The following is a 144,179-nucleotide window of genomic DNA, read 5'->3' as shown; positions in this document are numbered from 1 at the left end:
AATAACGTGGATAGAGTATTAGGCAAAGCAAAATAAGTCAGTCAGAGAAAGACAAATACTGTATCATTTCACTCATATGTGAAATTTAAGAAACAAAACAAATAACATAGGGAAAAGAGAGGCAAACCAAAAAACAAACTCAACAATAGAGACCAAACTGAGGGTTCCTTGAGAAGAGGTGTGCTGGAGGATGGGTTAAATGGGTGATGCGTTAAGGAGGGCAGTAGTATCTGTGAGCACAGGGTGTTGTATGTAAGTTACCAATCACTAAATTCTACACCTGAAATTAATATTACACTATATATCAATCAATAGGAATTTAAATAAAAACCTCAAGAAGAAAGATCTCCTTTATACCTTATAAAATTGATATTGAAGACTATGGCCTCCATGAGAGGTAAAGTATGGTTCTTAGCACTGAACCCCTAATTAGGTAGACTCATGTACTTAGGTAACAAGTAGCCATGGAACTTCTAGGCCTTGTACATAGGGGCTTGGCCTTACTGCAAAGCATATGCAGACAGAACCGAAACAGGATAGGTGAAGTAATCACTGAGCTACACACACACTCAGTTCCTTCTCCTAAACTCATTATTCAGAAAAGTGACTAATGGTGTTCCCTCCACATGGAAGAAAACAAAAGAGGTAGAGAATAAATGTTCCCCCCAACAGTAAGATTCTACCCCTTTCTGCTACCAATTAGTCAGTCATTTATTACAAACAATCAAGAGAGATAACTGATCCTGAGTAAGGTACAAAATGCTAACAAGAAAATAAACCTATCTAATCTTACACACAATTAAATGATCTGCTTAGTTTTAAAATTCAGAAAGGATGATCTATTAGCAAAATCTTTTGCACTTTGGGACTATTAAAAGTGTCATTTGACATCATTAATTAACATTCCTACAATGTGTTTCTAAGCTTTTATAACTACTCTAAATTTGAGGGGAAATTTTCTATTAAGAGAACTCATATATATATTTTTTCCAATTAGAAAATAGTAAAAACAAATGAATTGGTAAATAAAGTCTCAGAACAATATGAAGACACTGAGAATATGTAAGCTAACAAGTTTATTTACCTATTGGTTGTCATACAATGGACCTTATCATTGTTCAGGGCTGCTTCACTGAACACTAACCTGTCAACATTGCTTTGGGTGTTTTTATTTCCTTATTCCTACTATATTTATTCTTTGAGCTTATCTAGTTCTCTGGTCCCTTCATCTTTTCCTTTTTCCTCAAATCATCAGCCCCTTTCTAATATCACTTTCCTCCCTATTCAACTCTAACCCTAGGATCCATCTTCAACTACTCTCATGTTAGCATCCTCTGCTACCTTGTTTCTACATATTTGCACTGATATTGACCTTCAAATTCCAAAACCTGGATAAATTCGACATATTAACTCACTGAATCCTACGTTAGGTCACTGAGATTGGCCATCTTCCCATAAATATGATTATTTGTACAATTACAAATACATAGATTCCAACCACAGCTGAGCTCTCAGCAAAGCAGGTTAATTTGTTCAAGTGTCCCTGGGAAGATCCTTCTTCGATTTCCCACATAATCTATTCTTCACAATTTTCTACTCATCTCAGAGAAGAATGGAAATCATCACAATTCTCTATTCATCTCAGAAAATAGATGTCTTCAGGAAAAACTACTGCAATTTCGTGTTTCCAACCTGCAAACTTATCTGTACCTATGTATATAACCTTATTTCTATTGGTTCAGTCTTTTTCTTTCTAAGATGAATGTTTCTGCCAATGCTCTGAGATATATTCTTTCTTGTCTCCTCTGAAATATTGCTTTAACTACTTTTCTCCTTTACTGTATCTTCAACCTATCCTCTATTTTCTGTCTGGTTTACTTTGGCCTACAAATATTTTAAAGTCTCTGTACACCAAAAATATTAAGTCCTTGACCCTTCTGTGCCCTCTTCTAGTTACTAGTCCCTCTCCATTTTCCTTAACTATTAACCTTAAAAGGGTTTTCTATACTCACTCTTAATACTCCCCTCACCTTTCATTTGGTCTACATTTCCATATATTCTAGCTTTTCTCCCACTACTACATCAAACCTGTACCATTCATCTTCAATATATCAGTCAGGAACCCAGCAGAAAATAGATGGCATCCTAAAATTTGATAATTTAATGATAACTCAGTAAAGGGATTATTTATAAAGATATGGGCTTAGGTGTAGGGAAACAACTGTAGAATCTTAGGGTTAGTAATAGTGTGGTCACTTTACCACCCTTCTACTTGAAGAGGCAAGAGAAGGAAGCAGTTCCTAAAATCCTGGAAGTGGAGAAACTGTTTGCAGATAGACACTGGGCAGAGGCAGTGACTTTCCATCATTTTTCTGTCATGAAAATATCTCGTATATGCTGACACATGGAGGGAGGTAGTAAGATGAATAAATATCCAAATCTAATTTTTCTCTTTCCCTGAGATCTCCTTCAAGGGCTCCCCAGCATTTGAACCTAAATCAAAGTCCACTGATGAGGTTTATACACATCAGACACCCAGGCACAGATCAGAGTGCAATGGAGAAAGGTAAATGATGGATCTGGAGAGGCCTACAAAGGATAATTAGCACATCCATGTTCCCAGATCCAATGACCACCTTGTAATTCTTAACTTTTTAAATATCTGCAACATTTGACCCTGTGGTTTTATCTGATCATTTAAAAACTCTCCCCTCCAATGATTTACGAATTTTTGCCCTTTAATATATATCTGACCTCCCTGATGGCTCTTTGAATTTTTGTCACCTTTTCTTTCTTTCCCTTCTTACCTCCTACCTATGGTATATCCCAGGATTTTGCCCTCAGCCTACTTGTCTCAAAATGTGGTCCTTAGTTTGATCCCAGTCACATATAATATTTCAACCTGTGTGCTGAAAAATCCCAAATCCATTTCTCTTGGACATAATTTTTCCTGGAGCAACAACCTGTTTTTAATTCTTAATAGTCTAATTTCAACTTTTCCATTTTCAACAATTTTCAGTTCTTTATTGGACATTGTTTTCCAGATGTCCCACAAATAACTCCATTTCAACAGGTCCAAAATATAACCTTTATTTTTACTAAAGTAAAGCTATTCCTTTACAAACAAGCTCTTCTTCCTGTGTTCCCTATTTCAGTCAATGGAAACAATTATTCCACTATCTGTCAAAGCCAGAAACTGGGTGATACTTTTGTCAGTTCCATCTCCTTTACCCCACATGCCTGAGCAATTCCTAGGTCATTTTGACACTACCAATATAAAATTTCATATCTATTTCTCTTCTCTATCATACTGCTACTCTCTTACATTAAGTCCTTATTTCTCCCCTGGACTATTGTTGTAGTCTTCTGATTTTCTTGACTTCAAATGTCAGTCTCTATTTTCTGTGCTGCAGAATTATCCCTTAAAAAGGCAAATATATTCATGAAATTGTCCTTTGGGAGCAAAATGGACAAGGTCTTTTCTGATTTGGCCATTGCCTATCAATATAACCTAATCACCATTCTCTATGCAGATGTTCAATGAATATTTGTGTAATAAATATATAATTAATGACATTCAGCTGCTTATAATAATTGCTACCATATGTAGAGGAATTACTAAGTGTTAGGCACTGTGAAAAATGCTAGATGTGAGGCTTATTTCACTTAAACCTTATGACAATTCTGTGATACACATATAGTTTTCCCTGTTTTACAAATGAGGAAATGCAGCTCAATAAAGTTATATACCTAAAGTAATAAAGCTGGGAATTGACAAAGGCTGCAGTGTAATCCAAGCTGTCTGAGCCCAAAGCTTATGTATCTGGCAGTATACACATGGCTTTATAGATCCAGAGCTTTGGAGTCAGATTGCCTAAATTTTGTTCTGTGTTTGGAAACTTTCTAATAGTTATGATGATTAAAAGAAACTATGTTGAACCCTTATAAAAGTGCCTGTCACTTGGTAAGTATGCCACAAATGTTAGCTACTGTTATTAGACTGTAGGCTTTAAGGATTTCTGGGACCTGAAAGAGTTAATTGATTTCTAAAGCATCTACATTGATTGGTTTTCTCCCCTTATTTTTCCATTGTTTTTCTGTAGGAAACTCGATCAAGAATGGTGCTGATCCTTATTCTGCATACAAGGCAGGTTTTGCCTGAAAAGGGACTGCATGTAGTCTCGTTAGGAATTCAAGACCACATTCACCTGCAGCCTCACAGTGAGAACTTATCTTTTTGAGCAATCAATTTGAAGACAACTCGAAAGCCTCAAGTCCAGGTGTAGTTACTAATTTTGTAGGTATGGGGAGGGGGGATTGCAGTTTTTGTTAGTCTATTTGTTTGTCTTTGAAGGAAAGGTAAAGGAAGTGCCAAACTGTCTTTATGAATATTTGCAGAAAAGTGTAATATATCAATATTAAATCAATTTGTGGAGAGTATTGGACACACACACACACACACTCACACACACACACACACACACACACACACACACACACCTCCTTTCTTTTTCCTAGCCCACTCTCTGTCTTTATAGCATGAATTAATCATCTACCATCATGACTACCTACACAATAAAGAAACAGCAGTAGCCTGTGTCCTTCTGTCACTGCCAAGAGCTCTGGATCTCCTGCTGCCTAATGAGAGGGCAGCACAGTTGAATAACCATAACATTTGCTTTTTACCAAGTGCATATTTGTTTTCAATGCCTTGTCCCAGAGTCTCCTGAAAAACGGTGCGCTTCAGTTTTTACTAATGAAATAAATTAACCATGCATACTCCTCTTTGTTTTTCTTCTTTTTTCTTTTTTCTTTTTGTTTGTTTGTTTTGGCTTAAGAATTAAACCAAACAGTTTCCTAACAGGTTTTCACTAAAATCCACTTCTGGCCAAAACTCATTTTTTAGATATCATTATTCCCTTTTATCCCTCTCTCCTGTAAGCTCAAATAAAACAGTTAATTAAAAAAAAAAACATTTCTTGCTCCCTTCCACTATGCCAGACACTGCACTTGTCACTGAGTATTCAGGGGATTGGATCTACTTCCTGCCATGAAGGAGCTTACACTTTAGAAAAAACAGTTGCTGTCTCTTAGGTAGCTTAATACCCAAGGGATCAGTGAAATCAGTCATCTTGAAGTCACTTAGAGATAGGTGCACCCAGAAGAGTACATTATCATATTGCTTTATTTTTAATTGCTTAGGAGATTATCACCAACCCAATGCATTAACAACATAAAGTTTTTATAAGTTGAATCAGTATCATTATAATAAGATAAGTCATAAATAGTCAAAGTTTTTGTATGACTAGAATTTTAAACAATTCTTATTCCATATCAGTGTAATGGTTACTTTCACTTATTTCAAAGAATAGACTGAAATACAATGATGTGCTAATACATACTGTGGTGTTCACCAGAAAGTTTTGACCCAATTCAGTGTTTCATCATTAAAAAGTCCATCATTCTCCTATGATGAGAATGTGTTCCTTTTCATATATATTTGTATGTTGGTTCAGAGTGATTCTCAGGTGGATGAATGAGATGGAGGTTGGATAGAGTTGCATGGGTACTCTCCTCTTGTCCAATTCCCCATGTTATCCAAGCAGGTGTTTTTGTTTAAAGATAGCTAGTTGGTATCTTTACCATGATACCATCTTTGGTCCATCTTTGGACCATGAACCAAAGCAAAAGTCACTAGGTTAACAGGAAAATAAATTGAACAGCTTCTACAACTGGATCAGAATAAAAATATAAATTATGTCACAGTGACCTTTGACACAGCTTATCTTATCTTTTTATTTTTTTGAAAGAATGATTGGAAAACTTTATTTTATACATCTGATTAGCCATACTGCCTAATTTTCAATAGACTATTATACCTTATATTTTAAAGTTTTTTTTTAAACAGCTTGCACACCAGATTCTATTTAATGTTTATTTTTGAGAGAGAGAGAGACAGAGACAGAGACAGAGAGACAGAGCATGAGTTGGGTAGGGTCAGAGAGAGGGAGACACAGAATCCAAAGCAGGCTCCAGACTCTGAGCTGTCAGCACAGAGCCTGATGTGGGGCTCTAACCAATGCACAGTGACATCATGACCTGAGCTGAAGTCAGATGCTTAAGCGACTGAGCCACCCAGACATCCAAGTTTTAAAGTTTTTATTTAAATTCCATTTAGTTAACATACAGTATAATATTAGTTTCAGGTGTACAATATAGGGATTCAGCATTTCCGTACATCACCTGGTGTTCATCACAAGTGCACTCTTTAATCTCTATCACCTATTTCACCCACCTCCCACCTGTCGTAGACTCAAAGTCTAAAGTTCTCTTTTGACCAGCAAAAGTGCGGATACAGGATTAAAGCGAGAGATGGCTAATGTCTGCGGAAAGACAAGAGCCCCAAATAAGGGTCTTTGCCCCGTATTTATTCATATCAGAAGGCTTACAAACGTGATGGGCATGTACAAAGAGACAAAGAAACTGGGAACATTAACTTGGGGGCATGAGGGAAGTGGGGGGTTTTGAAGATATACAGTGTTTGGGGTTTCGGTCAAGATAAAACAAATTCCAGGCACCAGGCAGTCAGGAGGAAGGTTTCCAGGAGACAGAAGGCAGCACCTCTGTTTATCTTAGCCTAGGGGATGAGACAGATAGGGGAAATAACCTCAGGGTTAATAAGGCAACTTTTCTTTTGTTAACTGTCTCTGCTCTGGGCTGCTTTGCCTGCTGCAGCACAGCAGTCCATAGTCCAATTCACCAATTTACCTAACCTGGCCCTATTCTCCTCTGAAAGCAGCTTTTCTGCTATAGTACTAAATTGGGGGTGCTTCCACCCTGAATATCTAATCTTGTTTATTTCATATACCTATGTATTGGGCACCTTTGAGCCATTCCTATTTTAGGACTTTGCCTCTCCCTCTCTATTCTGGGGGCTCTGTACCCCCTCTCTATTTTGGGGTGCATTTGTACCTCCCTATTCTGGCACCTTTGAGCATCCCTATTCTCAGGGTGCCTTTGCACCCCCTATTCTTGGGGTGTCAATCTGATTTATCCAAACTCGGGTGTGAGCATTTTATGACTTTGTATTTCTTTATGCCTTGTTAACCCATTGGTGTAAACCCAGGGGATTCCTAAGCTTATCCCCCACACTCACACACCTCTTATCTTTTAAAATATTTGTCAGATTTTTTATTTCTTTTATATCTTAGATATCAAGTGCCTTCCTGCTACACTTATTGCTCTTCTATTCCAGAAAAAGGAAGCATTGTATATACTAATGAATATCAATAAAGAAGTTTTATATATAAATAGATTTCAAAAGAAGAATTTTCAGAAGATACAATATTTAACCAGGTGTTTCTCATACCACATCATGCAGCTGGCCATTTTTCATTAGGTTAGTCCTTATAACATATTAGATCTGGGTTCTGACCAACAGTTGTTCAGGAAGAAAGTCTCTGGGCTGCTGGACTACAAAGCACTTATTGGTCCCTAGTGAGTCAGGCCCAACTAGGATACAAATGAGTTGGTGGATATAAGTCTCCATTCCTCATAGAAGCACACCATATATCTGATGGTCATGCAGAATGAGGATCTGACCACATCAGATGCACACCAAAACACAGACTCTGCCTTCTATCCCATTATATTTGGGAAAAACCATATCGAAACTTTAAGCTGTATTGCCAAATAAGTCCCTGGCATTCAAACTTTCAAGTTTTTTATTGAAATCTATAGTAAGAAATATATTTTATATCTTGAATCTTTAAATACACACATACTCACACAAAAACTTAAAGTTCCACAAAGGAATACTTATCATTATTGCTTAAGATATACTCATATCTCATTTTTAATTTTTATTTAAAAATAAAAAAGAATTGTCATGACCTACTAAATTGATTTACAATCTACTAATACCCCCAACCCACATTATTAAGAAACACTGATATTACTAATATAAGGTAATTCCATTCCACACAAGACCTACAAGTTTCCTTGTTCTCTTTCTTAGTGAGTCATGAACCACACAGTGGCCCTGCTCATTGATTACTAAATGTCATGACTAAAAACTAGACGTACCTCATTGACTACCTGACTTATTACTAGGGAATTGGAAGAACAAAAGTCTCTTAATTACAAGGCTAATTATCACAGACTTATTCCACCCTATGTTCTATAACATTATTAAGGACTATGATTCTTTTTTTTTTTTTTGGTAAATCATCTTAGATAGTAAGAAAATACACGCTGAAAAGCTGGGTTTTTTTAAGTTTTTGAGGTAAAAATTTTTGTAAAATAAAATTTTCCCTTTTAAGCATACATTTCAATGAGTTTTGATAAAAGTATACAGTCAACAATGTAATTAGCATCATACACAATATATAGACTATTTTCATCATCCCAGAAAGTTTCCTTGTGCTCCATTCTAATAAATTCACTCTATGAACACCCAGGCTCTGGAAACTGCTGCTCTGATTTTTGTCCCTACAGTTTTGCCTTTTCTAGAATCACATATAAATGGAATCATACAGTATTCAGTCTTTTGTGTCTGGCTTTTATCACTTAGCATAATACTTTTAAGATTCATTTATGTTATCACTTAGCATAATACTTTTAAGATCCATTTATGTTAAAACTACAATGAGATACCATCTTACACCTGTCAGAATGGCTAAAATTGATGACTCAGAAAGTAACAGATGTTGGTGAGGATGCAGAGAAAGGGGAGCCCTTTTGCACTGTTGGTGGGAATGCAAACCGGTGTAGCTACTCTGAAGAACAGTGTGGAGGTTCCTCAAAAAATTAAAAATAGAACTACCCTATGACTCAGCAATTGCACTACTAGGTATTTATCCAACGGATATAAAAATGATGATTCAAAGGGGCACATGCCCCCCAGTGTTTATAGCAGCACTAGCAACAATAACCAAATTATAGAAAGAGCCCAAATGTCCATTGACTGATGAATGAATAAAGAAGGTGGTGTGTGTGTGTGTGTGTGTGTGTGTGTGCGCACGCGAAATAAGTCAGTCAGAAAGATATCATAGGATTTTACTCATACGTGGAATTTGAGAATCTCAACAGATGAACTTAGGGGAAGGGAAGGAAAATAAGATAAAACAGAGAGGGAGGCAAACCAAGGAAAATAAGATAAAACAGAGAGGGAGGCAAACCATAAGAGACTTTTAAATACAGAGAACAAACTGAGAGCTGCTGGAGGGGTCGTGGTGGGGAGGGGGGTTAAACGTGTATGGGCATTAAGGAGGGCACTTCTTGGGATGAGCACTGGGTGTCATATGCAACAGATGAATCACTGGATTCTACTCCTGAAGCCAAGACTACAATGTATGTTAACAAACTTGAATTTAAATTTAAAAAAAGAGAGATCCATTTATGTTATTGCATGTCACTGCTGACATTGTATGAACATAACTCAGTTTTTTATCCATTATCCATTTACTATTGATAGACAGTTGGGCTATGTGACAGTTCCACTATGTGACTATTATGAATAATGATGTTATGGACATTCACATAAGGTCTCAGTATGGATATGTGTTTCATTTTCTTTTCTGTAATTACCTACGAGTACAATGGCTGGATCATACGATAAGTATATTTTTAACAATTTAAGAAGCTGCCAAAGTGTTTATCACAGTGAATATGCAATCTTTAATTCCCACTAGCAATGAATTACTAATTACTCCACATCCTTGCCAAAACTTGGCGTTTTCTGTCTTTTTAATTTTAACCATTCTAGTTGTGCATAGTGATGTTTCATTGGAAGTTTTGACTAGTTTTTTATAATAGTATTTGAGAAAGAAAACTTAATTAACATATACACTACAATTGTCGTATTTAAATAATTGAAGGCAGGGTGCCTGGGTGACTCAGTCAGTTCAGTGTCCAACTTTGGCTCAGGTCATGATCTCGTGGTTTGTGAGTTGAAGCCCAGCATAGGGCTCTGTGCTGACAGCTCAGAGCCTGAAGCCTGCTTCAAACTCTGTCTCCCTCTCTTTCTGCCCCTCCCCCACTGGCACTCTGTCTCTCTCTGTCTTTCAAAAACGAATAAACATTTTAAAAAAATGTAAATAATTGAAGGCACTCATTCCAGTACAAAAGCTAGCCAGATGACAGAGCTTATTGCTAAAACATCATTCCAAATCTCTCTCTTCTTATGATGCAATGGCTTTGAAGCCCAAAAAAATACATTGATTTTCAGTACATCTCCTTTTTTGAACACTGCATTGTTAAATCTTAAATATTTTGCAGGTGTACAATTAAAGCCTGTGATCTGCCTTTTCAGAATGTGAGGTTTGTTGTTGTTTTTAATATTTGATAGGTTTAAGCATGTAATAGGGAATAGGTCACAAATCTTAGTCCCAATTAAAACAAAACCACACCAAAAAGAGCAAAATTAGAACCTAATAATTGTTTTGTGATGAAAATGCTATCTAAATTGAGAAGTTTTAGAATTGAAGTGGATTATAGAAAATGAGATTTGAATGGTATTTTATCTTAAATGCTATGACAAGGAACCAAATATTGAATGACTTTTAAAGCAGACTCCAGACTCTGAGCTATCAGCACAGAGTCTGATGTGGCGCTCGAACTCATGAACCATGAGATCATGACCGGAGCCAAAGTCTGACCCTCAACTGACTGAGCCATCCAGGCATCCCTTACTTGTTGATATTTGTGTATGCATACAACTTCATGTATTGCTGTCCATATTTTGTCTGTTACTGGCACATAATAAATATTTCTTTAGCAAAATCTTCTACTGAAAATTCCCCCCTGTCTGTAATTTCTTGATGTAGCTACCCCCTGATCACTATTTTAAACTTATCTATGTTATTTGTCTCAGCACAGACATTACTTGACCCAGCTCCCATTTTGAGTTAGGTGGCCCTCCTCTGTGATCCTATAGCTATCTGTGCTTAGCTCATCACACCTACCAATACTGTTTACCTTACACTTTAATGGCATATCTACTTGTCCATTTCCCCTACCAAACTAGAAATTCTTTGAAGACAGAGACCCAGTTATTTTTTTTCACCATTGCACCAACTAAACCAGGTACAGTACTGAGTGCATAGTGGATACTGAATAAATATTTGCTTGGTGAATCAATAATTTCTACTCATTTATGGCTGGTGCATTTAACAGGAGTCTTCAATGTCTTGCAAAGATGTGTTGAATACTGAAATTTTAATCAGGCCATGTATTGAAATAGTCCTTGGATAAGGTATCAGTTACTTTCTTATCCAAGAGTAGTCCTGCCTTCACACCCTACCCCACTCCCTCTTATGTCTGCCTTAATGTTTTAAGTGTCCATGGAGAGTTTTAATAATGCACTTAACTCAATCTCAGAAAGAGAGGAACTTGATCCAAGGTTTCTGTAAATTTGGTATCAGTCACCCTTAAATATTTCAGATATACCTTCTTTGACTAAGGTCTTTCTTTCCTCTATATTTATTTGTTCCCCAAGTCCTATTTTAAGATGCATTTGCCATCCATTTTTTGTCTCTAAGTCAGCTTTGTGTCTGTGTATAATGTCTCTGTGTATAACTTAGAGTTTGCAGTTTGACATGGAAGAATGCAAAGAAAGCATGAACGTGAAATTTTTAGACTCCTTCTATATCCCCTTAGGTCTGTATATTTGGCACACAACAGAAGTCATTGTCTGATTATGTGAATTCTCCTTAAGAACTGCTTCTCTCATTTCGGCAAAATCTTCTTTCCTGCACGGTGTTCTCCTTGCCAAATAATTGTCAAACTGAATAGATTCTTAGAACTGAGACCATTTAGAACTGACACCTCCCAAACCCTGAAATTCAGAGAGCTAAAAAGAAAATTTAGATCATTTTTACTTTAAAATCTGATAAACAATGTTACTTCCATTCATTTAAGAAGCTGATGTAATAAATGGCCAGAAAAAAATTATGATTCTAAGTCTCAGTCAATAGCAGCTAGCAAATGGTTCTAACAAGTACCCTTCAAAACTTGTTGCATTTAAAACAAACTTTTCTTTATGTTAATATAGCTATATAAGAAGAACTGATTTTTTCTTTCAAATGATTACATTTTGAAGCAATATTTGCTGTTGATATGAACATAGTTAAGAAACTGCTTGTTATGTGTGTCAACACTCCAAGTGGTTGTGTCCTAGTGTATCAATCAGAAGAGTAAGGAAATAGTGGGTAAGAAACCAGAAGACTTACGAATTAACTAATAGGATATTTTATATTACTATGGCATAATTAGCAAAAGAATAAATATCTCAGCAACTGAGTGTTAGAAGGTAGAGGAGGGTTAGTAATGAATACACCAGACTGAGAAGGTGCTTTGAGACGAAAAAATAAAGCAAGCCACCGCATATCATTTACACTGTATTTATTTATTTATTTATTTATTTATTTATTTATTTATTTATTATTTTGTTATGTATTAATTATTTTTTCTCAAGTTAGCTAACATACAGTGTAGTCTTAGCTTCAGGACTAGATTCCAGTGATTCATCACTTACATACAACACCCAGTGCTCATCCCAACCAGTGTCCTCCTCAATGCCCATCACCCATTTTCCCCACGCCTCCAAACCCCATTCCCATCAACCCTCAGTTTCTTCTCTGTATTTAAAAGTCTTTTATGATTTGTCTCCCTTTCTGTTTTTATCTTATTTTTCTTTCCCTTTCCCTATGTTCATCTGTTAATTTTCTTAATTTCCACACATATGATATCTGTCTTTCTCTGACTGGCTTATTTCATTTAGCATAATACCCTCCAGTTCCATCCACATTGTTGCAAATGGCAAGATTTCATTCTTTTTCATCGCCGAGTAGTATTCCATTGTGTGTGTGTGTGTGTGTGTGTGTGTGTGTGTATGTGTGTGTGTGTGTGTGTGTGTGTGTGTGTGTATCACATCTTTTTTTATCCACTCATCAGTCAATGGACATTTGGGCTCTTTCCATAATTTGGCTATTGTTGATAGTGCTGCTATAAACATTGGGGAGGATGTGCCCCCTCGAATCATCATGTTTGTATCCTTTGGATAAATTTCTAGTAATGCAATTGCTGGGTGGTAGGATAGTTCTATTTTTAATTTTTTGAGGAACCTCCATACTATTCTCCAGAGTGGCTGCACTAGTTTGCATTCCAACCAATAGTGCAAGAGGGTTCCCCTGTCTCCACATCCTAACCAACATCTGTTGTTTCCTGAGCTGTCATTTTAGCCACTCTGACCACTATGAGGTGGTATCTCAGTGTGGTTTTGATTTGTATTTACCTGATGATGAATGATGTTGAGCATCTTTTCATGTGTCTGTTTGCCATCTGGATGTCTTCTTTGGATAAGTGTCTATTCGTGTCTTCTGCCCATTTCTTCCTTGGATTATTTGTTTTTTGGGGTATTGAGTTTGGTAAGGTTTTTTTTAATAGATTTTTTATACTAACCCTTTATCTTATATGTCATTGCAAATATCTTCTCCCATTCTGTCGGTTGCATTTTAGTTTTGTTGGGATTGTTTACTTTGTTGTACAGAAGCTTTTTATCTTCATGAGGTCCCAATAGTTCATTTTTGCTTTTATTTCCCTTGCTTCTAGAGATATGTCAAGTAAGAATTTGCTTCTGCCAAGGTCGAAGAGGTTGCTGCTTTGTTTATCCTGTTCGATTTTGATGGTTTCCTGTTTCAAATTGAGGTTTTTCATCTATTTCGAATTTATTTTTTGTATGGTGTAAGAATGTGGCCCAGCTTCATTCTTCTGCGTATTGCTCTCCAGTTTTCCCAGCACCATTTGCTAAAGAGACTGCTTTTTCCCCCACTTTGGGTACTCTTTCCTACTTTGTCAAAGATTAATTGGCCATATACTTGTGGGTCCATTTTTGGGTTTTCTATTCTATTCCATTAGTCTATGGGTCTGTTTCTGTGTCAATACCATACTGTCTTGATGATTATAGCTTTGTAATAAAGGCTAAATTTTGGGATTGTGATGCCTCCAGCTTTGGCTTTCTTTTTCAACATTACCCTGGATATTAAGGGTCTCTTGTGTTTCCATACAAATTTTATGATTGTTCTAGCTCTGTGAAGAATGCTGTTGCTATTTTGATTGGGATTGCATTGAATGTATAGATTGCTTTGGGTAGTATAGACATTTTAACACTATTTGTATTTCCAACCCATGAGCACAAAATGTTTTTCCATTTCTTTGCGTCTTCTTCAATTGCCTTCATAAGTTTTCAGTGTACAGATCTTTTACCTCTTTGGTTAGGTTTATTCTTAGATATTTTATGGTTTTTGACACAACTGTAAATGGGATTGATTCCCTAATATCTCTTTGAGTTGCTTCATTATTCGCATATAGAAATGCAACTGATTTCTGTGCATTGATTTTACATCCTGCAACTTTGCTGAATTCATGTATCCGTTCCAGCAGTTTTTTGTTTTTTTTTAATGGAATCTTTCAGATTTTCCATGTAGAGTATCATGCCATCTGTAAAGAGTGAAGGTTTGACTTCTTCTTCACCAGTTTGGGTCCCTTTTATTTTGTTTTGTTGTCTGATTGCTGACAGTAGGAGTTCCAACACTACCATAAACAACAGTAGTGAGAGTGGACATCCCTGTCATGTTCCTGATCTCAGGGGCAAAGCTGTCAGTTTCTTTCCCATTGAGGATTATATTAGCTGTGGGAATTTCATATAGCTTTTATGATGTTATGGTATCTTTCAATACTGACTTTCTTTAGGGTTTTTATTAAGAAAGAATGCTGTATTTTGTCAAATGCTTTTTCTGCATCTATTGACAGGATCATATGGTTCTTACCCTTTCTTCTATTAATGTGATGTATGTATCATGTAGATTGATTTGTGAATATTGGACCATCCCTGCAGCTCAGGAATGAATTTCATTTGATCATGTTGAATAATTCTTTTAATATACTGTTGTATTTGATTTGCTAGTATCTTGCTGAGGAGTTTTCCATCCATGTTCATCAGGGATATTGGTCTGTAATTCTCCATTTTAGTGGGGTCTTTGGTTTGGGAATCAAGGGAATGCTGGCTTCATAGAAAGAATCTGGAAGTTTTCCTTCCATTTCTATTTTTTTTTGGAAGATTTTGAGAAGAATAGGTATGAACTCTTCTTTAAATGTCTGATAGAATTCCCCTTAAAGACATATGGCCCAGGACTCTTATTTGTTGGGAGATTTTTCGATAACCAATTCTGTTTCTTCGCTGGTTATGGTCTGGTCAAATTTTCTAATTCTTCCTGTTTCAGTTTTGATAGTGTGTGAGTGTCTAGCAATTTGTACATTTCTTCCAGATTAGCCAGTTTTTTGGCATATAATTTTAATAATATTCTTTAATAATTATTTGTATTTCTGTGGTATTGGTTGTGATTTATGCACTTTCATTTGTGATTTTATCTACTTGGGTCCTCTCTCTTCTTTTTGAGGAGTGTGGCTATGGATTTATCAATATTTCCTTTATTCTTTCAAAAAATCAGCTCTTAGTTTCATTGATCTGCTCTACTGTATTTTTAGATTGTATATTGTTTATTTCTGGTCTAATGTTTATTATTTCTCTTCTTCTGCTGGCTTTGGGCTTTCTTTGCTGTTGTCTTTCAACTTTGTTGTAAGTTTTGTCATGAATGGATTTTGCACTTTGTTAAAAGCTTTTTATGCATCTATTGAAATGGTCATTTTTTTTATACTTTCTCTTGTTAATGAGATGTATCACTTTGATTGATTTGCTAATATTGAACCACTTTTTCATCCCTGGAATATATCCCACTTGATTGGAGTACATATAGCAGTCTATATTAGATTGAGAGTCACTTAAGTTTGAACCCATTCTAAAAGCAATACATTTTTACTCCTCCTCCCATGTTTTATGTATATGATGTCAAACTACATATCTTTTTATTTTGTGAATCCCTTGACTGATCTTTCTAGATATAATTGATTTTACTGCTTTTGTGTTTTTATTTCTTTCTGGTTTTATGTGATTAATCTACAAGTTTTATTATATTGGTTGTACCTGTGAACTTTCTCTTTCCCTAATTGTTTTTACTCTTGATTATGGCCTTTTCTCTCCACTCAAGGAATTCCCTGTAACATTTCTTGTAAGGCTGATAATTGGTGATTAATCCTTAAACTTTTATTGGTCTGGGAAACTATCTCTCCTAGTCTGACTGATAGCCTTGTTTGATAGAGGATTCTTGGCTGCAGGTTTTTTTGCTTTAAACACTTTGAATATATCACACCACCCACTTTGTCCTGCAGTTTCTGATGAAAAATCAGCTGATAACTATGGGGTTTCCTTCGTGTAACATTTTATTTTGCCTTCTTGCTTTAAAATTTTTCTCTTTATCACTACTTTCTGCAATTCATTATGTGTTTTCCTGTGGACCTCCTTAGTTTGATTTTGTTGGGGGCTTTCTGTGCCTCCTGGATCTGGATGTCTGTTTCCTGCTCCAGACTAAGGAAGTTTTTAGCTATTCTTTCTTTCTTTCTTTCTTTCTTTTTTTAAAAGTTTACTTATTTTAAGTTTTAATGTTTATTTATTAGAGAGAGAGAAAGAGAGAATGAATGGGGGAGGAGCAGAGAGATAGGGAGACACAGAATCTAAAGCAGACTCCAGGTTCTCAGCTGTCAGCACAGAGCCTGATGCTGGGCTCGAACTCACAAACTGTGAGATCATTAAGTGAGCTGAAGTGGGATGCTCAACCAATTGGGCCACCCAGGGGCCCCAGCTATTATTTCTTCAAATAAATTTTCTGTTCACTTTTATCTCTCTTCTTCTGGGACCCCAAAATATGAATGTTATTATGCTTAAAGATGTCATTGAGTTCTCTTAACCTATTGCCAATTTTTACTATTTTTTTTTTGTTTTCTTTTCACTGTTCTGCTTGGTTGCTTTTCATTACCCTGTCTTCTAGCTTGCTGATCCATTCTTCTGTTTCCTCTAGTCTACTATTTGTTCCCTCTGGTGTATTTTTAATTTCAATTATTTAGTTCTCATCTTTGATGGTTTCTTTTTAATGTTTTCTATAGCTTTTTTGAATGTCTGAGGTCCTCCACTCTTTTCTCAAGTACAGAAAGTATCTTTATGATCATTATTTAGAATTCTCTATCAGGAATATTGCTTATATCCATTTCATTTAGCTCTTTTGCTATGATTTTGTCCTATTATTTTATTTGAGGCATATTGCTCTGTCTCCTCAGTTTGTTTAAATCTCTGTGTTTGTTTCTATATATTCAGAAAGCCAGCTATGTCTTTTGATCTTAAAGTAGTGGCCTTATGAAAAAGAGTTCCTATAGTGTCTTGTAGTAAAGTATCTCCTCTTCACCACAACCTGGCACTTCAGGACTATCTCCTATGTGTGTTGTGTGCACTTGATCGTTTTCACAGAGTCATCTTTGCCTTCAGTCCTGTTTACTAAAATGGTCCTCTTCGACTTTAATGGGTAGTATTTGGCCCCTGTGCTGTTAAGGGGCATGTCTGGGGCCTCCTTGTTCTTACAGTTGGGTCAGACCAGATACCTGTCCTCCGTCCATTTGCTGGAACTGCATTTGCACCAAACTGTAGGGCTTTCTCCCAATGTTGTTCCCTGAGGGGCTTTCTTTGGTGGTCAGGGCCTTAAGCCAAAGTAGATATCTGCCCCTAGTCTGTCTGCTGTATTCGTAGTGACCCAAAACTACAAGGATTTCTCCTTGTAATATCCCCTATCAGGTTTTTGTTGGTGGGCAAGACTGGCAGTCAGAGTAGATGTTTATCCCTGGCCCACTGCTTGGCTGTAGTGGAACTGTTATTTGTGATTATTTTCCCCTTTCCACAGGGCAGGAATCCCTTTGGAGTGGTATTTGTCACTTGTTGGAGCTGCTTGCAGAATAAAATGTGTCAAGCACCACTTTTGTGGGACTCCTGCCAAGTGGGGCAAGTTGGATGGGGCAGTACACAGGAGAAAACAGGGTTGTGGTGTGTAGTGTTAGCAATGTATGTGCCAGTCCCTACTGTGGCTGCTTGCAAGATAAGGCCTGGCTGGAGCTGCTCTGGAGAGAGTCCCAGGGAATGGGGCAGGTTAGATGGGGAAGTCCACAGGAGAACATGGGTATGGGGCACACAGTGTTAGCAAGCTATGTTGAGAGTGTTCCTGGTGGTTCCCACAGGTGTCAGGCTATCTAGTCTGAAGGGGGAATGGAATGGCACCAACCAGCTTTTTTTGTTTTTGGAGAAGCCTCCTAAAGATTCCTGTCCCTCTCATGAATTTTCTCAGAGTAGTACATAAATCTTATTCCATATACCCCAGGAGCTTTTCAAATTGCTGCTTCTATGCTGTATCTTGGCAGGGTTGTTATTCATGCTGTATTTTTAATGGCAGGGACTAAGTTTCTAGTCAACATCCACCTCCTCCAGAGTCAAGCCCACTGACTTTTAAAGTTCCCAGCATTAAGCCCCACTTATTATAAGGTAAGGCCCTCTGGTTTTCAAAGTCAAATTTCATGAGAACTCATCTTACTAGTGCAGGTCCCCTATATCTCGGGTGCATGGTGTGGAGTATGTTCCTTTCCCTTCTTTGTATTTGTAGTGTCCCTCCCATTTGTGATTATCCTCACTGGTAGTTTGGTTCTAGACTGGGACTCTGCCCTTCCTCCCATTTTCAATGTGTCTTCTTTTCTACAAATAACTGTGGACGGTCTGTTCTGCCAGTGTTCAGTTCATTTTCTGGGTTAGTGACACTGATGTGGCTCTTTTCTAGGTGTATCTGTGGGATGACGATCTTATGATCCTCCTACTTGGCTGTCTTCCAGGGTCCATTAATATCTTTATAATTGTAGCCTGATTGGCTTTTCTACAGGCAAAGGCTTATACAAGTCTGTGGAAGTATCCACACAGGTCAGCACATATTTGCTCCCTTTAGATACTGGCAATGGGCCTGTGTAATCTTTTAGCCAGCAAGAAACAGGCTATGTAGTCTGCCCAGTGTGTCCTGGAGTGTGGTACAGCGACCATCGCCTGAGGCAGCACTGTGGTCAGTTTTTGTCAGTGCTTGTAGATTGGAATATTTTAAAAGCCGATGTTGTCTTTTTACTATTTCCCGAGTCATTTTGGGACAGTGGTGTCTTGATTTACAGTGGATCAATTCTGCTGCATCAGTCAGGCTCAGCATTTCCTCCAGCAGAAGGGCTCATGCCTGGACTAGAACTTCTGCCTAATGATTGCCTGGTATTGTGGATGTGGAGTTGAGCAGACACATGCCAGAATTAGATGCCTGAATTGGGTTTAGGTCATACTTCCCAATTCCCAATTATCTTCACATAGTTCCACTCTCCACAGGGGTCTATTTAACATAGACCAGGCTTCATTGCACCACTGGAGCATGCATGTTGCTAACCCTTTCCACACTCCCCAGCTGTCAGTAGCCAAATTAATGGGCATGGGTTCGTTCATCAACAAAATCCATACTGCTCTCAATTTTGCCTACTCAAACCAAAGTGCATAAGAATCCAGTTGTATAGGATAGGAATGCCAAATAGGTGGGTTTTCCTGGCAACTGCTGTCAGTGTACCATGTGCCTGCTAGAGGTAAGACTACCCCTTTCTTTGCTTGGGTGAGGGGAGGCATAATGCCGGCAACTTCTGGAAGTTGGGCTTTGTCAACATAGGTAACTTGCCCTAGTAATGAGTGTAGTTCATGAGATAGTAGGCTGATGTTGTAATTTCTCTTCTGCTGTGTAAGCATGCCATTTCTTTCTTTCTTTCTTTCTTTTTTTTTTTTTTTTGGCATGCCATTTCTTTAAGGTGATTACCTGGGTACACTCTTAGGCTTGCTGAATATGTCCTTAATATATCCTCCTACCAGCAAAATGATTCATATCATCATGGGCATGTTGGCAGTCAGTCCTTCCATCTGTTGCAGTGCAAGATTATGCAGCTAATAGTTGTTTCCTGATTGGACTATACCTGGCTTCTGTTCTCTTCCATAATTGAGACCAGAATCATAATGGGAATTGTTTCCTATTTTGTGATTGCCACAAGCCCCAGTCAAACCCTTGTGGATATGAGCTTATATCTAATTAACAAACTACATCTAGCATTAATATCCCCAGGGCCTGTACTTGTTTCACTACCATTTTTTACCTTTAAGAAAGTCTCATGTTGGTTAGAACCCAAATCCCATCGGTTTCCCTTTTGTAACCAAGGCATATAAGAGTCCTAATGTCTGTGCTAGAAGGGAAATAAAAGGTCTCCCATAACCTAATAAACCAACAAAACCTGTAATTCCTTTACCATTTCAGGGATTATGGAATGCTTCTTTGTATTGGTAACTGCCTCCAGCATCACTTTTGTTTTACCTGACCAGATCATGCCCTGGAACTTTACTGATTGACTCAACACTTGGATCTTGTTGGTGTTTACCTCTCATCCTCCTGTCTTTAAGTAGGCCTGTAAAGACATGACTGTTTGAGACAGGAAAGATAAGTTATCATAAGTTAAAAGCACCATTTCCTCTGGCAGTACCATTTTCTCAAATCTCTGGCTACCATCCTGTGACAAATTCGGAGATTATGAAGATACCCTTAGGGCAATGCCTGTAAGGTCGATTTTTTCCTCTTCCATGGGAAGGCAAGTTGGTTTTGGGATTCAAGTCTTAATAGAATACTGAAAAAGGTGTTAGAAAACTGTAGTACATAATGATATGTCTTAGTGGATGTCCTGTTTTTTTTTCTAACCAAAAGGCTATATTAGGTACTCCACAGGGCTGACTGCAAGATATTGTCTTTCATACCAGAGGAAAATAATTCTTTCTCTGTTCACATATAATTTCTTGTAGTTCTTCCACTGAGATCCAGCATAATGGAAGGGAGGGAACAGCCCCTTTGTTAGGCCGGATTATCTTTTTTTAACTTTTTAATTTTTATTTTTTTAATATAATTTATTTACAAATTGGTTTCCATACAACACCCAGTGCTCATCCCAACAAGTGCCCTCCTCAATGCCCATCACACACTTTCCCCTCTCCCCACCCCCTATCAACCCTCAGTTTGTTCTCAGTATCCAAGAGTCTCTTAAAATAGCCAAATGATGGAAAGAGCCTAAATGTCCATCGACTGATGAATGGATAAAGAAGATGTGGTTGATATATACAAGGGAATACTGCATAGCAATGAGAAAGAATGAAATCTGGCCATTTGCAGCAATGTGAATGGAACTGGAGGGTATTATGATAAGTGAAATAAGTCAGAGAAAGACAGATACCATATGTTTTCACTCATAGGTGGATCTTGAGAAACTTAACAGAAAACCATGGGGGAATGTAAGGGGAAAAAAAGTTACAGAAAGACCAGGTTATCTTAATGCTATCTTAATGCTCCAGTCAGTCAAATTAGCTGAACACTTGAAATTCTTGGCTAGGTCCAGTTATCTCAAGGCTAGCATTTATCCAGACAATCAAATTAGCTGAGGACCTGCATTTCTTGCTCATGCCTGTGGCACATAATATCAGCTGCAGGGTAGACTGAGTAGTGACTGAGGCCATTTCTAACATCTCAAACCCATTTAACATAATACCATCTCTCCCAGAATACCATAGTTGCAACATCCAATCTGCCACCACCTCTCAGCCTCCCTTCTCAAAGTAGCTGGCTAGCTACACCAATTCAGTGGCAGAATATTCCCTCATAGTCATCTTCTAAATGGTGGGAACTTCCTCTCGGCCATCTCTTGACTCCAAGATGAACTTGGTCTTTGTTTGACTCAAAGGATATGCCTGAAAATCATTTTCTTCCTATATTATAATGTCTTCCTCATCAGAGGAGTCATCATTCTAGGGATCTTATGCCTCAGGGACACAACTCTCCTGAGGTACAATAGTTTTCACTTCGATGTGAGTCAGTTCATACCCATACATCCCTGCTTTGCCACATACCACAATCTCTAAGTATTCCTCCCTGTTCTGTTCCAATTTTCTCTTTACTCATAATTCTCTTTCCATGGCATCTCAAAATGTTTAGATCAATGGCCAAGCTATTGCCACAATAGCTTGGTCACTTTCCCTTCTCCATTTCTCCCCACCTTTTTGGATAAGATATCCAACAACCCCTTGGGCATTTCTAGGGTATCCCCCTATTCATGCACTGCTCCAAAATGCTCAAAAGACATGGCCAAATTTCCCCACACAGTGTGGCTAGCCAGTTTGGGATTTCCCCGATGGACAATGGGCTTTCCTTCAGCATATCCCCTTTACCTTTGCTTGTTTCATTGTTGGTCTTCTGGCTGGTTCACCAATTATTAGAAGGCAGAGGAGAGTCAGTAATGTACCCTCCAGGGGCACCTGGGTGGCTCAGTCAGTTGAGCTTCAAACTTTGGCTCGGGTCATGATCTTGCAGTTCGTGGGTTTGAGCCCCATGTCAGGTTCTGTGCTGACGGCTCAGAGCCTGGAGTCTGCTCCAATGGGTTCGAGCCTCATGTCAGGCTCTATGCTGACAATTTGGAGCCTGGTGTCTGCTTCAGATTACATGTCTCCCTCTCTCTCTGCACATCCCCTGCTCATGCTCTGTCTGTCTCTCTCTCTCTTTCTCTCAAAAATAAATAAATTTTAAAATATATATATATATATATATATATATATATATATATAATGTACACCCCCCCCAACAGAGAAGATACTTTAAGACTGAAAAATGAAGCAAGCTATTCAATATACAACTTTATTCAGGATAACTTGCTGACAGGATGGATCTGGAAGCAAGATATATGATTCAGGAGGTACAGAACCATTCTCTGACCCATTTTACATTGAGTCTGGGCCTTAACCTCAGCTTTTATGGAGTGAGAGACATGGTGGTGTGGTCACAGGGCAAATATCTAAAGCAGTGCAATCTGTGCACCAGGGAATGTCTAGTAGTTATATAAAGTGGGGCTTTCTATGTGCCAGTCATCTCTCCTAGTTATCTTAAGTTGGGTCTTCTGTGTGCCAGTCAACTCTACTAGTTATCTGAAATGGAGCTTTTTAGGGATTAGAACAAGACTTAGTGCATTCCACTCAAGGCATATATTAACCTCCATGAGGCCTGGGAAAATAGCCCTAAGTGAAGTCATTGCACAGGCATGAACAAGATGGAGGGCCAAAGATGGAGTCAGTGTTGTCAGCACTTGTGCAATGAGTATGGAAAACAAACCTAGAAAACAGTGGAGTCCAACAGAGTAAATAAATTGTGGTGTGTGTGTGTGTGAGTGTGTGTGTGTGTGTGTGTAGATTGTCAAGGACAAGAAAAGAAGAAAAGTTAAAGAAAAGCCCACAGGTTTATGCTAAGAAGAAATGGTCTAAAGAGCAGCACATCATGAGGGGAGATTTAAGGAACAGAGCTTGAGAGATCTTGGAAGATGGCAGTGTTGGAGGATGCTGGACTCACCTCGTCCTGCTGATCACTTAGATTCCACCCACATCTGCCTAAATAACCCATAAAACTGCCAGAAGACTAGCAGAGTGGACTCTCTGGATCCAGGAATAGACAAGAGCCAACAGAAGAGGCCAAAATTCCAAAGGGAACCAGTTCCCCTCAACGAACTTGCTTGCACCACACAAATGCCCAACACTGTGCTTCTATGGATCCATCCCTCCAATAGGCCTGCCTCCCTCTGGTGCTGCAGGGTCCCTCCCTCAGGGGACCACCTATGACAAAGCAAGCTAAGCCTGCCCTCCCACCCCTGTGCACCTTTGGGATCCACTCCAGCTAATACGGCCTTGGCCAGATCCCATCGAAGCAGCACCACAAGCCTGGCAGTGTGCAAGTAGCCCAGATAGGGAACACACCACTCCACAGTAAGTCCTGCTCCTGGGAGAGGGGAAGATAAGGTACAAAGCAGACTGACTGTGGCCCCAGCTGTGAGCTGGGGGCAGACATCTGGTCTGACTGCTGCCCCTCCCACCAACAAAAGTTACTCTGGACAGCACAGGGGAATTCCCTGCAGTTTGGAGCTACTGCAGTGACTACCCAAAATGACAAAATGGGGGAATTCTCCTCAAAAGAAACTCCAGGAAGTAGAGACAGCTAACAAATTCATCAAAACTGATTTAAGCAATATAATGGAACAAGAATTTAGAATAATAGTCATAAAATTAATGCTGGGCTTGAAAAAAAGCATAGAGGACAGCAAAGAATCTATTGCTACAGAGATCAAGGGACTAAGAAATAGTCATGAGGAACTAAAAAAAATGCTGTAAATGAGGTGCAAAATAAAATGGAGGTGGCCATAGCATGGATTGAAGAGGCAGAGGAGAGAATAAGTGAATTAGAAGATAAAATTATGGAAAAAGAGGAAGCTGAGGAAAAGAGAGCTAAAAAAAATACAGGAGTATGAGGGGAGAATTAGAGAACTAAGTGAGCAATCAAATGGAACAATATCCATATCATAGGAATTCCAGAAGAAGAGAGAGAGAAAGGGGCTGAAGGTGTACTTGAACAAATCATAGCTGAGAACTTCCGTGATCTGGGGAAGGAAAAAGGTATTGAAATCCAAGAGGCACAGAGGATTCCCTTTAGACATAACTTGAATCAATCTGTTGCACAACATATAGTGAAACTGGCAAAATACAAGGAAAAAGAGAAAATTCTGAAAGTAGCTAGGGATAAACAGGCTCAAAGGTAGACACATAAGAATAGTAGCAGACCTATCTACTGAAACTTGGCAGGCCAGAAAGGAATGGCAGGAAATCTTCAATGTGTTGAACAGAAAAAATATGCAGCCGAGAATCCTTTATCCAACAAGTCTCTCATTCAGAATTGAAGGAGAGATAAAGGTCTTCCCAAACAAACAAAAACTGAAGGAATTCATCACCACTAAACCAGCCCTACAAGAGATCCTAAGGGGAACTCTGTGAGTGAAATGTTGCAAGGACCACAATGTACCAGAGACATCATTACAAGCATGAAACCTACAGACATCACAATGACTCTAAATCCATATCTTTCAATAATAACACTGTAAATGCACTAAATACTCCAGCTAAAAGACATAGGGTATCAGAATGGATAAAAAAAACAAGACCCATCTATTTGCTGTCTACAAGAGACTCATTTTAGACCTGAGGACACTTTCAGATTGAAAGCGAGGGGATGGAGAACTATCTATCATGCTACTGGAACTCAAAAGAAAGCTGGAGTAGCCATACTTATATCATACAAACTAGACTTTAAAGTAAAGGCTGTAACAAGAGATGAAGAAGGGCATTATATAATAATTGCAGGGTCTGTCCATCAGGAAGAGCTAACAATTATAAATATCTCTGTGCTAAATACAGGAACCCCCAAATTTATAAAACAATTAATCACAAACATAAGCAACCTTATTGATAAGAATGTGGTCATTGCAGGGACTTTAATACTCCACTTATAACAATGGATAGATCATGTAGACACAGGCCCTGTGTCTGTGTCAAAGAAACAATGGCCCTGAATGATACATTGGATCAGATGGACTGGACAGATATATTTAGAACTCTGAATCCCAACGCAACAGAATATACTTTCTTCTGGAATGCACATGGAACATTCTCCAATATAGATCACATACTGGGTCACAAAACAGCCTTTCATAAGTATACAAGAATTGAGATCATACCATGCACATTTGCAGACCACAATGCTATGAAACTTGAAATCAACCATAGGAAAAAGTCTGGAAAACCTCCAAAAGCATGGAGGTTAAAGAACACCCTACTAAAAAAGGAATGGGTCAACCAGGAAATTATAGAAGAAATTTAAAAATACATGGAAACAAATGAAAATGAAAATATAACAATCCAAATGCTTTGGGATGCAGCAAAGGCAATCCTGAGAGGAAATTACATTGCAATCCAGGCCTATCTCAAGAAACAAGAAAAATCCCAAATACAAAATCTAACAGCACACCTAAAGGAAAGAGAAGCATAAGAGCAAAGACACTCCAAACCCAGAAGCAGAAGAGAAGTAATAAAGATCAGAGCAGAAATAAACAATATAGAATCTTAAAAAAAAAAAAAAAAACTGTAGAGAAGATCAATGAAACCAAGAATTGGGTTTTTGAAAAAAATAAACAAAATTGATAAACCTCTAGCCAGGCTTCTCAAAAAGAAAAGGGAGATGACCCAAATAGATGAAATCATGAATGAAAATGTAATTATTATAACCAATCCCTCAGAAATACAAGCAATAATCAGGGAATGCTATGAAAAATTATATGCCAACAAACTGGACAACCTGGAAGAAATGGACAAATTCCTAAACACCCAAACACTCCCAAAACTCAAACAGGAAGAAATAGAAAGCTTGAACAGACCCACAACCAGCAAAGAAATTGAATCAGTTATCAAACATCTCCCAGCAAATAAGAGTCCAGGGCCAGATGGCTTCCCAGGGGACTTCTACCAGACATTTAAAACAGAGATAATACGTATCCTTCTCAAGCTGTTCTAAATACATTTGAGAACAGAGCCAAATTAATTGCAATGTTGGTATACAACTGTTATTCATTCCACACTTTAATAAAACAGAATATTAAAATATGGAAACAAATTGAGTTTCTAATGAATGATTAGGCCATCCACGGAAAAAAAAAAGCTCTTTGAAGCAATTACATGGGAGTCAAACTATCAGGTGATAGTCTGAATGATGGGAACTCTAACCTCATAGTCTGTGTGACTATAACTCAGTAGGATGCAGAAACCAAATGCAGAGACTCCAACTATCCAGGTTTTTCTCCTTGTGTGGAGAAAACCTGGCTTTTACAAGGTCATATTTTGATTAGCTATTCTTAGATAGTATTACTAAAAATATCTGGTGAAGATTTATTGAAAAATGAAGTCCATTTAAATATTTGATGACTTCCTATAACCATTTCAAGTGATACAAGTAGCTATTTTAAAGGTTGATAAGTTGGTTTCTATTTATATTTTTGTAAATTTCCATAGAGCTATAGCATTCTGATTTCTCAGTAAGACAGAATGAGTGACCATTTTGTAGTATATAAAGTAATTTTATAAACCACATTTAAGCTCAAATTCAAGAGAAAAATAAGAGATTTACTTCCCCCAGATGGGCAACAAGGTGCAAAAATAACCAGCAATTAGATAATTTACAATGGCAACATTACTAATAATGATAACCATTTAATTTTAGTAAACATCTTCTGGGAAAAGTTCTGAAAATACCATATAGTGTTCTTGATTATACCATTTAGAAAAGTAGCTTATTGGAGGAAATATTACCATAGAAAAGTAGCTTATTGGAGGGACTATTACCAATCCAGACTCTCCTCAAAACACTTCTATTCTTGCCAAGTTTCTGAGCACAAAAACATACTAATATTGTGTCATTGTTATCAGCTTCCATTGCAAAAATTAATCCAATTTCCTCTTACGAATCCTTTGAACATTTTTACATCCAGGAAATATAATCCTTCAAATAATCTGCCACATCATCAGGATTTTTAAAGTAGTGCAAGGCATATTAATGGTGCCAAAAATATCTATGAAAGGTGGTGTTTCTCCTGGTTCTAGCCGAAACTTGGCAGGATGTACTAGATTTTCTTTTATCTTATCTTGGCATAAAAATTCTTTATACATGCTACAAAATGAATGTACCTTGAAAATACTATGTTCCAATAAAGAAACTAGCCACAAAAGACCATATATTGTATAGTACCATTTATATGAAAATTTCAGAACAGGGTGATCTATAGAGACAGAAATTATGTCAGTAGTTGCTTCTTTTGGTGGGGTAAGTTAGAGAGGCTGGGGGTAGTAGGGAGGACAGGATACGGAGTTTCTTTTTGAGGTGATTAAAATGTCCTAACATTTATTGTAGTTGTGATTGCATATATCAGTGTGTATACTAAAATCATTGAATTGTATATTTTACAAAGGTGAAGTATATCTCAATAAAGTCTTCTAAAAAGTGAGACAGTTGACCCTTGAACAGCATGGGTTTGAACTGAACAGGTATGCTTACACACAGATTTTCCTTGTTAAATACAGTACAGGGCTGGGTAAATGTATTTTCCTTATGATTTTCTTACTAACATCTTTTACTTTATTGTAAGAATACATATAATATATGTTTTTTTTTAATTAATGTTTATTTGTGGGAGAGAGAGAGACAGAGTATAAGCGGGAGAGGGGCAGAAAGAGAGGGGTACACGGAATCTGAAGCAGGCTCCAGTCTCTGAGCTATCAGCACAGAGCCTGATGTGAGGCTCAAACTCACAAACTGTGAGATCATGACTTGAGCCGAAGTCAGTTGCTCAACTGATTGAGCCACCCAGGTGCCCCAACATAAAAATATATGTTAATTGACTATGTTATCAGTAAGGCTTCTGGTCAACAGTAGGCTATTAGTAGTTAAGTTTTGGGGGAGTCAAAAGTTGTACACAAATTTTTCACTGCACAGTGGTTGGCGCCACTAAACCCCCAAGTGGTTCAAGGGTCAACTGTACATAGTGTTGCATTGCATTCACACATATTCTCCTATCTCCCAGGACCTAACCAGCTAACTCAAGTAAAATAATGAGGAATCTGTGATATGCAATATACTGTGTACCATGATTGCAAAAGATAAAAGATGAAACAGCCTCTAACTTTAAGGAGAAGGGGGGTGATATATTAAAAATAACTATACTAATGATGATGGTGGTGGTGGTGGTGATGATGATGATGATAACGATGATAGGAGGAAAAAGGAGAAATAACATTTACTGAGAATTTACTATATGCCAGAAATTGTGTTAAATGCTTTAAATATTATTATGTCTTATTCTCATAACAATCCTAGAGATATACACTATTAATTTTGAGTTTGTACCTAAGGAAATTGAGACACAAAGAAATGAACTAAGGCTCACATATCAAGAAATGGAAGAGTGAGAATTTCAACCTAGTGCTTAGCCAAAGGCCCGTGTTTTTAACAACCAGAGTCTATAAGTATATAGATTATATACTTATATAATACAAGGTAGATTAAGGTAAGTGTTATGAAAGAAACAAGTAAAAGTGATTGAGCCATTTGAAGAAAGAACATATCCTGTTTGCAGCTCAGGAAAGATTAGGAAATTCAGTTCAGTTGAAAAGTACATAGGTATTTTTGAATGATAATTTTTCTGAGTCATAAAGTAGCTACAAATCTACATCACAAATATTTTTTTGTAAAATAAATATGATCAAACAGAAAATGACTACAGAATTACAATTTGCAACTTTCAAAGGTGCAACTTTCTCCTCAGATAAAGTTATAATAAAGAAAAGAACTATTATTCCAAGATGCAAAACCAGAAACCCAAATTTTATTCACTCATCTTAAGTCCAAGCTAATGTCATCTTCAGCCTGAGATCTTTCAAATTCTTCTTTTTGTGCTTACAATTACATTCTTAATCTAGATTGTATTGATTTTTCTCCTCTCTCATCTACTTTCTTATTGATTTTCTAATTGTTTCTCTTCCCATAGTCAAAGTTAGCTGAATGTTATCTCTAAAGCTCTTTTTTTAAGTTTTTATTTTAAATCCAGTTAGTTAACATACAGTGTTATATCAGTTTCAGGTGTACAATATAGTGATTTAACACTTCCATACACCATCCTGTGCTTATTGCAACAGGCGTACTCCTTAATTCCCATCACCTATTTAACCCTTCCCCCTCCCCCATCCCTCTCCCTTGTGGTAACCAACAGTTCGTCCTCTATAGTGAAGAGACTGTATTGGTTTGCCTCCTTCCCTTTTCCCTTTGCTCATTTGTTTTGTTTCTTAAATTCCACATATAAATGAAACCATATGGTATTCGTCTTTCTCTGACTTATTTCACTTAGAATAATACTCTCTAGCTCCATCCATGTTGTTGCAAATAACAAGATTTCATTCTTTTTTAGAAGTTTATTTATTTTGAGAGGGGGAGGAACAGACAGACAGAGGGAGAAGGAGAATTCCAAGCAGGATCCCCCCTGTCAGCACAGAGCCTGAAGCAGGGCTTGATCTCAGGATCAGGGCTTGATCTCAGGAACTGTGAGATAATGACCTGAGCCAAAATCAAGAGTCAGATGCTTAACTGACTGAGCCACCCAGGTGCCCCAAGATTCCATTATTTTTTATGGTGCAGTAGTATTCCATTGTACATATATACCACATCTTTTTTATCCATCCATCAGTTGATGGATATTTGGGCTCTTTCCACAATTTGGCTATTGGTTATAATGCTGCTATAAACATCAGGGTGCATGTACCCCTTTGAATTAGTATTTTTGTATTCTTTGGGTAAATACCTAGTAGTGCAATTGCTGAATCATAGGGTGGTTCTACTTTTAACTTTGTTATGAGTCATATAAAGCGAGTCACTAATAATAACTTTAGTGCTTTTCACATAAGGGTAAATTATTTTGTTTTCAATCTGGAGGCTACCTATTGAATGTTCACCTAAATCTATTTAATCTATTGTCCTGTACATAGTTTCGTATCATTTTACCATATCATCTATACTTACATCTAAAAAATAGCATTCTTCTTCCTTATCAAGTCCTCATGAGTGCTTTTAAATTTTTCTTCTAAATGCTTTATTGGAAGATTATTTTGGCTATATTCAGAGGAATAATGAAATAGTTTTGCTTTTTAGACAGCATTGTTGATAACCATAAAATGTTATGCTAGACCATGCTCTTCCTCAGTCATTAAACACCAATGCAAATAAAATAACATTTCCTTCTATTATGACATAAATGATCACCTCTGAAACAAGTTGAAAAAAGATGTGATAGACGTAAGTTATTTATGTAAATAACAAAATAGACATTCTAGAATGCTACAATATTAGATTAGGTTAGGTGAAGCTGTGGTAATAAAAAAGACCCAAAATCTCAGTGGCTTAACACATAACAGTTTATTTCTTACTCTCAAAAGTTTCACTGCAAGTCCATCAGCTCTCCAAGGCAGGTCCCTTGTAAACAGTAACTTAGAGATACAGGTTGCATCCATCTTATAGATACACCATTTGGAGTACATTGCTTTCAGGTCACCATGGCAGGTAAAGAGAGGGCTGGAAGGTCACGCAGGACTTTTTACTGCTCCAGTATTGAAATGACACCTCATTTCTGTTTACAATCTCTGTAATCCTTCTGCTAGAAGTAGTCAAATGGCATTACCTAAGTACAAGGGGCTGGGAAGTAAATGAGAGCACACAGATATTTGGTAAGCTGTTAATGTCTTTACCATATTCTACAAATAATATAAGCTTCTTTCATATGTTAATGAAAAACAAATTTGAAAAATTCTATATGGATATAAGATATCCCTTAAATATAATATTTTTATCAGCATATGTAGTGTTTTTTTTTTTTAGAAAACAACTAAAGTTATGAAGCTTTAAGGTGATCTATCATGATATTAAATATATAATGTTCCAAGAAACTTACTGAGAGAACTGCAAAAATTTGGGGAGCCAATATTTATTTACTTGATATTTTCTATCTTTATAATAACTTTACCTGTGATTCAAGGAGGTTGATATGAAATCAGCTATTAAAAAGTAGCTATTGATTCCCTCATCATGCCAAAAGATTTTGTAAATATGATGTTACAATTAGCACATCCTCTGTAACAGGTGGGTTTTTTTGAGACATCAATTCATATTACTCTGATATATCAATATGTAAAATAAAAATAATTCTCAACTCATTTCAGCATTAGTGGTAAACATTAATCAGCAACAAACAGGCACCATTTAATAAAATATAACACAGGAAGATCAATGATGTCATTATCTTCTAAATTTAACTCCTATTTTAAATCAATACTAATGCTTACGATACTGAACTTCTAAACAGAATACTTACTAAGATTTTGGAAATAGTTTCATGTAACAAGACACATAGCGTACTAGAGATCTGGCACTTAACTTGCTTGCAGTAAACAAGCTTCAATATGAAGGCATTAAATATTTCTTAAAGACCTTCTTTTTACATGCTAAATATTTTGGCAAGTGTACAATTAAACATAGTAATGAAATATAGTAAGATTAAGAAATTACAAAATTGTATCCTAAGCATAAATCATATAAAAAGGATTAATGGTTGTATAGAATATCCCTGGATAATCAAAAATTAATAGGATAAAACATGCAAAATATTTCACATCTTTATTAATAAAAAAAAATAACAGGGTTTATATAAAATGATTCCCCTCCAAATGGCATCAAAGTTAATTCAAACAATGTAACGCTCTAATGCTAAACAGTATTCAGTACTATTGAAGTGGAGGTAAATTTCATAGAACTGGGGGTTTACTTATCCTTTCTTCTTGTTCACATGAAGGGGCACACAACATCCCAGAATTTCACCAAATAAGAATAGAATGGTTGTTGCACTGGCAAAGATAGGATGTGTAAAGATCAAAGGCACACACTATTCAGCTAGCTAAAGTTATAGCAAACTCTTTTTCCCCCACAAGCCCTTTCCTCATGTAAACTAAAGTTTATTAAGAAGTAAAATAAACGAATTTTCAAAAGTAAGGATTTAGAGACATCATTAAGTCCATGCTTCAAAAATGTCAACTATAGTCATCTAGATATTTCTGATTACATTTTATATGTGTATCCAAATTACAGACTTTTAAATAAGATACATTCCGGGGAGTCAAATTATTATCTAAAACATTTAAATTCAATTCCAAACGTCTTAACTACTAGTATGAACAACAGGGTTTTAGCTCCCAGAAGAATTAACCAATGGAAGGAAAAACACACAAACTAACAAAATTATATATTTATGCTGCAGGCAATGATTATGGCCCTTTCTGGCACAGTGGCATATGACTGACACTCAGTCCAGGAATAATTCTATTAGCACAGGGAAATTCATGCATTTTTGTAAATATGCCCTAACATTCACAGTTGAAGTTTCCTTAAGTGCTTGCTTTTTTAAATAGGAAAACCTTAATTTTTTATGTTATCCTGACTTGTGACTTGAACCTGACTTCTTTTTCTTCTTCTTACTATGTTTCATGTGATGTTTCTTCTTCTTTGCTTTTTCTGTTGCTTTTTCTCACTCTTCATGTCTCCTCTTTTTTGCTTGCACTTCCACTTCATAATCTGATTCTGATGAGGATTCTAATGAGAAAGGTTTATCTTCAGGATAAGTCTTCTTTTTTTCTGAGTCTTATATACTTTTCTTTCTCTGTTACATCCTTTGACTTTTCTTTTTTACAGATTCCTTGCTTTCTGATTCAGATTCATATGTAGAGCTTTCTGATTATCTGTATGAACAGTTCTTTTCCTTTTTTCATTGTTTCTGTTCCTCATTCTCAGAATCTGAACTGCTTGAAGAATCAGAGCTTGATGAAGAAGATGAATACTGATAAGATTTCTTCTTGTTCTTTTTCTTTCTCTTTTTTGGATGAACTTTCAGTTTCACTTATTAATTTCTCTCTGCTTTTTTCTAATTCTTTTTTCCAATTCTCATTCATTTTTTCTTCAAATTAAGCTAATGCCTTGGAGCCTTTCTTTTTATTTTCTAATTGTTTCTTCACTTCTTCCCAGGTGGGCCTTGGTCGATTCAGATAATCTTGTATTGTTGGGCCTACAGATTGAATTGGGCCCCTCCATCTGGCCATTGATATAGGATTCATAAAGTCCACTCAATTATCCCACTTCCCCATGGAGTCTGAAGGCTCCAAGAGCAGACCCTCAATTCTAAGGAGAATAAAAATAAACCCTCCTTCAGTTCTTCATTTGCTGGTATATCAAGCAGGCTCTATTCTGTTAGAGAAACAGATGGAATGGTTACAAAACACCTTTAATGTAAGAAAAAAATAAACAATAATCTTAATTGTTCACTATCGTTCACATAGTACAATAGACATTTTCAAAATCTTAGACCTTGAGAACAAAGAATATACACATTTAAGACTTTTGCATGCTTTTGATATTGTGGTATGAATATAACATTTTACATACCTCATAAGGTTCTCACTTATCTAAAAGTTTTACTAAATATTTCTTTTTATATTGTATACTTACCTTTTTTTTTCTTTTTTATTCAGCCTTATATAGTATAAAAAGAGAGAGAGAGAAAAATTTCTATAGCTGAAATCTGTACCAGGCAGATCTCCCCAGCTTAGAAAAGTGCAGCAGAATCCACTCCACTCTGACAGAAACCTAGGAGTTATATCTGAAAAACTCTCTTCTAAAACTCTCACATATAATTCATCACTACATCCTGCTGTTTTAAACCTTGACAATAGGTCTCATATCCATTCTCTTATTTCCAAATATATGGTCATCAATTTAGTCCAAGCACTATCACTTGGACTATTAACCTCTAGTATCAATTAAGTGTTACTTGCTAGGGACTGCTTAGTGTTTTGCAATGGATTATCTCATTCAATCTCTAGACTAATGCTAAGAGGTTGATTCTATTATTATCCCTATTTCACAGATGAAGAAACTGAGGCTTAGAGAATTTGAGTAACTTGCATAAAGTAACAGCTAATAATTGTCAGAACTAGGATTTAAACCAAGGGAGCATGACTTCAAACGCTGAACATCTAACATAACACTATATTGCCTCTTTACGTCAGCCTCTCAATTGATACCCTTATTTCTACCCTTGCTCTCTTCCATTACAGCCCAACACTGCAATCAGAAGGCCTTACATTACTCCAATGGCTTTATATTTTACTGAGAATAAAATTCAGACTCCTATCAAGGTCCTACATGACCTGTCTTGCTTCTCTCTCTTACTTTCATCATCCATTTTCTCAATTATATCTTCTATCATCTTTTCTTGGTTTCTAGAACATGCTAAGCTCCAACTTAGCCATCATGGCCAGTGATATCCCATCCTTTATGTATCAGTTTAAATGTCAATTATTCTAGGGGCGCCTGGGTGGCTCAGTCGGTTAAGTGGCTGACTTCGGCTCAGGTCATGATCTCGCACTCCGTGAGTTCGAGCCCCGCGTCAGGCTCTGTGCTGACAGCTCGGAGCCTGGAGCCTGTTTCAGATTCTGTGTCTCCCTCTCTCTGACCCTCCCCCATTCATGCTCTGTCTCTCTGTCTCAAAAATAAAAAAACGTTTAAAAAAATTAAAAAAAAACATTAAAAAATGTCAATTATTCTAAAAGAAACTGTTGGATTGAACTATATAAAATTGCCAAATATATAGGACAGAAACAGTCAAATACCAGCAACTTCATATGTATCAACCTTATAGTAAAGTATGTTGCCTCTGTAGCTACCCCTCATACACATTATACTGTATCACAGAACCTTGTGTCTTTTGTTCACAGCATTTAGTAAACTGGTGATTACTTTATTTGTCTGATTATTTGGATGTGTGTGTGTGTGTCCACCACTAAATATAAGGCCAGAAAGAATAAATGCCACATTTAATCCATCTTAATCACCATGGTGTTTCTAGTACCTAACATGACATGTTGCCCACATTAAATAGTCAATAAAAATTAATTCAGTAATAAAGAAACAAATGAATGAATACATGGGTGTACAGCTCTGGGAGAGAGGGGCATTCAGAGAAGCCTCCTGGAGTTTGTGATGTCTGTACAGGATTTTAAAGAATAAAAATTCACCCTGGAAATGAGGACATGAAGAACATTCCAGGCAGAGAAAACAAAATGTGAAAAAACGCAAGGATATGAAAGAGTACCATGTGTTTAGTACTGATGGAGCCTAAATTTCAAGAAACCAGTGGCTGGAAGTAAGGCTGCATAGACAGGAAATAGCCTGATCACAGAACCCCTGTAAAATCTATAGTTGTTAGGAAGCCAATAAAGTCCTTTAAAGAGAAAAAAAAATTATCAGGTATATTATAGATTTTCCTGTCAGTCTCCATCTTGACCGTGACCCTTTAAATCAACCTAACATACTTACTCATCATAAGCTCAATGTCACAGATGTTACAACGACTCTTGGTGATAGTTTTCTGCATTTGAATTGTTGTGTTCTTGATACTATTCTCCTTACCTTTCAATTCTAACTCTTGTTAGGTCTTCTGTCATTTTCGTTCTTACTGACACTCTAAATATCTATCAGATATTATTGTTTCCCTGACTTTATAATCAAAATCCCTTTGGTTCATATTCAACTTGCTGGTTCTCTCTGCTACTGAACACTTAGAATAGCATAACCCATTCTAACTTTAGTTCCTTGAGACCTAGTCCTGACATCACCTAGAAAGAAAGGCAAAGACCAGTTCATAAAAGCTTTGGATGTGATGCTATGGGTGTTGGAATTTATTCTATGAGATGTAAAGTGAAGTTAATGGGGAGGTAATGACTATTTTAAACATGAGAGTGATATGGCTATGTTTGAGTGTTTAAGAAACATTTTTTTACAGCATGGAAGTTGGATTGGATGCAAATAAGAATGAAGGCAATGAGATCACTTAAATATTAATGTAGACAAGTATTGAAAGAATCTAAAATCAGCAGCATTTTAAATGAAAAGAGGGGTAGATAAATGAGAAATGTTGAGGTCATTACACTGAAATTAATGACTAACTGCATAAAAAGGTGAGGGTGAGAAAGGACAAGGCTCTGGCTTGTGAGACTAGAGAAAAGGCAATGCCAATGACTGGATAATAATGGAAATGGCACAGACTATAAGGAAAGGTCTCCATTCAGTATTGGATTCAAACAGTTTGAGGTGCCTATGAGAGACCTGAATGAATCTGCATGTAGGAAACTAGATGTATGGGTGTTGGTGCTCTGGAATGTGACCTGAGTTAGAGATATAGTATTGGCAGTCAGTCACTGAGTGAAGGCTAAAGTCATGAGAGAAAATTAAATTACCTTGGGGAGGATTTCAAATGAAAAAACAGGCTTGAGTACTGGATCTAATTTAATAACAAGATGCAAGGGGTTGGCAGACAGAGTGAAGCCTATGAAGAACATTTCAGAAAATTAGCTAGAGTAGTAAGAGCTAGATTGGTATCAGAAAAAAACAAAACAGGGGCGCCTGGGTGGCTCAGTCGGTTAAGCGTCCGACTTCAGCTCAGGTCACGATCTCGCGGTCCGTGAGTTCGAGCCCCGCGTCGGGCTCTGGGCTGATGGCTCGGAGCCTGGAGCCTGCTTCCGATTCTGTGTCTCCCTCTCTCTCTGCCCCTCCCCCGTTCATGCTGTGTCTCTCTCTGTCTCAAAAATAAATAAATGTTAAAAAAAAAAAAGAAAAAAAAAAGAAAAAAACAAAACAAAACAAACAAACAAACAAAAAGTAAGAGTCACAGAAACACTGGGAAGGAGAATAAAGTTTCAAGGTGAAAACAATAATCCTCAAAGGTTCATGTTCATGAATTTAATCTGAATGATTTTTAAATACTAAAAATGTGGGGGGAAAACTAAATGTCCATTAATAACAACCAGGTTATATGAATTATAGTATACATATCCAGTGGAATACTATAGCCACAACGTATTGTTTAGTGAATAGTTTACCAAATGTAAACATTGGTTATCTCTGCATATTGGGGAGGCATTACTTCCTTTTGTCAGTTTTTTCTATGTTTACATTTTCTACAATGAGCAGGTGTTATCCTTACCTCTAAAAAATTCAGAAGAAAAAGATACGGACAATAATATTACATGCAGCAGATAAGTCAAGTAAGATAAAATCTGAAAATATCCAATAATTTGATTGTGAAGAAATAATTAGGAAACTTTGATAATGCAATTTCAATTAAATAGGGCACAAGCCTGAAGACCACAGGTTAAAGACTAAATGGGAGGTGAGAAGGAGGGTACCCAGATTCATTTGAGAAGGAAAGTAAAAAGAAGGCAACTATCATGAGGGATGCAGAAATAAAGAAAATGAGTTTGTTTTTGTTACTTTTTGTCACTGAAGAAACTTGAACATATTCACAGGGTGACAAGAAAAAATGGAGCATAATGAGAGAGTTTTAAGAAGATAGAAAAGAGAGAGAATAACTAATATGGCAAAACCACAGAGAAGCCAAGGAGGAATCAAAGTCACATGCTACTTCTTGCAAGAGAGGCAAAGAATAAAGAAATGGTATAGGTGCACATTTTTTTTTTTGCAGGATGTTTTTTGGTGGGGGGAAAAATGAAAGGGAGAAAGTTGAAGTATTTCTCACATAATGATCTTCATTTTCACTCAGTGGTAGATGCCAAGGTCATCTGCTAAAATTAAGGCATGCTGAAGTAAATTTTGAGACCAATATCTAAAATTTGAAAAAGCTGCAGAGGTGAATGGGAGAGGGTGCTGACCCCAGACAAGTATGGGAGGTCTTCAGAACTGCAGAATCTGTGTGCTCTTTTCTCAGAAGATTAAGTACACAGAAGAAACACCAACCAAGTCTCTAGCTCAAATACTCTTTGTTTTCAAATTGTGGCTTACTTTCTCTTTCTATTATAGAAATTTGATTCTCTGTATCTCTATTTATTTGTAGGAAGTATGCTAATTTTATATAGAGATTAGATACAAATTGTGACAGCCCTGCTGGTAATCTAAGTGTTATAAAAATTAAATGTTCATTCATTCTCATAACAATTCCCTTCAGATCTTCTATTATGTACCAGACACTATGTTCTATGCCATGGAGATACCATGTCTAGTAAAGGTAATAGTTATTACACAAATATCAAACAAATGAGTATATAATTATAATCGTGATTAGAATGATGAAGGAAAAGTACAGGATGCTAGTAAAAGGTATAATGAGGGACCTAATTCAGAATGGAAAGTCAAATCTGAAATACTGACATATAATCTGAGACCTGATGGATAAAACAGCTAGCCAGATGAAAGGGTTAAAATAGGATGCAAGTAATAAAAGAGCCAAAGTTGACCGAATGATCCAAGCAGAAGGAATATCAGATGCTAAGGCCCTGAGGTGAAAAGAAAAAGCCAAATATGATGCAAAATATTCACATTATGACACTCATGTAAACCAGTCATCATATCATTTTCTCCTTGAAAGTGATTGTATCTGTACTATTTTTCACTGAACATGTTCAGGTAAAAGTGAGTATGAATTTTAGCTAATTAAAGGTATGTTTTAATGTTTCACAATGACATCTCCAATGTAAATATCACCATAGCTAGTTATTTTAGAGACCTACTCTATTTTACAAATAATTTCATTGAATTTTCAGTGATATGTCTAACTGCGGACGAATTCTACAGACACATTTGCTTCACTTGAAAATCCTTTTTAAATCAGTCGGCACTCTGAGACTTAATCTGAAGTACTCAACTCTTCTGGAAAGGTCTGGACATTTGGATGAAGTTCCTATAAAAATAAACTTAATGTTCTTTGTTCACATTAGATAAACTAAGTTCAAATAACATGCTACTGAAATAAATGCCTTTTATAAATCTAATTAAAGAATTTAAGATGGTAATGAGTGTACTAAACTATAAAAATAATAAGAGTCTGCACAAATATATTAATAATACCTTAAACTATCACAGTATGTTTTGCCATGTCACACTGACTGATATAGAGAACAGCCACATGACAATCTAATTCACAGGCCATATAAAAGATAGAGGTTTTAGGGAGAAATTTAATAATGTTTCACAAGTTCTTGAAAATATCTAACCCTAGAAAGTATATGTCATATGATATCCTTTCTTCTCAATAAAACTCGAGCATACATTCTATTTTGATTGTTAACATGACTATTTTGAGAGAGGAATCATTGCCCTTATCTTAACTGCCATCAACCTGACAGAAAACTGTGCTGTGTTGAAACCATTCCCCTTTTGTGAATTCCCTGTATCATAGTTGTGTCATGGAACATTTGTTATTCTAGAGAAAAGGTGTAGAATTTGAAATACTGCCTCCTCTTTCTTCCCTCTATATAATTGCCAAATGATAAAAGATCAGTCTCTACTGTGTTAATGATGATACCAAAAAACTTAAGCAGCAACAAAATATTGCATATGTAAGAGATAAGATAGAAGAGAATGGTTATGAGAGGGTAGAAATTCTAAGCACAAATTTAGTTGTTTATTTTAAAGACACAAGTATTTCACTCTTATTAATCTTAATATAGTAATAATGTGTATTTTATATTCAGAAAAACAAATCATTGGTATTTTTAGTTTTTATGCCAATGAAGTAAAATGCTTTTTAATATTTTTATTAAAAAATTTCAATGTAATATAACATACTATAATGTGGTTATATATGAATTCTGGGTAGGAAAGGACTTTTTTATTGAAGTACAATTGAAATACAATGTTATATTAGTTTTGGGTGCATAACATAGTGATTCAACAATTCTATACATTATGTAATGCTCACCACAATAAGTGTAGATACCATTTGTCATTATACAAAGTTATTACAACATTATTGACTATTTCCCTATGCTGTACTTTTCATCCCCATTACTTATGTATTTTGTAACTAGAAGTCTATACCTCTTACTCCATTTTTTGCCCATCCCCCTGCCCCTCTGGCAACCATAAGTTTGTTTTCTGTATTTATGAAATTGTTTGTTCATTTGTTTTGTTTTTTAGGTTCCACATGTAAGTGAAATTATATGGTATTTGTGTCTGACTTATTTCACTTAGCATAACACCCTCCAAGTCCATCTATTTGTCAAGGATAGCAAGATTTCTTTTTTTATGACTGAGCAATATTCCATTTTACACACACACCTTTTTTATACATTAATCTATCAATGGACACACATTGCTTCCATATGTTGGCTTTTGTAAATCATGGTACCATAAGCAGGGATATATATATATATATATATATATATATATATATATATATATATTCAAAATTAATATTTTCATTTTCTTCTCTGGGTGAAATAACCAGCAGTGGAATATTGGGTTGTATGTATTTATATTTTTAATTTTTAGTGGAACCTCCATACTGTTTTCCATAATGGTTGCAATAATTTACGTTTTTCACCAACAGTGCACAAGGGTTCCTGTTTCTCCACATCCTTGACAACACTTGTTGTTTCTTTTTTTTTTTTTTTTCAATAGTAACCTTTCTGACTGTTATGAGGTGATATCTTATTGTGGCTTTGATTTGAATTTTTTTTTATTATTATTAGTGATGCTGCACATTTTTTCATTTGGTCATCTGTATGTCTTCTTTAGAAAAATGTCCATTCAGGTACTCTGCTCATTTTTAAATAAGATTACTTGTAAGTGTGTGTATGTGTGCGTTGAGTTGTATGAATTCTTTATATATTTTCAGAATAACCCTCTATTGGATAAATCATTTACAAATATCTTCTCCCATTCAGCAGGTTGCCTTTTCATTTCATTGATGGTTTTCTTCACTGTGCAAAATCCTTTTTATTTTGATATAGTCCCAATAGTTTTTTTTTTTTTGTTTTTGTTTTTGTTTTTGTTTCCCTTGCCTGAGTAGACATATTAAAAAAAAAATGTTGCTAAGGCCAATGTCCAAGAGATTATTGGCTATGTTCTCCTTTAGGAGTTTTATGTTTTCAGGTCTTATATTTAGGTCGTTAATCCATTTTGAGTGAAATTCTTCTTAAAATGATTTTTTTTATATTTGAGAATATTTTTAGCTTTACATAAAAGTTACAATTCCTGTATCTGCTGTACCCAGTTTCCCTTTTTTCTTTCTCTTATTTCCCTTATATCCTATATTAATATGGAACACTTGCAACAACTGATGAGACAATGCTGACGTATATTAACTAATGTCCATTGAGTATTCAAATTTCCTTAGCTTTTAGCTGATTTTTTTGTTGTTGTCGTTGTTTGTTTGTTTGTTTGTTTGTTTTTGTGTGTGTGTGTGTGTGTTTTTCTATCACATGAATCAACCCAGAATACGGTGGTACATTTAGTCATCATGTCTCCCAGTCTCCTTGTGATTATAGAAGTTTCTCAGAATTTCCTTGGTTTTGATGACCTTGACTGTTTTGAGGAGTACTGATCAGATATTTATTAGAATCCTCTTCAATTTGGGTGTCCCTGATGTTTTTCTCATGGTTGGAATTAGGTTTAGGTTCTTGGAAGAAAGAACACAGGTAAAGTACCATTTTCATTACATCATATCAAGGGTACATATGCTGATCACCTGAGGTAGTGTTTGTCAGATTTCTCCACTGTAAGATTATACTCCTTTTCCATACTATACTCTTTGAAAGGAAGTCAATTTTTGCAGCCCACACTTAAGGAATGGAGATTTACCCTCCACCTCCTTGGAGGAGTATCTATATTAATTACTTGAAATTTGTGTGTATGGGAGATTTGTCCATTCATAATCACTGATTCGGTTTTTCAATCATTTTTATCTGTATGGGTCAAGAGTACTGATTTTTATAATTTGGTGAATATTTCAGTGCTACTTTATTTTGCTGCCAAAATAGTTCTAGTTTTGGCCTTTGGGACCTCTTTTAGTTGGCTCCTGTGCCCTTTTGACATGGCCTCATCATTTTTTTTCTTAAGCACTCCCTACTTTCTGGCTAAGATGCTCCAGGATATTTTGTATACCACCCACATTAGCCCTAGAATCCTATCAGGGTATCATTGCACTAGGTCTTCTAGTGCCCTGCACTAGACAGGGCCAGGAAGTATATGAAGTGGTTTTAATTCATTCAATCACATATGAAGTTTGAAATAAATACATGACATTTGAATATAAATTATTTATAGATGGTATGCAGAACACTATGTTGACTATAATATGACATCTAGGTCATATGACTGAGTCATCATCAACAGAGTCTATGTTATGATTATTTCCTGATTAATAGGAAAGGAGCTGTACTACATATTTCTGAAATTTCTTGAAAAGCCTAATAGTCTAAAAAAAAAAAAGAGCAAAGGTCCTCAGAAGAACTAGCTCTGCCCCTTTAGCATTTGCCCTAGTCAACAAGCCATGAACAAAATAACAGTACCGTTTATAGTGTCAATGTCAATGTTTTAAGAAACCCTATGTATAAAACCATTATATACAATGTTTTAAGAACCCCTATTAAGAAACCATTATATACATAAGTATAAAATTCAACTAAGCATTTTCCAAGAAAATGCATTTGGCAACTTTTGGATACTCACTGGCAACTTTCTTGAGTCTTCCTTAACAACAAATTTTGCCCTACAATGTGTGTTTAGATGTGATATGACTATATGTGATGTAACTAACATACCTTTGGAGCACTGAAAATTCTAGTTCTTCTATTCAAGGAGTCCTCTTACATAAACCAAAGCTATTTGGATACTAGTTTCTTTCCATCTGTATGATGAGTCCTATGAAAATACACCTCAAAAATAAGGTTTGCTACATATCTTCTCCATACTGACCCGGTTTCTATTTAACAAATGTCTCATTGTATGAATTTTGTAGAAACCCTTGACAAGATCCCTCAAGTCCTAAAGTTTATTGAGTTTTTTTTTTCTGTTTGTTTGTTTTTTTGTTTTTTGTTTTTTGGTTTTTTTTTAGCCCTGAACATCTAAAATCAGTTTGCTTACATTTGGCCAGAGCGTAAATGGAATATCATTAATATATGAGACTTTCAAAGTGAGATAGAACTGCATCTATCACATATTCCTTACAATTTCATCTACATGTTTGTGTTAAAAAGTGATATATTCTTTATTAGAGAATTTTGATATGTTTCTTGAGTAAATACACTGTGTACCCAAAGTCATTTGTAATCTAAAATCTGCCAAATATTCCCTAGGATCTAGTTGTGCCAGGATACATTTGTCCCTAAGCATAGAAAGCAAAATACCAGGGGAACTCTTTGTTATTCTGCCAGAGAACACAGTTCAAAACTACATCTATTTATGCATGGCTTTAAATAGCCTTACTTGGTTTTATATGAATCAATGTTTCAGTCACTACCTTCTGTACCCTGCCACCCTAACACAATATTTAAATGTATTTCTGGGGGCGCCTGCGTGGCTTAGTCGGTAAAGCGGCTGACTTCAGCTCAGGTCATGATCTCATGGTCTGTGAGTTCGAGCCCCGCGTCAGGCTCTGTGCTGACAGCTCAGAGCCTGGAGCCTGTTTCAGATTCTGTGTCTCCCTCTCTCTCTGCCCCTCCCCTGTTCACACTCTGTCTCTCTCTGTCTCAAAAATAAATAAACGTTAAAAAAAATTTTTAAAATAAATAAATAAATAAATAAATGTATTTCTGAAAACAGAACAGATAATTTGATGTAATGTATACAGATGAATATACTGGCTATGAAATAGCTAAAAGCATCAAAGTTAGTTACTGAAGCTGGGTACCTTTACGTGAATCACATTTCTTCTCATATTTGAAATTACTACATGTGCAAATTTCCTAATAATTCAAATGCCAGAGCATATAGACTTATTTGTTACAATAGCTAAATTATGATGCTTATCAGAAATGATAGTAAGTTGTGCTCAGAAGCATCACAAACTAAAAATTTGTATTAGCATTACTTTATTATATTAGAATCAAAGGGGACTACATTTCCATGACTGGCCTGATTTGAAAACATATGTGGGAAAATAACACCGTATGGAAAGGAAAAAACAAAACAAAACAGATTTCAATTCAGGAATAACACTGAAGAAGAGTTGGCTTGATGAAGGCAGATAAAATGTAGGGAAAATTCACTAGGCAAGCTATATTAACTTCATACATGCAGCAAATCATCATTAGAATTCATTATCATTAGAGTTGAAAGCCTAGCTTCCCCATTTACTTGCTGAAGCTGTCAGACAAATCATATAACCTCTCTGTGTCTCAGTTCTCATTTCTGAAAATTAACATATGATCATTCTTTTTTATAATCTCATTCCCTGCCAGGTTCAAATGGAATACTGTTTGGCTCTCATTCACTGTTCATGGTGAATACTGAATAGTGAATTCACCATGAACAGATACTGTTCTAAGTAGTTTACATGGTTGATCATTTAATTCTCATGAAGTAGATGCCATTATTTTCCCCATTTGACAGATGAAGAAACTCAGTATCCAGAAGGTTAAGTAATATGCCCAAGGTTTCATAACTAGTAAGTACTAGAACCAAGATTAGACACCTAGCAGCCTGATTTAAAATCTGCATTATTAAAGAATGTTATAGCATGAAAAGTGGCCGTAAATTCTAGTTGAGAACTCTAATGAAAATATGATGGTTATTTGTAGTTGTACCTCTATCCCTCAAGTTCAGAAGGTCACAGGACAAGTACTTACTTGAAAGGGCAGAAAAGAGTCTAATGTTAATAAAATTTAAATTGGTTGATAGTATCAGTTTCTATAAATTGGGACAACTTGAATCAGGAGTTCTACTAATTTGTTAAATCAATCTAAAATTTTCAGATACATGAAGCATACATCTCTCTTTGGGTGTGAATGGGGATGGAAGTTTAGCCTAAACTAGTCAATGTTTCTTTTTGTATTACCAATACCACTAAATTTTATGATAATGAGGATAACTTGAGAAAATGGAAATATATAGAAAACTTTAAAACACCATTATTTTCAACTTCTTTCCTTGCCCAACCTGATGATTACCAGAATTGTTAAAATGGACTGATTCAAGTTTTCCTTCTCTTTTCAAACTTGCAAGTGTGGCAATGCATAAGGAACAGTGTTAACTATAAGCAGCAAAAAATAAAATGGAAACTATCCCAGTCAGCCTGGATTATCTACAAACTCTACTAAGAGTTTCTTCCTTTTAGATTACAGGTTACTTACTACCTAGCTCTGTTCCTTTGTATGACTGCATATGTTTCTGTATTTGTAGATTGTCATTTCTTTTTTTCTTAATGTTTACTTATTTATTTTGAGAGAGAGGGAGAGGGAGAGAATGAGCAGAGAGGGCCAGAGAGAGAGGGAGAGAGAGAATCCCAAGAAGGCTCTGCACTGTCAGCACAGAGTTGAACATGGGGCTTGATCTCACAAACCATGAGATCATGACCTCAGCCGAAATGAAGAGTCAGACACCTAACTGAATGAACCACTCAGGTGCCCTGACTGTTCTTTCTAATTTCCTTTTCCCTCACTGAACTGCAGATCCCTAAAAGATAAAAGAATAGCACGTGCCCAAACTACTATGCTCTATCTACTGTGTTGGCAGATATTCCGAGTGACAGAATTTGCTAACTTGACACTTAAAAACATATCATATCACTTATTTTCACCTATTTGTTATATAATTGCCAGTTTTTATGCAGTATTCAGAAATATAGGAAAGTTACACACTGGGAACTCAGCTGTTTTTACTTAGACTCTTCTGAATCTTTTTTACCGTCTTACTGACACTGAAATAATCTGCCTATATAACTGCCTAAATCTGAAGATTCAGAAATCTGAAGGTTCAAGTACGTTTGTTTGATTCACTCCAAACTCAGTAATTCTAGATAACTTTCTCTTTATACAAGAAGTCAATTCTAACCTGAAATTATTCAACCACCTTAAATAGAAGCATATAGATTACTTAATGCAATCCCTTAAATCTTTTGATAGGCAGTCCTTCCAAAACCTTGTAATCTTTTTGGATTAATCTATTCTAAAATGTTTGAGCATGAAATTCCTCATCATGGAAATAAAGTTTATATACTAAAAATTAATGAAACATCTAAAATGTTTATCCATGCTAAAATGGAAGAAAACTTACTTTTCATCAGTACAAATTACTGGCCTAGAAAATAAATCATGGTTCTAGAACTTTATTCTGACTATACTAAAATTTAAAATAACTTAAACTAAGGTTGAACCTATATGGCAGAAATACATAATCTGAATGAAGGCGATTCACTTATTCACATAACAAATACATACTGAGATTCTACTATGAGATAGGCACTACTGTTAAACAAGACAGATCAAGTCCATGACTTCATGAGGTGTACATTTTAGAAGAGGAAGATAATTACAAATTTGGGCTTTGTTCCAAGTATGTCATAATACATGTAATCAAGACTCTAATAGAAAATACTAGGTGGGGGATATTGAAGAACAAGTTAAATGACATAATGAAGAAACACATAGATAAATCCAAAATATGGGACGTTCTATAAAACAAACAGCTTGTCTTTTATAACAATTACATGGAGGAAAATGAAGATGATTCTAGAAAAAAAAAGTTTTAAGGAGACATAATTAAATGCATGAGCTTTGATTTTATCCTGGTTCAATAAAAAACAGGTATATGAGGTTTCTTTTTAGGAGTGATGAAAATGTTCTAAAATTAGATTGTGGTAACAACTGTACAACTTCTGTAAATTTACAGTAAATCACTGACTCTTACATTTAAAAATTTATCCCACAAAGCTGTTAAAAAAGATTTTGAGGGGACACTGAAGATACCTAATATTGATGGGTATTAAATGATATCAGGAAATTATTTTTAATTATCTCAAATATTATAATATTGATAGTACAGAAGAAGACATCCTTATTTTTAAGTGATGCATGCTGAAAAACTTGCATCTGAAGTATCATGATGTCTATAACTTACTTTTGAATTGTGCAGCAAAACAGAGAAAGCAAATACAGCAAAATGATGTTAGTTCTTGATTCTAGGTTGTGAGTGTATAGGTATTCCTTGCAAAAGTCTTTCAAATTTTCTACATTCTTGAAAATTTCATAATAAAAAATTGTATGTTAATTTTCAAGAGGGAAAAAAAGATGGGTGCCTGGGTGGCTCAGTCAGTTAAGCGTCCAAGTTCAGTTTAGGTCATGATCTTTATGTTCGTAAGTTTTGAACCCCAGTCCTGCTCTGTGCTGAGAGCTCTGAGCCTGAAGCCTGCTTTGGATTCTGTGTCTCCCTCTTTCTCTGATGCTCTCCCACTCATGCTCTGTGTCTCTCTGTCTCAAAAATAAATAAACATTTTTTTAAAAAAGAGGAAAAAAAAGCGAGACATTGGAAGACATTAAGTAAGGAGTGATATCTGTTGTTTTGGGGCATCTTAAATTGGATTTGTCTACTGTATGATTTGATAAGTTATACAAAAATCCCTCAGTTGCTGAAAACTGAATAAATTGAATATATTGGGAAATAACTGATTATGAAGCTACAAAATAGACTTGGCCTAATGTTCTGTCTCCAGCAGGATAAATAGTGAACAAGCAATTCACCTTTCTATTTTGCTTCCTGTCTCTTTCACCTTTAACTTTTCAATTCTGGCTGGTTCACTTTTTTCAAAATCAAGGATCCCTAATGCTTTTGGCATTAAAAAAAGACAAAGTGAATCTACAGGCTCCAGTCTAAATAATCTCATCAGTCTAAATAATCTTATCATGCTTATCTTTTCCTCCTTACCTTCTGCCTCACTTATCTTCCTTCCTCTCTCACCTCAAAATCAATGGCTTTCTTTTCATATCTCAGATATGACACATTCTCCCCTAACCAGGGTCTTTGCCTGTACTATTTCCCCTCCTAAGTGCAACTTAAATATCATTCATTTAGAGAAACTTGTCTTGATGATCTTGAAAAAGCTAGGTCTGACAATTATACTCTCTGATGGAACTTTGTACTGTTACTTTTAATATTCATTGCAATGATAATTATCTAATTATTTGTGTAATCATTTAATATAATTTCCTCCCACTAGATTATGAGTTTTATAAGGAAAGGATTCTGTGTGTATTGTGCTCACTAGTGAAGATTTCAGGAAAACATTAGCATATAAATATGTTATTGTTTCACTTACAAAACAACAGAAAACCACCTTTCAACCCCATTTCTCCTATTATCTAACACTCCATTTCCCTGTCACCCTTCTTTAGCAAAACCTGTGGAAAGGGCTGTTCATACATTGTTTTCAAGTCTTCTTATTCTCTCTTGAACACATACCAATTTGGGGTTTTGATCTCAACCACTTCATGAGGACTTTTGTTGTCCAGGTCACTAATGACCTCTATGTCACTAAATTTAATGATCAACTTTCATTCTTTATGTTAATCTCACCAATTGACATCAATTGACAGAGTGAATGACTCCCTTTTCCTTGAAACATTTACCTCAGTTGGCTTCCAGGATTAAACACACTCTTGGTTTTCCTCTCACCTTCCCATTTGTTCCTTCCAGTTTCCTTTTCAGGTTCTTTCACATTGACCAAAAAAATAAGCAAGAAATAAGATAATATTTGTTAAAGTTCTTGCACTAAACTGGTGGTAAGTTTTAGGTTATAGAACTAAAACTTAACGTAACAGAAAATGTAATAACCGAATTTGAAAAAGTATGCTAACCAAAACAAGACTCTTTTACTCAAAGCAATAATCTACCTTAAAGTGTTATGATTAGCACTTTAACCATTATTATTACTTAATCAATTGTAAATAACTACTATAAGTAACTATAGGTTGCTCCCTGTTAATCACACTTTCCTACCTATAATTGGTCACCTAATACATTCTTCCTCATTGTTGAAATTCCTCTACTCTCAAGGGAATCATTGCTCTGAAACCCAATTTCTTTAAACAAAATTCTGCTCCAACATCTGGACCCCTAATTTTATATTTCTATAGTGCTTTCAAATTTACAGAGTAAATTATTGATAAAAGCAATATTGGAGTAAATTTTATGAAATAATTTGACAATCCATCACAATCTATGGAACAAATTAACTTTCTATCTTCTTTGATGTCTCTAAACTTCTTTGACCAAAATGGACTGACCCACAAAAACTTTTCTGATAGCAAACAGATATTACTATAAGACTATAACTCAAAATGGGGCCCCAGGACCCATGGGGTTCTCCAAGATCCTCTCAGGGGTCTGCCAGGTTTTCATTTTTCCAATTATGTTATTTGTATGAGGCCTTATTTTACTCATATACTTCAACCAAAATATCATATCACAACAGATTAAATGCAGAAACATATATGAGAATTATTGTCAGTATTAAAGAAGTTTAAAAATGTGAAATGATACATACTGTTCACTAAATATTTTTAATTTGGAAGATATAATTACTTTTAATAAAATTTTATCCAGTTAAAATACAATTGTCTTATTACTGGTATTTTTAAATGAGTTAATAAGCATTTTAAACATTTCTTAGTTCTCATCTTTAATATCATAAATATTAATAGCTATTTTTATTATCAGATATTATTTACCACATAAACAAATGTACTTTGGGGTTCTCAGTAATTTGTCATGAAGTAAAGGAATCCTGAAACCAAAAACATTGAGAACCATTTTCACTGAGAAAATGTTTCTGAGTATGTGCACTGACCATGTGCATCACAGCCATCTGGGATACTTGTTAAAAATATAGATATCTGGACTTCAGAGACCCAGGGGTCATGAACTTACATTTTTAAAGCAGCCCTCATGTGACTCTTATGCATACTAATACTAGAAAATTCTAATAAAGAGGTATATTGACTTCGGAGTCTGATGGATTCCAACCCTAGTTGTGCTGCTTCCTTGTTATAACCCCAGCCTATACCACTCTTGCCTGATTCCCTAATCTTACTTTTTGTCCCTCCCTCCATCTCCTGAATCCTCTTCCAACTGCACATTCTCAACTAAATAGTTCCTCATTTATAGAGGAAGCCCAAAACTTTCTATGTAACAGGAATTTAGAAGCAGCAATCTAGTTCTTAAAGAAAGGGGCTTAAAGTTGCACTTTTAAAGCAAGCACATTGCTTTTACTCAGGTTGTTTTACTGGGGTGACTAGGGAGATATCTGGTGGGGGCATATTTCCTAGGCTACTCATTGGCATTACCACTTACCTATATGCTTCTGCTCCTGAACAGAGTAAGCCTCCTCAAAGGATTTTATTTACTGTTGTTCACTTCGAGGCACATGGAACCATGAAGCTGGCAGCCATTTTGTCTTTCCTTAGCCCCACCCCAAATCAATTATCCACTTAATGCTGCCATCTTCTACTTCCTCAATGTTTACCGTGATTTGCATACATTGTTCCTACGAATCAGAGACCTGGAACTGTTTATGATGTTATCAATTTAGCCAATTAACAGAAACCAATGAAATTTCGCCCAGCGGTGAAAAAACACTTTCAGCACCACAGGGTTATTTAAAGACAGCAAAATTCTCTGTAGAACAGTGCTGCTCAAGGTATAGTACACTAACCTTCAAGATCAGAATCATATACGATGTTTTTAAAAAATGCAGATTACTGTGCTCCATCCCAGACTAAGTGTATCAAAATCTCTGGCAGTGAGTGAAATCTAGGAATTTGTAATTTTAATAATTTCCTCAGGTTATTACACTATAAAGTCTGAAAACCATTGCCATAAGGGAAATTTCAATCAGAAACAATAAAAATAGGAAAAAATAAGCATATTCTATATCACTATCTGTTTTATTGATCGTAAATGTATGTCACCCATGTGACCTTCCACACAGATTTAATATTTCTTTCCTTCTGTGTAAACATTATTTACTATTCCATCAGTGTTCCAGTAGTATCAGGATTAGGGAAGTTAATTCAAACTAACTACAGTTGCAAGCTATCAATGTATAAAACAGAATGCCCATCTATTAGTTTATAATGGGAAATATTTATAAACACAGGGATGTTCAGTTTGATAACCAGCATATTCTGAATCTATCAGATAATATATATACAAAAATAAATTATAATAAGACATTACCACGGTGAGCCAGGAATCATTAGAAAAGTAGTCAGATATTCTTAATGACTACTGCTTTAATAGTTAATTTGATCTACCTACCCATCTCCAACATTGGGTTGAGGACTAGAGTATTTCAATCTGATAATTAGGGCATTTCCTTTCCTTATACATTGCTGGAAACTCACAGCTAGCTCTCCAATTTTCTCTAATACAGTAATTTTCTTTCTGATAATTCAGTCTTCTGAATTAAATGATTAGATTTTACCTTTTAAATCTATCAACACATTCTATTCATGCTTCCCTGCAACTCAACCAAAACTTTTGGTGTTTCCAAATCAAATTATCTACTCACAATCAGTCTCTTGGGTTAATTTTGCAAGTGGCTTATCTTACTGTGGCTCTTCATTTTTCTTAATTTCACCTCGAATTTCTAACCTTAATTTCCTTGATTTTATAAGACACTCAGAATTTCTAACCTTAATTTCACCTTGATTTTATAAGACACTCAGAATTTTGCAAATATAAATAATAAATTTGCAAAGAGTTCTTAAGAATATTCAGAATGCTGTCTATATTATATTCTAATGTTTAAAAGTATCAGGACAGAAGTTTCATATTATAATTCTTATATTATGGTAATTGGAGAATATTTTCGAAATTTTTTCCTGTGTTAAAAGGCACTGTATAAAGATGGCAAGTAAGCACATGAAAAGATCTTCAACAACATATGCCATCAGAGAAATATAAATTAAACCAGCAGCAAGATATCACTACACACCTATTAGAATGCCCAAAATGTAGGACACTGACAACACCAAACATTGGCAAGGATGTGGAGCAACAGGAACTCTCATACATTGCTGGCAGAAATGTAAACTGGTATAGCCACTTTGGAAGACAGTTTGGCAATTTCTTGCAAAACTAAGTATACTCTTACCAAATGATTTAGCAACTGTGCTCCTTGGTATATACCTTAAAAAGTTGAAAATTTATGTCTGTACAGCTATCTGGAAATAGATGTGTAGAGTTGCTTTATTCACAATTGCCAAAACTTGGAAGCAACCAAGATGTCTTTCAGTATGTGAATGGATAAACAAAGTGTGATACATCCATACACTGGAATAGCATTCAGCAATAAAAAGAAATAAGCTATCAAGGCATTAAAGGACATGAAAGAAATTTAAATGCATATTACTAAGGGAAGTAAATCTGAAGAGGCTATATACTGTATAATCCCAACAATATGACATTCTGAAAAAGGTAAAAGTATGGAGACAATAAAAATATCAGTGGTTTCCAGTAGTAACAAAATGAAAAGGCAGAGCACAGAATTTTTAGGACAGTGAAACACTCTGTATGATACTATAATAGTGGATATATGTCATTATACATTTATCTAAACCCATAAAAACCAAGAGAAAACCCTAAGATAAAATATAAACTGGATAATTACGATGTGTTAGGAAAGGTTCATCCTTGGTAAAAGAAATAAAAAATACCATTCTGGCAAGTGATATTGGCAATGGGGGAGCCTATGCAGGTATGGAGGGCAGAGGGTGTATGGGAAATCTCTGTACCCCACTCTCAATTTTGTTGTAAAGTTAAAACTGCTCTAAAAAATTAGTCTTAGAAAAGACATTCCAAACAAAACTATTACAAATAACAAGCATGCCATATTATCTTTCTCAAAAGATGTTCAACCATATTGGCATTTCCATCTTTTTGCATTTCTATTCTTTTTTTTCCATCCTTTATTCACCTTCTAACTATAATGAGATGATCCCTGTTCTGCCAACCCAATGCAATACTTTTATGTAGACAGTCATTCTTTTCCTTTTAAAATTACCCTTAGATTTTTTAAAAGTTCTAAAATATGGGTGTTATTTTTAATAGATAATAATCATTTGAATTTTTATTTCTATTTTTTTAATGTTTTTATTTATTTTTGAGACAGAGAGAGACAGAGCATGAGCAGGGGAGGGGCAGAGAGACAGGGAGACACAGATTCTGAAGCAGGCTCCAGGCTCTGAGCTCCCAGCACAGAGCCCGACGCAGGGCTCGAACTTATGGACTGTGAGATCATGACCTGAGCCGAAGTTGGACGCTTAACCAACTGAGACACGCAGGCACCCCATCGTCTGAATTTTTATGAGAATTAAATTTATAACCCATTTATCTATGTAATTTTTTGTTTAGTCTTTGCTTAGGCCTCATAGATTGTGGAAATATTTCAAAAGGGCAGCCTAAAGGTAGCAAATGCTAACCTTTGTTGTTACTTCAAAGTTATAAGAACTTGTTGTGAAACCTTTATTAAAAACATTAGTTATAAAAAGTAACAACAGTAAAATCAGTACTAAAATGCATGCAAATGTGCTGAATTAAGAAGGGCCTTGGACTTAGAAAAGAGTCCTAATGCTACAGCTCACTTATGCTAGTTATATAAACTTAGGATGGTCTTTTAGCTTGTGTGAAGCTCTGATAAAATAAGAAAAGCTGTCTCTATTTTATGAGTTTTGGTCAAAATCAAATAAGGTAGTATATATGAACATACTTCAAAAAGGTAAATGTGTCAGGCTTATATAATTTCATATTGTTAGAATTGTTAGTATTATCGTGGTATCATGAGGGTATAATAGGAGGACCTATAACCATATTTAACAAAAGTTTCAAAGAAAATTCAGAAATTAAATAATATATATCTGAATGACATTACACACACATACACAATGGTAAATGTTTAGGAGGGTCCTATAAATAATGCAGATTACTATGCAAATGCTGTGCACCAAGTATGCTCTACTTGCATACATATTTTTATTTACCCTATTCTCTGTCCAGTATATCATCCACACTGCCAATTCTAGTTACCTTCCCTAAAAAAAAAAAAAAAAAAAAAAAAAAAATCTCATTTGGTCACTCTTTAATATTTATTTTTTTTTTCTATTTTTTTTTTTAATATATGAAATTTACTGTCAAATTGGTTTCCATACAACACCCAGTGCTCATCCCAAAAGGTGCCCTCCTCAATACCCATCACCCACCCTGCCCTCCCTCCCACCCCCCATCAACCCTCAGTTTGTTCTCAGTTTTTAACAGTCTCTTATGCTTTGGCTCTCTCCCACTCTAACCTCTTTTTTTTTTTTTTTTTTCCCTTCCCCTCCCCCATGGGTTTCTGTTACGTTTCTCAGGATCCACATAAGAGTGAAACCATATGGTATCTGTCTTTCTCTGTATGGCTTATTTCACTTAGCATCACACTCTCCAGTTCCATCCACGTTGCTACAAAAGGCCATATTTCATTTTTTCTCATTGCCACGTAGTATTCCATTGTGTATATAAACCACAATTTCTTTATCCATTCATCAGTTGATGGACACTTAGGCTCTTTCCATAATTTGGCTATTGTTGAGAGTGCTGCTATAAACATTGGGGTACAAGTGCCCCTATGCATCAGTACTCCTGTATCCCTTGGATAAATTCCTAGCAGTGCTATTGCTGGGTCATAGGGTAGGTCTATTTTTAATTTTCTGAGGAACCTCCACACTGCTTTCCAGAGCGGCTGCACCAATTTGCATTCCCACCAACAGTGCAAGAGGGTTCCCGTCTCTCCACATCCTCTCCAGCATCTATAGTCTCCTGATTTGTTCATTTTGGCCACTCTGACTGGCGTGAGGTGGTATCTGAGTGTGGTTTTGATTTGTATTTCCCTGATGAGGAGCGACGTTGAACATCTTTTCATGTGCCTGTTGGCCATCCGGATGTCTTCTTTAGAGAAGTGTCTATTCATGTTTTCTGCCCATTTCTTCACTGGGTTATTTGTTTTTCGGGTGTGGAGTTTGGTGAGCTCTTTATAGATTTTGGATACTAGCCCTTTGTCCGATGTGTCATTTGCAAATATCTTTTCCCATTCCGTTGGTTGCCTTTTAGTTTTGTTGGTTGTTTCCTTTGCTGTGCAGAAGCTTTTTATCTTCATAAGGTCCCAGTAATTCACTTTTGCTTTTAATTCCCTTGCCTTTGGGGATGTGCCGAGTAAGAGATTGCTACGGCTGAGGTCAGAGAGGTCTTTTCCTGCTTTCTCCTCTAAGGTTTTGATGGTTTCCTGTCTCACATTCAGGTCCTTTATCCATTTTGAGTTTATTTTTGTGAATGGTGTGAGAAAGTGGTCTAGTTTCAACCTTCTGCATGTTGCTGTCCAGTTCTCCCAGCACCATTTGTTAAAGAGACTGTCTTTTTTCCATTGGATGTTCTTTCCTGCTTTGTCAAAAATGAGTTGGCCATACGTTTGTGGGTCTAGTTCTGGGGTTTCTATTCGATTCCATTGGTCTATGTGTCTGTTTTTATGCCAATACCATGCTGTCTTGATGATGACAGCTTTGTAGTAGAGGCTAAAGTCTGGGATTGTGATGCCTCTTGCTTTGGTCTTCTTCTTCAAAATTGCTTTGGCTATTCGGGGCCTTTTGTGGTTCCATATGAATTTTAGGATTGCTTGTTCTAGTTTCGAGAAGAATGCTGGTGCAATTTTGGTTGGGATTGCATTGAATGTGTAGATAGCTTTGGGTAGTATTGACATTTTGACAATATTTATTCTTCCAATCCATGAGCAGGGAATGTCTTTCCATTTCTTTATATCTTCTTCAATTACCTGCATAAGCTTTCTATAGTTTTCAGCATACAGATCTTTTACATCTTTGGTTAGATTTATTCCTAGGTATTTTGTGCTTCTTGGTGCAATTGTGAATGGGATCAGTTTCTTTATTTGTCTTTCTGTTGCTTCATTGTTAGTGTATAAGAATGCAACTGATTTCTGTACATTGATTTTGTATCCTGCAACTTTGCTGAATTCATGTATCAGTTCTAGCAGACTTTTGGTGGAGTCTATCGGATTTTCCATGTATAATATCATGTCATCTGCAAAAAGCGAAAGCTTGACTTCATCTTTGCCAATTTGGATGCCTTTGATTTCCTTTTGTTGTCTGATTGCTGATGCTAGAACTTCCAGCACTATATTAAACAGCAGCGGTGAGAGTGGGCATCCCTGTCGTGTTCCTGATCTCAGGGAAAAAGCTCTCAGTTTTTCCCCATTGAGGATGATGTTAGCTGTGGGCTTTTCATAAATGGCTTTTATGATCTTTAAGTATGTTCCTTCTATCCCGACTTTCTCAAGGGTTTTTATTAAGAAAGGGTGCTGGATTTTGTCAAAGGCCTTTTCTGCATCGATTGACAGGATCATATGGTTCTTTTCTTTTTTTTTGTTAATGTGATGTATCACGTTGATCGATTTGCGAATGTTGAACCAGCCCTGCATCCCAGGAATGAATCCCACTTGATCATGGTGAATAATTCTTTTTATATGCTGTTGAATTCGATTTGCTAGTATCTTATTGAGAATTTTTGCATCCATATTCATCAGGGATATTGGCCTGTAGTTCTCTTTTTTTACTGGGTCTCTGTCTGGTTTAGGAATCAAAGTAATACTGGCTTCATAGAATGAGTCTGGAAGTTTTCCTTCCCTCTCTATTTCTTGGAATAGCTTGAGAAGGATAGGTATTATCTCTGCTTTAAACGTCTGGTAGAACTCCCCTGGGAAGCCATCTGGTCCTGGACTCTTATTTGTTGGGAGATTTTTGATAACCGATTCAATTTCTTCGCTGGTTATGGGTCTGTTCAAGCTTTCTATTTCCTCCTGATTGAGTTTTGGAAGAGTGTGGGTGTTTAGGAATTTGTCCATTTCTTCCAGGTTGTCCAATTTGTTGGCATATAATTTTTCATAGTATTCCCTGATAATTGTTTGTATCTCTGAGGGATTGGTTGTAATAATTCCATTTTCATTCATGATTTTATCTATTTGGGTCATCTCCCTTTTCTTTTTGAGAAGCCTGGCTAGAGGTTTGTCAATTTTGTTTATTTTTTCAAAAAACCAACTCTTGGTTTCGTTGATCTGCTCTACAGTTTTTTTAGATTCTATATTGTTTATTTCTGCTCTGATCTTTATGATTTCTCTTCTTCTGCTGGGTTTAGGCTGTCTTTGCTGTTCTGCCTCTATTTCCTTTAGGTGTGCTGTTAGATTTTGTATTTGGGATTTTTCTTGTTTCTTGAGATAGGCCTGGATTGCAATGTATTTTCCTCTCAGGACTGCCTTCGCTGCGTCCCAAAGCGTTTGGATTGTTGTATTTTCATTTTCGTTTGTTTCCATATATTTTTTAATTTCTTCTCTAATTGCCTGGTTGACCCACTCATTCGTGAGTAGGGTGTTCTTTAACCTCCATGCTTTTGGAGGTTTTCCAGACTTTTTCCTGTGGTTGATTTCAAGCTTCATAGCATTGTGGTCTGAAAGTATGCATGGTATAATTTCAATTCCTGTAAACTTATGAAGGGCTGTTTTGTGACCCAGTATATGATCTATCTTGGAGAATGTTCCATGTGCACTCGAGAAGAAAGTATATTCTGTTGCTTTGGGATGCAGAGTTCTAAATATATCTGTCAAGTCCATCTGATCCAATGTATCATTCAGGGCCCTTGTTTCTTTATTGACTGTGTGTCTAGATGATCTATCCATTTCTGTAAGTGGTGTGTTAAAGTCCCCTGCAATGACCACATTCTTATCAATAAGGTTGCTTATGTTTATGAGTAACTGTTTTATATATCTGGGGGCTCCGGTATTTGGCGCATAGACATTTATAATTGTTAGCTCTTCCTGATGGATAGACCCTGTAATTATTATATAATGCCCTTCTTCATCTCTTGTTACAGCCTTTAATTTAAAGTCTAGTTTGTCTGATATAAGTATGGCTACTCCAGCTTTCTTTTGGCTTCCAGTAGCATGATAAATAGTTCTCCATCCCCTCACTCTCAATCTAAAGGTGTCCTCAGACCTAAAATGAGTCTCTTGTAGACAGCAAATAGATGGGTCTTGTTTTTTTATCCATTCTGATACCCTATGTCTTTTGGTTGGCGCATTTAATCCATTTACATTCAGTGTTATTATAGAAAGATACGGGTTTAGAGTCATTGTGATGTCTGTATGTTTTATGCTTGTAGTCATGTCTCTGGTACTTTGTCTCACAGGATCCCCCTTAGGATCTCTTGTAGGGCTGGTTTCGTGGTGACAAATTCCTTCAGTTTTTGTTTGTTTGGGAAGACCTTTATCTCTCCTTCTATTCTAAATGACAGACTTGCTGGATAAAGCATTCTCGGCTGCATATTTTTTCTGTTTAGCACACTGAAGATATCGTGCCAAGCCTTTCTGGCCTGCCAAGTTTCAAAGGAGAGATCAGTCACGAGTCTTATAGGTCTCCCTTTATATGTGAGGGCATGTTTATCCCTTGCTGCTTTCAGAATTTTCTCTTTATCCTTGTATTTTGCCAGTTTCACTATGATATGTCGTGCAGAAGATCGATTCAAGTTACGTCTGAAGGGAGTTCTCTGTGCCTCTTGGATTTCAATGCCTTTTTCCTTCCCCAGTTCAGGGAAGTTCTCAGCTATAATTTCTTCAAGTACCCCTTCAGCACCTTTCCCTCTCTCTTCCTCCTCTGGAATACCAATTATGCGTATATTATTTCTTTTTAGTGTATCACTTAGTTCTCTAATTTTCCCCTCATACTCCTGGATTTTTTTATCTCTCTTTCTTTCAGCTTCCTCTTTCTCCATAACTTTATCTTCTAGTTCACCTATTCTCTCCTCTGCCTCTTCAATCCGAGCCGTCGTGGTTTCCATTTTGTTTTGCATTTCATTTAAAGCGTTTTTCAGCTCCTCGTGACTGTTCCTTAGTCCCTTGATCTCTGTGGCAAGAGATTCTCTGCTGTCCTGTATACTGTTTTCAAGCCCAGCGATTAATTTTATGACTATTATTCTAAATTCACTTTCTGTTATATTATTTAAATCCTTTTTGATCAGTTCATTAGCTGTTGTTATTTCCTGGAGATTCTTCTGAGGGGAATTCTTCCGTTTGGTCATTTTGGACAGTCCCTGGAGTGGTGAGGACCCGCAGGGCACTTCCCCCGTGCTGTGGTGTATAACTGGAGTTGGTGGGCGGGGCCGCAGTCCGACCTGATGTCTGCCCCCAGCCCACCGCTGGGGCCACAGTCAGACTGGTGTGTGCCTTCTCTTCCCCTCTCCTAGGGGCGGGATTCACTGTGGGGTGGTGTGGCCCGTCTGGTCTACTTGCACACTGCCAGGCTTGTGGTGCTGGGGAGCTGGCGTATTAGCTGGGGTGGGTAGGCAAGGTGCACGGGGGCGGGAGGGGCAGGCTTAGCTCGCTTCTCCTTAGGTGATCCACTTCAGGAGGGGCCCTGTGGCAGCGGGAGGGAGTCAGATCCGCTGCCGGAGGTTTGGCTCCGCAGAAGCACAGAGTTGGGTGTTTGCGCGGAGCAAGCAAGTTCCCTGGCAGGAACTGGTTCTCTTTGGGATTTTGGCTGGGGGATGGGCGGGGGAGATGGCGCTGGCGAGCGCCTTTGTTCCCTGCCAAGCTGAGCTCTGCCGTCCGTCCGGGGGCTCAGCAGCTCTCCCTCCCTTTGTCCTCCAGCCTGCCCGCTTTCTGAGCAGAGCTGTTAACTTATGACCTCCCAGACGCTAAGTCGCGCTTGCTGTCAGAACACAGTCCGTCCGGCCCCTCCGCTTTTGCCAGCCCGACTCGGGGGCTCTGCTTGGCCGGCGAGCCGCCCCTCCGCCCCGGCTCCCTCCCGCCAGTCCGTGGAGCGCGCACCGCCTCGCCGCCCTTCCTACCCTCTTCCGTGGGCCTCTCGTCTGCGCTTGGCTCCGGAGACTCCGTTCTGCTAATCCTCTGGCGGTTTTCTGGGTTCTTTAGGCAGGTGTAGGTGGAATCTAAGTGATCAGCAGGACGCGCGGTGAGCCCAGCGTCCTCCTACGCCGCCATCTTCCGGAACTCTCCTCTTTAATATTTATTTAATTACATTTGAATTCCCTAGTTAGGCAGAAAGATCTTTGCCTTGATCTAACCTCATCTCCCCTTAACCCTCTTCCTCTTATTCTCTCTTCTTCTTCCATATATCACTGAGATCCTTATGCTTTAGTCACAAAAGGTAGCTTACTAGTCTTTAATTAATAAAATTGATAAACCCCTAGCCATACTTATGAAAAGAAAAGAGAAAGGGCCCAAATAAATAAAATCACAAATGAGAGAGGAGGGATCACAACCAACACCACAGAAATACAATTATAAGAGAATATTATGAAAAACTATATGCTAACAAATTGGACAACCTGGAAGAAATGAATTAATTTTTAGAAACATATAACCTACCAGAACTGAAATGGGAATCAATAGAAAATTGGAACAGACCAAAGACCAGCAAAGATTGAATCAGTAATCAGAAATCTCCCAACAACAAAAGTCCAGGGTCAGATGGCTTCACAAGTGAATTCTACCAAACATTTTTAATACCTATTTTTCTCAAACTATTCAAGAAAATAGAAATGAAAGGAAAGCTTCCAAATTCAATCTATGAGGCCAGCATTACCATAATTCCAAACCAGACAAAGACTCCACCAAAAAAGAGAACTACAGGCTAATATCCCTGATGAACATGGATGCAAATATTCTCAACAAAATACTAGCAAACTGAATCCAAGAGTATATTGAAGGAATCATTCACCATGATCAAGTGGGATTCATTCCTGGGCTGCGAGGGTGTTTCAATACTCACAAATCAATCAATATGATACACCACATTAATTTAAAAAAGTATAAGAAAATTTTCTCTCAATAGATGCAGAAAAATCATTTGACAAAGTACAGTGTCCATTCATGATAAAAACCCTCAACAAAGTAAGGATATTGAGAACATACTTCAACATCACAAAGGTCATATAAAAATATCCATAGCTAATATCATCCTCAATGGGGAAAAACTGAGTACTTTTCCTGCAAGGTTAGGAACAAGACAGAGATGTTCACTCTCACCACTGTTATTTAACATAGTACTAGAATTCCTAGCTCATCAATCATACAACAAAAATAAATAAGATGCATCCAAATCATCAAGGAAGAAGTCAAACTTTCATTTTTTGCAGATGACATACTATATATATATCTATATCTATATATCTATATATCTATATACCTATATATATATATATATATATATATCACCCAAAAGAATCCACCAAAAATTGCTAGAACTGATACATAAATTCAGTAAAGCCATAGGATACAAAATCAAAGTATGGAAACCTGTTGCATTTCTATACACCAATAATGAAGCAGAAAGAGAAATCAAGGAACCTATCCTATTTACAATTTCACCAAAAACCGTTAAGATACCTAGGAATATATCTAACCAAAGATGTAAAAGATCTGTACTCTGAAAACTATAAACACTGATTAAAGAAACTGATGGTGAAACAAAGAAATGGAAAAATATCCCATGCTATTGGATTGGAAGAAAAAATATTGTTACAATGTCTATGCTACCCAAGACAATCTACACATTCAGTGCAATTTCTATCAAAATACCACCAGCATTTTTCACAGAGCTAGAGCACACAATCCTAAAATTTGTATGGAACCGCAAAAGGCCCAAATAGCCAAAGCAACCTTGAAAAAGAAAAGCAAAGTTGGAGGCATCACTATTCTGGACTTCAAGTTGTATTATAAAGCTGGTGACAAGACAGTACGGGACTGGAAGAAAAACAGACACAGAGATTAGTGGAACAGAATAGAAAACCCAGAAATGAACCCACAACTGTATGGTCAATTAACTTTTGACAAAAAAGGAAAGGATATCCAATGGAAAAAGACACTCTTCAACAAATGGTGTGGGAAAATTGGACGGCAACATGCAAAACAATGAAACTGGACTACTTTCTTCCTCCATACATAAAAATAAATTCAAAATGGATGAAATTCCTAAATATGATACAGGAAACCATCAAAATTCTAGAGGAGAACAAGGCAGTAATGTCCTTGACATCAGCCATAACAACTTCTTACTAGACATGTCACTGGAGGCAAGGGAAACAAAAGCAAAAATAAATTAATGGGACTTCATCAAAAGAAAAATTTCTGCACAGTTAAGGAAACAATCAAGAAACTAAAAGGCAACCTACACAATGGGAAAAGATATTTGCAAATGACACATCTGATAAAGTGTTAGTATCCAAAATATATAAATAACTTATTAAATTGAACACCCAAAAAATAATCTAGTTAAAAAATGGGCAGAAGACATGAGTAGACATTTTTCCAAAGAAGACATACAGATGGCTAACAGACACATGAAAAGATGCTCAATATCACTGATCATCAGGGTAATACAAATCATAACTACAATGAGATATCACCTCACACCAGTAAGAATGGCTAAAATTAATAACACAGGAAACAACAGTGTTGAGGAAGATGCAGAGAAAGGCAAAACCTCTTACACTGTTTGTGGGAACACAAACCTGTGCAGGCACTCTGGAAAACAGTATGGAGATTCTTCAAAAATTTAAAAATAGAACTATCCTATGATCTAGCATTTGCACTACTAGTATCTACCCAAAGGATATAAAAATACTGATTCAAAGGGATACATGATCCCGAATATTTATAGCAACATTACCAATAATGTTTATAGCAACATTATCAATAATGGCCAAATTATGGAAAGATCCCAAATGTCCATCGACTGAAGAATGGATGAAGAATATATGGGGTGTGTGTGTGTGTGTATACATACATACATACATACATACATACATACATACGTACATACATAATGAATATTATTCATCCATCAAAAAGGATGAAGTCTTGCCATTTAGCAAATGTGGATGGAGCTAGAGAGTATTATGCTAAGCAAAATAAATGAGTAATAGAAAGGCAAATACTATCTTAGTTCACTCATATATAGAATTTAAGAAGGAAATCAGATGAACATATGGAGAGGAAAAAAAAAATATAGAGGGTAGCAAACCATAGAGGACTCTGAACATTAGAGAACAAACTAAAGTTTGGTGGAGGAAGGCGGGTGGAGGATGGGCTACATGTGTGATGGGTATTAAGTAGGGCATGTGTTTTGATGAGCACTGGGTGTTATATGTAAGTGATGAATCACTGAATTCTATTCCTGAAACCAATATTACACTATATGTTACGTAGAATTTAAATAAAATTAAATATATATATATATATATATATATATATATATGTATGTATATATGAATTCTGCAAAAAAAAAGTCAAAGACAAATACCATATACTTTCACTCACATGTGGAATGTAAATTTAAAAAATGAACATAGGATTTTGACAATAAATTTCATATATTGAAAAAAAAATAAGAACCACTAAAAAAAATAAAATAAATGTGGATCCTGGAATGATACCAAATACTCCGAAAGAAAGAAAGAAAGAAAGAAAGAAAGAAAGAAAGAAAGAAAACATAGGGGAAAAAAAGAGAGGAAACCAAGAAACAGACTCTAAACTATAGAAAGCAAACTGATGGTTACTGGAGGGGAGCTGGGCAGGAGATGGGTTAAATAGGTAATTGGTATTAAGGAGGGCAATTGTTATGAGGAGAGCGGGTATTGTAAGTAAGTGATAAATCACTAAATTCTACACCTAAAACTAAGATACAAGTGTTTGGAAACTTATGTATAGGGGCATATGAGAACAGACCTGTTTTTACCCCATTGTAAATGCACTATTTATGTAAAAATAAAAATCATATATATATACATATATATATACATATATATGTATATATGTATATATGTATGTATGTATGTATATATGTATATATATACATATATATTTGCTTTATATATCTATTCATTTGAATTAAATTATATACTTAATCTCAGTCATTTTTATCACAACTCTAAACATAATTAATGCAAAGTAAAAAAATATCCAATCCCATATGTTTATCTTTAAAGGACAAGTGGTAGTTTTATATGTTTTCTGACTGAACTTGCATAGATCAATTGATATGATGTCACTGGGCTTTTGGAGTTAAAAGTGTTTGGAACACAATTCTCATGGTACATGGTACCATGGCTCATGGTACTTGATACATGATACATCATTCTCAAAGTTCATGGTAGTACTTCTGTCATTCTCTTGGGTGAGGAGATAAGGAAATCTTCTCCCTGCAAAGCACTATAAACCTGGACAAAGTTAACAAAAGCAACCACTTCAGCATTCTGGAAATTGACCAAAATAATATATCCATCCTACAAGTGTTTATTCTTGAAAAATTGCTGACTGTGGGAGACAAAGTGTGGGAATCTGTGGCACTAGGGCCTGGACCTGCTCCCATACTCCCAATCCCCAGTTCGTTCAGCTCAAGAGTTCTGACTACCAAAATATGATCTCAGTTCTTTGTAGAAATTGACATTGAGAAGCTGATCCTAAAATTCATATGGAAATATAAGGTACCAGAGCAGCCAAAACATACTTGAAAAAGTGGAACAAAATTGGAGTATTCACACTTCCCAATTTCAAAATGTAACATAAAAGCCAGTTAATAAGACAGTGTGGTATTGGTATAAAGATAGGAATTTAGAGAAATAGAACAGAATTGAGAATTTAGAAATAAATCCTTAAATTTATGGTCAATTGATTTCTCACAAAGGTACCAAGACAATTCATTGGTGAAAAGGATAGCCTTTTCAGCAAATGGTGCTAGGACAATTAGATACCCAATTAAAAAAGCAGAGAAGAAAATTATACCCTTATTTCATACTATATACAAAAAAAAATTAACTCAAAATAGATCACAGACCCAAATTTAAGAACTAAAACTATAAAATTTCTAGAAGAAAATCCAGAAGAAAAAAAGTATGACTTTGGGTAGGGCAGAGAATTCTTATATACAATATTAAAAGTATGATCCATAGAAGAAAAAAAATGAAAAATTAGACTTTATCAACTTTTGCTCTTCAAAGTCATCAATAAGAAAATAAAAATACAAGCCACAGACTAGAAGAAAGTTTTTGCAAATCACAAATCTGATATAGGACTTATATAGAGAATATTTGAATAATACAACTCAATAATTATTAGGAAGAAAAAACCCAATTTAAAAAATGGGCAAATAATTCAAATACACATTCTACCAAAGAAGATATATGGACGGCTAAAATAAGACGTGAAAAGATATGCAACATCATTAGCCATTAGGAAAATGTAAATCAAAACTCCAGCAAGAAACTGCTACATATCCACCAGAATGGCTAGAATCAAAAAAACAAATGATACCAAATGCTAAGGAGGATGGCGAGAAAGTGGACCACTTGTGCGCTGCTGGTGGGAATGGTAAGGACACTCTGGAAAATATTTTGGCGGTTTCTTAGCAAGTTAAACACAAATTAATTTACTACACAAATATCATCAATTTTACTCCTAGGAATCTAACCATGAGAAATGAAAGTATATGTCCACAGAGAGACATGTATAAATATTCATAATAACATTACTCATAATAGCAAAAACTGGAAAAATCCAAATATCCATCACCTATTAATTAAAAGGAACAAGCTAATGATACATGCTACAACAAGGATATACTTTAAAAACAGTAAAAGAAACTAAACACAATGGACCATATATTGTATGATTCCATTTATATGAAATGTACACAAAAAGCAAATTTACAGACAGAAAACAGAAGAGTTTTTGCTTAAGAGGGGTATGGTTGAACAAATGTATTAATTTACAGAAATAATTGAATTAAACACCAATAAGCATGAATTTTATAGTATGTAGATTACATTTTAATAAATTTGTTGAGGGGCACTTGGGTGGTTCAGTCCATTAAGTGTCTGACTTTGGCTCAGGTCCTGATCTCACGGTTTGTGAGTTTAGCCCTGCGTCAGGCTCTCCGCTGACATCCTGGAGCCTTGGAGCCTGCTTCAGATTCTGTCTGTCTGTCTGTCTGTCTCTCTCACTCTCTTTCCTTCTCCCACTTGTGCTCTCTCTCTCTCTCAAAAGTAAATAAACATTAAAAAATTAATAAATATGTTTAAAAATACAGGAATATAGTAAATGGAAGCATTTGGTGTACTTTAAGGCCTCCATTTGGCTTTCTTTCATAATGTTTATTTCTTTATTTTGAGAGAAAAAGAGAAGGGGGGACGGGAGGGGGAAGGAGACAGAGAGAGAGAGAGAGAGAGAGAGAGAGAGAGAGAGAGAGAGTCCCAACCATGTTCTGTGCTGTCAGCACAGAGCTGGATGCAAGGCTCGATCCCACCAACCATGAGATCATAACCCGAGCCAAAATCAAGAGCCAGACACCTAACTGACTGAGCCACCCAGGCACTCCTTCATTTGTCTTTCTTTAGGCCTACTGTATGTACTAATTTTTGTAATTTCTCCATCTAGACTAACACTCCTTACACACCAATGAATCACAATCCTTTATCTCCTATATGTAGGCCTTGACTGCTAAGCCCTTTTCCGAGTTCTAATTCTCATATATCCAGTTACCTATCATACTGCTTGCAAAAGTTAACAAACTCTTCTCTACCTTTTACCTCAACAAATTTTCGTGAACCTCAATTTTCTCATAACTATTAGTGTTACTTATATCTGTTCTGTATTTCTCACAACTTCAGTGTTATTTTCAGTCTCATTGCCTTTTTTGACTTTTCTTTTAACTGTTAATTTATTGATTCAATGAAAGTTTTTTTTTAATCTCCTGTACATTCAGTTATGCTTTAAGTATCACATTTGCAGCACTTTCAGTCTCCAAATGAAAATATTCATCCTTGTCTAATCCCATCATTACATAATTTTTCTGAGCTTCTGTAATAGTTGGTTGGGGTTGTTTTCATGAACACATCCATACTACTTAAAAGTATATATTTAAAAAAATAATATTTATTTATTTATTTATTTATTTTATTTTTTTTTTAACTTACATCCAAGTTAGTATATAGTGCAACAATGATTTCAGGAGTAGATTCCTTAATGCCCCTTACCCATTTAGCCTATCCCCCCCTCCCACAACTGCTCCAGTAACCCTCTGTTTGTTCTCCGTATTTAAGAGTCCCTTATGTTTTGTCCCCCTCCCTGTTTTTAATATTATTTTTGCTTTCCTTCCCTTATGTTCATCTGTTTTGTATCTTAAAGTCCTCATTTGACTGAAGGCAGTCTCACTACCTTAATCCCCAAATTAAATTGAAAATTTAGTCAAACTAATTTTTCCCCAAAGCGTTTCTTAAGTTTTCCACTATCTAATCAAGAATCCTAGCATGTCTTGATGGCTTTAGAGCCTTATATAAAGATGTTAAAGCAATCTCCCTCAATTATTATCTTTTATATTATGTCCTTGAAAACCTATAGTACTTTTTTTTTAGTTGTCAGTGCCATTGATTTATTCAGAATATTTCCATGAATATTTATAAGATCGTAGTGTATCATGGGTCAAAGGGATTTTCGAGACTTTGGAGTCTGGAGTCCAGATTTCTATATTTATCATGAACTGAGGCTCAGTGATATTAAGACTTGACTATGTTTACTTAAGCAGATAAAGGTGAATATCTAGATGTAAATATCACTGAATTAAAAGAATGGAAAATCTGAATTGGCTGCCATGGAAAGGTAAAAGCACTAAGGATGGAAAACCTATAGTACTTTTTTTAATTTTTTTTTTTTAAGTTTATGTATTTATTTTGACAGAGAGAGAGAGAACACAAGCAGGGGAGGAGCAGAGAGAGAGGGAAAGAGAGAATTCCAAGCAGGCTCCACACTGTCAGCAAAAACCCCATTGTGGGGCTTGATCCCATGAACCATGAGATCATGCCCTGAGCCTAAATCACGAGTTGGATGCTCAAACAACTGAACCATCCAGGTGCCCCAAAACCTACAGTACTTTTAAGTATACGTGTACATATTTTTTTTTCTGTCAACCAAATATATCTGTTGGAAAAATTTTAAAAAGCAACCATGGAGTATACCACCTACATCCAACTATAATTAGTACCTTGTTGATTATAATTCCAGATATTTTGATGTGTTTTTATGCCCTTTATTTAAAAAAATAAATTCATGTACATAATATTTTGTAACCTGTTTTTGTGGCTGAATACTATATTTTGATCATATTTCTAAGTCACTAAATAATCATCACTGTGGGTAGCAGATTAATGTTCCATTATGTAAATAAACTTCATTCCATTTAGTGAAGCTATTGCTGTTCCCTCTAAATTTATAAATTTATTTTTCAAATACTTCCCCAACCCTGTGTTCTCTAATACTATCTTTTATTATTTTCCAACATGAACCCTTCATCCTAGACAAGGCAATCTGCTTGTCCCTCACATCTATCTAGTTAATTCCTGCTTTTTATATATTCTTATACTCTTAGTGTGGATATCAAACATTTTCACATGATAGTTTTTATTTATTAATATAATTGCTCTTGAGGTGCTTCATGTTCTTATCTTTTTTCTCTCCTAAATTAAACTGCAAGCTTTATCAAAGGCAACTTTACAGTTTTTATCTTTTTTCTGCACCCTCAAAACAATCACCACGCTGCTGAGTATAGAGTGTGTGATCATTAAATGAACATTGATTGAAATTAATAATTCATATTCTTGTATCCATTTACCAGAAGTTTATGAGCACTTACTATGTGCATGATACTGGGTTAAATGCCATCAAGGAAACAAAGAAAATATGATACATCATCTCTCTTCTCAAGGAGTTACAATCTAGATAGGAGAAAAAAGGCACAAGATGGGTTAGATAGTACAAAACCACTATTCAAAAAAGATGTCAAGAAATAATACATGATTAAGAGAAAATGAGAAAAAGAAAACCAGTGATTCAGGAATCAGAAAAAAGAGCTAAACTAAGCTTTAAAAGAGATAAATAGGATATTACTAAAAAGTGAGAGAGGTTGAGAGCATTTCAGACAGGGAAAATGGACTGAGTAAGAAGGACAGAGCTGGATATTAATGGTTTGCAGAGGATTCAGGGGAAAATTAAGTTTGAAAAGGCAGTTTGATGACAGAAAGTGAATGACCATGAATGCCTGACTAAGTTGTCTAGACTTTGTCTTGTTAAAATAGCCATTTACTGAGCATCTATGTGACTGGTGGTTTACATGCATAGTGGGCATTTGTTATGTGCTGGATATCAGGCATCCATTTTTTCAGTCTCATAGTACTGATTTTCCTTTGAGAAGAGTCCAGTGGGACTATAACTAGAAGTCTTACACTCCCATAGTGAAGGGACAATTAAATTGAAAATGACTGAAGCTCCAGTTTATCTCATCCTCAACATCATGGTTAGACAATACTGGTTATGAAAACCTTATGTTTTCTGCTTCCTAGGTATCCAAAGCTATTTCAGTTCCTGTCTATTCCCGGACCTGATTCATTAGCCTTCCACAGAATTTGTAAGACCATGTTATTTTTTCCAATGAATCAAATTTTGAGTAAGACAACCAGCACTAGTTTATGTTGCTTACAACTCAAAAGCCCTAATTGATATACATTATTTTCCACATTTCACTGATAAGGAGACTGGATTAATGAGATTAAATAAAATCCCAAGGTCATATAGCTAGCAAGTAGCAAATGTAGTTATGTTTGACTCTGGAATCTAAATTCAATAAAATTACCTACTAGAGGTTACATGGTGGGACCAAGATTCAAACTCTAATCCGTCTGGCTCCAAAGCTGGTGTTCTTTTCCTTACGCTATTCTGCCCTGCAATGGGGATTCAGTGCAATTTTCAATAAGGGTATATAAAATAGAATTTTAGAAAGGTTAGTTTCACAGCAGAATATACTTTGAAGGGAAGCAAGAGAGCCTGAGGTAGTAAAATAAATGACAAAGAAGAGGTAAATAATCCAGATGGGAAATGACAGCAGTCTGAAACAGTGAAATAACAGTTGGAATGCAAGACAGTAGAGAAGGAAATAGTAACTTGAATACTTTATCAGTTGTGATAGCTATCTCTCTGAAATGTACATCCCATTACTTGCATAACTTCAGTGGAGTAATTTCAAATTTCAGTCCCATAAGCATATGTCTTTTACTGAACTAAACAGAATCTCTTAGTATACTCATACTATAAACTTATAAGCAAATGTAAACCATTTGCACCTAAAATATATAAACATCCTTTGCAGAAAAAAAATGCAATGTGCCTAGTGATTTTATGAGCAAGCAACGTTTTATGGATTGAAGTTTCAAGTTATCACAAACCCACAGGAAAAAAAAATATCAAAAATCCAAACCGATATTTATAGGAAATAGCTTATTTTTTCTCATAAAGATAAAAATAAAGTTGTCAAAGAATGGTTGATCTACTCATGATCTTCGTTTTCTACGCAACATAAGTCACTAAAAGTAAGAGACATTTTCAACATTAAAAATAGCTGTACAAGTAAATAGGAAAAATGAGATGAATTTCAAAACAAGAGAAAATGATTTGAATGAAAAAAAACAAAAACAAAAAAACTTAGAGGGGGGATCCAGCCCAAGATGGCAACGTAGGAAGACTCTGAATCCACCTCAACCATGGAACACACCACATTATATCTATTTATAGAACAATTCCTCTTGAACAACTGAGGGTCAACTGAACAGCTTCTGTACAACAAAAGATAGAATGACAAAAAAAAAAAGAACAGCAAGAGAGACAGAGACATGGTAACAAAGGGAACCCCAACCCTCTACCTTGTGAATTTCATTGGGGTGGGATAGTACTGAGGGGCTGAGAACAGATTCCTATGTCCTTGGGCACAATAAAAAAAAGCCTTGGGTTTAAAAAACACAACTAGCATATAAAAAAGTCAACCCCAGAATTCTGCCAAACAGCAGAGGACCTGCAGGAATACACTACAGGTCAGCGGGATTGAGCAGCGACATGGGTTTATGCTCTCTCTCCACCTTAAAAATGGATACTGGAGTAGGAACTTATCACCATAGCTGGCTTGCCACCTCAGCAAACCCCAGGTCCACAAGCCGACACCAGCCCTGGTCACACTGAGGCACAGAAAAAAGCCACGGTTTAATAGAGCAAATAGCATACAATAGAGCCAGCCTTAGAACTCTACCAGAATGGCAGGGAAAGCTGCCTACACTTCCACCCCCACCTTGAAAGCACATTACAGGCACCCAAACTGGCCTGCCACCTCAGTGACCCTTGGGTCCCTAGTCCACACCAGCCACAGCCATCCCACCAAGGTGGCTACAAGGCAGTGCACACCAGGGTACCCCTGGTTAGCACTCTCTGTAGCCCCAGCTTTCATGCCAAGGTGAAACAGGTGTAAAGAACCCTGGACCATCTCCAGGCCTATACCACTTTGGCTTCAGAAGGCTTGCGAAGGCACCCCCGAAGCAGAGTGCTCTAGAGCCACCTGGCTGATGTCCCCTTGAGACCCAGCTGCCCTGCCAGGAAGACACTGTATGGAGTAACCTGGGAATTTCTGGCCCTTTTCTGCATCAGTTCCAGCCACTCTGCCAGGGCACCCCCTGCATGAAGTGCCCTAGAACACTCCTGTACATACCAGCCTCAGTTCCAGTTGCCAGGCAAGGGCACCTCCTGCATTGAGCACCTTGAGCATCCTAGCCTGCACCTAATTTAGCTTCAGCTGTCCTGTCAGGTTGCCCTCAGTTCAGAGAGCCATGGGACACCCTGGCTTGCAACCACTTCAGCCTCACTTGTCCTGCCAGGGCACATTTTTTCAGAGAGCCCAGGGGCCACAGTAGCCCATGCTCACTTTAGCTTTAGCTGTTGTTCCAGGGTTCCCCCTGCACAGAGCAGCCCAGAACCTCCTGAATGATACAGTGCCTTGGCTCTATATACCACTTCATGGAACCCTCTATGCAGAGAGTCCTGGAACATCCCAGTTTACACTCACTTCAGTTTCAGGTATCCTGCCAAAATGCCCTCTGTTCATAGAACCCTGGGTACCGCCAGCATGCACCCACTTTAGTTTTAACTATCCTGCCAGGGAATCCTCTGCACAGAGAGCACAGGGACTTCTTACTTGTATACTACCTTGCTCCAGAAATTCTGCCAGGGCACCCCTTGCACAGAATACATGGGATACCCCAGTTTGTATCCAGAGTACCCTCTGCATGGAGAGCTCCAGGTGCTCCCAGCCTGCTCACCAACTCAGCTTCAGCAGCTCCACCAGGGTACTCCCAGCATGGAGTGCCCCAGGATCCCCCACCTTTCATCTACTTCAGCTTTAGTTGTCCTGCCAGGGTGCCTGCTGCATGGAAATCCCTAGGATGTGATGGCCCACAATGTGCCTCAGTATCAGCCACCTCACCAGGGCACCCTCTGGGTGGAGAGTTCCAGGATGTCCCAGATAACATCACTTTAGCTTCAGCTATACTGCCAAGGTGCTCTCTGCATGTAGATCCTTGAGATATCCCAGCTTATGTCCTCTTTAGCCTTAGCTGTCTTACCAGGGTACCTGCTGCATGGAGAGCCAAAGGAGCACACTAAACTGTACACATCAGCTTTAATTGTGCTGCCAGAATGTCTGCTGAGTGGAGTCCTATGACCCCCAGCCGATGCACACTATAGATCCAGCTAGCTAGCAAAAGTAACCAAGCATAGTCTACATAGGGGATGACCATACACTAGGCCATTCCTTCAAGTTTAGGCGAAGTAGCTGTTCCACCTAATCCATTGAAACAAACAGAGAAAGTCAAGGAAAATGAGGAGACAGAGGAATATGCTCCAAAAGAAAGAACAAGACAAAACCTCAGAAAAAGATGTAAATGAAACAGAAAGCAATATGCCTGATAAAGAATTTAAAATAATGATTGTAAAGATGTTCACGAGGCTGGAAAGAAGAGTGGAAGAACTCAGTGAGACTACCAAAAAAGAGATAAAGAATATAGAAAGGAACCAATGTTAGTCGAAGATCACCATAACTGAAATACAAAACATACTAGAGGGAATTAACTATAGATTACCAGATGCAGAAGAATGAATCAGTGATTGGAAAACAGAGTAATGGAAAGCATAAAAGTTGAACAACAAAGTGAGAACAGAGTGAAAAAAAAAGTGAGGATAGGTTGAGATCCCTTGGATAACATCAAGCAAAGAAACATTTGCATTATAGGGGTCCCAGAAGAAGAAGAAGAGAAAGAGGTAGAAATCTTATTTGAATAAATAATAAATAATAAATAAAATTAATTAATTAATTAATTAATTAAAATAAAAATAATAGTTCCTTAACCTGGTAAAGAACATAAACATCCAGGTTCAAGAAACACAGGGAGTTGCAAAAAGGCAAATCCAAAAAAGGTCCACACCATGACACATAATAATTAAAATATCAAAGGTTAAAGATAAACAGAGAATTTTTAAAGCAGCAAGAGAGAAGCATGAAGTCACCTGCAAGGAACATCCTATAAGGCTATTAGCTGATATTTCAGCAGAAATTTTGCATGTCACCAGGGAGTGGCATGATATATTCAATGTACGGAAAGGAGAAAAAAAAAAAAAAACACTACAACCAAGAATATACTACCCATAAGGTGATCATTCAGGTTTGAAGAACAAATCAGACAAACAAATGATAAAGGGGTTTATCACCACTAAACCAGGATTACAAGAAATTTTAAAGGGATTTATTTACATTTTTAAACTTTTTTAAACATTTATCTGAGAGAGATAGCATGAATGGGGGAGGGGCAGAGAGAGAGGGGACAGAGGATCTGAAGTGGGCTCTGAACTGACAGCAGAGTGCATGATGTGGGGCTCAAACTAATGAAATATTACATCAAGATCTGATCCAAAGGCAGAGGCTTAACTGACTGAGTGACCCAGGTGCCCTGACCCAAGTGCCAGGACTAATTTAAATGGAAAAGAAATTGCCATAATTAATTAGATACAAGAAAATCATGAGTGAAAATATGTAAAATAAGATAGCATATACATAAAACATGGAAGGAGTAAAAAAGAACTTCTTTTGAATGTGTTTGAACTCAAAAGACCATCAAATTAATATAGAGAGTTATATACTTGGGATGTTATGTATGAACCTCATTGAAATGAAAAACCATGGAAATGACAAACCCAAAACCTATAATAGATATACAAAAAATAAAGAGAAAGAAAGCCAAACATAACACTACAGGAACTCATTAATCACAAAGAAAGAAAGAAAAGAAAATGGGTAGAGAAGAACTATAAAACAACCAGAAAACAAATAACTAATAGTTACTTTAAATGTAAATAGCCTAAATGCTCCAATAAAAAGACATAGGGTGACAAAGTGCATAAAAAAGCAAGGCCCATCTATATGCTGCCTATAAGAGACTCACCTCAATGGAAGCCAAAAAAATAAATAAACAAAGCTAAAGTAGCAATAATTAGATCAGACAAATCAGACTTTAAAATAAACACTAAAAAATAAGGACAATATTTAATGATAAAGGGATCAATCCAAAAAGAGGATAGAACACTTGTAAATATCTCTGAACCCAACACTGGAGCATGTACATACACAAAGCAAATGTTAACAAACATAAAAAGAGAGATTGATGGTAATAAAATAATAGTAGGGGACTTTAATACCCCACTTACATCAATGGATACATCAACCAAGCAGAAAACCAATAAGTAAGCAGAGAGTTTTTTTTGTTATGTTTATTCTGTTTTGAGAGACACAGAGACAGAGTGTGAGTGGGGAAGCAGCAAAGAGAGAGGGAGACACAGAACCTGAAGCAGGCTCCAGGCTCTGAGCACATAGCCTGACATGGGGCTCAAACTCACAAACTATGAGATCATGACCTGAGCTGAAGTCAGCCACCTAACCGACTGAGCCACCCAAGTGCCCTGTAAGCACTGACTTTGAATGACACATTAGACCAGATGTACATAACAGATATTTACAGTGCATTCCATCTCAAAACAACAGAATACACATTCTTTTCCAGTGAACATGGGACATTTACCAGAATACATCACATGTAAGGCCACAAAACCAGCCTCAATAAAATTAAGAAGATTGAAATCATACGATGCATCTTTTCTAACCACAATGCTTTGAAACTAGAAAGCAATCACAAGAAAAAAAACGAAAAAAATCACAAACACATGGAGGCTAAACATGATACTAAAAAATAGGTCAATAAACAATCAAAGAGGAAATTAAAAAAATACATTGAGACAAATGAAAATACAATGTTCTAAAAACTCTGGGATGCAGCAAAAGCAGTTTGAAGAGAGAATAAAAAGAAACACAGCCCTAGTTAAGAAATAAGATAAAGCTCAAATAAACAATCTAAACTTACACCTAAAGGAACTAGGAAAAAAAGAACAATCAAAGCCCAAGGTATACAGAAGGAAGGAAATAACAAAGGTCAGAGCAGAAATAAATTACATAGAGACAAAAAACAAACAAACCAAAAACAACAAAACAAAACAAAACAAAATCAATGAAACCAAGAGCTGGTTCTTTGAAAAGATAAACAAGATTGATAGACCCTTAGCCAGACTCATCAACAAAAAAAGAGAAAGGACCCAAATAAATAAAACCAGAAATGAGTAAAAGAAGTAACAACTGACACTACAAAAATACAAAGGATAATAAGAGAATACTACAAAAAATTATATGCCACCAAACTGGACAACTTGGAAAAAATGGATTAAATTCCTAGTAACATATAAATTACCAAACCTGAAACAGGAAGAAATAGAAAACTTGAATAGACTGATAACCAGCAAAGAAATTGAATCGCCAATCAAAAATCTACCAACAAACAAAAGTCCAGGGCCAGATGGCTTTACAGGGGAATTCTGAATTTATTTATTTATTTATTATTTTTTTTTTTTTTAAATTTTTTTTTTCAACATTTTCTATTTATTTTTGGGACAGAGAGAGACAGAGCATGAACGGGGGAGGGGCAGAGAGAGAGGAAGACACAGAATCAGAAACAGGCTCCAGGCTCCGAGCCATCAGCCCAGAGCCTGACGCGGGGCTCGAACTCACGGACCGCGAGATCGTGACCTGGCTGAAGTCGGACGCTTAACCGACTGCGCCACCCAGGCGCCCCAGAATTCTGAATTTAAAGAGTTAATACCTTATTCTCCTCAAACTATTCCAAAAAACAGAAGAGGAAAGAAAGCTTCCAAGTACATTCTGTGAGGCCAGCATTACCTTTATAACAAAACCAGAACGACACCACAAAAAAGGAAAACTACAGGCCAATATGTCTGATAAACATGCATGCAAAAATCCTCAAAATATATTGGCAAACCAAATCCAACAATACATTAAAAGGATCATTCACCATGATGAAATGAGATTTATCCTGGGATGCAAGGATGGTTCAATATTCACAAATCAATCAATGTGACATACCACATCAACAAAACAAAGGATAAAAATCATATGATCATCTACATAGGTGCAGAAAAAGCATTTGACAAAATACCACACTCATTCATGGTAAGAACTCTCATTAAAGTGGGTTTAGAGGGAACATACCTCAATCTAATAAAGGTGTATATGAAAAACTCACAGCTAATATCAATGGTGAATCTGAGAGCTTTTCCTTTAAGATCAGGAACAAGACAAGGATGTCCATTTTTGCCACTTTTATTCAACCTAGTATTGGAAGTCTTCACAGCAATCATTCAAAAAAAAAAAAAAAAAGAGGCATTCATATGGGGAAAGAAGTTTCACCAGTTGTGGGGCACCTGGGTGGCTCAGTTGGTTAAGCATCCGACTTCAGCTCAGGTCATGATCTCACAGTCCAGAGTTCCAGCCCCATATCGGCCTCTGTGCTGACAGCTCTGAGCCTGGAGTCTGCTTCGGATTCTGTGTCTCCCTCTCTCTCTGCCCCTCCCCTGCTCATGCTCTATCTGTCTCTGTCTCAAAAAAAAAAAAAAAAAAAAAAACCATTAAAAAAAGGGTCACCAGTTGTGGATAACATGATACTAATACATAGAAAATCCTACAGAATCCACAAAAAAACTACTAGAAGTAATATAAATGAATTCAGTAAAGTTGTAGGATCCAAAGTTAATACCTATAAATCATTAGGGTTTTATACACTAATAATGAAGCAGCGAAAAAGGGAAATTAAATAAATAATTCCATTTTAATTGCACCAAAACAATAAAATATCTAGGAATAAACTTAACCAAGGAGGTGAAAGAACTGTATCTGAAAAATATAAAGCACCGATGAAAGAAATTAAGTACAGCACAAACAAATGGAAAGATACTCCATGCTCACGGTTTGAAAGCATTAATATTGTTAAAATGTCCATACTACCAAAAGAAATCTATAGTTTCAATGCATTCCCTACCAAAATATCAACAGAATCTTTCACAAAACCGAATCAAATGACACTAAAATGTGTATAGAACCACAAAAGACCCCAAATTAATAAGCAACCTTGAGAAAGAAAAACAAAACTGGAGACATCACAATTTCAGATTTCAAGATAAACTATAAAGCTCTCATAATGAAAACAATATGGCACTGGTACAAAAATAGACACATAGATCAATGCAACTGGATGGACAGCCCAGAAATAAACCCATACTTATACAGCCAACTAATCTACGACAAAGGAGGCAGGAATATACAATGAGGAAAAGGCAGTCAAGCAGTCTCTTCAGTCCCTGTGAGACTGAAACTCACAGGAAAATTGATTGGATCATCATAACACATCTTCCTGGGTGTCAGTTTACTCAGGGACAGGAAATCTTGTTTTACATAAAAACTAATGTCAATAAATTAAAGAATATACAACAAATATTGAAAATAAATTTATAGTTAAAATGTATAGATATTAAGAGTTTCTTGCTATCAATGGGTAGCTTCAGATCATACCTTCAAGCTCCTAAAGTATAGGTTCCTCTGCAACAAGGATACTTAAGTGGAAAAATTCCTAGGGTGTTTTTCATTTAATTATGGATTGGATACACTGGCATTTATTTTAAGCTCTGCCTTCCTAGTGTTTGGTTGTTAACCAAATAAAGTCATCAGGCATGTTAGAACTAATGAAAACCATCTTTTTCATTAAATTAGCTTGTTCTAGTATACTCTCAGATCAATCCAAAACTCATGCATGAATCAGAGGAACTTGAGGACTAGTGCCCTTAAAGGTATTCAAATAATAAAAACATAACTACTACCAGAGGAAGGGAAGAGTGGCCACGGCTGTCATTTAAATACAGTTTGAGCACCTCTGTTCAAGAGTTCATTCACTTCGGTTCTTTAAAGATGGTAGAGTAAAGGGGTTCTGGGTGGCTCAGTGGGTTAAGTGTTTCAGCTCAGGTCATTACCTCATGGTTCGTGAGTTCAAGCCCCATGTTGGGCTCCACACTGCTACTGTAGAGCCTGCTTGGAATTCTCTCCCTTACACTCTCTCTGCCCCTCTCTTTCTTTCCCTCTCTCTTAAAATAAATAAATAAACTTTTTTTACAAACTTAAAAAAAGATGGTAGAATAATAATTTAATGCAGGAGTCAAACCATCTGGTTTTATATCTGGGCTCTTCTGATTATAAACTATGTGACCTTGGGAAAGTTATTCACTTAAAGTCTTAGTGCTCTCATTGAGGACACTAAGGATGATATGAGGATAATACAATATGAGGATGATAATGAATTCTTCAGTGGGTTCATTAAAATGAAATAGTAAAAGTAAAGTGCTTGGTTCAGTGTTTGATACATTGAAAATGATAAAGTTAGTTATTATTTAGTGACAACTATGAACACTTACTACTACATAATGCTTAGTATAGTTACCCATTATTAGAGGACCTTTCTTTATTCCTTAATCTGTCCTAACCCAAAATCATTAACATATGTGGAAATGACTTTTTGAATATGTAATAATGTTTGTAAAAGTGTTGCTTGTAGTGAAAAATACCTGGAAACACACAGAATGTCCATCCAAAAGGGAAGGCCTCAGTTTCCCCAATATGTATATGGTTATTGGGCTAAATGATTTCTAAAATCTCTTCCACCTCCAACAAGGATAATATTTTCACACAGCTGTGAGTTAGGCTTGAGACCATTACTCTAAACAAGATGAAAAAAATAGGAAAATCTAAGGCATTTGGTGGATATTTAAAATTGTCACAATGCATAGTACTCTAACCACATAAAAAGTTAAAAAAATGTTATTAATATTAAGAATAGAAGTCACTAAGACATTGGGAATTACTTTATTATATTTTCATATATATGTAGTTAATTGTATGCAAATATTATATTCTTAATCTTTATAATGGAATAAAAAATAAATGGCATCAAAAATAAACATGAGATATAAATTTGAGGTTTAGGTAATGAAGATTGAGTAATTTAGGGCTGTTGGGAAGTTTAAAAGCTCTCAAGAAAGAAAGGATGCTGTGTGAGGTGTAAAATATTAAAACAATATTTGGTTTGGAATTTTATTTGTGTCGTTCTGATTTTTCTTCCTTTGAAATAACAGGAGACCTTCTGTAGGCAGATAATGCCAACCACCACGAGTGGCTATTTGTCCTTAGAACTATCAAGATCTAATACTATTATTAATATCAAGGAGTTGCCAATATCCATGAAATTTCTACTTTCATGCATATTATAGATGGAAAATTCATATTTGTAGATTCCTATGCTGCTTCCATAATAGAAGTCACAGCATACTGACTTCATAGAAATGCTGAGTGGCTTGAGACTATATACTAAGAAAGGTTTCTTTAAAACACTACCTTGATAAATAATAATACAAAAAGTAGTAAACAATATTGAATTGTAGTTCTATGTCCCATTCTTAGCCCCATTTTAGAGAGGGAGAACAGAAGTAATACAAGTGAGGTAGCTTGTCCAATATCTAATGCAACTAGTAAGAGAAAAAAAAAAAAAAAGGATTCAAGCCCAGCAATTCTGACTCCAGCACCTACACTAACAATCTGGTCATAATGTCTCAGTAAGGAAATCAAATGCTAAGGTTTGATGATTATTGGGATTCTCCTCTTTATACTCTAAAAAAGGTTTTTGTGAATTGCATGTATGTTGTTTGATACAAAAATGACCATCACCTTTGGAACATGTATTTGTTCCTGCCAGCAGGAATATTTGCAGTATCATAAGACTCGTTTTTCCTCAGAGGATGCACTAAATCAAATTAATTAAATATATCTGGGTATTCTGGATAAAATTTGGCAGAGAATATCCATTTGGGCTTGTTCTACATTGTCCAAATATAATGAAAAATTTAAAAATAGTTATTGTGGTCATATATACATGCAAAGACATTTAAATCCTTCAAAAATTTTCCTGCTTTAAAAAAATTTAAAGTTTATTTATTTATTTTGAGAGATATAGAGAGAGTAAGTGGGTGACGGGCAGAGAGAGCAGGGGAAAGAGAGAATCCCAAGCAGGCTCTGTACTATCAGAGTGGAGCCCTATGTATGGCTCAAATCCATGAACCATGAGTTCATGACCTGAGCCAAAACCAAGAGTCGGTTGCTTAACCAACTGAGCCACCTAGGTAACCCCCTCCGTTTTTAGTACCACTAAATAAAATGCTTCCAAACTTGCAATAAAAAAGATTTGCTTTATTTGAGTTTTAATGTGAGAATTCTTCAAATGAGCACCATTGGAAAAAGATCCTTGAATGCCCTTGTAAAAGTGTTCCTCTGCAATGTGAATTTACGTTTTTGAACATGTATGCTATTGTTAAGTTGAAAACTAGCATTAGAACAATATCCAAATTAGTAACTGATTCACCTACTCTGCCATTGCATTAATTGTAAGTGCCCTTTCAAACACCATGAAGTTAAGGCTATAATGCCAGAAATGTAATTCACAAATATTTCCCTTAAAAATCAAATTTTATAGCTATATGCCATACTCTACTCATTTGTGTGTGTCCTTATTTTAGGAATGAGTATGGAATGAGATAATTTTGCTTTGAAACTCACAGTATGAAATAATAACCAATTATTCATAACAATCCTGTCTTTAATTATAATTTATTAATAGCTTGAAAATGCTTTCTACTTACATTTAACAAGGAGATCTTTCTTATCAAAGGTTGAGAAAAGCACAGGCATTATTCGTGCTCTTGAATAATGCTAGCTACCATTCCTGTGGCTGGGCTGTAGACATCCATACACTGGCAACTCCACAAAATAGAAAAGCATTTCTGCTTCTTGTTTTGATTTGTTTTCTAGGTTAACATTGCTGTTATTTTCCTTTTCTCTCAGATATTTGGGAGCAGAAATGAAAGGCCAAGGATGAAGACCTAGCTACTGTAATTGTCTCCACTATCATGAAATTCTATTATCCCACAATTTGGTTCTCATTCCCTCCCAAATATAAATATAGCTAACAAATATTTACAAATTAGGAAGTTAAAATAAGCACACAATGGAACAGAATAGAGAGCCCAACATACACCCACACATATATTGACAATTTTTGATGAAGATACAAAGGTAATTCAGTAGAGAAAGGATAGTTTTTCAACAAATGATGGTGGGACAACTAGATGTCCATATGTAAAAAAAAAAAAAAAGAATTTCAATCCATATCTTGTACCACGTACAAAAATAGATCTGATCTGAATGTGAAACTAAGCATAAAAATTCTAAAAGAGCATAGAAGAATGTCTTAGTGATCTTGGGATAAGCAAAGATTTCTTAGAGATGACACCAAAAACATGGTTCATAAAAGGAAAAAAAAAGATGATAAATTGGACTCTATCAAAATTACAAACTTCTGTTCTCTGAAAAGCTACAAAATGTACTGTTAAGAGAATAAAAATAAAATCCATGGATTGGTAAAAAATACTTGCAGAGCTTTTATCTCCTAAGGACTTGTATCCAGAGTATATAACGAATTCTCAAATCTCGATAGTAAGACCAGAACCCAATAGAAAAATGGGCAATATATGAATAGACAGTTCACCAAAGAAGTTATGTGGATGGTAAATCACTACAAAAAAGGTGTTTAACATCATCAGTCATTAGGGAAATGCAAAGTAAAACCACAATGAGATGCTACTACATACCTATTAAAATTGCTAAATTTAAAAAGACCAACGGTACCAAGTGTTGGCATTTCTGATATGAATGCAAAATTGTACAACCACTTTGGAAAACAGTTAATTCTTAAAAAGTTAAACATAAACATAGCATGTGACTCCTCAGTTCATTTATATAATATTCTAGAAAGTGCAAACTAGTCTATTATATAACATTCTAGAAAGTGCAAACTAGTCTATAGAAACAGAGTAGATCAGTAGTTGCCAAGGTAGAGACAAGGAGAGGCATAATGAAACTTTTGGGGGTGATAAAAATTTTCATTTTCTTGACCGTGGTGATGAATTCACAGGTGTACAGATTTATTAAAACATCATATTATACACTGTATGTACAGTTGTATCTATTATAGTTCAATAAAATTGTTTCTAAAAAGAATTACCTTAGGGGCACCTGGGTGGCTCAGCTGGTTGAGCATCTAACTCTTGATTTTGGCTCAGGTCAAGATCCCAGAGTCATAGGATTGAGCCCCGTGTGAGGCTCCATGCTGAGCCTGCTTAAGATTCTTTCTCCCTCTCCCTCTGCTCCTCCCCTGCTCATGCACAAGCATGGGTACATGCATGAGTGAGCACTCTCTCAGAAATAAATAAATAAATATATATATATAGAGAGAGAATTAACTTATATGTTCAGATAAAATCTGTCTAGATGAACAAGAACAACAGCAACAAAAAAGTCCACCAATAAATGAAATTGCAATGCTTGGCTTTTTAAATATCTACAACAAAGATAATTCTGTAACACTTATTGTGTATTACATACATGTGTTTGTGTGACAGGCATGATAGTTGGGGTTGTATATATGTTCATAACAGGGAAGATATAAACAGATGTCAAAGAGCCATGTTCAGCCTGAATATACCAATAGATTCTGTGTTAAGCATCATTTCATGTAGAAGTATGAATATTTGACCCCAAAAAAGAATGTCATAAAATAATGAAACGGTGAACATATCACTATGCAACTAAAGATAGCTTTATTAAAAAAAATAAGCATATTATATACTAGAATACTTATAAAAATATTCACTATAGAAAATATATGCTATAATGCATACATTAAGTTCATTATATAAATAAAATACTTATTTTCTTTTAGGAAACTGCTATAATAAAATTAACAATAGACAAAAAAGCTACACAAATAAAAGTGTGTTATAAGATACCTAAGGTAGTGCATACACATCAAAAGTAGAGCACTGTAGTTAGAAGTCACCAATAGTCTTTGGCTTGGGAAAAAAATACTTACAAATAGAAAAATCAAAATAGTTCATTAATATATTATCTTTGTATGAGATTTTTTACAAGTTTTTCTCTTTTTATTCTCTCTGTTTCATTTCAAACTTCTTTGATCAGTGTGATTAAGCACGAATTCTTGAAAGACATTATTTAGATGACAATTTAAAATGAAATTGAGTAATTTAAAATAAAAGCTTTAGTTAAGTCACATTTGTCCAATATTATAAGTCAGAACAGAGATATTTTCTAAGTGAGTCACAGTTGTTTTAAATCAAGACCATAATTATTTAACCTGTAGGATCTCACCACTGATTAATTTCTTTCTTAATTCAGTGGAAAAGCAAGTGAAGGGTATGAGTAGGCATTTCTCAAATGGACAATAAAAATATGAAAAGACATTGAATCTTACCACTAACCTAAGAAATACAAATACATAATGATAAGAAATTAATTTGGAGGGGCACCTGAGTGGCTCAGTCGGTTAAGTGTCCAACTCTTGATTTCAGCTCAGGTTATGATCACACAATTCCATGGGATCAAGCCCTGCATCCGGCTCCTCACTGACAGCACAGAGCCTGCTTGGGATTCTCTCTCTAACCCCTTTCCCACTCACATGCTCTCTCTCTCAAAATAAATAAACATTTTTTAAAAGAAATTAATCTGGAGATTTTCATTAAAGATGTGAATAGTGATTACTCTCAGTGTGTTTTTAGTTACTTTTCTTGTTTGGATTTCAACATATTATCTAACCTTTCTTCAATGCATATCATTTTCATAAAATATAAAGTTTTCAAAAAAAAACCTGCCAGTACCTCATTAGTTGTTTGTAGAAAAATTATGGCCAACAGATCAGAGAACAGAATTCAGAAACAGAACCAAGCATTTTAGTTAATATGATAGAGTTGGTATCTCAAATAAGTATGAGTCAGAGAGATTACCAAACAAACAGCACAAAACAATTAGCTAGCTAATAAAAATATATTTAAAAATATTTGAGGGGTGCTGGGTGACTTAGTCGGTTAAGCGTCCAACTTGATTTTGGCTCAGGTCATGATCTCATGGTTAATGGGATCAAGGCCCTCATCAAATTCTTTACTGACAGTGTGGGAGCCTGCTTCAGATTCTCTCTCTCTCTGCCCCTCTGCCACTCATTCTCTCTCTCTCTCTTTCTCTCTCAAAGTAAATAAACTTAAAAAAAAAATTTGAATCCCTAACTCAATACTTATCCAAAATATTAATTCCTGATGATACAAAATTTAACATATAAATTAAACCTTTAACATACTGTCAAAATATAAGAGCATTCATTAAAAAAGGATATCTATCATTTTATTTATTTTTTATTTTTTTTAACGTTTATTTATTTTTGAGACAGAGAGAGACAGAGCATGAATGGGGGAGGGTCAGAGAGAGGGAGACACAGAATCTGAAACAGGCTCCAGGCTCTGAGCTGTCAGCACAGAGCCCGCTGCGGGGCTCGAACTCACGGACCGTGAGATCATGACCTGAGCCTAAGTCGGCCGCTTAACCGACTGAGCCACCCAGGCGCCCCTCTATCATTTTAAATGAAAATAATAAGTTTCAGGACAATATTTATGGCATAAACCCACTGACTTAAATAATTGTTTCCATAGTATATGTTGTGATTAAAATTATGAAATGAAAGAATACACACTCAGTTTAGTTTTTTTAATATTTTTTAATGTTTATTAAGTTTTGAGAGAGAGAGAGGAAGAGAGAGAGAGAGCAGGGGAGGGGCAGAGAGAGAGGGAGACACAGAATCCAAAGCAGGCTCCAGGCTCTGAGCTGTCAGTACAGAATCCCTTATGGGGCTTGAATTCATGAACCTGTGAGAAACCTAAGCCAAAGTCAGAAGCTTAACCAACTGAGACACCCAGGCACCCCTCACACTCAGTTAAGTTTTATTCACCATTAAACTGCCATCCTCTACCACATGTGCCTAACACACAGCAGGCACAAAAATATATTAGTTGAAGGACAAAATTAACTCTTAGCATTGTTTGGAGGAGTGTAAACTGTGATAACTTTTCTGGAGAGAAAAGTTTGGCAATATGTGTCAAAGAATAAAATGAACACAATTTACTCCTGCATTCCCATAATTTTCACGAGCGCATACAGTAGGTAGCCAGGGCTAATTTTTTTATAGTAGGAAAAAAATGTGTATGCTAGTAGAAAAATGATGTGGGAAGTAGCTGCCCTACAACAGGAATATGGTTAAATATTAAGTAAATAAACATTTCCATGGAATATGCATCTATTTTAAAATTAGGTGTTTATCATTTACCATGAAAATATAGCCACAACTGATAAATGAGCAGATTACAAAACAAAATATGTTTTATAGATAAAACAGTATATATAAACAGGCAGGTATGTAGATGTACAGAGAAATTTCTGGGAGGAAATGCACCAAAATGTTAAAAATGGTTATCATTTGGTTGATAAGATTGTGTATATATACCATCATTGGAATTTTATATACTGTTTTTTCTTTATAATGCTTATATACCTTGAAGATCAAAAATAAACAATAAAAGTAAATTTATTTACAAAATAGAAAGTGTTTCCTAACTTTTTAAAAATATGTGACTAAATGACAAAGCCCAAATTCTATAATAAAAAAGTAATGTAAAGATTAATCTAACTTTAAAATGTTTCCTCATTTGAAGTGAATAATTCATCATATTTTATATTTTAATTTACTACTTGTGTTCTGTGAGTAGGTTTAGACAGTGAATTTAATTAATTAGGTTATTTTCTGCATTAGTATATCAAATGACGTCTAGGTTTTTTGTTTGTTTTTACTTCCACAGAAAGATCAAGGTATCTTCCAATGAATTCTTTAAGAGACTATTAATATATCCTGTGAATTTTTATTCAAATATAGATAGGTAATTGTGGTCATTCATAAAAAGGGGCTAAATATGTTTCTTACCTTTTAATGAAAAGTAAACACTGGTCTTTTTTGTTGTACCAAGGGAGGTGTTCTGTAGCAGAAAACAATCCTGTAAATAAAAATAAGATACCTGTTTTTAAACCTCATTTTACAAAAGTTTATTTACATATTACTGGACTGGTAAATCATACTTTAGTGTGGCCGGAATATTACAATGTTAGAAGGAAACTGGTGGTAGACGACATTGTAAAGTATACCCTGACAGAGGATGCACTTTCATCAGCACAAATTCCCTTTCCCATGCTGTTGTTTATGGAATTGAAAACTGCTCCACAAAAGTATAGAGCAAACTGTCTGCTTTTAAATAACACTACTTAACATCTGAATGTCCTTGCACTTCATCTACAAGGTTGTTGCAAGCTTTGAGAACAGCTAGAGGCAAATCGGCAGCAAGATTGGACTATATTATATGCCAGTTTAAAAAAAAGAAATACAGTAAAAATAGTGTAACTGACTCATAGCATCGCCACCCTTGTAGATGGATATAAATCAGGCTTGCCCAACACCACAGATAGTACTTACTAAAAACTGTAAGGTGGAACTCAATATGCCTGCTTTCTAGCCCCTCCCCCCTTTGCCAATAAACGACTCCCTTTTCTCTCCAGTGTAAAAATACACGCTAATAGGATATTTAGATATAGTTTTAAAAAAATATATTACATATTCACACTACCCAATGATGCCATTTGAAGTATTTTCATCCAATTTTTTAAAAACAGATTTTTGTCAAGAGGCTCCTGACAAACCAAACGGGAATTCAGGATGAAATGATAGGAGAAAGATACTCCTCTTCCCTTGTTAGGAACCATGGATAGTATTTTTACCTCATATCTAAGCTTTTTTTTTATTTTTATTTTTTGAATTATAAAACTATAAAGATAATTTTCAGGGGAAATAAACGTCTTCCACGAATGTGTGCCTCAGCTACCAGGCAGCGTCTGGGAAGGTGGGCGGAGCCTGGAGAGCGGCGCGTGCGTTTGGTCATTCAATAGGTTAGACATTGTCAATCAAGTTTGCCCAGCAAATGAGGTGAGAGCTAAAAGGCACACTGGGAACTAAATTCACTGCAGGTGGGTCCGCAAGGGGTGGGAGCTCGCGATCTAAACCGTGAAGAGATCTTGGGGTCTTACACTGCGCCATTTGACTGCGGCACTCCTCTGTCCGCCGCAGCTGCTTTGAGAGTCCTTGCCACCGCCGCTCTTGCCCAGGCCTCTACTGCGGCTTCCACCTCTGCGGGATCACAGCAGCCCAGCCCAACCCCTTCCTGCGCTACTGCTGCCTTCGCCGCCGCCACCCAAGCATCCGTGAGTCATTTTCTGCCCATCTCTGGTCGCGCGGTCTCAGCGGTAGTTACCACATTAAGAGGTTTGCAGGGTTGCAAAATGGCAGAAGCGGATCTTAACACGGTTTTGGAACCTGCCGCCCAAAGGGTTGCTGAAGAGAAGATGGCTAGCTCCTCTAGTGATTCTGGGGAGGAATCTGACTGTAGTAGCTCTAGCAGCAGCACTAGTTGCAGCAGCAGCAGCAGCAGCAGCAGCAGCGGCCGCAGCCGCTTATATAGAAAGAGGAGGGTATCTGGGCCTTCCAGAAGAGCACAATGGGCTCCTTTGGGTAAAAGTTTCGTGGATAGGCTGCCTCAGGCCGTTAGAAATCGTGTGCAGGCGCTCAGAAATATTCAAGATGAATGTGACAAGGTAGACATCCTGTTCTTAAAGGCAATTCACGATCTCGAAAGAAAATATGCCGAACTCAATAAGCCTCTATACGATCGGCGATTTCAAATAATCAATGCAGAATATGAACCTACAGAAGAAGAATATGAGTGGAATTCAGAGGATGAGGTGTTCAACAGTGATGAGGAGGTGCAGGAAGACAGCCCTAGTGAAATGCCTGCTTTAGAGGGTGAGGAAGAAGATAACGAGCCTAAAGGAAAACCTGAGGTAAAGGCTGAAGAAAATGAGGTTCCAAAAGAAATTCCTGAGACAAAGGCTGAAGAAAAAGCAGAGTCTAAAGATTTTCTGGGGACAAAGCCTGAAGTGAAAGAAGACCCTAAAGTAGACCCTCAGGTAAAGGCAGAAGATAAAGAACAGACTAGAGCAACAGAAGCTAAGGCAAAGGCTGCCATAATAGAGGCTCCTAAAAGAATTCCTGAGGCCAGGCCTAAAGAAAGAGTGAATCTTAAAAGAGCTCATAAGGGAAAGCCTAAAAAAGATCCTAAAGGCATTCCTGACTATTGGCTGACTGTTTTAAAGAATGTTGACAAGCTCGGGCCCATGATTCAGAAGTATGATGCACCCATTCTGAAGTTCTTGTCAGATATTAGCCTAAAGTTCTCAAAACCTGGCCAGCCTATAAGTTACACATTTGAATTTTATTTTCTACCCAATCCATACTTCAGAAATGAGGTGCTGACCAAGACATATATAATAAAGTCAAAACCAGATCACAAGGATCCCTTCTTCTCTTGGGGATGGGAAATCCAAGATTGCAAGGGCTGTAAAATAGATTGGAGAAGAAGAAAGGATGTTACTGTGACAACCACCCAGAGTCGAACAACTGCTACTGGAGAAATTGAAAGTCAGCCAAGAGTGGTTCCTAATGCATCATTCTTCAATTTCTTTAGCCCTCCTGAGATTCCTAAGATTGGAAAGCTAGAGCCACGAGAAGATGCTATCCTCGATGAGGACTTTGAAATTGGTCAAACTTTACATGATAATGTCATCCTGAAATCGATCTATTACTATACAGGAGAAGTCAAATGTACCTATGAAGATAGTAAAAATTATGGAAACAGGAAATATCGAAAATAAAAAAAAGCTGCTTGAAAGAATTTTCAAGAATCTCAAAACTTCAAGCAGAAGTGAAGCAGGTTTATATAGCCTTAGGCGAGATGGGAAGGGGGCGCTGCTCTATAACCTCAACACTAGCATTCCTTATAGTCTTGTGTTTTCATATTTTCTTGGTAGTCTGAAAATGGTCTTACAGTGTCTAAGTATCAGTATATCTAGCCTGTTGTAGTGTAATATTCTTCAAAATATATAAATGTCAGTTATCTAAAGCATGCTCATTTTGTGCTATAAAGTTCTGATTTTTGTGAAGTCTTTTTGTCATGTTCCTATTAGAATGTAGCTGTGAAAACTGTCAGAATTGTCAATTGAGACAAATATTTGCTTGAAAAAAACAGTTCCTGAAGTACCAATGCAAGTGTTTTTTTTTTTTTTTTTATTTCCAGCCTGGAAGACTAAAAGTTTAAATCTGCTTGCACTAGCTGTGCCTTCATTACTTTGCTATAGAAATATGGTACTTACAGTAACTAGAACAGCTTAACAGTGAAATTTGCTTAAAAAAGATTAGCATACATTTAAGAATGTCCATCGAGACCATATATGATATGACTGTGAGCTTATTTATGTGACATAGTGGTCTATAAATTAATAATTAAGTTGTTTACCACTGAAGTGTTAGTGACATGGTATTTTTTAAAAGTTTCCTCATACTGTGTAATTGTAAACTGAGGTTACTAACCACATTTTCTTTGTAATATGTTCTACTTTATCTTTCACTAAGATGATCACTTTATATCATTTGATATTTTTTCATGTTCTATTGCATCCTAAAATAAATATCAAATAAAGTGTATCATGCTATAAAAATCTAACATTTTTTCCTAATTATAAAAAATGTAGGTCTTCTCAAAAAAGTGGAAAATACTGAGAAAAGGGGAAATTTAAGAAATATATAACTATTATTCATATTCTGATTTGTTTCCCAGATCTTAGCTCTTCTTTGGAAGATACACATTCAAGTGATTGGAGAGAAATGGGACAGAGGAGGAAGGCTAAGGGGGAGGAGGAGAAAGAGAGGGTAGAGGGAGAGGGAAAAGGAGAAGGAAGAGGGAGAGGAGGGTGGAAGGAGAAGAGGGTGGTTGGAAGGGAAGGGAGAGTGGAGAAAGAAGGGAAAGGGCTTGAGGGGAAAGGGAAGAGGGTGGGGAATGAAAAGGATGGGAGGTAGTGGGGATAGAGCAGAAGGGGAAAAAGGGAAGGAGTGCCTCACTGAGAAAATACATCTATATAAGCTGTTGCTTTCACTTCCAAAAGTAGGATGGGCAAATGACCTAGGATGAACAAGTGATCCAGGCCCACCTTCTGCCTGACTTGGGAGAAGGTCACACTCTTAGATGTGGCATTTTTTTTAAATAGGTGTCTCAGGCTTTCACCTCTTCAATACCATGCAACTGGTTACAGGGTAATGAGATCCTGCGATTTTGGGGTTGAAATTAGTGTGAAGAGGAGGTCCCTTAAAACTCAGCTTATCAGAAGCTTTGCACAGGGCACAAAGGCACAAGCACAACAAATGGTAAAGTAGTATCTTCTTTCACATTTGCCATTTCCCTGTCCACATATATCTTCCATCAAAACCTTAAGGAAAGAGCTGAAGCAGGAAGAAGACAGGATTTGGGGGTTTCTGGCTCTTTAGGCATAAAATTACCTAATAGTCTTTCCAAATCCCATCGTACATAGTTTAATATCTTGCTTTTATCCCTGTTTAACAATAGCCCAGACCGTGTCTACAATGTAAAATATTACAATATATGACACTATATTTAACAATCTGGGGTGTTTGGATATTTAGGTTTTTATTTCTGAGATATTTGCATCCATCAAGAAAGGGTATGGGAATAGATTTACTAATATAGCAGGGCCAAAACGAAGGCTATAATAAATATGGTGTACCTGGGTCACTGTTGGGGAGGTTCCCAAATCGGATATATACTGTGCTTGTCAGACATCACAGATATAGCAGAGCCCTTAAAACTCCTACATGGAATGCAAAATCCTTATCGCATCTTAGAACACTTAAGTATTTAGCCCTTACCTGTTCTGTATTTTCCAATATTAAAGGAACGCATCTCAGAATATTTGCAACAAAGAAGCAGAAATGCAGAAAATAAAAGTCATTCAGAAGCACGCTACAGGAAGATATTGTGTTTATAGATTGGTGTATTTTTTCCCAGTCTGTCTCTTGATTAGGTTTTATCACAACTTCTTGGCTCAAATCAAAAGGTTAATTCAAGCTGGGTGGGTGTAAGAAAGCGCGGTGGAAAAACAGCTTAATGGTATATTTACCTTTACCGCTTAGGGGGCTGGTGGGAGGGTGGAGGAAAGGGAGGGGCGGGGTAATTGCCAAAGCTTTTTACATTAGTAAAGCTAGAATCACAGAAATGCAAACTGTCTGTGCTAGGTGCTTCTACCACCGTGGCTAGTGAAGGTGGCTACAGCCGGGAAACCGCTGGGCTTGCACGTTTGTTGGGCTGCAGGTTTGTCCATCACACTTGCCCAACCAATGAATAATGCTGGAAGGAGGAGCCTACTGGGAATGAACTCCGTGAGCGGACAGCAAAAGCTTGGGGAGAGCTTTTACTCAGTCTTCTGTGACTTTTTTCTGGCGCGCTGTTTTCCCTTTGCTGTCATTTAAGGCTGAGGCAAGCTGCCCTCTTCCTTGTTCCCAACCCGACCGAGGAGGACCCACACCACCACCACGTCCCCCCCTTTCCCACATCCTCCTTTGTGAGTTCTTTCCCGTCCTGGATTAGGCAATGAGCGTCCATGGTAGTCACTTTAAAAGTTTGCTCTTTTCCTTTAACCTTGCTGACTGATGACGAAGAATGTGACTAAGCAGCAGGGATTAATGAAGAGATCATGGAAGAAACTCTGGATCGAAGTAAACAAAGTGAAAATACAGATAGTCAAATGAAGCAAATTACCCATTATGTCGCAGTCTAGCGATACTGGTGCCCCTGCTCCCACCCCGCCCCCCCCCAAAAAAAAACCACTTAAGGGACCATATGACAAGATAGAAGCCAAATGTGAAAAGGAATTGCAGGCTTTTGAAAAAAGTATAAACTCTTACTTGATGAGGTAGGTGTTTGTGCCAACTAGTGCATGTATTAGGACAACCTACAGTATAATAACTTTAATACACGTAGGGATTACTTCAAATGTTTTGTGAGTTTTGTAGAGTATATTTTTTAAATAAAAAATGAAATATTTAAATATTAAAACAGCATTTAGAAGTATACTTTTCTTCAAGATACAGAACACAACAAATTCTCTAAACCATCTTTTCTCATTGCTATGCAGTTTAGTCCTTTTTTTTTTGTATTATAGATTTTAGAGAGTGGAAAAATTATTAGAATTCTTCACTGAAGCTAATATTTACCTGGGGGGGAAATATACTTGGAAAGCCAATCAATTTAAGTATGTGTTTTGCCTCCAGCTCAGAAGTAAAAGAGTTTAAGTCAACTTAGACGAGGTGTGCCTTTATTATTGTGCTATAAAAATGTGGTTTACTATGATATAGTACCTAACAAAATTTTATCACTTGAATAAAGTAGCATAGAGTTAAGAATTTTCAAAAACACATTAATATCAAGTCTCCGATATCACTTCTTAAATTTTTGTGTGACACAGGATTTATAAAGAAAAATATAATGAAGCTGTTTTTCCCTGGTAGTGCTGAGAAAAGTTAGTGTTTGCGAGCGTTTTTCTCAGCTGTACTCATGAGTTATGTAAACTAAAGTGATTAATTATATTTTGTTTGAACTGTGCTTCAGTGAAAGTTGAAACTTTATTACTGTTGTATTACATCCTCTGATTATAAAGTATGTTCATTATAAAAAATTTGGAAAATATACTGAAAAGCATAAAAATTACTTTAAACAGTTCTGCCTTCAAACATAACCACAATTTGCACGAAAATGTCTATATCTTTATTAATATTGTTGCATCCACATGACTCCTGAAACAGAATGCAATCGGCACCAGTGACAGTCACAACAAAATTTATTGCAGCAAGAGGCAAGGCCAACCGATCAAGACCGACACTCTTGATCAGAGTGCAGTCAAACAGCCAGGGTACAGAGTTTTTATAGCTGACCACATTGTCTTATCATCACCTGGGGACAGAACAAAGAAATAGTTCCCAGATGGGGGTGGAAACAGTTCAGACATGCCCTTGCCCCAATCCAATCAAACACTAAACCAGTTGATTTCCCTTAAACTTTTGTTCCTTTGATTGATAGGACAAGTCTGTTATCTCTTAATCTACAATGTTAAAACAAAGCTGTTATTTCTTAAAGCTACAGGTTAGCCCTACACTACAATTTAACCCTTACAATATAACTACGATTTTATCACTTTCACTTTTCAGTTAATACATTTTGGAGCCCTGTGCATGCAAAGTTTATTCCTTTTAACATATTTTAAATGGATATGCCATAGCTTATTGTATGGTTTTTTTCATGGGCATTTAGGTTAGGAGCATTTTTTTCTAATTGCCTAGTAATTACAAACACTATTTGAATTAAGGAAAAATGTTGCATATGTTGAAACATTTTTGCTTTTGCTTTTCATTTTTTTTTCTTTTTCCCTGCAGAAGAGTTTTTTTTTTTTTTATGATTTTATTTTTAAGTAATCTCTACACCCAATCTGGGACTTGAACCCACAACCCCAAGTTCAAGAGTCTCATGCTCCACCAACTAAGATTTCCAGGAGCCCCAAAAAGAATTTTTATTATTTTTTTAATTTATTTTTATTTTTTTTCAATATATGAAATTTATTGTCAAATTGGTTTCCATACAACACCCAGTGCTCATCCCAAAAGGTGCCCTCCTCAATACCCATCACCCACCCCCCATCAACCCTCAGTTTGTTCTCAGTTTTTAAGAGTCTCTTATGCTTTGGCTCTCTCCCACTCTAACCTCTTTTTTTTTTTTTCTTCCCCTCCCCCATGGGTTTCTGTTAAGTTTCTCAGGATCCACATAACAGTGAAAGCATATGGTATCTTTCTCTGTATGGCTTATTTCACTTAGCATCACACTCTCCAGTTCCATCCACGTTGCTACAAAGGGCCATATTTCGTTCTTTCTCATTGCCACGTAGTACTCCATTGTGTATATAAACCACAATTTCTTTATCCATTCATCAGTTGATGGACATTTAGGCTCTTTCCATAATTTGGCTATTCTTGAGAGTGCTGCTATAAACATTGGGGTACAAGTGCTCCTATGCATCCTGTACTCCTGTATCCCTTGAGTAAATTCCTAGCAGTGCTATTGCTGGGTCATAGGGTAGATCGATTTTTAATTTTCTGAGGAACCTCCACACTGTTTTCCAGAGTGGCTACACCAGTTTGCATTCCCACCAAGAGTGCAAGAGGGTTCCCGTTTCTCCACATCCTCTCCAGCATCTATAGTCTCCTGATTTGTTCATTTTGGCCACTCTGACTGGCGTGAGGTGATATCTGAGTGTGGTTTTGATTTGTATTTCCCTGATAAGGAGCGACGTTGAACATCTTTTCATGTGCCTGTTGGCCATCCGGATGTCTTCTTTAGAGAAGTGTCTATTCATGTTTTCTGCCCATTTCTTCACTGGGTTATTTGTTTTTCGGGTGTGGAGTTTGGTGAGCTCTTTATAGATTTTGGATACTAGCCCTTTGTCTGATATGTCATTTGAAAATATATTTTCCCATTCCGTTGGTGGCCTTTTAGTTTTGTTGGTTGTTTCCTTTGCTGTGCAGAAGCTTTTTATCTTCATAAGGTCCCAGTAGTTCATTTTTGCTTTTAATTCCCTTGCCTTTGGGGATGTGTCGAGTAAGAGATTGCTACAGTTGAGGTCAGAGAGGTCTTTTCCTGCTTTCTCCTCTAGGGTTTTGATGGTTTCCTGTCTGACATTCAGGTCCTTTATCCATTTTGAGTTTATTTTTGTGAATGGTATGAGAAAGTGTTCTAGTTTCAACCTTCTGCATGTTGCTGTCCAGTTCTCCCAGCACCATTTGTTAAAGAGACTGTCTTTTTTCCATTGGATGTTCTTTCCTGCTTTGTCAAAGATGAGTTGGCCATACGTTTGTGGGTCTAGTTCTGGGGTTTCTATTCTATTCCATTGGTCTATGTGTCTGTTTTTGTGCCAATACCATGCTGTCTTGATGATGACAGCTTTGTAGTAGAGGCTAAAGTCTGGGATTGTGATGCCTCCCCCTGCAGAAGAGTTTTAATGTTAATACAGCCACATTTATCCTTTTTCCCTCTATTATAGATTTTGGGTATTTGGCTTAGATCTTTCCACACCAAGATCATTTTTTTTTTTACTTGATCATGTTTTCTTACAGAATTCTTTAATTTCATTTAAAGCTTTAATCTTTCTGGAATAATTTTGATGTAAAGATTGAGATACCTGTACCATTTTTTTTTCTCAACACAACTCACTAGTTGTTTCAACACCATTTATTGAGTATTAAATATCCAATGTAAATAATTGACACCTTTATTATATAATCCATTACCTCATGTGTTTGGGTCTATTCATGGACTGTTCCATTCAAAATGTTTTTTTTTTTTTCAACATTTTTTATTTATTTTTGGGACAGAGAGAGACAGAGCATGAACGGGGGAGGGGCAGAGAGAGAGGGAGACACAGAATCGGAAACAGGCTCCAGGCTCCGAGCCATCAGCCCAGAGCCTGACGCGGGGCTCGAACTCACGGACCCCGAGATCGTGACCCGGCTGAAGTCGGACGCTTAACCGACTGCGCCACCCAGGCACCCCTCAAAATGGTTATTCTTGTGCTAGTATAAATCTTTTTTAAAAATCTCTGATGTACATTTTAAGATTTTTTATTATACATTTTTAAAGATTTTTTGGGGGGAGATTTTCACCTATTTATTTTTCCAGATGAGCTGCAGTATTGCTTTTTTTCACACTTCCTCCCCGAAGCCTATAGATATTTTGATTTGGGGTTTGTTTGAATTTGTAGATAGACTTAGAGAGAATCGGGAATTTCATATTATTCAGTCTTTTTATCCAAGGACAAGATGTGTCTTTCCATTTAATCAAGTCTTTCTTATATCCTTCAGTAGAATGTTAAAGTTTACCTGTTAAAATAGGCTTTTCAAAAAATTTCAGGACCTGTTCCTTAGTTTCTTCTTCCTTAGTCTGCCTTTTGCTTATGTTGTTTTGCTTCTTATTTTTAAATCATCTATGCTTAGGGGTTGTCTCATTTTTTTTTTTCAGTTTTGAATGGGGGCAACTGTTTGCTGAAGTGTGATGTGTGAAGAGGTGGAAAGAAATGAACTCAAGCATCTCAGAAGTTTCAATTCAGGTTTGTATAATATCATTCTCTCTCTAAATTGCTAATATCTCTCTCCTGAGGCCATTTCTATCAATTTATGGTGTTCTCTCCATTGCCAGCTTTGGAATGAACAGAAGATCAGTATGATTCAGTGAAATGTCTTGAGTTAGAAGTGTTCTGTGGCGATCTAGTAGTTAATTTCTGCTCAACTGACTGACCAGCATCTTTAGTTACTTGTTGTTTGTCTTTCTCATATTGAAGCAATCTCCAGAAAATAAAGATGATATACTGGTATAATTTTCTTCTTTACTTCAGTTCCACTTTTGTTCTGTGTTATGGATGTGATGAAATTTTGGGGTGATGGTGGGGTTCAGAGCTGATGGGCAAGAAAGAATTCTCGAAGATGTCTTTGGTGTAAAAAGATGATTTTATTAAAGCACAGGGACAGGACCCATGGGCAGAAAGAACTGCACTGGGGTTGTGAAGAGTGACTGATTATATACCTTCAGGTTGGGAAGAGGTTAGGGACAGCGTAAGTCTCTAAGGAATTTTGGAAGCAAGGTTTCCAGGACCTTGAGGGGCTAGCTGTTGTTAGGAAAACATCATTTATTACTACTTAGTAAAGCCTCAGTCATGAACCTTTCAGATGTGTAAACAGTAAAACTTCAGTCATGAGACCCTTCAGATGTATATCAGGGGTCATATGCTTGGAGTACAATTGCCAACATATACTTGGTGGTTAAAGATAAAGGGGGTTTTCAAAGGAATTTTTATGTGTTCGGGGAGACTTACAGGATCCTGGGGTGTTAGGATAATGTTAAGCCAAGATTCCCTTTTGTCCCTAGAAAAGTGTCATCATCTAAGCAGCTGAGCTCCTAGAGGAAGGTCACTCTACCTGTTTCAAGGATTTGTCAATGGGTTGTAGTCAGTAAGGGAATTTAGTTTTTCATTTTCCTTTGTTTCCCACATCACCATGGCAAGGAATTAAACCCCCTTAACATCTTGATAAGGGTGATATTAGGGCTCTAGGGAAAGGAGTGTATAGGCTTCTGGAAATTAGGGTATAGATGACATTGCCTTTTTCTTGCAGTTTACTAAATTATACATAAACTGAAAGAGATTCCTGTCCTGCATGATTGTGGTCTGTATCAGTCAGCCATTTGTTTTCTTTACTTACCTTTGTTTATGGGCAGTCAGGAGTGTCAGAGGAATATCATACATATCCTACCTGGGGGTGGGTGCTTTTAGTATGTACTTTGCCCTCAGCTTGCCCCATGCTTCCTCATCAGAGCTGTTTCCAAAAGGGGTTATTTTTTTGCTGCTTTCACTATCTGCCGCAGGCCTAAATCAAATATTTAGGGCTTGAGACCTGTGAAAGCAAGCATTGATTCATAGTCTTGCATTTTTTTTTTCCCTTTGGTTACAATTTCATTGAAACTGAAAGATATTCTTTCCAGTGTGTGTCAGATGATTCTGATGCATATGCAGGATTGAGAACCACAAAGCAATATAGAGAAGAATCTCTGAGAGGGACGTACATAATGCTCTCTAAATGTATTGACCTCAGAAAACTTTTTCTGCAGCACAGCTATTAACAACTCTCCTAATTCAGTAGGAGTACCTGTTTGGTGAATTTGGCTTTGGCTAAATATGTAAATTAGCCCAGATTCATTTATTGGTAAAAGCCTCCCTTAACACTTAAAGAAAAAAAAAAAAAACTTTTGCTAAAAAAAACCAAAAACTTTTTTTGAGACCTTTAAAGAACCCATAGAAACTTGCAAATACAGTATAGAAAGGTCCTGTATGCCCTACATCCAGCTGTTCCAAATGGTTAACACCTTACATGACTATAGTACTATACCCAAACCAGGATGTTAAGTTGGTACAATTTACAAACCTCATTCAGATTTTGACACATTTTACACACATTCATGTGTGTATGTGTGTGTGTGCATGTGTATGTCCACATAGTTCTATGCAGTTTTACCACATGTACAGATTCATGGAACTACCACTGCAATTAAGATTCAGAACTGTTCCATCATCACAAATTAATACTAATATACTAATGTTCTCCCTCTTGTCCCTAATGCTTGGCAACCATTAATTTGTTTTCTGTCTTGATATGAAAAAGTTATACAGATGGTTATATAAATGGAATTATATAGTATGTAACCTTTTGAGAGTGGCCTGTTTTCACTCAGCAAAATAACCTTAACGTCCATCCAAGTTGTACCTGTACTAATAGCTGTCTTTTTATTGCTGGGTAGTATTCCAGTGTGTTAATCACTGATCTGTGACTATGCTATAGGAGAATAAAACTGGGTGGAAAGCAAACAGGACTTCCAGTGGCCAGGACCTCCCATAGGGACAGAAGAAGGAATTACAAGGTCTTTCTCTGTAAAATTTGAAAGTTTAATAGTATCAATAGAAAATGCTTATGTGATGCTTACTATGTACCAGGAATATACAAATTATTATTTATGTATGTAATCTTGCTACAATATTTTTTTTTTTTTTAGAGAGAGAGAGAGTGCACACATTACAGCAGGGGAGGGGGCAGAGGGAGGGGGAAAGAGAGAATCTTAAGCAGGCTCCACACCCATCACAGGTTCCACGACCCTTGATATCATGACCTGAAAGGAAATCAAGAGTCTGATGCTTAACAGATTGAGCCACTTAGGCAGCCCTCTTGCTATAATCTTGAATTGGTACAATTATTATGTTTTTCTAACAAATGGAGAAACTGAGGTACAGAGAGGTTAAGTAACCTGTCCAAGTTCACACAAATGGTAATTGACAAAGCCAGGTTTTAAACTTGGCTGTCTGGCTTGAGTCCATGTTTTTAACTGCTCTACTGTACCACTCTCTACCATACTTTACCACCTAAAAAAGCACCTTCTTTGTCTATATTCAAGACTACACACAAAGGCTCAGGGAAGCAGCAGAGAAAAAATAAGTATAACCTGCAGACAAAGTGGTTGTTCATCTATTGAGGAAAACTAAGAATTTCATCTTATCTAGCAGTGGTGCCCCCTGAATCCACTTGTAACTCATGTCTGAGTAACTTTGTCAAGGTTTATAGCTTAATAAGACCACTGGGTGGAGCTTAGCCCCTGGGTCATATCCATCATATTCAGGGGTATGATGAGAAATGGCTTAGTAAATTTATATTTTGGTTAAGTTCAGGATGATCTATTACCATTAAAGATTTCTTTTACCTTTCCAACTTCTTGTATATTTATCATTCCCTGTTTTCCTGTAGTCAGCAGCAATAAAGAGCCTTTTAAATCAGTCAACGTAAGAAGGGAAGAGAAACTGAAGAGATTTACTCCTAAGCCTCCTTGAGCATAACCCAAAGGGACATTTATAGGATTTGAGCATTGTAGAGGATGAAAGCAGGGATTTGAAGTCTGTGATAGGCTTGGTTTGACTCCCACTTTTGTCACTTACTGGCTTTGTGACCTTATGCAAGTTGCTTAATACCTCTAATCCTCATTTTTCATATCTACAAAATGTGGCTGTTATCTTACTACATCATAGAATTATTGTAAGGCTTAAATGAGATATTGTTTATCAAATACTTAGCATACTTACTGGTGTGCAGTAGCCATTCAAATAATAATAATTGTGATTGCTATAATTAGAATAAATTAGTTTTAGTTGGAATTCCAATGAAATATAATGATATTAAAGATTTTACAATAGGTATTCACACATCCAGTTATGTCCATCTTTGAGGAAAAAAATCTTCTTTCATGGGTTTCATGTAATCATTCCAGTTTTCTCTTGTCATTTTCCTCCCTAAATCAGTTCCTGGTAAACACCTACCTGCCTGCATCATTACTATATCTTCAGTCTTTCAAGATCATTTTGAATTTTTATCCATTTCTTTAAAGAGCCAGTACTCTACCCAATCTGTTTTCTTACCAAAAGACTATGCAATAAAAACTTTTCTTTAGTAATATTGAATACAACTGGATCATTTCCAGAACCCAGTTGCCCATTTCTATGTAAAATAGGGATTTACAAACTATTTCCAGTGTGGAATGCTTTTTATACAACCTCTTCTAGTTTTAGCCCCAGAGTATTAATAGGGTTCACAGAAAACAGGTTAGTGATATTTTGACGTGGTTTCTAAAAATGTTCTTTTGGTTAGGAAGTTTATTCTTAGGAATTGCTTGTAAAAGTTTAAGAGAGCATGAGATGTGAGAAGTGAAAGGCAACGAAGAGCATATCAGATGACATCTACTTAAAACATTTGCACCACATCCCATAAAAAATGAAATTTGAGGAGAGTAAAAATATTTCACGTAATATTTCCCTTCAAATATCACCACTATTTACAACTTCAGGTAAAATATCATGATGTTAGATTTGCTGAATTTGTTATTAACTCCCATCAGCCGGTCTTGCTTTAAGGAAAAACATCTCTTTAAATCCAATAAAAAAGATTTCGGGAATAAGATGCATTACTTATAATTATTTAAGTATAATTCAAGTTTTAATAGAGTTCTTCACTTTTTGGATTGAAAAACAAAGAAAAGCACAAAGACAAGTAAGTCACGTAAATTTTTTGCTGTTATTTCTGTCTGGGTTCAGGGTGCAAGGAAAGCATTCCAAAAATATAATATACTTTTAAATATTGGAAGAATTGGATTTTCTTAGCCTAATTATCATGTCAGCGGGTTGCCAATTAATTGTTTGATATTCCTTTATGCAAAGTCTACAGCTGTATTTAATTAAGGTGAAGAGTTAGAGAAAGAACATAGCTATTTTTTAAAAATCTGTATAGATGATGAGGTTTAAGAAAATGAATTCAGTTTTGTAACTGAATCTATACTAAGCAGCACATGGTAATTTATCAGAAAATTTCTCTAGTTTAGGGAAATCCCTGGTTGATTTTCTAGACAATGGTTTTAGAAATAAGTCTTTTGAAATATGTTTAGGTTTGTTTAGCTTGTGTTATTAAATATTCTCACAAGTCTAATAGTGAAAAAGAATAACTTGACAAGACCCAACAAAAAAAAATGCTATATCTTAAATTACATGTTGGAAGAAGTATTATCCCAACAATTTGATTTTCATTTCATTTTCATGAGGAAGCAAGAGATCAGAAATGATACCTCAATTACCATAATAATTTTATGTGAAAAGAGTATATTTAGTTTTTTTTATTTGATGCAGAAACACTAATTTGATATTAAATATGGCTTAAATCTCTGTATTGTTCTAATATTTTTAGTAAACAAAAAGTATTTGTGTATAGTAAAGAGCAGTTGAGTCAGAGTTTTGTTACTCAGGGTAGATTAATTTCCATCCACCAAAAATGCATCATGTGATATTTTTTAAAAATACCAGAATTTATTGATGTTTAAGATTTTCTTCTTGGCATGTCTTCTCTATCTAACAACCTGCTTTGTGGTAGTGATCTGGAGGGTAACTTGTACCTAAGGAAAGGTAGAAGAAAGAGTACTGGGTGGCATTCCTTATCTAATTTTTGGATCTGTCTTGATAGTCTCAACTTAAAATCATATCATTTATAAAACAATATATAGGATGAATGACAAACTTAAGAAAACTTGTAAAAGAGTGAAAGAGGCAATTCCAAAAAATATTTTTATATGTATATTAGCCTTTTGGCTAATAAATATGAAAAATCTCACCTTCACTACGAATAAAAGAGATGAAAATTAAAATAATGATGAGATACTGATGTTTACCTGTTTTGTTGGCAAAATTAAAATTTAAAAGTTGCTATCATTCTTCCATAATGTGAAGAAAATTCCATGTCAGATACTGCAAGTGGAAAGGTTTGTACATATTTCCTGGAGTATTATTTGGCAGTAGTTAATAAAAACCTTAAAAAATGTGCATATTCCTTGCTGCAGCTGGGTGGCTCAGTTGGTTAAGCTGCCAACTCTTGATTTTAGCTCAGGTCATGATCTCATGGTTTGGTTTGTGAGATCGAGCCCCACGTTGGGCTCTGCCCTGACAGCACTGAGCCTGCTTGGGATTCTCTCCTCATCTCTCTGTCCCTCCCCTACTCTCTCTCTCTCTCTCTCAAAAATAACTAAATGAGCAAGGAAAATATTTTCAAAATGTGCATATTTCTGGGGTGCCTGCATTGCTCAGTTGGTTGAACTTCTTTCTTTGACTCAGGTTATGATTTTGTGGTTCATGAATTCAAGCCCCTTGTCAGGCTTGGTGTGGACAACTCAGAGCCTAGAGCCTTCTTCAGATTCTGTGTCTCCCTCTCTCTCTGCCTTTCCTGGTTCTCTCTCTCTCTCTCTCTCTTTCTCTCAAAAAAAATTTAAAAAATTAATTGAAAATGTGCATATTCTTGTTGTTTAACATAGTGTTGGAGTTCTAGCATCAGCAATCAGACAACAAAAGGAAATCAAAGACATCAAAATTGGCAAAGATGAAGTCAAGCTTTCACTTTTTGCAGATGATATGGTATTATACATGGAAAACCCAATAGACTCCAACAAAAGTCTACTAGAACCGCTACATGAATTCAGCAACGTCACAGGATATAAAATCAATGTACAGAAATCAGTTGCCATTCTTATACACTAATAATGAAGCAACATAAAGACAAATAAAGAAACTAATCCCATTCATAATTGCACCAAGAATCATAAAATACCTAGGAATCAACCCAACCAAAGATGTAAAAGATCTGTATGCTGAAAACTATAGAAAGCTTATGAAGGTAATTGAAGAAGATATAAAGAAATGGAAAGACATTCCCTACTAATGGATTGGAAGAATAAATATTGTCAAAATGTCAATACTACCCAAAGCTATCTACACATTCAATGCAATCTCAATCAAAATTGAACCAGCATTCTTCTCAAAGCTAGAACAAGCAATCCTAAAATTTGTATAGAACCACAAAATACCCCGAATAGCCAAAGTAATATTGAAGAAGACAAAAGTGGGAGGCATCACTTTAGCCTCTACTACATCCAAGACTTTAGCCTCTACTACAAAGCTGTCATCATCAAGACAGCATGGTATTGGCACAAAAACAGACACATAGACCAATGGAATAGAATAGATACCCTAGAACTAGACCCACAAAAGTATGGCCAACTCATCTTTGACAAAGCAAGAAAGCATATCCAATGGAAAAAAGACAGTCTCTTTAACAAATGGTGCTGGGAGAAGTGGACAGCAACATGCAGAAGAATGAAACTATACCACTTTCTTACACCATTCACAAAAATAAACTCGAAATGGATAAAGGACCTGAATGTGAGACAGGAAGCCATCAAAACCCTAGAGGAGACAGCTGGCAACAACCTCTCTGACTTCAGCTGCAGCAGTTTCTTACTTGACATATCTCCAAAGGCAAGGGAATTAAAACCAAAAATGAACTATTTGGACCTCATGAAGATAAAAAGCTTCTGCACTGAAAAGGAAGTAATCAGCAAAACTAAAAGGCAACTGACGGAATGGGAAAAGTTATTTACAAATGACATATCAGAAAAAGGGCTAGTATCCAAAATCTATAAAGAACTCACCAAACTCCACACCTGAAAAACAAATAATCCAGTGAAGAAATGGGCAGAAAACATGAATAGACACTTCTCTAAAGAAGACATCCGGATGGCCAACAGACATATGAAAAGATGTTCAATGTCACTCCTCATCAGGGAAATACAAATCAAAACCACACTCAGATATCACCTCACACCAGTCAGAGTGGCTAAAATGAACAAATCAGGAGACTATAGATGCTGGAGAGGATGTGGAGAAACGGGAACCCTCTTGCACTGTTGGTGGGAATGCAAACTGGTGCAGCCGCACTGGAAAACAGTGTGGAGGTTCCTTAAAAAATTAAAAATAGATCTACCCTATGACCCAGCAATAGCACTGCTAGGAATGTACCCAAGGGATACAGGAGTGCTGATGCATAGGGGCACTTGTACCCCAATGTTTATAGCAGCACTTTCAACAATAGCCAAATTATGGAAAGAGCCAAAATGTCCATCAACTGACGAATGGATAAAGAAATTGTGGTTTATATACACAATGGAACACTATGTGGCAATGAGAAAAAATGAAATCTGGCCTTTTTAGCAACATGGATGGAACTGGAGAGTGTTATGCTAAGTGAAATAAGTCATACAGAGAAAGACAGATACCATATGTTTTCACTCTTATGTGGATCCTGGAAACTTAACAGAAGACCATGGGGGAGTGGAAGGAGAAAAAAAAAAAGTTAGAGAGGGAGGGAGCCAAAGCATAAGAGACTTTTAAAAACTGAGAACAAACTGAGGGTTGATGGGGGGTGGGAGGGAGGGAAGGGTGGGTGATGTGTATTGAGGAGGGCACCTGTTGGAATGAGCACTGTGTGTTGTACAGAAACCAATTTGACAATAAATTTCATATTTAAAAAAATGTGTATATTCCTTGACCTAGCAAATATTCAAGGAATTTATCTAAGAAAATAACAGCAAAACCAATTATAAGCATATTAATTTGAGGACACCTGGGTGGCTCAATCGGTTGAGCATCCAACTTAGGCTCAGGTCATGATCTAGCAATTAATGAGTTTGAGTCCTGGGTTGGGCTCTGTGCTGACAGCTCAGATCTAGAGCCTGCTTCAAATTCTGTATCTCCCTCTCTCTCTTCCCGCCCCCTTCCCCCACTCACGCTCTGTATCTCTCTCAAAATTAAATAAAAATATTTTTAAAAATTTAAAAAAGATGAGTACTTGGGTGGCTCAGTCAGTTAAGCATCTGACTTCGGCTCAGGCCATGATCTTGTGTTTTTTGAGTTTGAGCCCTGCTTTGGGCTCTGTGCTGACAGCTCAGAACCTGGAGCCTGTTTCGGATTCTGTGTCTCCCCCTCTCTCTGCCCCTCCCATGCTCATGCTCCGTCTCTGTCTCTTGATAATAAATATGAAAAATAATTTTTTTAATTAGAAAAAAGAATATTAATATCAGTATTGCTTATAATACGAAAATGTCAAAAACAATTTTAATGTCCAGAAAAAGGGATTCAATTTATATGTTTACTTTATTCAGACAGTTGAATAATATGAAGGCATTTAAGATAATATTACAGTTCTGTACTGACATTGAAAGTTAACTACGATAAGTTGTTTAATGAAAACGGTGTCAAAAATATGGAAATACGTGCATATATATGTAAATTATATATAGTACACAAAAATTCTGATACTAGTTATCTATATGTAATGGGGTGTAGGTAATTTATATTCATAATTTTGGGGATTCTAAATTTTATATAATGGTCACAACTTACTGTTGTGATCAGAAGAAAATATAGTGGAAGAAAAAGAACATGTTAGAATTATAGACAACTATGTGGAGCTGTAGAGTCAGAAAACAAAGAATTATGAAGGCACATATTTGAGCTATGCAGTATTGGAGACTATTTTTAAAAATAATGTATTAAAATAATTCACATAGTTTATGACCCTTCATAGTGGTCACCTTAAGTCCAAACACAAATTCTAATAATGTTGACGCTAAATGTTAGAGATGATCTACTTTCTCATTTCATAGGTAAGAAATCTTGGGCTCATTGTATCTACTTATTACCCAAGGTCATACAATAGGTAAGTAGTGGGAAGTTCAGAAAACCATCTGCTTTCCCTTTCAATTTTTTGTGCAATTAACAGTTACTATAAAACCAAGTTTCTCTAACACTTCTGACTTTCAATGGTTACATTTCCCTTTAATACTCAAATAACGTAACTTCAGCCTTCATTCCCTCAAGTAACTTCACTAATCTCTGCCTAGTTTCCTTTTCCAAGTATTTCTGAGAAACCTAGAAAATACTTGGTTATATGTTCCAAAAGTGTGTCTGCTTGTCACTTTCTTAGAGCAAGTGCTTTAGACTTTTCCACTGGTCATACTGTGCTGTCTTACAACCACTTCTCCATGTTGCTGCCACTTATCCCAATCCACATTACATTAAAAATTAACACATAACACCAAAAAGTAAACCCCTAAAACAGAGCTAATATCTGACTCTTATGCTTAACAAAATTTTAGTGATGATTTGGGAATAGAAGGAAATTATCAGACAAAAAAAGGAAATTTTAAAACTAGCTATCAGAGATTCATTGTCTATGCCTCTGCACAAAGATTCCTTAAATGGTAGTCCTTCCTTATGCCATACACATTGCAAATGCCAACTTATTTCCCTTTGGGAGAGTCCCCTTGACCCCCTCCTTTAAAGATGACGCTAGAGTTCCCATTTTTCTTGGGGATTAGAGAAAAAATGAATATCTTTCTCTCTTCCTGTCAAAGGCCTATTGTTTTCCCAGTGAGAAAGTTGAAAAACTCAATTACTCCAAGATATAGTCCATCATTGCCACAACTGGTCTAGTCACCATGTTCCAGATAAAACCATTATAATAGCGTATTTCTCAGTTTGGATTATTCATTTATATGTGAAGTATGTGAATTTCCCTCTGCAAATGGACAAAAAAGTTTTTTTAAGTTTACTTATTTTGAGAGAGAGCAAGTGTGAGCAGGGGAGGGGCAGAGAGAGAGAATCAGAGACAGCCTTCTTGCACTGTCAGCAAAAAGCCCAATGTAGGGCTCAATTTCACGAACTCTGACATCATGACCTGATCATAACCAACTGAGTCACTCAGGTGCCCCCAAATAATTTTTGATTGCAGGACCTAAACCATCCTTTCAACTGCCTTTCTCTCTCTTTGCTTCAGCTTGTCTTTCACTGTTTTCTAGTGTTCTACTTTATCTCTAGTTTTGTCTGGCTTCACTCCCCCTTCTCTTTTCACATGTTCTCTTACTTTTAATTCCCTGGACAGATGATTAAGTCAGTTAGACTTACCTACTCCTTTTCCATATTTTTTTTTTTTTTTGCAAAGTTAAGTCTACTGCAATCTGTAAAGATGAATTGGAAGTCTCAGGAGGATTGTTTTTAATTTTAATTTGGGTAAGATAAATTTACCCATTAATCTAGTTATAAAAATCCTAGCTGAGAAAATGGCTATCCAGCATAGATTACTGTTTTCATAAAGATACAAAATACATTAACAGCATCACCCTCAGTGGCAGACAATGCCTGAAAACTTCAAACATCCCCAGTATACACATCAGAATAAATTTTGATGTTGAACATAGTTTATACCTTTTTTACATTCTTCACTTTAAGATTTCAAGTTATCTTGTTAGTAATTGACAAGATGTTTTCTGTAGTTGCTAAACCCTTGAGACAAGTCTATAACTTTCTATTTTAAACAATACTGAAGTGAAAGGAACCCAGCATTTCTCCTGTCTACTCTCTCTCCCATTTTATATTCCCACCAGCAGTATATGAGTGATCCATTTCTCTATATATTTTCCAATACTTATTATCTCTCTTCATGATTCTAGCCATTCTAGAGGGTGTGAAATGATATCTCAAAATGGTTTTGATTTGAATTTCCTTGATTTTTATTTGATTTGAATGTCAATGGTACTGAACCAGATCTAAAAGAAGATATAGAATTATTGATTATTGATTGACTTTTCAAGGTGAAGAAGAAAGATTAGAAAATATGCTCCCTTTTAATAATAATAAACATGAATTACAAAGCCAAAAATGGTTTGAATAACCCCCCTTTTAAAAAATACTGTGTCAGTACTGTTTACATGGCTAATTAAAAGTTGGGAATAACTGAAAGTCTGCACTCAGGACAAATCTTTATTTTCTTTTCCTCCATACCATTTTCATTTTTTCCTTAAGTTGAAGGATCTATTGCTTGGAAATCTCCCTAGACAGAAGAGAGCTGAGTAACATACCCCTCTTCTTTCTCCCTCTACTTTTTGTGCACCACTGGTGTACATTAGTTTTTTCTTGCTGCTGTAACAAATTATTACACGTTTAGCAGCTTAAAATAACACAAATTTATTATCTTACATTTCTGTAGGTCAAAAGTACAGTATGGGTCTCCTTAAGCTAAAATCAAGGTGTCAGCAAAGCTGGGTTCCCTTCTGGAGGCTCCAGGAGAACACTGTTTCTTTGCCCATTTAGGTTGTTGACAGAATGCAATTACTCATGGTCATAGGATGATATCTCCATTTCCTTGGCTGGCTGTCAGCTCAGGACTGTTCCCAGCTTCTAGAAGCCACTCATGTGTCTTGGTTGACAAACCCTTTCCTTCTTATTCAGAGCCAACAACTCCTCTGCCTTCCTTTTCCACTTTTATTTTTTAGTTTTTTAGCTTTATTGAAGTATAATTGACAAAAAATTGTACAATTTTTAAAGTTTACCTCATGGTGATTTGATATATGTATATATTGTGAAAGGATTCCCATTTTCTAGATAATTAATATATCCATTACCTCACGTAGTTATTTAGTTACTTATTGTTTGCTAAAAACATTTAGGTTATACCCTCTTAGCAAACTTCAATTCTACAATACAGTGTTATCAGCACTTTTTTTTTCATGAAATTGTTTTTTTCTCTTTTTGTATAGGTCCCCTATTTTAACCTATCTTTTGTTTCTCTACCTACGTTATAGTATTCTGTAGGCTTTGTTTGTTTTATGTCTTGTGTAAGGATCTGTATTTCTCCCTTAAAAAGTTATTAATTGCATGCTTACTTCATCCTGGAGAATGGTAGAGAGGAGAGAGGTTTGCACTGTGGTTGGTGATAATTCTTTCAATGAAAGTTCCCATTTCAATATAGGTTGTTTATTTGGGTCCATCACAGCAATTTCTGACTTCTCTGATATTTTAGGTGATTTCCCACCCCCACCATACTCCCATCAGTTGCTTAAGTAGCTCTGGGCTAAAGGAGAGGGAGGTCAGAGATTTACCATTTTGTTGGTTAGTATCTTTCCAATATACCATGTCAGTGAAAAACTCATTCTGAGAAGCAATATTTAAGGAGTAATTACCCACACAACTCTACTGGGTCTACTGCTCAGCTGGTTATTATAAGGAACTCTGCTTCAGCAATTCTTTGCTGGGGGAATATTTAATGTCAGAGCTTTAATGGCCTTGTAGTCATGAGTCCATTATGTTACTGTTCTGTCAGTTAGCTTTTGCAATTTTTCCACACAACCTTTTCCTGCCTGCCCTAGTAGTGTTGTGTTAAGAGGACTAGTTGTAGCAACTACCACTTTGATGACATAACCAGTGTGATGGTTAATTTTATGTGTCAACTTTACTGGGTCATGAGGTGCCCTGATATTTGATCCAACATTATTCTTGGTGTGCCAGTGAGAGCATTTTGGGATGAGATTCACATTTGAATTGGTAGACTGAGCAAAGCAGATTTCTCTCTCTAATGTGATTGGGCCTTACCCAATCAGTTAAAGGATGAGATTAGAACAAAAAGACTGACTGTCCCAGAAGTAAGAGGGAGTTCCTTCTGCCTCACTGCCTTGGAGCTAGAACATCATTTTTCTCCTGCCTTTGGATTGAAACTGGAATATCAACTCTTATCTGGATCTCAAGCCTGCTGGCCTTTGGACTGGAATTGCACCATCATCTCTCCTAGTTCTCAAGCCTTTGCACTTGGACTGACACTATGCCAATGGCTCTTCTTGGTCTCCAGCTTGCTGACTGAAGGCCTTGGGACTTGTCAGCCTCTAAATTTTTAAGACAATTCCTTATAATAAATCTCTTTGTGTGTGTAATATACATATATATTTTTATTTTTATTTATTTGTATATACATATATACATATATTACATACACGTACATACATACACAAATATAAAATCTCCTATTGGTTCTGTTTCTCTGCAGAACCCTGACTACTATAGCCAGTATACTCATTTCTCTTTATGGTAACTCCTCTCCCCACCGCCACCTTGGGAAAACTTTTTTTTTTTTCTCTCATAACTCTTATGCAACCTATAACCACCCTTCTGACAGACGCTAATTTCAGTGAGTCTTGGAGGTACACTATCCCCCACCCTTCTAAGGAATGTTTTACTTTGTATATATGTTAAGGCTCTAGTCTCTCTACCACTACATAAGGAGTAGCCCTCCACTCACTATTTATTTTGCATTTTCTAAGCAATTCCAGTTGTGAAAGCAATATTTGGTCCTCCCTTATGTCTTCTGGCATCATAATTGGAAGCCAACTCTGATTTAGCTGGCATGTTTTCTCACTGAAAAAGAATAAATGTTTATTTTTCACATTTTTTTATTTTCACATGTTTTTATTTTCACATGTTTCATCATTGCCTTGCTTTCTTCTCTGGCAGTGCCTCTGCTACACATACAAATGAGAAAACTGGTTTTGGAGTTCAACAGAACTAAATTCAAGGCCAAGATATGTGAGGTACCTTATTTTCTTTCAAAGTCAGTGGTTCATTAATAAATGGGGATAATAATAGCACCTGGCTCATAAATTTGTACTGAATAAACAAGACAATATATATAATGCTTAGCACAAAGTCTTTGCCACATAGTAAATAATCAATAAATTTTAACTATAATTAGTACTAATAGTATTATTATTCAGTAGACTAAGGCTATCAATCAATGAAATTCTGTCCCTTTTACTAGATTGTTTCTTTATCTCTAAGATATATTTATTAGTCCTATATATGAAATGATTCTCTGGGAAATCTAGCTCATTTTTTACATCTATCTACAGAGAATACATATATTTATTGACACGATTTGGAATAGGTTTTTAGTAAACAAAGCTAATCTTTTAGAACCTCTGATGAATCACGTTAAAAAACAGGAAGAGTTATTTATGGTGCTAGGAGAAGCAATATTTCTTTTAAAGTACATGCTTAAGATTTTCTACATGAAAATTCTGATAAAATATGAGGAAATTGCAAATTCAATTTTCCAAAATTGACAACTGTATTGTTAAGTATCATAAAACAACCCCTGTCCTTGAGTTTCTAAGCAAAGAAAGAGTTATTAATGATGTTATATTCTAGTTGTTCAAGTAGATCTTTGCTTGCATTTTGACAAAAGTCAACACTTATGCATGGATAAGCTTTCAAAGTTTTTTTTCTTTTTTTTAATGTTTATTTTTGACAGACAGAGAGTGAGAGAGAGAGAGAGAGAGAGCGAGCATGAGTGGGGGAGGGGCAGAGAGAGAAGGAGACACAGAATCCGAAGCAGGCTCCAGGCTCTGAGCTGTCAGCACAGAGCCCGACGCAGGGCTCCAACTCACAGACCGCGAGATCATGACCTGCACCAAAGTCGGACGCTCAACCAACTGAGCCAACCAGGGGCCCCAAAAGTTTTTTCTATATACACACACATGTGTCCACAGTATTGAATAGAAATCAAAATGGAACAAATTTTGATGCTGATCATCATTCATACTTTTTTTTTTTTTTTTTTTACTTTCTTCACTCTAAAATGACCCAGACCTGGGATTCAAATACTGTGTCTCTAGTTATCAGTTACATCATCTTAGGCAAGGGAATCACTTTTAAAACAAGGGTATAGTTATGGATCATGTCTGCATGTCCATATTCTTTATACTATTTATTTACTTTTGCAGTTAAATTGTGCACATATACATATAGTAAAAGAGGTCATATTTTTAAACTGAGTATATTGTGGGGCACTTGTTAGAGGGCAGGTCTTTAGCAAAAAGACAAGATAATTAGAAATTAGTAGCTCACATATTTCTAGACTTCTGGGTTCAAATATGTTTCCAATTGTTATTCAAAAAAAAAATCAGTTTGACTGTAACAGCCCCCAAACCATGATTTTGTCTGCTTACATGAAAATACAGGAATGTTGTGATAGATCATCCTCAGGCAAGTAACATACCTGTTGAACAAAACATTTTCATGAATATTTCACAAGAGATACATTGTCTCTCAAAATATATTTTCTACTATCAATTATCAATTCTGACTAAAGAATGTAACTAGTAGGTCTTATTTACTGTGACCCACTAAGATGACTGGGTAGGGTAAGTGGCATTGTGGTTTTTATCTGTGGATTCTTGCCATTCTCAGGGTTGTGCTGGACCATGGCAAATCAAGACAGCTGAATACATTATTCCTATTCTATTATCCAGTGTGTGTCACTGTGCAGATATAGCTTAATAATAGTAACAGCAACATATTTTCTCTATATCCTCTAATACTTACATGATGAGTATATTCTATTTCACAGAAGTATTCAATTTTATTGAATATACTAGGAGGAAATGAATCTTTTCCTAGAAGCTGGGACTTAGGATATTTTCCAAAGTTTCTAGAATATAAATCTATGTAGACATTTGCGTGCAAATTGAATATTTCCAGATTAGAAGTATGTCAGAGAAACAAGTCCCATCAAATATCACTTTGGCCTTTTCCCCCTTTAACCAGCTCTCTGCAAGTGATAAGCTTTTAGTAAAGGGAAATTTTGACATTTAGAGAGAAACATTCATGGTGATACCTAGTGTGGAGAGGAAGAGTGTTCCAGGCAGTAATTATTATCTAATTTAGTGAGATAGTTCTGGCTTATTTTATATGACTGCATTTATGAGAATGTACACAGGCATTCTGACATGCTGTTTCATATTTGTCAGTCTCTCTAAAAGTCACAATATTCTTGTAATTTCTCTGTAGTAACATTTCTTTCAACCTTGTTGGCCCTCGGATCTGCATATGCAATTTTTGTTAGAACTACTGCATAAGCTTTAATAAAAAGTCATAAGGTTTCCTCAATATCATGAGGAAATAGCATCATTTTGAATCTAGAAAATATATCGGTACAAGAAAATCCTCCATACTCCTGCTGTAGGTTTTACCTACTCCAGCAGTTAACATAAACTTGAATGCCTGGAATCTGTAGAAAAGAATAGTTGTTTGGCAGACACTTGATCCTGCTCTGATTGTGTGAACTTGGCAAGTTTTAACCTCTGAGTGCCAGGAATAGCTTATTAGTCTGCTTCGTGTGAGTCTGTTAAGAAGATGAACTTTAGCCAAAAACATCTTACATCTATTATTATTGATATAACAAAATCCCAGTATTATTTGTATGAGTAGTAGAATCATACAGGGAGAATAAAGTAATATTGTTTAGTGAGTGATTATGTTTTGTAACTTAAAATTTAAGTCTTAACTAATAACACTTGTTTTCATATTTGCATGGGGAGAACATACTATATATATTTTATTATTTTAGCCTTGCCATCCCAGGTACAGCAGACAAGTTAACTGGTGGACACCCCCAGGTGTCATTACTTCTTCAGGTACAGGGCCACAAGGGATCTCACTCAAACTTCCTGTCCTTCTTGGCATCATATGTGCATGCCAGTAACTCCAAACTACAGAAAGAGGGATGGATGGGCTGGGGAAGTCTGTGTTCACACAAACATAGAGGTGTCAGAATCCTGTGGGCAGGAAGTTGGTGAGAAGCAATGAGTGAATTAATTGGTCTTTCTTAACTGGCAGGCAGATTCCCTTGAAATGGTCCCAGGATTTGACTTCTTAGCACAACTTGGGGCACAGGGAGGGACGTGTGAGGGAAACAAGGAGTAGCTGGTGTCTATCCATCTCCAAAACAAAGTACCTAACTCCCCTGAGATCAGATCTCACAGGAACTCAAAGTGTCATAGAGACTTCAAAATTGCAGGGACTCCTTAGCCATGTCATTCAGGGCAGGGAATGAGGACATACAATATCGATGTGTGTTTTGAACATAGATCTGGAAATTGTGTCAAATTATTTCCTGACAAATCTAGGCTTGAAACCTCACAATAATTTTGCCTACTTCACTTTCACACACACCCCAACTGAATCAATTGCTAAGCCTCTTCTTATATTTTCTTTATATTCTCAAGCCCATTTCTTTCCTTTGAGGGATCCTAGACTTTGTCTCATTTTAAATTCCAATTTGGCCATCTACTAATTGCATAACCTTGGGAAAATACTTAATCTTTCTAAATCTCAATTTCTTTGTAAAATTTAGATAATAAGATGGTTGTGCTTCTGTATATCCCACAAAATGTAGCCAGGCTTTTATTCTGCGCAAATTTGTTAAATTAATGAGTGTCTTTCTACCCAAATTAAAAAAAAAATGACTCATCTTAATTTGGTACTGTGGCCCTAGGATTATTAACCAATGTCATTACAGACTTTTACTACTTGGCCTTAAATGTTGCCCTGCTTGCTATAACATTTTGCATGGCTTTCAATTTATCCTTTCTTTTTTTTTTTTTTTAAAGAGGCAACAACCATCACAGCTGCAATTATTTTTATTGCATACTTACTAGGTATCCAGCAGAGTTAGAAGTTTTGTAGAATATGGAAGTGTATGCTGCTTTTCCTGTATTTAATGAACTCAGAATCTAATTATGGAGGTAGGAAACAAATAATTTATGCATGAAAATCTTAATAGCAATGCAAAATTGTAGGAAGGATACACAAGAAACTGTTAACAGTAATTACTTGAATGAGGAAGGGGGATTTACTGTTTGTGTATACACTAAGTCATACATTGTTATTGTTCATGTTTCTGTACTGTTATTACATATTTTTTACATGATGTTTTTACATTGAATTCATTAACATGTGATATATAAATATAGTTTATAGCTAAACTCAATTTTTTTAGCACAGAATATAAATGCATTTCCAAGGAGGGAGTGAACACCTTCCCTCATTATTTATATGGAAAAATTTGGGGGTGCCTGGGTGGCTCAGTCAGTTAAGCGTCTGACTTCAGTCATGATCTCACAGTGAGTTTGAGCCCTGTATCGGGCTCTGTACTGACAGCTAAAAGCCTGAAGCCTACTTTTGAGTCTCTCTCTCTCTCTCTCTCTCTCTGCCACTCCCCCACCTGTGCACTTGCTCTCTCTCTCAAAAATAAATATAACTTTAAAAAAATATTAAAAAAAATTTGTGGAGCATTTCACCAATACCATTAATGGGGCTAGACTGTGGGGATGAAAAGGTGAAAAATGTCCTGCGTATTCTGTAAGAAAGTCCTGTACTGGGGCAGGAAGATAGCCAACAAATACAGTAAAATTGAATAGGGACTATAATTAGGGTATGCACATGTGGGTTCAGCTTTCCGCTTTGTCCTGCAAAGTCAATGGCAGCAGAAAGAATTACTCAGGACCCTACACAAGTCAAAAGAGATGAGAGGAAGGCTAAGGGAAGTCTCCCCAAGCTGCTCTCAAGCTCCCATATTTATTAAGCATACATTTTGGGAGACGATATATAATACATCAGTGGGCTACGTGCCAGTAAGAACATATTGAAAATATGCACAAAACCAAGTTAAGGCGTTCCCAAGACTTCAAAAGAGCAGATGTAGAAAACAGGGTAGGAAACAAGATAAAATATTCCATGTGATAACATGATCTAAGGAATTTATGATCACAGACAGGACCTAACCCCTAGAAATACATTAACTAGATAAGATACTTTCCCTAGATATACATGAACTAGATAGGCAAAGTGCAGCCTGCTGTTTTCAGCAAGACCAGAAAGCAGTGTTCTGCTTTGCAATGGGTTCCCTATAATCTCCTAAGCGAGTATATGGCTGATTGATTTTCCACATGCACATGGAATACATGGGAACACATCTGAGAGTCTTATTCATTAAATCACTTAAAATTTTGTGCTGGGCTCTATACTGAATAGAGAGACTCTCCTCTAGAAGTACATTATAAAAGAGCAGTGCAAAATCTTTGATGTAGCTTGGAAAGCCAGCATAAACAAGCAAGACATATTTCACCCTGCCTTACCTAGCCCATATCATTATTCGTCTTAAAAAAAATAATACCCCAGTTCTAGTATGCCAAGAATATTTTGACCAGGTCACCTGATAACCACAGCAGTTTCATCTAAATCCCACAGCTTACTCTTCTGAAAGTCCCTGCTATTGGCTGATTAGCCTCTGAGGAAGATGAAATACATAGATATTACAAATTCCAGGGAGAGAAATTGGGTTTATCTCATGTACTGGATAATTACATTGACAGCTGTTGCAACAGAAATGTTGGTATAATAAAAAAAATTAAGTCCTAGCTAAGAACTTATTTACTTTAGTCAATATCCAGTCCGAAAATGTCTGTTCCAGTGTGACACAAAGATTTAAGCTAGATGAATTGCAATAATTTCTAATGTGTTTTCTCTGAAAATCTAGATACATATATTTTTTAAAAGTTTGCTTTATGTTAGTTTTTATACAACTAATTTGGTTTGACCTATATATGCTGAAAATAAAGAACAATTATGAATTTTTTCCTGTGAGGAAATGATTTCTGAGATTTTCATAGCCTAATCACAGTTCCCCACTGAAAGTATACATTGCACATACTTGCCAGAATATTTTTAGAGGCAGAAGAAGATATACAAGGTACTTCAATTGTATAGTGGTTCAATGTTGAAAATGAAGGTTCTAGTCATTATTCAGTGAGAAACTGTCATAGAGGATGAAAGTTAAAACTTGAAATCAGTTAACTCAGTTCAATACTCAGCTATAGTAAGTTTGTTGTTATTGTTGGTAGTAATCTTCTGCACTCTTTTCTCCTAGAATAAAACCAGCATGCAAAGCTTTAGTTTCATGAATAAAATAGATGAGAATTTATCCAAACCAGTTTTAGTAAGTACACAATGAATTGCAGATAAACAAAAGTCTGGCAACATACTCTGTTTACATAAATTACAGGAACAAGATTTGTGATTCTGTATATTTCATACATGGTATTCAAAGTTTATTAAACCTTCATCAATGCTGTTACCTACAAAATAGGTAAACAAGAACTTCTAGAGATAAATCCCAACCTTGAAAACAGAAACTTTATTATAATTGATCCATGGTGCCCGCTCTTAGAGATGGAAAATGTCACAAGTCTTGGCAAGGATGTGGAGAATTTGGAACCCTTGTGCACTGTTGGTGGGAATGCAAAATTGCACACTTGCTATAGAAAACGGTATGGAGGATCCTCAAAAAATTAAAAATAGAACTACCATAAGATCTACCAACCCCACATCTCTTTCACTTTCAAAAAATTGAAATAAGGATCTGAAAGATATCTTTGTACTCCCAGGTTTATTGCAACATTATTCACAGCAGCTAAGATGTAGAAACAACCTAAATGTACATCAACAAATGAATGGGTAAAGAAGATGTGGTATATACATACAATGGAATATTATTCAGCCTTAAAAAGGAAGGAAGCTCTGCTTAATGCAACAACATAGATAAAGCTTGAAGTAAAATGTTAAGTAAAATAAGTTAGTCATAGAGGACAAATAATGCATGATTACACTTACATGAAGTATCTAAAATAGTCAAACTTCTAGAAGCTAGAGAATAGAATGCTGGTTGCCAGGGGCAAGGAAATGTAGAAAATGGGGAGTTGCTTATCAACAGGTGTAAAGTTTAAGTTATGCAAAATGAATAGTTTCTAGAGATCTGCTGTACAACACTGTGCATATATTTAACAATACTGTATTATACACTTAAAGGTCTGTTAAGAAGGTAGATCTCATTTTAAGTGTTTTTACCATAATATAAAACATTTTAAAAGAGTAGAGAAAAGCAAGTTTTACTCCAAGTCCATTATAGTACCTTTTCATTAATCAGGTTAATGCTATCAGTATTTTTAATCTTAAAAATATATGTGTTCTCTTGTAGGTATCATAACATATCAGACATTTTTCCTGTTGTTTCATATGTTAATCTTAATTGTTTTAGAACTCAAGCTTCTTTTTTTTCCTACTTTGTTGAAATATAATTGACATATTAATTTTAGGTGTACAACATAATGATTTGATACACATATGTATTGTGGAATGATTACTACAGTAAATTTAATGGACATCCATCACCTCACATAGTTACATTTTCTTCTTGTGGTGAAAACTCTTAAGATCTGCTTTCTTAGCAACTTTCAAATTTATAATACAGTATTGTTAACTGTAGTCACTATGCTGTACATTACATACATACATACATACATACCTAGCACTTAGTTATAACTGGAAGTTTTTACCTTTTGACCACCTTCAACCAGGCCTCTTTCTGACTTAAAATGGATCTTATAATAATGGACCAGAATGTTTAGGAATCTCTGTGGCAAGAAATACAAAATTCAGTAATCCAACTGTTTAATTTTACTGAAATGCAGATATCTAAACAAGAAGAATATGAACACAGTAGCATCCATAATTTTGGTTTTTAAGAGCTGAATACCTCTATATTCAGTACCACAGTATCTGAAATAATTTGGACTCAGCCTAAAAGCACACACATAAATAGTTGTCCATAATTTTTATATTGCTAGACCACATGTCTGCTGAATACTGTATGACATTGAACTGTTATATTTCTTTATATTTTCCTGAGGCATATGTGCATTTAGGTTGCCTAAGTAGAAGATAGCATGTTTAAATTATTTACATATATAAATATACATATATTCCATTGCTAAAAGCGTAAGGTATTAAAAAAATCTTTATAATAGGAAGTTACATATCCAGACTAGGTGTGACATCAAACTTGTGAATTTAGAAAAGTAAAACCTATTTTGAAACCAGATTTAAATGTTTGTTGCTTTAAAGTTTTGTCTTAAAAATGTATGTAAGATTTTTAATATTATACTGAAATAACCTAACAAGCTGAATTATATGACAGATATATAACAGCTGGTAGGAAGTGTTTAATTCTACGCAAAAGTAGAATTTATTATTATCTAATATGTGTTTATCTAAAATTGATTAAGACGTGCCAAAAGCTCTGTGCTAAGTTCCTAAGACTTTAGCACTTAGCACTTTGCATGCTGTGTTAGTTAAATGGAATATATTGTGATTCTATAGGTAGAAAGAAGTATAGGAGGCATGGATGAAATCAATGTGCCAGAAGTATTGCTTCACTTTCTATAATAACATAATCTTTGCCTCTTAGCCTCCCATTCCACAAGTTAGTGGAAATTTAAATTTTCATGTTTAGGGTTCCCTAACCTATGGAGATTATGTCATACTTTTAGAGTCTTATGCCATAACAATATTTTAGGTAAGAGTCTGTTTTTCAGATATCTGACTATTCCGATACCACAGAGATGCCCATTATCCCAGCCTAAGTGACTGTCAAGTATTGGGAAAAACACCTGATTTTGTGCCAAATCTGGACACAAACTTTGCAGAGGCTTGAACTCCCGTGCCAGGGGTCACATGCACGCATGCACATACACACATACACACACCAGCAATTCCTCTTCAGGAATTTTTACCTCTTGTACAGTGCTGATAAGAAATAGAACTCAAGGAACCTCAAGAATCTTTCTCTCTCCTCCTCCAGACATTAGAAGTTTTTTTTTTTCCTACTTTCTTGGTTTGTATATATATGGCCATACTTCAGAAGAACCCAGGAATCTCATTTATTCAGTGCAATGTAGCAGTCAGGTGTTTAGGCCCTTGAATCAGGTAAGATCTAAGTTCAAATTCTCACTTCAACCAATTGCTGACTGTATGACTTTAGGCAAGTAATCCTACCTGTCTGGATCCTCATCTTGTAGAGTAAAAAAAAAAAAAAATGCCTACTTCATAGGGATGTTGTAAGGATGAGATAATTCAATGTATGACCAACTTCCTTTTTCACACATTTTCTCACAAAGATCATTCTTCCTTTATAACTATAGTGATGTGTGTGTGTGTGTGTGTGTGTGTGTGTGTGCATCTTTTCTAGGCATAGGAACCTTTTCTTTCTTTGATCCTGATATCTGAATCTGGTTCACACAACCAGGCTGGTCTGTTCAAGCTGTGCTTTCCTCATGTGTGTGGACATGGGGATAAAATTTCAAAAAAAATGTAGTTTTTGCAGGATCCTTATCATTGTCTACCTATAAATTTCCTTCAGGGTATAACCACCCCAAATTGAGCCAAATCAAGTTAAGGATGGTGACCTGAAGTGACAACGTGAGGAGTAAACAAAGAAGTTTCAGAGCCATATGTCAGATCCAGCTGGATAAAAGACCTACTGCCCTGCAAAGTGCAGCTGTAGGTCACAGCTGTAATAGATAAGAGCCTCTTCCACCCTTGCACTGCAACTGCACATTACAGCTACCCAGATGAGAGCTCTACACACCCCTGTGCCATAGCCCCACCACAGCAAGAATACACAAGCAGTTCACATAGGGGATGTCCCTTAAATGCTTGGTGGCCCATAAGGGGCCCATGAGGCTTCTCATATACAAGGCAAATCCTTTAAGACACAAAGAGATAGCTGATTTGCCTAATACATAGGAACAAACACAAAGAAAAAAGCAAAATAAGGAGGCAGAATAATATGCTTCAAATGAATAGATAAGACAAAACCTATGAAAAAGATCTTTACGAAATAGAGATAAGCAATCTACATGAAAAAGAATTTAAAGTGATGGTCATGAAGATTTTCAGTGCACTTGGAAGCATAATGAGTGACCACACTGAGAACTTTGACAAAGAGATAGAAATACAGTTCACCCTTCAATGACTCAGAGGTCAGGGTGCTGACACAGAATTGACAATCTATGTATATCTTTTGACTCCCCAAAAATGTAACTAGTGATAGCACTACTGACCATAAGACTTACCAGTAACAGGAACAATTGATTAACACATATTTTGTATGTTATATGCATTATATACTATATTAGTACAATAAAGCTGGAAAAAAGAAAATTTTATTAAGAAAATGATAAAAAAGAAGAAAATACATTTATAATATCATATAGTTCCTTCACAGTTCAAATCCATATTGTTCAAAAATCAGATATAATAAGAAAGTACCAGACAAGTTACAGAGCTGAAGAATACAATAACTGAACCGAGAACCAGTACACTGGATGAAGATGAAGAAGAGATCTGCAAGCTGGAAGACAAAACAATGGAACTCAGACAAAACAGCATAAAATGAAGAGGAATTCTAAAAGTGAAGATACTTAAGGGATTTTCAGGACAACATCAAGCAGAATAACATTCACATTATAGGGGTGCTGGAAGGAGAAGAGAGGGAGAGCCAAAAAAATTTATTTGAAGAAATGATGCCTAAAAACTTCCCTAATCTGGGAAAGAAAACAGATGTCTAAGTCCAGGAAGCCCAGAGAGTTCCAAATAAGAGAAATCCAAAGAGATCCACATCAAGACACATCATGCTTAAAATGGTAAAAGTTAAAGATAGAATTTTAAAAGCATCAAGAGGAAAACAACTTGTTATGCATAAGGGATACCCTATAAGATTATCAGCAGATTTTTCAGTAGAAACTTTGCAGGTCATAAAGAAGTGGTGTGACAAATTCAAAGGGCTGGAAACAAAAACAAAACAAAATTCTTCTAACCAAGAATTTTCTACTTGGCAAGGCTATCATTTAGAATTGAAGGGGAGATTAAAAGTTTTAAAGACAAACAAAAACAAAAGGAACTCATCTCCAGGGCAACTGTGTGGCTCAGTCAGTTAAGCATCTTATTCTTGATTTTGGCTCTGGTTATAATCTAACAATTAGTGAGAGCAAGCCCTGCTTTGGGCTCCCTGCTGAGAACAGAGAGCCTGCTTGGGATTCTGTCTCTCCCTCTGCTCATCCCCTGCTCATACTCTCTCTCTCTTTCCCTCTCTCTCAAAATATATAAATAAACCTTAAAAAAAGGAAGTCATCATCACTAAACCAGTCTTACAAGAAATGTTAAAGGGATATCTTTAAGCTGAAAAGAAATAGCACTAACTAATAACAAGAAAACATATGAAAGTAAAAATATCACTGGAAATGATACATACATAGTAAATATAGTTTATCAATCACTTATATAGCAAGTATGAAATTTAAAGGACAAAAGTAGTAAAATTAACTAAAACTATAATAATTATATAAGGGATCCATGAAATAAATATTTGGAAATGTGATTCAAAATACAAAATGTAGCAATGGTAGTAAAAATGTAAAGATTTGGAATGTGTTCATATTGAACTTCCTTTCAACTTAAAATATACTGTTAGGGGTGCCTGGGTGGTTCAGTTAGTTAAGCACCTGACTCTTGATTTCTGCTCAGGTCATGATCTAATGGTCATGAGATTGAGCCCCACATTAGGATCTGTGCTGGATGTGGAACCTGTTCAGGATTCACTCTCTCCCTCTCCTTTTCTGCCCCTCCCCTGCTCTCTCTAAAATGTGTTCTCTCTTTCAAGAAAGAAAAAAAGATCAGTCAAATAAAACTGACCTATGTATAGGATGCTACATGGGAACCTCAGTGTAACCACCAAGCAAAACTTTACAGTAATGAGAAAGCCATCAAACCACAAGGGAGGAGAGAAGGAGAAGAAGAAAGGAACAGAAGGAAAGTACAAAAACATTCATAAAGGGATGGCGGCGTAGGAGGACTCTGGGCTCAGTGCGCGTCCTGCTGATCACTTAGATTCCACCTACACCTGCCTAAATAACCCAGAAAACCACCAGAAGACTAGCAGAACAGAGACTCCACAGCCAAGCACAAACAAGAGGCCCACGGAAGAGGGTAGGAAGGGCAGAGAGGCGGTGTGCGCTGCATGGACTGGCAAGGGGAGCCGGGGCGGAGGGGCCCGCCAGCCAAGCAGAGCCCCCAAGTCAGGCTTGCAAAAGCAGAGGGGCCAGACGGAGTGTATTCCGACAGCAAGCGTGACTTAGGATCTGGGAGGTCATAAGTTAACAGCTCTGCTCAGAAAGCGGGAAGGCTGGAGGACAAAGGGAGGGAGAGTTGCTGAGCCCCCAGATGACAGAGCTCAGTTTGGCGGGGAACAAAGGTGCTCGCCAGCGCCATCTCCCTCGCCCATCCCCCAGCCAAAATCCCAAAGGGAACCAGTTCCTGCCGGGGAACTTGCGCCCTCCACACAAACACCCAACTCTGTGCTTCTGTGGAGCCAAATCTCCAGCAGCGGATCTGACTCACCCCTGCTGCCACAGGGCCCCTCCTAAAGTGGATCACCTAAGGAAAAGCGAGCTAAGCCTGCCCCTCCTGCTCCCGTGCACCTGGCCTACCCACCCCAGCTAATACGCCAGATCCCCAGCACCACAAGCCTGGCAGTGAGCAAGTACCCCAGATGGCCACGCCACCCCACAGTGAATCCCGCCCCTAGGAGAGGAAAAGAGAAGGCCCACACCAGTCTGACTGTGGCCCCAGCAGTGGGCTGGGGGCAGACATCAGGTCTGACTGCGGCTCCACCCACCAGCTCCAGTTATACACCAAGCACAGGGGAAGCACCCTGCAGGTCCTCACCACTCCAGGGACTATCCAAAATGACCAAACGGAAGAATTCCCCTCAGAAGAATCTCCAGGAAATAACAACAGCTAATGAACTGATCAAAAAGGATTTAAATAATATAACAGAAAGTGAATTTAGAATAATAGTCATAAAATTAATCGCTGGGCTTGAAAACAGTATACAGGACAGCAGAGAATCTCTTGCCACAGAGATCAAGGGACTAAGGAATAGTCAGGAGGAGCTGAAAAACGCTTTAAACGAGATGCAAAATAAAAAGGAAACGACCACAGCTCAGACTGAAGAGCAGAGGAGAGAATAGGTGAACTAGAAGATAAAATTATGGAAAAAGAGGGAGCTGAGAAAAAGACATAAAAAAATCCAGGAGTATGAGGGGAAAATTAGAGAACTAAGTGATACACTAAAAAGAAATAATATACGCATAATTGGTATCCCAGAGGAGGAAGAGAGAGGGAAAGGTGCTGAAGGTGTACTTGAAGAAATAATAGCTGAGAACTTCCCTGAACTGGGGAAGGAAAAAGGCATTGAAATCCAAGAGGCACAGAGAACTCCCTTCAGACATAACTTGAATCGATCTTCTGCACGACATATCATAGTGAAACTGGCAAAATACAAGGGTAAAGAGAAAATTCTGAAAGCAGCAAGGGATAAATGTGCCCTAACTTATAAAGGGAGATCTATAAGACTCGTGACTGATCTCTCTTTGAAACTCGACAGGCCAGAAAGGATTGGCACGAGATCTTCAGTGTGTTGAACAGAAAAAAAAATGCAGCCGAGAATCCTTTATCCAGCAAGTCTGTCATTTAGAATAGAAGGAGAGATAAAGGTCTTCCCAAACAAACAAAAAGTGAAGGAATTCGTCACCACTAAACCAGGCCTACAAGAGATCCTAAGGGGGATCCTGTGAGACAAAGTACCAGAGACAACGCTACAAGCATAAAACATAGAGACATCACAATGACTGTAAACCCATATCTTTCTATAATAACACTGAATGTAAACGGATTAAATGCACCAACCAAAAGACATAGGGTATCAGAATGGGTAAAAAAACAAGACCCATCTATTTGCTGTCTACAAGAGATTCATTTTAGACCTGAGGACACCTTCAGATTGAGAGTGAGGGGATGGAGAACTATTTATCATGCTACTGGAAGCCAAAAGAAAGCTGGAGTAGCCATACTTATATCAGACAAACTAGATTTTAAATTAAAGGCTGTAACAAGAGATGAAGAAGGGCATTATATAATAATTGCAGGGTGTATCCATCAGGAAGAGCTAACAATTATAAATGTCTATGCGCCCAATACAGGAGCCCCCAAATATATAAAACAATTACTCATAAACATAAGCAACCTTATTGATAAGAATGTGGTAAATGCAGGGGACTTTAACACCCCACTTACAGAAATGGATAGATCATCTAGACACACAGTCAATAAAGAAACAAGGGCCCTGAATGATACATTGGATCAGATGGACTTGACAGATAAATTTAGAACTCTGCATCCCAAAGCAACAGAATATACTTTCTTCTCGAGTGCACATGGAACATTCTCCAAGATAAATCATTAACTTGGTCACAAAACAGCCCTTCATAAGAATACAAGAATTGAAATTATACCATGCATACTTTGAGACCACAATGCTATGAAGCCTGAAATCAACCACAGGAAAAAGTCTGGAAAACCTCCAAAAGCATGGAGGTTAAAGAACACCCTACTAAAGAGTGCGTGGGTCAACCAGGCAATTAGAGAAGAAATTAAAAAATACATGGAAACAAACAAAAATGAAAATACAACAATCCAAACGCTTTGGGATGCAGTGAAAGCAGTGCTGAGAGGAAAATGCATTGCAATCCAGGCCTATCTCAAGAAACAAGAAAAATCCCAAATACAAAATCTAACAGCACACGTAAAGGAAAGAGAAGCAGAACAACAAAGACAGCCTAAACCCAGCAGAAGAAGAGAAATAATAAAATCAGAGCAGAAATAAACAATATGGAATCTAAAAAAACTGTAGACCTGATCAACGAAACCAAGAGTTGGTTTTTTGAAAAAATAAACAAAATTGACAAACCTCTAGCCAGGCTTCTCAAAAAGAAAAGGGAAATGACCCAAATAGATAAAATCATGAATGAAAATGGAATTATTACAACCAATCCCTCAGAGATACAAACAGTTTTCAGGGAATACAATGAAAAATTATATGCCAACAAACTGGACAACCTGGAAGAAATGGACAAATTCCTAAACACCCACACTCTTCCAAAACTCAATCAGGAGGAAATAGAAAGCTTGAACAGACCCATAACCAGTGAAGAAATTGAATCGGTTATCAAAAATCTCCCAACAAATAAGAGTCCAGGGCCAGATGGCTTCCCAGGGGAGTTCTACCAGACGTTTAAAGCAGAGATATTCCCTATCCTTCTCAAGCTATTCCAAAAAGTAGAAATGGAAGGAAAACTTCCAGACTCATTCTATGAAGCCAGCATTCCTTTGATTCCTAAACCAGACAGAGGCCCAGTAAAAAAAGAGAACTACAGGCCAATATCCCTGATAAATATGGATACAAAAATTCTCAATAAGATACTAGCAAATTGAATTCAACAGCATATAAAAAGAGTGGTTCACCATGATCAAGTGGGATTCATTCCTGGGATTCAGGGCTGGTTCAACATTCACATATCAATCAATGTGATACATCACATTAATAAAAGAAAAGATAAGAACCACATGATCCTGTCAATCGATGCAGAAAAAGCATTTGACAAAATTCAGCACCCTTTCTTAATAAAAACCCTTGAGAAAGTCGGGATAGAAAGAACAAACTTAAACATCATAAAAGCCATTTATGAAAGGCCCACAGCTAACATCATCATCAATGGGGAAAAACTGAGAGCTTTTTCCCTGAGATCAGGAACACGACAGGGATGTCCACTTTCACCGCTGTTGTTTAACATAGTGCTGGAAGTTCTAGCATCAGCAATCAGACAACAAAAGGAAATCAAAGGCATCAAAATTGGCAAAGATGAAGTCAAGCTTTCGCTTTTTGCAGATGACATGATATTATACATGGAAAATCCGATAGACTCCACCAAAAGTCTGCTAGAACTGATACATGAATTCAGCAAAGTTGCAGGATACAAAATCAATGTACAGAAATCAGTTGCATTCTTATACACTAACAATGAAGCAACAGAAAGACAAATAAAGAAATTGATCCCATTCACAATTGCACCAAGAAACATAAAATACCTAGGAATAAATCTAACCAAAGATGTAAAAGATCTGTATGCTGAAAACTATAGAAAGCTTATGAAGGTAATTGAAGACCATATAAAGACATGGAAAGACATTCCCTGCCAATGGATTGGAAGAATAAATTTTGTCAAAATGTCAATACTACCCAAAGCTATCTACACATTCAATGCAATCCCAATCAAAATTGCACCAGCATTCTTCTAGAAACTAAAACAAGCAATCCTAAAATTCATATGGAACCACAAAAGGCCCCGAATAGCCAAAGCAATTTTGAAGAAGAAGACCAAAGTAGGAGGCATCCCAATCCCAGACTTTAGCCTCTACTACAAAGCTGTAATCATCAAGACAGCATGGTATTGGCACAAAAACAGACACATAGACCAATGGAATAGAATAGAAACCCCAGAACTAGACCCACAAACGTATGGCCAACTCATCTTTGACAAAGCAGGAAAGAACATCCAATGGAAAAAAGACAGTCTCTTTAACAAATGGTGCTGGGAGAACTGGACAGCAACATGCAGAAGGTTGAAACTAGAACACTTTCTCACACCATTCACAAAAATAAACTCACAAAGGATAAAGGACCTGAATGTGAGACAGGAAACCATCAAAACCCTAGAGGAGAAAGCAAGAAAAGACCTCTCTGATCTCAGCTGTAGCAATCTCTTACTTGACACATCCCCAAAGGCAAGGGAATTAAAAGCAAGAATGAATTAGTGACTTTATGAAGATAAAAAGCTTCTGCACAGCAAAGGAAACAACCAACAAAACTAAAAGGCAATCAGTGGAATGGGAAAAAAATATTTGCAAATGACATATCGGACAAAGGGCTAGTATCCAAAATCTATAAACAGCTCACCAAACTCCACACCTGAAAAACTAGTAACCCAGTGAAGACATGGGCAGAAAACATGAATAGACACTTCTCTAAAGAAGACATCCGGATGGCCAACAGACACATGAAAAGATGCTCAATGTCGCTCCTCATCAGGGAAATACAAATCAAAACCACACTCAGATATCACCTCACGCCAGTCAGAGTGGCCAAAATGAACAAATCAGGAGACTATAGATGCTGGAGAGGATGTGGAGAAACGGGAACCCTCTTGCACTGTTGGTAGGAATGCAAATTGGTGCATCCACTCTGGAAAACAATGTGGAGGTTCCTCAGAAAATTAAAAAGAGACCTACCCTATGACCCAGCAATAGCACTGCTAGGAATTTACCCAAGGGATACAGGAGTACTGATGCATAGGAGCACTTGTACCCCAATGTTTATAGCAGCACTCTCAAGAATAGCCAAATTATGGAAAGAGCCTAAATGTCCATCAACTGATGAATGGATAAAGAAATTGTGGTTTATATACACAATGGAGTACTACGTGGCAATGAGAAAGAACGAAATATGGCCCTTTGTAGCAACGTGGATGGAACTGGAGAGTGTGATGCTAAGTGAAATAAGCCATACAGAGAAAGACAGATACCATATGCTTTCACTCTTATGTGGATCCTGAGAAACTTAACAGAAACCCATGGGGGAGGGGAAGGAAAAGAAAAAGAGGTTAGAGTGGGAGAGAGCCAAAGCATGACACTCTTAAAAACTGAGAACAAATGAGCGTTGATGGGGGGTGGGAGAGAGGGGAGGGTGGGTGATGGATATTGAGGAGGGCACCTTTTGGGATGAGCACTGGGTGTTGTATGGAAACCAATTTGACAATAAATTTCATATATTGAAAAAAAATCCATAAAACAATTAACAAAATTGCAATAAGTACATCCTAATCAATAATTATGTTATATGTAAATGGACTAAATTCTTTAATCAAATACCATAGAATGTTTGAATGAGCTAAAAAAGACACATCTATATATTACCTACAAGAGACTTACTTTTGAAATGAGGACACACAGAGAATGAAAGTGAAAGAATGGAAAAAGATACTCCATACATATAGAAACAAAAAGATAGTTAGTATAATAGTCCTATCATACAAAATAGACTTTAAAGCAAAGACTATAGTAAAAGACAAAGAAGACCATTACATAATTATAAAGCAATCAATCCAATAAGAAGATATACCACATAAATTTATATGCACCTAACATAGGAGTACCAAATATATAAAGCAAATATTAATGGAGATAAGGTGGAAATTGACAGTAATACATTAACAGTGGAGGATTTGAAAACCTCACTTACATCATTGGATAAATCATCTAGACAGAAAATCTGTAAAGATAAGTCAACCTTAAAAAACATATTAAGGGGCGCCTGAGTGGCTCAGTCGGCTGAGCGTCTGACTTCAGCTCAGGTCATGATCTCACGGTCTGTGAGTTCGAGTCCTGCATCAGGCTCTGTGCTGACAGCTCAGAGCCTGGAGCCTGTTCCAGATTCTGTGTCTCCCCCTCTCTCTGCCCCTCCCTCACTCGCGCTCTGTCTCTCTCTGTCTCAAAAATAAATTAAAAAAAACATTAAAAAAACATATTAAACTAGATGGACTTAATAGACATATGCAGAACACTTTATCCAAAATCAACAGAACACACATTCTCCTCAGGTGCATATAGAACCTATTCAAGGAGAGATCAAATGTTAGGTGACACACACACACACACAAGTCTCAATAAATTCAAAATATTGAAATGATATCCAGCATCGTTTTTGACCACAATGGCATTTAATTAATCAATTACAAGCAGAAAGCTAAAAAACACAAAAATGTGGAGATTAAGCAACATACTACTGACCAGTCATCAAAGAAATCAAAGGAGAAATAAAAAATACCAATGGACATATGAAAAAAAAAAACCACAGCATATAAAAATCTATGAGATGCAGAAAAAGTGGTTCTGAAAGGGAATTTCATAACAATAAAGAAACAATGAAGGGACACCTGGGTGGCTCTGTTGATTGAGCATCTGACTTCCACTAAAATCATTATCTCACAGCTTGTGAGCTCTTTGCTTGAGCCTGGAGCCTGCTTTGGATTCTGTGTCTCCCTCTCTCTCTTGCCCCTCCCTTACATGTTATCTCTCTCTCTCTCTTTCTCTCTCTCTCTCTTTCTCATAAATAAACATTAAATTTTTTAAAAAAAGAAAAAATAAAGAAAAAAATCAGATAAACAGTTTAATTTTACACTTAAAGGAACTAAAAAAAAATGAATAACAAAGCCCCAAATTAGTAGAAGGAAGAAAATAATAAAGATCGATGGAAATATAGAGAGGCTGAAAAATCAATAGAAAATGTCAATAAAACAAAGAGCTGGTTCATTGAAAATATAAACCAAACTGACAATTAGTTAGACTCACTATGAAAAAAATAGAAGTCTCAAATATATAAAATCAGAAATGAAAAGAAGGAAAGTTAAAATTGATAACACAGAACTACAAAGGATCATTAAAAACTGTAAACAACTCTGTGCCAAGAAATTGGGCAACCTAGTAAAAGAATTGATACATTCCTAGAAACATACAATCTTCCAAAACTGAATCATGAAGAAATAGAAAATGTGAATAGATTGATTTCTATTAAGGAGATTGAATATGTAACCAAAGTCTTCTTCGAAAATTGAAGCCCAGAACCAGATGGCTTTACTGGTAAGTTCTAAAAAACATTCAAAGATTTAATACCTATTCTAAAACCGTTCCAATGTATCAAAGTAGAGGAAATGCTTCCAAATTACCTTTATAAGGTCGCCATTACCCTGATACAAAAACCAGACAGGAGGCCACAAAAAGATTAGGAGTCAATATCCCTGATAAATATAGATGTAAAAATCCTCAACAAAATATTAGCAAACTAAATTTAAAAATATTTTAAGGGAATCATAAACCACGATCAGTTGGGATTTATTCCAGGAATGCATGAATGATTTAATACCCATTTTTAATCACTGTGATATATCACCTTAACAAAATGAAAGATAATCATATGATCATCTCAACCAATGCAGGTAAAGCATTTGACAAAATTCAACATCGTGATAAAAACGCCCAACAAAGTGGTTATAGAAGGAATGTACCTCAACATAATAAAAATCATATATGACAAGCCCACAGCTAATCTCATACTCAATGGTAAAAAACTGAAGGATTTTCATCTAACATCAGGAACTACACAAGGATGCCTACACTTACCACTTCTATTCAATATAATACTGGAAGCCCTAAAGACAGCAATATAATAAGAAAAAGAGATAAAAGCCATCCAAATTGGGAAAGAAGTAAAACTCACAATTTGTAGATGGCATGATATTATATATAGAAAATTATTTTTTTATTTTTTTTTTATTTTTGAGAGAGAGAGACAGAGCATGAGCAGGGGAGGGGTAGAGAGAGAGGGAGACACAGGATCCAAAGAAGGCTCTAGGCTCTGATCTGTCAGCACAGAGCCCAATGCAGGGCTCAAACTCATGAACCATGAGATCATGACCTGAGCTGAATCTGGTGCTCAACCTGACTGAGCCACCCAGGCGCCCCAATATTATATATACAAAATTCTAACATCTACACCAAAAGAAATTTTAGAACTAATCAATAAATTCAGTAAAGTTGCTGGGTACAAGATCAATATACAGAAATCTGTGCTATTTCTATGCACTAATAATGAACTATGTGAAAGGAGAATTAAGAAAGCAACCACATTTGCAATGGAACCAAAAAGAATAAAATACCTAGGAATAACTTTATCCAAAGAGGTGAAATTCCTGTACGTTGAAAACCATAAGACACTGAAAAAAGAAACTGAAGAAGACACAAATAATGAAAAGACATTCTGTGTTCATAAATTGGAAGAATTAATATTGTTAACATGTCCATACTACCCAAAGCAATCTACAGATTCAATGCAATCCCTGTCAAAATACCAACAGCATTTTTTCAAAGAACTAGAACAAATAATCCTAAAATTTGTATGAAACAACAACAAAACCAAATATTCAATATAATCTTGGGAAAGAACAAAGCTGGAGGTATCCCATTTAATCATTTCAAACTACACTACAAAGCTATCATAATCAAAACAGTATAGTATTGGCATAAAAATAGACACATGCATCAATGGAACAAAATAGAGAGCCCAGAAATAAACCTACATATATATGGACAATTAATTTATGACAAAAAATCCAGGAATGTATGATGGAGAAAGAATAATTTATGCATAAATTGGTGCTGGAAAAGCTAAACAGTCACATGCAAATGAAACCAGACCACTCTCTTACCCTATACAAAAAATTAACTCAAATGGATTAAAGACTTGAATATGAACCCTTGAAACCATAAAATTCCTAGAAAAAAAAATCATAGATGGCAAGCACCTTGACATTGGTCTTAGCAATGTATTTGTGTATCTGATGCCAAAGGCAAGGGAAACAAAAGCAAAAATAAACAAATGGGATTATTTCAAACTACTTCATTATACACAATGAAGTGAGCCATCATCAAAATGAAAAGGCAACGCTCTGAATGGGAGAATATATTTTCAAACTATATATCTGAAAATGGGTTGATATCCAAAATATATAAATATCATACAACTGAACAATGAAAATCAAATAACCTGATTTAAAAATGGGCAGATAATCTCAATGAATATTTTTCTAAAGAAGACATACAGATGATGAGCACTGGGTGATGTATGGAATTTTTGAATCACTATATTATACACCTGAAACCAATATAACATTGTATTTTAACTAACTGAAATCAAAATAAAACTTTTAAAAAGAAGACATACAGATGACCAATAGATACATAAAAGATGCTCAATACCACTAATCATCAAGAAAATGCAAATCTAAACCACAGTGATATATCACCTGACATTAACCAGAATAACTATTATCAAAAGGACACAAAAACAAGTTTTGGTGAGGATGTGGAGAAAAGGAAACCCTTGTGCACTGTTGGTAGGGTTGTATATTGATGCAGCCACTATGAAAAACAATACTGGAGATTCCTCAAAAAAATAAGAATTGATCTACCATATGATTCAGCTTTCCCACTTCTGGTTATTTGTCAAAAAATATGAAAACACTAATTCAAAAATATATATTCACACCTATGTTCATTGCAGCATTATTTATAATAGCCAAGATGTGGAAACAATATAAGTGTTCATCCTTAGATGAATGAGTACAGAAGATATGAGATAAATGTATGTATGTATGTATATGTATATATACACTTACCCATTTATCTATGGATGAATACTTACATTGTTTTTGTATCTTGGCACTATATATCTTGGAGATATATATATATATCTTTATATATATATATTGAATACTACTCAGCCATGAATAAGAACAAAATCTTGCTATCTGTGACAACATGGATAAAACTTGAGGGTATTATGCTAAATGAAATAAGCGAGACAGTGAAAGAAAAATACCACATCATTTCATGTATATTTGGAATCTAAAAAAAGGAATAGAATTACTATGAAAATATTTTTTCACATAATTAAGACATAGGATGCTCTATGGAGTATGAGGAATACTGAATGCCATGGTGGGTAAGCTCCTAACAATAAAGAGCTCAATATTTAAAAAAAAAATGTTTATTTTTTAGAGAGAGACAGAGAGAGCACAAGCTGCAGAGGGTCAGAGAGAGAGGGAGACACAGAATCTGAAGCAAGCTCCAGGCTCTGAGCTGTCAGCACAGAGCCTGATGTGGGGCTTGAAGCCATGAACCCTGAAATCCTACGCTAAACTGACTGAGCCACCCAGGCTCCCCAAGAACTCAACATTCTTAAATGTAAAAAGCTAAAATAACTAAGTGAATGAAGTTGAAACATACTTTTCAATACAAAAAGGCCACAGAAATGATTTCTTCAAAGATTTTTTATGTTTGTAAATACCTTTGAAATCTCAGAATTCGGATTCATTAGAAATGTTAGTGTCATGTAACCAAGTACTTGGCTGTTTCCAATGGAAATTTTTGAAGAAAATAAAATTCTAATCTGTAAAAGATATTATATTTAAATTAAAATAAAATCCTATTATTCTTTTAAACAATTCCAAACAAGTAATTTGTTTTAATATTGTTCCTCCACGTTTCTACAAACAATCCCAAATAAGAAACCGTTTTTCCCCTTAGGGTAGAAACATAATTCCTCCACAATCTAGGCAAAAAGCAAGACCCTAACTGTAACAGGTTGGATGACTCCAACCTCAAATCAGCATTCTTCAAACAAAGGAGTAAAAAAAATCCAACCTCAGGATTTCTGGATAACAGGTTTCACATGAAAAATTTTCACACTGAATTTGATTTCTATGTGCTTTCTTGAGTTTAAAAATCTATTTACCCCTAACATTGTATATATTTTACACATCAGTGTCACTTTTACTTAACTGCCTTTTTGATCTATGACAAATAAGTTCTCATTTCCTTATATCACATTAAGATAAATGTATCCATAACTACTTGAAGTGTTACCAATCCAAGAATATTTTATTCTAGTAAATCAAAGCCCAATGTTTAGAAGCAAAATTATTGAGTTTCAAGCATTAGGCTCCTTCCTGTAAGCATTGATCTTATCCCAATCCCTGAATCATATCTTTCAAGTGTGTCACTTAAAAAAGTTTACTGATAAGACCAACCCTTCAAAAAAATACATATTTAGCTGCCCTTAATTTTTTTTCATTCTGTACCCTGCTTATGGTTGTTTCATATTTGATCACCAGGGATTAATTTAGTTTCTTCCCATTAACAGTTCAGTATACATTATTTTTTATGGAACTGAACAAGTTTGCTTCAGAGTTAGTGGAGAAATATATATTATACCTATTTGCTATTGATGAACCTATATTATCACTGCTCGTGAAAAATGCAGAAAAAGTTTCTGAAGAAACTGAAGATGTTATATGCAGTATAATATAGTGGGTACAGGCTTGGGTATTGAAATCAGACACATCAAGATCCAAACTAGATTATTGGCCCGCATTGGAGGTAATATTGAACAAATCATTTTAAGCCTTTTATTTTCATAAGCGGGTTAAATAAAGTAATGTATAGAAAGTCTTGCACAAATAGTAAGGACTCAGTAAGTGTTAACAAAGATAAAACCAATATACCCCAATAAAAACTTTAGAGTGCACCTGGATTTCATAGCCTCATTAATAAGTAGATTGTATCATTAGTCAATTAACCTTTACTTTCCACAGCTAAAATTATATTTTAAAAGTTTTTATACATTATAAAATGAAGAATTTAGGTAATGACTGCAACAGACTACAACACAGAACTTAAAGCTAAATTCCCTTGCTTTTACATGTTTGAATTTTTCAATGAACTTTCTGTGTCAGAACTCTGCCAATGTTTGTGTAAATCATATGCTAAACTTCTTGGTTCAGTTTTGTTTCATTGATCACTTAATAAATAAATATTTGTCTAACATCTATTATTTACCATGACTCTATTATTTGTTACTACTATAAATTTGCATAAGATATTGCTTCTGTTTTCAAGTCTGTTTGCACAAGTCTGGAAGAAGAGGCAGAGATGTAAATAGCTGATAATAATAAAAAGTTATGTGTACACAAATAACTTATTATAGAAATTGTGACAAATGTCATAAAGCAGTTTGACATGAATCATAAGAATAGGTGTGGAATAGTAAGATTCATAGCACTCATCTCATGTACAATGTTAAGATTATAAAGTAAAACTTAGGTTTCTTACTCACAGTGGGATATAACAGAGCCAGACTGTGCTTTGCCAATTATTAGTGATATGATTATGAGCCCTAGTATTCTCTGTTGTAAATTGGGTTAATAAAATTTTCATTTAAATATTTGTTTTGAGGACTTGTTCTTTCACCTTGCAAATATTTATTAAATCCTTATTCTTCCAGGCAGTGTGGTAAGTGCTGAATTAAATAAGACTGTGAAAAATGCACTTGATACATGACAGGCTTTCAATAAAAGACAACTATATAAGGGGGGCTTTGAGTAGTAATAATAAGTTAGCAATAATAAGTTGAATATTTTCTATGTGATACATGTTATATCACTTTCGAATACTGATAATGACCAAAGAAGATAGTTCATGTATTTGAGGGGCTAGTCTAGCACATACTTTCATTATTTGGATATGTTTCACAAAATTCCAATACCAAAATGAATATATTTATCATATTAATATATTATTAACATATATTAGATTAATGTCATTATATAATTATAATACATAATAATATTAACATATACATTATATTATGTAGTATAACTATAATACAATGTAATACTTTTATATTAAAATAATATTGATGTTGATATATTAAACATATTTAAATATGTTAAATAATACACTTCTTGTATCATTGATATATCAATGATATATTGATTCAATATTTATAATATAAATATTAATATTTCCTTTTTATGATTGAGTTAACAGAAAGATGAACATGTCTCCCTAAAGTAACATAGGCTAGTTTGCTAAAGCACTGAGTGAAACATTACTTTGCTCAAGCTGAGCCTAATATTTCTTCTAAGGAAACATGCTGCTTTTGATTAATACAGTTTGTAGTCTTTTAACTAAAGACACAGATTAAATTATTTGACCATTGCTGAAAGCACTTCTATAAGCATTGGGGTACAAGTGCCCCTATGAATCAGCACTCCTGTATCCTTTGGATAAACTCCTAGTAGTGCTATTGCTGGGTTGTAGGTAGTTCTATTTTTAATTTTTTGAGGAACCTTCACAGTATTTTCCAGAGTGGCTGTACCAGTTTGCATTCCCACCAACAGTGCAAGAGGGTTCCCATTTCTCCACATCCTTGCCAGCATCTGTTTCCTGAGTTGTTAATTTTAGCCACTCTGACAGGTATGTAGTTGTATCTTAATGTGGTTTTGATTTTTATTTCCCTGACAATGAGTGATGTTGTGCATCTTATTATGTGCCTGTTGGCCATCTGGATGTCTTCTTTGTAAAAATGTCTATTCGTGTCTTCTGTCCATTTATTCACTGGATTATTTGTTTCTCAGGTGTTGAGTTTGGTGCTTTCTTTATAGATTTTGTATATTAACCCTTTATCTGATATGCCATTTGCAAATATTTTCTCCCATTCTGTTCATTGCCTTTTAATTTTGTTGATTGTTTCCTTTGCAGTGCAGAAGGTTTTATCTTGATGAGGTCCCAATAGCTCATTTTTGCTTTTATTTCCCTTGCCTTTGTAGACATGTCAAGTAAGAAGTTGTGTGGCTGAGGACAAAGAGGTTGTTGCTTGTTTTTTTTCTCTAGGGTTTTGATGGTTTCCTGTCTCACATTTAGGTCTTTCATCAAAATCATGGAAAGAGCCCAAATGTCCATCAACTGATGAATGAATAACGATGTGGTTTATATATACAATGGAATACTACTTGGCAATGAGAAAGAATAAAATATTGTCATTTGCAACAACGTGGATGGAATTGGAGGGTATTACGCTAAATAAAATAAGTCAGTCATAAAAAGACAGATATCATATGTTTTCACTCTATGTGGAACTTGAGACTTAACAGAAGACCATGGGGAAAGGGGAAAGGGAAGGGGAAAAAATAGTTTCAAACAGAGAGGGAGGCAAACCCATAAGAGACTCTTAAATACAGAGAACTAACTGAGGGTTGGTTGGGGTTGTGTGGGAGAAGGGAAAATGGTTTACCGGCATTGAGGAGGGCACTTGTTGGGATGAACACTGAGTGTTGTATGTAAGCAATGAATAATGGGAATCTACACCCAAAACCAAGAACACACTGTATACACTGTATGTTAGCTAACTTGACAACAAATTATATAGAAGAAGAAGAAGAAGAAGAAGAAGAAGAAGAAGAAGAAGAAGAAAAGACACATAGAGAAAAGATGGTCATGTGACAGTGGAGGCAGAAATTGGAGTGATGCATCCACTAGCCAAGGAATGCCTGGGGCTACCAGAAGCTGGAAGTAAGGAAGGATCCTTTCTTGGAGGCTTCAGAGGGAGCATGGCTTTGCCAACACCTTGATTTCAGACCTCCAGCCTCCAGAACTGTGAGAGAATAAATTTTTATTGTTTTAAGCCAAAAAAAAAAAAAAGACACAGATTCAAGTTTAAAATATACTTGCCATTTTAGGAGCATAAAAATTGGGTTAATTGTTGGTGGTTGAAAATTTCTACCCACTTTTTCTTGAATTTGTCATTCAAATGGATGATTCAGAGAAAAGGTAGCTGGAAAATATTATCATATCCAACATTCTCATTGTGTTTAGGCAATATTATATTGTTTATTTGTTCATTTGTTTTTCTATATATGTTTCAAATAAGAAATTTAAAGTAATTTCTAAACAAAACAGATATTAGTTAACATTTTAGAATGAATTATCCCTTTATGAAATTCTTGCCCTCAAATATCCTGCTACTAACGGTTACTTTTTGCATGTAGGCAAATCAAAGACTTATACAGCATTTATTTTTTTAATACAAAATTTTATTATTGCAGGATAGTCATATTGACTGGTGTAAGATAATTTTAATTATGATTTACAGATGAAAATCTAAATGTCAAAAATTTACACAAGCAAAATCAAAGAACTTCCTGGCTTTCTGAGGTTTGATCTCTTATCACTAAAACACTCTCTACTTGAAATAAGTTATTGTCAAAAATTTTCTAATTTTATTGTGGTTCTTTATAAATTCATTGTTGCTGATTGGTTGTAATAGTTAAGGAATCTAAATTAGCTACATAAGATTAATTTTAAAATTAAATTACAATAATTGCAAAAAAAGTTATCAGAAATCAACTTTCTTCACAAAAATGACGTCATCACAAAATATTTAGAGGTTATTTAATTATAAACAATAAAACATTAATAATTTAGGTCATAAATTTGGAAACATTTTCTATGAAGAGCCTCACAGTAACTATTCTAGGACTTCTGTACTTCATGGTCTCTTTGGCAAGCTACTACTCACCTCTGTCATTTTAATGTGAAAGTAACCAGACACAATATATAAAAAGATGGGGGCTCCTGGATGGCTCAGTCAGTTGAGTGTCCGACTTTCAGCTCAGGTCATGATCTCACACTCCGTGAGTTCGAGTCCCATATTGGGCTCTGTGCTGACAGCTCAGAGCCTGGAGCCCGCTTCAGATTCTGTGTCTCCCCCTCTCTCTGCGCCTCCCCTGCTCATGCTTTGTCTCTCCCTGTCTCAAAAATAAAGAAGAACATTAAAAAAATAAAAAGATGAACAAGTATATATTCTAATAAAACTTTATATATGCCAAAATTTGAATTTCATATAATTTTCACACAATATTCTTTAAAAAATTTTTTTTCAATGACTTAAAAATGTAAAAAAAAAATGCCAAGGGTTCTTAGGTCAAGGGCTATATACAAACAGGTGGAGGCAAGATTTAGTTTATAAGCTATAGATTTTTACCCCTTTTTAAGGTAACTTTCACTACCCCTTGCAGAAGAACCTCTGTTTTGGAATATCAATTGATAGGGATTAATATAAGATTATAAAATTAACCATAAATGATTATTAATAAGTATGCCAGCATCTCTTTCAATTATAATCAGAAATAAATTGAAAATATAACTAGTGTCCCAGGGCTAGCAACATGTCCTTCATCAGGACACAAAAGCCTAAATTTCAACTTCAGTTTTTCTATGGACTGGCATGGGTAATGGAAATTTCTAGAATTTTTATATATTTTTTAATTTAAATTCAGGTTAGCTAACATGCAGTGGTGTGATATTGGTTTCAGGAATAGAATTCAGTGATTCATCACTTATATACAACACCCAGGGCTCATCAACAAGTGCCCTCATTAATACCCATCACCTATCTAGATCATCTCCCATCGACATCCCTCCATCAGCTCTCAGTTTGCTATCATTAGAGTCTCTTGTGATTTGTTTCCCTCTCTTCTCTTTCCTGCTTCCCATGGGTTCATCTGTTTTGTTTCTTAAATTCCACACATGAGTGAAATAACATATTTGCCTTTCTCGGACTGATTTATTTCACTTAGCATAATATATTCTAGCTTCATCCATGTAATTGCAAATGAGATTTCATTTTTTGATGGCTGAGTAATATTCTATCGTATATTTGTATCACTTCTTTATCTATTCATCAGTTGATAGACATTTGGGCTTTCCATAATTTTGCTATTGTTAGTAATGCCACGATAAACATTGGGTTACATGTACCCCTTCAAATCTTTGTGTTTTTTTTATCCTTTGGGTAAATAGCTAATAATGCAAGTGCTGGATCATACAGTAGTTCTAATTTTCGTTTTTTTGAAGAACCTCCATATGTTTTCCAGAGTGACTACACCAGTTTGCATTCCCAACCACAGTGCAAGAGGGTCCCCCTTTCTCTGTATCCTTGCCAACACATGTTGTTTCATGTGTTGTTAATTTTAGACGTTCTGACAGGTGTGAGGTGATATCTCATTCTGATTTTGATTTGTATTTCCCTGGTGATGAGTGATGTTGAGCATATTTACATGTGTCTGTTAGCCACCTGGATGTCTTCTTGGGAAAACTGTCTATTCATGTTTTCTGCCAATTTAACTGGGTTGTCTGATTTTTGGGTGTTGAGTTTGATAAGTTCTTTATAGATTTTGGATATTAACCCTTTATGAGATATGTCATTTGCAATTATCTTCTCCCATCCCATCAATTGCTGTTTAGATTTGTTGATTGTTTCCTTTGCTGTGCAAAAGCTTTTTTATCTTGATGAAGTCCCAATAGTTCATGTTTGTTTTTGTTCCCTTGCCTCAGGAGACATTACTATACTATATGCCCTTACTATATAGTAAGAAGCTATAACAGCCAATGTCAAAGAGGTTACTTCCTGTGCTCTCCTCTTGGATTTTAATGGTTTCCTGTTTCACATTTAGGTCTTCCATCTATTTTGAATTTATTTTTGTGGATGGTGTAAGAAAGTGTAGAGTTTCATTCTTCTGTATGTCGCCATTCAGTTTTCCCAACACCATTTGTTGAAGAGACTGCTTTTTCCCCCCTTTGGATATTTTTTCCTGCTTTGTAAAAGATTAGTTGGCCTTACAGTTTTGCATGCATTTCTGGGTTTTCTATTCTATTCCTTTGATCTATGCACCTGTTTTTGTGCCTATACCATACTGTTTTAATGACTACAACTTTGTAATACAGTTTGAGGTCTGGAATTGTGATGACTCCAGCTTTGATTTTCTTTTTGAGAAATGCTTTGGTTATTCGGGGATTTTTGTGATTCCATACAAATGTTATATTATCTTTTCTAGTCTGTGAAGAATGCTATTGGTACCTTGATAAGGATTGCATTAAATATGTAGATTGCTTTGGGTAGTCTAACAATGCTTGTTCTTCCAATCCATGAGTATGGAATGCTTTTCCATTTCTTTATGCCCTCTTTAATATCTTTCATAAGTCTTCTATAGTTTTCAGAGTGTAGAACTTTGAACTCTTTAGTTAGGCCTATTCTTTAGTTTCTTATGGTTTCTGGTGCAACTGTCAATGAGATCAATTCCTTGATTTCTTTTTCTACTGCTTTGTTATTGGTGTATAGAAGTGCAACAGGTTTCTGAATGTTGATTTTATATCCTGTGACTTTACTGAATTCATGCATTACTTCTATCAATTTTTGGGTGGAGTCTTCTGGGTTTTCTACATAGAGAATCATGTCATCTGCAAATAATGAAAGTTTCACTTCATCCTTGATGATTTGCATGTCCTTTATTTATTTTTGTTATCTGATTACTGAGGCTAATGCTTCTAGTACTATGTTAAATACTAATGATGAGAGTGGGTACCCTTGTCTTGTTTTGACCCTAGGGGAAAGTCTCTCAATTTTCCCCATTGATGATGATTTTAGCGTGTGTCTTCCATATATGGCCTTTATCATGTTGAGGTATTTTCCATCTATCCCTACTTTGTTGAGGGTTTTTATCAAGGATTTTGTCAAATGCTTTTTCTGCATCTATTGAAAGGATCATATGGTTCTTAACCTTTCTTTTATTAATGGGCTATATCACAAAGAGTGCTTTGCAAATACTGAACCAGCCCTGCAGCCCAGGAATAAATCCCACTTGATCATGGAGAATAATTCTTTTAACATACTATTGAATTTTATTTCCTCATATCTTGTTGAGAATTTTTGCATCCAGATTCATCAGTGATATTGGCTTATAATTTTCCTTTTTAGTGGGATCCTTATTTGGTTTGGGAAGCAATATAATGTGGGGTTCATAGAATGACTCTGGAAATATTTCTCCCATTTCTGGTTTTTGGAACAGTTTGAGAATAGTTATTAATTCTTCTTTAAATGTCTGATAGAATTCCCTTGGGAAGCCTTTGGTCAAAGATTCTTGTTTATTGGGAGGTTTTTGATTCCTGATTCAATTTCTTTGCCAGTTACGGGTCTATTCAAATTTTCTTATTTTTTCTGTTTCAGTTTTGGTAGTTTGTGAGTTTCTAGGAATTTTCCCATTTCTTCCAGACTACCAAGTTTGCTGGCATATAGATTTTTATAGTATTATAATTGATGGTATTTCTCTGGTGTTGATTGTGATCTCTTCTCTTTCATTCTTGATTTTATATACTGGAATCCTTTCTCTTTTCTTTTTGATAAATATGGATAGTGTTTTATCAATTTTGTTAATTCTTTCAAAGAATCAGTTCTTAGTTTCATTGTATGTTCTACTATGGGTTATTTTGGTTTGTTTATTTCTATATTATTTATTTCTTCTCCAATCTTTATTATTTCCCCTTTTCTCCTGGCTTTAAGCTTTATTTGCTGTTACTTTTCTAGCTCCTTTAGGAATAACATAGGTTTTGTATTGGGGATTTTTACTGCTTCTTGAGATAGGCCTGAACTGCAATATAATTTCCCCTTAGGAGTGCATTTGCTTCATCCCAAAGAATTCTCATATTTTCATTTTCATTGACTTCCATGTATTTTTAAATTTCTTATTTATTTTCCTGGTTAACCCATTCATTCTTTAGTAGGATGCTCTTTAACCTCTATGTATTTAAGGCGTTTCCAATTTTTGTTGTGATTGACTTCAAGTTTCATATCGTTGTGACCTAAAAATGTGCATGGTATGATCTCAATCTTTTTGTACTTTTTGAAGCTTGATTTGTGACCCAGTTATGTGATGTATTCTGGACAATGTTCCATTTGTACTCAAGAAGAATGTGTACTGTGCTGTTTTAGGAAGAAATGTTCTAAATATATCTGTTAAGTCCATCTGGTCCAGTCCATCTATTGTTGTATGTGGAGTAGTCAAGTCCCCTACTATTATTGTATTATTATCAATGATTTTGTTTGTTCAACATCAATTTATATACTTGGGTTTTCCAAGTTGGGGCCATAAATATTTACAATTGTTAGATCTTCTTGATGCATAGACCCCTTAGTTATGATGCAATGCTCTTCTTCATCTCTTGTTACAGTCTTTATTTTAAAGTCTTGTTTGTGTGATATAAGTATGGCTGCTCCAGCTTTCTTTTGATGTCCATTAGCATGATAGATTGTTCTCCATCCTCTCACTTTCAATCTGCAGGTGTCTTTAGATCTAAAATGAGTCTCTTATGGGCAGTGTATTGATGAATCTTGTTTTTCTTTTTTTATCCATTCTGATAACCTATGTATTTTTATTGGAGAATTTAGTCCATTTACATTCAGAGTAATTATTTAAAGATATGAATTCTGTGCCATCGTGTTACTTGTTAGAGTTGATGTTCCTGGTATTGTTCTATGTTTTTTTTTCCTTGTCTTTGTTGCTCTTGGTGTTTTGTTTTATTTTGTTTTGTCTCTACTCAGAGAGTCTCCCTTAACATTTCTTGCAGGGCTGGTTTAGTGGTCACAAACTCCTTTAATTTTTGTCTGGGAAACTTCTTACCTCTCCTATTTTGAATGACAGTC

The 144,179-nt window shown here is 36.0% G+C and overlaps 2 protein-coding genes and 1 long non-coding RNA gene across 3 annotated transcripts; 2 read left to right on the top strand and 1 right to left on the bottom strand.

The window, feature by feature from the left end:
• Nucleotides 1-32,526: 32,526 nt before the first annotated feature.
• Nucleotides 32,527-87,716, bottom strand: FAM133A (family with sequence similarity 133 member A). The gene is given in 5 exon segments (XM_058712295.1): nucleotides 32,527-33,403; nucleotides 33,405-33,773; nucleotides 48,944-49,025; nucleotides 86,709-86,778; nucleotides 87,554-87,716. Coding segments are annotated over 2 exon segments (678 nt in total). The 5' UTR covers nucleotides 33,644-33,773; nucleotides 48,944-49,025; nucleotides 86,709-86,778; nucleotides 87,554-87,716; the 3' UTR covers nucleotides 32,527-32,964.
• Nucleotides 87,717-87,770: 54 nt separating this feature from the next.
• NAP1L3 (nucleosome assembly protein 1 like 3) lies at nucleotides 87,771-90,387 on the top strand. Its single transcript, XM_058712294.1, has one exon. It carries the CDS (start codon nucleotides 88,112-88,114, stop codon nucleotides 89,537-89,539), a length of 1,428 nt encoding a protein of 475 aa, XP_058568277.1. The 5' UTR covers nucleotides 87,771-88,111; the 3' UTR covers nucleotides 89,540-90,387.
• A 6,406-nt stretch (nucleotides 90,388-96,793) lies between these two features.
• LOC131501864 (uncharacterized) lies at nucleotides 96,794-136,088 on the top strand. The gene is made up of 3 exons (XR_009256912.1): nucleotides 96,794-96,883; nucleotides 133,862-134,446; nucleotides 134,628-136,088. It is a non-coding gene; the product is annotated as an uncharacterized LOC131501864 (long non-coding RNA).
• The last annotated feature ends 8,091 nt before the right edge of the window (nucleotides 136,089-144,179 follow it).

Source organism: Neofelis nebulosa, chromosome X (assembly GCF_028018385.1).
Source record: "Neofelis nebulosa isolate mNeoNeb1 chromosome X, mNeoNeb1.pri, whole genome shotgun sequence".
NCBI classification, from domain to species: Eukaryota; Metazoa; Chordata; class Mammalia; order Carnivora; family Felidae; genus Neofelis; species Neofelis nebulosa.
Note: the sequence above shows the minus strand (reverse complement) of the source record. Positions and strands in the feature narration are given on the sequence as shown.

What these genes read in the sequence shown, in the direction of transcription:
- NAP1L3 (XM_058712294.1), top strand. Translation starts at nt 88,112, where the DNA reads ATGGCAGAAGCGGATCTTAACACGGTTTTGGAACCTGCCGCCCAAAGG.